Below are 144,179 nucleotides of genomic sequence, written 5' to 3'. Positions count from 1 at the left end.
CCATGATCAGTATGTCCCGAAGTGCCAATCATTTACCTTTACATTCAGTGATATGCCTAATGAAGTTCTTGAGTTCCTGAAAGCTAGGCCTGTTGTGTACATGGATAATGCAGATCATCAAGTCAAATTACTAACCTCTTTTCTTGAAGATTTCTATGGAGTTAGTATCAATTTCAAGGCCTTTGACCTGGGAAGTCTAGCTGTTGCTGCAGGATGCAGAATGGACAGCTTTGATATTTTCTCGCTGTCTGTAGTCTGCAATGGAAGTCCCTTTCCAGTTGGTATTGAATTCATGGATCAAAGATGGGCATGGGCTGGTTCTGAGCAACCTTTATTTATCTGGTATTACTTAGAAGCAAGGCTTAGAAGTATGGTTGAAATTTACCAGGTTCTGATGGGCACCCTGATTAGAAATCTCTTTCCTGATCCTGATTTGACTTTATACTCCTTGAGAATGACTCAGGATTCATTCAACTGTTGGTTCTCTTACTTTGTAGCTAAAGCTCTGATTAATACTTGCATTGATGACACTGATGCAATATGTAATGCTAAGACTAGAGCAGATTTGCTGAGATCAATCAAAGTTGGATTTAACCCTCTTCTTGAGAATCTAGCTGATTTGTATTCTAATATTCCTGTACCCCAATGTGGTGGTGAAAGATATCTGCATCATGCCAGACATGTATTTTTCAATCAGTTTGCTGTGTTAGAGAGAGTCCACCTGCCTGACTTTATGTGTGAACAGCCAACTCCAAGGCCAGACTTGCTAGCCAATAGATATGATCTGTTGTTCAAGAGGGAATATGTAATTGATGATTCTGGTGAGCCATGTCTACAGATTGATCTTCAGCCAAGCCCCCAGTTTTCCACTTCTGTTTATGAGTTCAGTGTGGATATTGCTTTGAAGAATGAGATTAAGTCTCCTAGACCTCAAAATGGTCGTGAAATCATTCCAGCATTGTGTGAATGGGGAAGACTTGATCCGGCTAATATCTACTCTCTTCTGTCTAAACTGTCTACTCTGGATACTAAGGAAGCTGGTGAATTTTGGGTTCAGCACATCAGAGCATATGATTACATGAGAGGCTGCCTACTCAGATTGAGAGAAAAGAAGACATGTGTTAGAATTTTGGATCTGGTCTTAACAAAGAGAGAAGATAATACCAGAGCACAGTTAAAGAGGATTGAGGATTCTGTATCTGGGATTCTTGAATGATAAGGTTTTTTATGAGTCTGAGGACAGAGTGGGTTTAGCCCAATCTGTGTATGAAGCTATGCCTGGTAAGAATACTGAGAGAAATAGGCAATGGGCATTGGAGAGAAAGGCTAGGATGAATACTTTTAAGAGGTATAATCCTGATGCTCTAAATAATAGAGAGTTCAGGAAAATGAAGCAGCTAAGAGTTTTGAGAGATGTGTCTGTTACTGTTGGGGAGAGACAGAAGGATAATGAGACAGAGCCTACACCTTCCAGTTCTACCTCTAGTAATAGAATTGTAAGAGACTATACTAGAGGTCTAAAGAGATTGCAGCACAATGATGCTAGACATGTGTTATCCCAGAGGAATCCTAATAAGTTCCCAAGGGATCTGAGAGATCAGCTGAATGGCAATGAGGAAGTTCTAAGAAGAAGATCTCACGAGAGTTCCTCCAGAAGACATTATTAAAGGTGGGTTGTATTTGTTTCTTTAACGCACACCTAATGAGAACTCCATTAGTTCTGGTTACATACCTTAATTCTATGTGTTTGTTGATCAGTTTATATTTTGAGGACTCCTTAAGTCCTGGTTTAATACCTCAAGGTGTTGAGATTCATGTTTCAATTTGAGTGATGTATGAAGTTTCTATCTTCTAATTGTTGCAGAAGCTGGTTTGAAGCTCTTCCCTTGGCGGGAATGTTGTAAAACTTATAATAATTTCGCTTCAAACTAAAGACAATATTTATTCTTAGAACAACGACGACATTTGAAGCGCAGTTTATTGGTGATGCCGCGTTCGTTGTTTTATTTTTGGAACAACGATGACATTTGAAGCGCAGTTTCTTGGATATGCCGCGTTTGTTGTTGTTTAAATATTTCATCATGCTATTCTGTGTCAGCAAACATATTCAGTTTAGCACGTTTTTTGGTTGTGAGAGGTTAATATAATTGTTTGTGTGATTTACGTTAATATTAATTTTAATGTATTTTAAATGGTTGTTATAATTTTACGAGAATATTTTATTTAATAAGTTTATCTTTTTTCAGAGATTTTCGTAGTAAAATTTAGAACAACCTTAGATTGTCAATATATCTGTGATAATGAGCATTCGTTTAGTGCCGGGAACATAGTTTTAATTGTTCAAGCTCAATAAATCAGTAAAAAACTAATCTATATGCGTATCTAAAGTATTACGTTAATAATGATAAAATGTTTCATTTTCTCTCTTAATCGGGTCAATCGTTAGGACCCCATAGAAGTCATTCTACAATGATTTACCACATATTTCACATGAATATGGTTTCTCACCAGTATGAGTTCTGATATGAGAATCTTTACTTTTGGCTGTGGTGAATGATTTACAACATATTTCACATGAATATGGTTTCTCTCCAATATGAGTTCTTACATGAGTTTTTTTATGATGAGGTAAAGAAAATGCTTTACCACATATTTCACAAGAATATGGTTTCTCACCAGTATGTGTTCTCATATGTCTTTCTTTGTGATCTGAACGACTAAATGATTTACCACATATTTCACATGAAAATAGTTTCTCACCCGTATGTGTTTTCCTATGTATGTCTTTACATTGAGCTGTGGTGAATGATTTACAACATATTTGACATGAAAACGGTTTTTCTCTAGCATGTAATCTAATATGTTTATTCTTATCACTAGATGTAGTAAATGTTATATTACATATTTCACATGTGTATGGTTTCTCTCCTGTATGTGTTTTCATATGGTAATCTTTACTTTGAGCAGTGGTGAATGATTTACAACATATTTCACATGAAAATGGTTTCTCTCCAATATGAGTTCTTACATGAGTTTTTTTATGATGTGGTAAAGAAAATGCTTTACCACATATTTCACAAGAATATGGTTTCTCACCAGTATGGGTTCTGATATGTCTTTCTTTGTGATCTGAACGACTAAATGATTTACCACATATTTCACATGAATATGGTTTCTCACCCGTATGTGTTCTCATATGCCTGTATCTATGACTAGCTGTTCTAAATGTTTCGCCACAAATCTGACAAGAGCTCTTCTCTTTTTCACCATCCATTATTCTATGCTGTTATATAATTATAGATAATTGATATTCCTACAGTGGCATCAGTCACAAACCTGAAATATCAATTTTAAAACAACATCATTCAAAAAAATTCATTAAGACTTCCGCTATATTTAGGAAACAATAATCAAGAAGATAGTAAGAATATTTTGAGAATAATAATTGTAATTTTTCATTTTTAGGTGAGCTAAGTGAACATAAATAGTCTAAATACAATAGTACTAAAAATACTAACCTATATATTACGATTTTTATCTGAATATCTTGAAGACCCAAGTTCTGATTGGTACAACAATATTTCCTCACCTGAAAAATTAAAGTAATATTGATTGACCCATAAAAATTGAGAAATTGAAGTATGAAGCCAAGTCGGTCTACTACTCTATGATTTTTGGTGCCAAAATAAAGAAAACTCAACAAATTCTTTTTTCTAAGTCTAATTTTGACTTTTGAAGGTTTTAAAAATTTAATTTTTGAGAAAAATGGACTTGAAAAACTTAAAAGGGGCATTTGCACACGACACAAGAGTTACAAAATTATAATTAATAAAAAACCTCTTTTTTTAGCTAATCCGTAGCCGAAGTTGTTATTCAACAAAAATAATGGCTTAGGCATAATATAGCGGCTCATCGGCTCCGGCTCTGCATCCCTGATTGTAGGGCTAGCAGAAATGTTCTTTGAGTTTTTACATCATCTAATGAAGCCTAATCAATGTACGTCAAGTATCTCATTGAAATAATAAAAACTCTAATTTAGTCTATAGTAAGTAGGGGTAAAAGCATGGTTCTCAAATTTTTTAATTAACTGTCGATTACCCAAAATTTAGCCAAAGTTCAGACTTTAAGACTTTTTTGCTAGCATAGTAAGACGGACAAATGGTCATAGGAAGGAAAGGATAGTAACATCCATAGTGTGACCTGACTATCCTAGATAGATTAGGCTCTGTAAGAACATTTTTAAACTCGCTATACTAGAGCCATAGTTAGAGTTAGTCTGCAAAAGTGTTCTTTAACATTTCACTAGGTGTTGCAGACAATGTAAAATATTTAATAGACCATAGTTTGGTGTTGCTTCATAAGTCCTACACTCATAAGTCCTACACTCATTAGTCCTACACTCATAAGTCCTACATTCATAAGTCCTACACTGACATTAGACCTACACTTATAAGACCTACACTGACATTTGACCTACACTCATAAGTCCTACACTGACATTAGACCTACACTGACATAAGACCTACACTCATAAGTCCTACACTCTTAACGTGAATGGAGGCCAAAATGTGTTTTAAAAAATTAACAAAAATAATGTGTAAATAAATTGACAAAAAAATCTTCCAATTGAATTGTAAAAAATCAACGATTATTTTTGTAAAAAATCAACGATTTTAATAACCCAATCATTCGATTCTTGTCCGTAAGCTTAAGCAGACCTGAGAATATTGTAGAATGGAAGCAGCTTTACTGCAAGCTGTTTTCATTAATTCAAACAGAGGAGGAGAGATACTGGTGGATAATCATCAGTACCATTACCTGAAGCAACGTGAGAGAGCAGAATTTACCTACTGGACCTGCAGGCTTAGGAAAAGTCATAAATGTCCTGCAAGTGCCGTGGTCTTTTCTAATGATGGTGTACAGTACATCAAAGCTATACATGTAAGTATTTTTTTTCTAATTTGCTTTTGTGACAAATATTGTAAAACCAGACATTTATCGCATCTGAGTTTATGCCAATTATTGAATGTCTTTATGTCTTTTGTATCAACACCAGAATACACACTTTAATCACTTAAAATAATTTAGGGAGAGCATGTACATTCATCTAATATTGTGAAATCCCTGGTGGCCCAAAAAGAAGTAGAGGCTGTGGCGAATGCGGCTCGCAACCCAAGCTGCTTTTTAAAGCTGCTTTTACAAACACCTTGCTTTCACATCAGATTAATAAAACGTGCTATTCTGAAACCATTTTTACTACATATCTTTACATATCTAAACATGCTTTACCTATAACATGTATAATAGTGTATCATGTAATATTATGTTGCAGGCTGTCCCGGCTCAATTTGCACAAATGTATGTAATACTTGGATCTGGTGGAAAAGCTATGGGTAAATTGTATCCAGCTGCCTTCATGTTCTTACCAAGCAAAACTGCTGCTGTCTACAAACATGCATTCCAAACAGTAATGCAAGCTGTTGGTACGTCACCTGTTTCTATAAGTATTGACTTTGAGCAGGCAGTAATAAAGTCAGCACGAGAGGTTTTCACAAACCTTAAAACTATAGTCGGCTGCCAATTTCACAGGAAGAAAAACCTCCATTTTCAGATGGGCCAGAAGGGCTGCCTACCCTTCTATCATGATAATGCAGCCTTCCAAGTAGGATTAGATTTAATTTATGCGATGGACAAACTGCATTAGTTTTAGATATCCCAAGGGACATACAAATGAAATGACGAGATAGCACTAAAAAAAGTTTTTGAATTGGTGGAAGAAGTGAAAACTATAATCCTTTTTTTCAAAAAGACGTAAAAAATTATTTTCATGTAACTATTTAAAACATCTTAGAAATAACGTCGATAGAAGGTCTTATTTTACATGAGCAACATTTGAATTTGTTGTCTGTCACATTTTACCTTTAGTTATTATATCTCTCCTATTATTAAATTAGAACATAAATCTTGATTCTCACACAGTCACCTTCTAAATTATAGAGATAATACCTTATATAGATATTTTTTGTATTAATCATAAAGTTTTTATTTGTATTGCTATTTGTTACTTACTAGAAAGTTTTTGAATTTGTGGAAGAAATGAAGTAAATTTAAATTCAAATGCATTTCAAGCAACTATCCCTTTCTTACAGATTTAAAATTAGATTTGTTCTTTTTTATAATTGTACAACCCTTGTATTAATGAACAAAACTTTTTCACCTAAAGTTTAAGTTTCCGACAGCTTTACAGTTTTTACATTCCTTAAAGCATTTCATCCTTTATTTCTGAAGAAATAAGATGGAAACATACAATAAAAAGATAATACATTTATGCATTATCCAACATTATAACATTATAAACAGTTTAGATTGAAAAATATCATTAATTGTACAGCATGAAAATAAGAATATAGAAAAATTGATTGATTTCTCATAGATTTACCTACATATGAAAAAAATTAGGTATTTAAAAGTATGAAATAAAAAAAATCTTAAACAAAAAAATAGAGAAAATTAATGCCATGAATATCTTTTAATGTTTTAACTAAAAAACATGATAACATATTTACAAAACATCTATTAATAGGTGGATAAAAAAATATAATATAATATATATTAATTGGTTGATAAAAAGATAAAATTAAACATCAGGTTCTTCAAGTTTAAATTCTTCAATATCAATTTTATCAATATTGTCATAAGAGTCTTTATCATAAATATTTTCATTATCAGATAGATAATCACCAGATGTTTCTTCTTTTATATAAATATCAACATCTTCCTCTTTAACAGAGATACAATTCTCTTTGTAAGTTTCTTCAATATTCTTACTCTTCTCTTTCACTAAAGGATGAACATATTTATGAATATTAAGAAGATCAATACTAGAAAATATTTTACTGCAAATAATACAGCTAAAAGATTTCAACGCAGTAGTTTCCTTGACAACATTTGTAGTTTTACCATCCTTATCTATTTGAACTGTAAGAGGATCTTTATTAAGAGTTTCTTCTTCACTAATAGAATCAAGACTGAGTTCATTATTTATTTTACACAATGATTTTATTTCTAAAGGTGAAAGTTTCCCTAGCTTGACACAAACAGGTTTCATAGTTGATAGTATACCATTGTAGTTATACTTATGTACAGTCTTATGTTTATTATCATCCATAAATGATATACTGCACTTGTCAGATGTAACTAGTTTCTTTCCGATGTGTTTCTTTTTATGATTGTCTCTACTTCCTTTCTGTGAGAATGATTTACCACATATGTCACAAGGAAAGGTTTTCTTACCTGTATGTGTTCTCATATGTATTTTTTTCCTCCTTGATTCTGAGAATGATTTACCACATATGTCACAAGGAAAGGGTTTTTTACCAGTATGTTTTCTCATATGTATTATTTTGCTTTTTGATTCTGAGAATGATTTACCACATACATCACATGAATATGGCTTCTCTCCAGTATGTATTCTCATATGTCTAATCTCATAATCTTTCCTTGTAAATGATTTACAACAAATTTTACAAGAATATGCTTTTTCTCCAGTATGAGTTTTCATATGTCTTTTTCTATCATTAGACTGTGAGAATGATTTACCACATATTACACAAGAATATGGTTTCTCTCCTGTATGTGTTCTCATATGTCCAGCTCTATTACCTGAACAAGAGAATGATGTACCACATATTTTACAAGAATATGGTTTTTCTCCAGTATGCGTTCTTATATGATTTTTTTTATGGTGAGGTAAAGAAAATGATTTACCACATATTTCACATGAATATTGTTTCTCACCAGTATGTATTATCACATGCCTGTCTCTACTTTTAGAAGAAGAAAATGTTTTGCCACAAATCTGACAAGAGTTCTTCTCTTTTTCCCTATCCATTATTCTAAGCCGTTATCAAATTATAGATATTTGATATTCCTACAGTGGCATCAGTCAAAAATCTGAAATATTGAAATCATACAGTAAGAACCACAAAAAAGTATTTTTTAGCGTCTGCAGCTCATATTTCTCAATGAATTATTAAAAGATGCATATATCCTTGTTCTCTATAGATTTCCAAATAATAAGATATAGAAATATTTGTTTATAGTTTATATGGCAAAAGCACCCTAACACAAAGAAATCCCATATAAAATAGTAGCAGATTAAAAGTATACAAGGTGTTTCAGAAAAAACTGTTTTTTCCAGATTTGGGAAACAACCATTAGGAGTACAAAAAAAATAATTATATGTCCATATTCTCTATAAAAATATGCATCGAATTTGTTACAGGCGTTTTTTAATATCTCTTAAAACAACAGCGCATTTTAGAGCCCAAAGAATTCGAAATGTGTGTGTGTTATTGTATTCTTAAAGAATTTTATGCTATAACATTGAATTAAAATCCTTTTTTTACTTGAAAACAACATTATAACATAAACTTCAAAATAATCTAATAATTACATTTAAAACTTAATTTAAAATGCCTTTTCAAAAAAAAAATCAATATTCTTTTTGCTTGGATTTTAATTCTTAGTATTAAAATTGTTCATATTTGTTCCTCGCCCCTCCCCCCTTAATCTCTTTTGATTGACAGATTATAAGAGATCATCTTATAAAACATGAGTAATTAATGAAAACGCACTTTTTACGGACAATTTCAAACCATGATAACTTGCTTATTTGTAAAGATATTGAAATGAAAAAAAAGTGACTTGTTTTATTTGTCAATGCACACAGTATTAATAGAGACTTTTTTCTAAAAATGACTTTGTCATAGAGAAATAGAAAAAACTAAATTCTGAAGAACCCAATATAATAATATATGTAAAAAAAACTGTCATATGGGGACATTGATTTAAGCTTTTACTACTTTGATATTGTACTTTTGAAACAATATGTTGCAAAATATACAAGTTATTTCAATCTAATTGATATCTCATATTCAACATCAAGCATTTTTCCCCTACATGTACCTATCAGTACAGCCGCATTTTTAGAGATATCAAAAAACACCTTAAGGAAATCCGATGTACATTTTTACATAGAATATGGACCTATCATCCTTTTTTTCATATTCCTTCTGGTTGTTTCTCAAAACCGGAAAACGCAGTTTTTTTTAAACACCGTGTATATGTTTTGTTCTGTAAATTAGGTTTATATTTGTGTTGCTATTTGTTACTTCATAGATTTCCTATATTTAAATTAACTAGCGACTATGCCCCTAGAGGCCTCAAGGACACGTAAAATCTTTCAATCTATTTTGAATTTAGCTATTTACCAAAAATATTTCTCGCCAATAGATGGTGTTAGTTATGTTCTTAGCTAATTGCAAAAATGTCCGCAGGGCGGCGTTTTTATTTTTTTTTATTTTTGTTGATTTCTCTATTCTGGGACCTATGAGAAGCTACCCTGTTAAGGAACCTGATTGGTTCAGCGGTTAGCAAGATCCTTCGGTACAGACAAACAGATTATCAGAAGATTGACTGTGAAATAGAAATATATCCAATTTTATTTTTTCTTAATTTTTTTTCATTAAAAACTTATATTTTTAAATTCAAATTTTTTTCAAAATAAGATTTATTATAATCGTGTTTTATAATTGAAAATCCCTGAACAAAACTTACTCACCTAAAGTTTTATTTTCCTCTAACAGCTACAGTACTTACTTTACTTATTTCATTTCATTCTTTATATCTAAAAATAAAAATAAACAGGTAGCATACAATGTAAAAAAAATGTTGATAATAATTACAATTCAATATATACATTTTGATTGCAAAATAACATTTCGAAATCAATGGTCAACATTGCACAGCATGAATATAGAAAAATTGATTTTATGTAGGTACTTATGAAAAAAATTAAATTCAACAAGAAAACTTTTTTTTTTAAATGAAAACTTTAAAAAGGAAGAGAATGGAATGCATTGTACATCTTTCAATTTTTTGAACTAAAATTCATGACAACATTTTTACAAGAACATTTAGTAGAATATTAATAGTTGGATAAAAATATAAAATTAAACATCAGGTTCTTCAAGTTTAAATTCTTCAATATCAATTTTATCAATATTGTCATAAGAGTCTTTATCATAAATATTTTCATTATCAGATAGATAATCACCAGATGTTTCTTCTTTTATATAAATATCAACTGTTAAGATAAATAATATGGTGATTATTTATAGGTTATGATAACAAGCCAGAGCTAACAAAACAGCATGTAGATAAGAGGACGGAGTGACCAAGAGGACTCTTCTCTACCAAGCCTAGTAGTTAATGATAACAAGCTAATTATGTTGTTTTGATTAACTGTATTATTATGTTTTGTTTATTGTAAATAAGAATTCTATTTGGTTATTAATGTGGCTTTTATTCATTGCAGATTACTGGGGTTTTAAATATTTATATGTGGGCACCAAATTAAGTTAATCCTGCTATGTATTTTAGACTAATGTGAACATGTCATTTTATGTGCTGGTGTTTAAGTGTCTCCATAGCTGCGCTACTACTTTAGGTAAATTTTAACAATGGTAGCATGAACTAAATGTAACGATCTACGGAGCACATAAAGACTATGACATAAAAATTACATAGCATAACAAAAAGTGATAAGCAAAAGTGTTTTTTTTTTTACTTTCAACGGGTTGAGGCTCACGAGTAAGATAACAAACATTGGTAAACATTTTAGACAACAAAGACACAAGCTGTGTCATAACTAAAAGATAACAAGGATTGAGGTCCAGTGTTGATTTTAGATAACAAGGATTGAGGTCCGGATTTTAGATAACAAGGATTGAGGTCCTGACTTTAGATAACAAGGATTGAGGTCCTGATTTTTTGGATAACAAGAATTGAGGTTCTGACTTTAGATAACAAGGATTGAGGTCCTGATTTTAGATAACAAGGATTGAGGTCCTGATAATTTTTTTTGATAACAAGAATTGAGGTTCTAACTCTAGATAACAAGGATTGAGGTCCGGATTTTAGATAACAAGGATTGAGGTCCTGACTTTAGATAACAAGGATTGAGGTCCTGATATTTTTTTTTTTCTGATAACAAGAATTGAGGTTCTGACTTTAGATAACAAGGATTGAGGTCCTGATTCTAGATAACAAGGATTGAGGTCCTGATTTTATATAACAAGGATTGAGGTCCTGATAATTTTCTTTGGATAACAAGGTTTGAGGTTCCGTGATTAAACACAGTTAACAAAAACCGAAACCGAGTCATAACTATATATAGATAACAAAAACATAACAAAAATTTTTTTTTGATAACAAGGGTCGAGGTTCCGTGATTAAATACAGTTAACAAAAACCGAAACCGAGTCATAACTATATATAGATAACAAAAAGATAACAAAGACCCCAGTAAATAAAAATGGCAGAGGGAGACAAAACAAATAATATAACAAAACCGAGAATTTCGGAACAAAAAGGGGAGAGATCAAAAAATGACTTTCCTGTGAGAAACAACATTCCAATCCCTTATATCGAAGATTTTAGCGACGTATCGATGTGGATAGAATGCATTCGTGCTTGGTCTGCCACAACAGATTTACCGCAAGAAAAACAAGGCTTTGCCCTAGCACAAGATATACCTAAAGAATCTTCGAGGTTCGGCGCGACGCTAAGGGAGGACCTATATAAAGAGGTCAAGCCAACCGAGCTTATTAACAATGCTGAAGGGGTGGAGTTAATTATCAAATTTATGGAAGAAAGATTCTGGAAAAATACGGACGAAGAAATATATACAACGTACGCAGAAATGAAGGTCATAGAACGCAAAAATGGCCAATCTATTCCAGAATATATTATCGAATATGACAAAATGCTACAAAAAGCGAAACAACTAAAACTTAATAACCCAAACGATAGAGCTTTAGCCATGGATCTCATGATTACAGCAAAATTGACGGAAACCGAACTTATGCTTATAAAAACCGTAGCCGACATACAAACCGAAGACAACAAACGATACCAAACCGTAAAGCAAAAAATGCGGGAGATTTTTGGAACAATAGATAACAAAAACAAAAATAATGAAGCTTTCCTTACTAACTCCGCTAACAAAGACGACATTTCAAATCACGACGAAATATACCTTTCAAAGGGATGGAAGCCGCCAAAGAAAGATAAGCGATACCAAAAATCAGAAAACCGATACCAAAAGCAAGATAACAACAAAAACAGCTCAACAAGGCAATCCCGATACGAAAATAAAACGTTTTTTCGTACTAAAAGGAGAAATCCACTAGGAAAAGATGGAAAACCACTACAATGCAACGCTTGCAAAGCTACTACACATATGGTGATAGATTGTCCTGATGCAATTCAAAATCCTGGAAATTACAAAAATTTCAAAACAGCATTTGTTGTCAATGAGGCAACAAAGGAGGAAGAGACAGTACTGATACCAATACTATCAGACAGTGAAAGCGCAGGAGAAAGCCAAGAGGAATGTAATCTTTGCTCAATATATTGCACAGATAATATTGATGATCTAAACGCATTTACTGCAGAAGCTTTAAACAAAGGAGCCTTGGATACCTGTTGTACTTCCAGTGTATGTGGAGAGAAATGGTTACGTATTTACCTACAAGCACTACCAAAAGAGATGAAAAACAAAGTTGAAGGACCATTAGCAAGCAACAAACAGTTCATTTTTGGAAACCAAGGTAAACTGAAAGCCACGGCGAAGTACAATATACCTGTGCGCATTGGCGGGGAAGATAATCAAATAAGGATAGATGTCATTAGTTCAGACATACCTTTACTACTATCAAAAAGTGACATGAAAAATCTAGGAATTGCTCTTGATATGAAGAATGACAAAGGTTACATCAATGGTAAACCTCTTATTCTAACAACAACCGCAGCAGGTCACTATACGGTTGACTTACTACATAACAAAGAAGAACTAGATCAAGTCAACATTGCGGAATTGGATGAAGATAACGAGAAAGTGCAAATGAAATCCCTGTTAAAAATCCACAAACAATTCGGCCATTGCAATAAAAAGCAGTTTGTAGCGATACTGAAAGATGCAGGGAAATGGCAGGAGAAATTCTCTGCTATGATAGACAAGATAATGGATGCTTGTGAAGGATGTGTGATGAGGATGAAAACACCTCCAAGACCTGCAGTAGCTCCACCAATGGCGAGTGACTTTGGAGAAGTACTCGGAATGGATCTCAAGGTATGGGATAAGAACAAGAACATATATATACTATACATGATTGACATTTACTCAAGATATCAAGTTGCCACAGTGATAAAAAGCAAGGAACCAGCAGAAATAGTGAAAGCATTTACACTCAAATGGTTGCCAATTTTTGGAAGGGTAAGTCGCATAATAACTGACAATGGTACGGAGTTTTGTAATGAGGACATGAGAGAGGTATGTAGTGCTCTGGATGTAATTCACATGACAACCGGTGCAAATGCTGGTTGGCAGAATGGAACAGTAGAGAAGGCACATTACTCAACAGATAGTGTGACACACGCAGTCAAGAGAGACTTTCCTAGCATGAGTTTAGAGGTTGCACTGGCTTGGGCAGTATCAGCAGTCAACTCTATGACAACAGTCAGAGGATTTTCCCCATATCAATTGGTTTTTGGAAGGCAGATTAAACTACCAAACATACTAGAGGACCCACCAGCAGCGTGGGAGGAACCTGAGAAGAGTAAGACACTTTTAGAAACGCTTGAAGCAATTCATGCTGCTAGAGTACAATACACGCAAAATGAAAGATGCGAAAGAATTAGGAGAGCTCTCAAAGCAAAGATAAGAGTAGCAGACACCATTTATGAGAAGGGCGACATTGTTTACTTTAAGAAAGAAGGAGAAGAGAAATGGAGAGGTCCGGCCAAAGTAGTTTTTCAGGATAGCAAAGTGATCTTCATAAGAATCGGATCCATATATTACAGAGTCAGTGCTAATAGGTTAGTGAAAGCAGGACAGCAGCTAGCAAAGGACATTATAAATAAAGAGAAAGCTGAGGAAAATGGAAAATCAGAAACTGCTAACAACGAAAGTACTGAAAGGACAAGTATTAAGACAAGAAGACAAGGAAGAGAACTGGAAGATTTTCCGGAACCTGACTGGACAAGTCTAAAGATAGATGATACCAATGAAACTGATACAGGAGAGGTCATAGAAGAAGATAATGAGAATATGATTCCAGGAGTAGATAATGAAGAAAATGTACAAAACTCTCTAACTCCTACAAATACAAGAGAAACACAAAATACAGGAACGAAAAGGAAAAAGAACCTGCAGAGACCAGAACCAGAATTCAAGGAGGATGGTACAATAGTAAACGCAGCAGCTGTACTGAAAAAGAATGATAGAATAGAGATTCTAGAGAATGGAAAGTGGGAAAAAGGAATCGTTCTTGGACATGGTGGTAAAGTAGGTGGTAAACATGCAGGATGGTATAATATTCAACTAGATAATGGACAAGTCTTTCATGATGAGATGTCTAGGAGAGAAGTGAGATATAACAAAAACGATGATGAGGATGAGGAAGTACACCTGATACTAAAACTTGACAATGGCAAGACCATAGGAGTAAAACAGAATAAAGATAACAAAATCAGAATGGAGAATGAAGAAGAAGTGTTTGCGTTAATAGTACATGAAGCAATATTAGCAGTAATGTTATCAAGAGAGCAGAGAAACTCTCCGGCAGCTTTGGCTGCAAAATTAGTTGAGCTGGATAAGTTAAAAGCATTTAACACATACGATGTAGTCAATGACGAGGGACAAGATAGGATAACAACAACCTGGGTACTGACGGAGAAAGGTGATGAAGTACGGGCAAGATTAACAGCTAGGGGTTTCCAAGAAGAAGGGGATTTTCCCACAGACAGCCCAACAGTTCAAAAACACTCTGTAAGACTTCTGTTGGCATTAGCAGTGAAGTATGACTGGGTGATTAGTACAACTGATATATCGTCAGCCTTTCTACAAGGAAATAAACTAGAACGAGATGTGTTCATAAAACCTCCAAAAGAGGCTAATCTACCAAATCAGCTGATGAAATTAAACACCTGCCTATACGGATTGAAAGATGCAAGTAGACAGTGGTATTTCAAAGTACACAAGAAGTTAATGGATTTAGGATTTCAAAAAGCTTTTTGTGACAAAGGAGTATTCTTCTTGATCAAAGATAACAAACTTATAGGCTTCATTGCACTACATGTTGATGATTTTCTACACGCTGGTGAACCGTTTTTTAACAAACACATTATGCCACAAGTGCTTGATATGCTCAAGGTAGGAAAATCTGAATCAAAAGATTTTCTTTACACAGGAATCAGAATACAACAAGGTGCTAACCATATCAAAGTGGACCAGGATAGGTATGTTAAGAATGTGAAGATTCCAAGTCTAGATGTAAAGGAGCTAAAGGATAAGAAGAGAGAGATGAATCAGGAAGAGCTGACACTGTTAAGACAGCTAACAGGAATTGTAAACTGGGCCCAAAGAAGCACAAGACCAGATCTAAGCTTCGAAACTATTGAATTATCCACAAAATTCAAAGGAGGAGTAGTGGAGGACCTGATTCAAGCAAAGAAGGTAGCTAACAAATTAAAGAAGTTTGAAGTAAGTGTGACGACATCAGACATTGGCAATTTTACTGATTGTCAAGTATGGATTTTTACCGATGCAGCTTTTAGAAACTTGAACAACAACACGGATAGCTGTGGAGGCTACTTTCTTCTTTTAGTAAACACGAAAACAGGAAATTGTGCTCCAATTGAGTGGAAGAGCGGAAAGATAAAGAGAAAAGTGAACAGTACTCTTGGAGCTGAAACACTGAGTCTCTACAATGGACTAGATGCGGCACTGGCTATTAAGGAGATGCTAAAGCAGATAACAAATGGGGAAGCTGATCTTACAATCAAGGCCATCACAGATAACAACTCTGCAAGAGTGGCAGTCTACTCTGAATCAGAGGTAACAGAAAGGATGTTAAGAGCTGACATAGCAATGATTAAAGAGATGGTAGAAGATGGAAGAGTCAGTGAAATCAAGTGGGTTGAAGGAAAGAACATGCTTGCTGACATACTCACAAAACGCAATGTCAACAAGATACCTATGCTTGAAGTACTTGAGAATGGCAAAATTCCAAGAGAATTACTTGGTAAAATTGTCAATTAAGATAACAAGAAAGATGTAAAACATCTAACAAAACCAAATTACTGTGAATGTATAGAAACAATAATGTACAAAGAAAATAAAGAAAAATCAAATGAAAAAAAAAAAAAAATCACAAAAAATTCCAAAAATAAAACAAAAACACACAAAAACAGACAAAAACAACAAAAATACAATGATAATATATATCCAGATTAAAAATAATAAACGAAACCATTCGTTCTAGATCCCGGCTGGGATAAGATGTTAAAAATGGTACTGTAAAAGAAACGAAGAGTTGGCAACTTGTTCAAACATCAAAAAATACAACGCGGCATTCAAAGCGCAGGGCTTTCCAATGTGCGGCGTAGTAATACAATTTTCAAAGGAGAACTTTTTCGCATTTTTTTACCAAATTTCATCAATTATTAATCATATTTATACAGAAATTTCAAGTAAAGTGAAATTAAACAATTTTTTTTTACATACTCTGTAGCAGATTTCGTGTTAGTCATTTTTATTCAGTGAATGATTACAAATATTAGGAAGATTTCATAATTTCCTATGCACACAACAAGTCATAAATGTAGATAACAAAAATTAAATATTTTTTTTTCTGCAGCTTTAAAAACAATCTTTCAACGGATGACGTCTATAACAATCAAGTTTTTAGATAACAAAAATATTTTTTTTCGTCTAGTTTTCTCTCTCAGAATTAACAAACGAACTTTTAATAAACGTCAAACAAGTGTAAACAGTTTTTAGATAACAAATGGTGAAAAATTAAAAATATTAACATATTTTTCAGAACAACATGTCCCCAATCCATTCAAAGTTCAACAGCAAAGTGGTGGATATCGTATTTGCGAGCTTTAAGCTTAAGGAAGAAATTCTAGACGAGGAGAGAGAGGGTATAAGTTGGATCAGCCTAGCCAACTACGACTTGAAGACAACAGTTGCTACAATCAAGGAGGCAGTAATTAACCAAAAAACGGCTAAGAATATCTTAGTCGCCGCCTTCCAAAAATTCTTAGGAAACACTGACGTCCAAGTCCTAATCAAATACCTACATGAGATATACGAGCTGGTTAAAGATCAAGACCAAAATCGCCTGGTTTTTGGTACTGCGTTATTTCTTCCAACACAGGAAGAGTATTGGAAGCTTGTGGCACTTTTCAACAAGGAGTGTCAAATTCTTAATGAGCGGCTTAACATGCCGAGGGTGAACCTTCATAGGAGTGTCATGAGACAAATGCAAGATGACACAATGGAGAAGAGTTTCAGCTTGGTGTTGCGACTGGGAGGACACTCAGCCACGAAGGAATGGAGCAGTTATTCAGGTACATTCGTAAGGCATTTGATACGGTGTTTTGCGACAACGCCCTTACCTTAAGGAGTAAACCACCTAAAGTGATCTGTCCACCATCACTAGCAACCATGCCGGAATATAAGAACAATACTTTTTTTCGGCAAGTATTGGAAGTAAAGGGTATACTTCCAAGGAGGACACAATCCACAGGCTATTCAAGGAGAGAAAGGTTGTCCTGTACAGACGACAGGCTGCCAGGATGGCGTCACTGGAGGATCTTCAAGGATCAAGGACCTTTGTGGACACTGAGTAGCAGGGAAGGTGCTCTAGAAGCTCACAACTTCATGCTCAACAGATCTGATGAAAAACCGGTGTGGGAGGAAGATATGGAAGAAGTGGTTGATAACAAAGAGCAGGATAGAGAAGTAGAGGTTATTGAAGAAGAGGAAGATTCGGTTTTTGAGGATGATGTAAGGCTAGAATCGAAAGAAATCTGTGAGAAGGTGGAGAAGGAAAAAGAAAAGAAGGACTTATATGAGAGCCATGATGATAGCAAGACGACAACCAAGCTGCTAAAGTTAGCCAGAGACAAGGTCAGAGAAAGCGAACACATGCTGACAATTGCTAATGAGAAGATCAAAGCTTACAAGAAAGAGTCTGCTACTAAAGAAGCGCAGATTGTCAAGGAAAAGGCAGCGGTTAAGCACTGGAGAAATATGGTCAATAACAAGCAGTCTGAGATAGATAAGTTGACAGCCGATCTGAAGAAACTCGAAGTCAGCTATGAGAGAGTTTTGGACAGATGTGAAGAAGTCACACAAGAGTACGAATATTTGTGTGAAGCCTATGGAAAGGAACTTGACAAGCCGAAGAAACCTAAAGTCACCAGGAGATATCCTAAGAAAGATGACTAGGTATGTTTTTTTGTAGATAACAAACGCTAGATAACAAATAATACGTGTTTACTGGGTAGTTAACAAAACTGATAGATAACAAGGCTAAAGTGCAATTAGATAACAAATATTGAGTAATAAGATAACAAAGAGAAAACACTAAAAAGAGAAGAGTTGTATATTAGTGTTAAGATAAATAATATGGTGATTATTTATAGGTTATGATAACAAGCCAGAGCTAACAAAACAGCATGTAGATAAGAGGACGGAGTGACCAAGAGGACTCTTCTCTACCAAGCCTAGTAGTTAATGATAACAAGCTAATTATGTTGTTTTGATTAACTGTATTATTATGTTTTGTTTATTGTAAATAAGAATTCTATTTGGTTATTAATGTGGCTTTTATTCATTGCAGATTACTGGGGTTTTAAATATTTATATGTGGGCACCAAATTAAGTTAATCCTGCTATGTATTTTAGACTAATGTGAACATGTCATTTTATGTGCTGGTGTTTAAGTGTCTCCATAGCTGCGCTACTACTTTAGGTAAATTTTAACATCAACATCTTCCTCTTTAACAGAGATACAATTCTCTTTGCAAGTTTCTTCAATATTCTTACTCTCCTCTTTCACTAAAGGATGAACATATTTATGAATATTTAGAAGATCAATACTAGAAAATATTTTGCTGCAAATATTACAGCTAACATAATTCATAATTGGAACAGCATCATGCTTTAGCTTGTTTGTTTCAGAAATGTAGCTCTCAGTTCTAAAATAATGTATATCAATTAATCTTGAATGAAAATGAAGGTTTTCAATAATTAGAGACTGTATGTCGCTTTTCCACTTTGAGACATTGTTGTAGAGATGATAAAATTTTTAAAAACAAAGCAAATCATGGTCGGTCCGTTTGTAGTCTGTTTGTTGTAGAGATGATAAAATTTTTAAAAGCAAAGCTTTTATATAATCATGGTTGGTCCGTTTGTAGTGTTTTTGTCTGTATGTCCAGTCCATACATCTTGAATTAAAAAAATACAAAAATGCTTAAAATAAAATATATTGATTTGTATTATGGACGTAGTACCTACAGACTTTAGACTAATTATAAAGTAGTATTGCAATCTTACTAATAACAAATTCACTTCATAAGTACTAGTACTTTATTTCACACTAGAGGCTACGCCCCTAGAGACATCTAGGGACACTCGAGGGTGGGGGAAGTTGTCATTTTTCCTAGGGGCGATTTCTCTCAGGAATATGCATATATCCTAATCAAAAATAGTTATAAACCTGCCCTGTACCTTCACTGTAAAGGAGAAGCATAACGGTTTAGCAGTTAGCGAGATCCTTTGCTACAGACAAAAAGCTTACTACTTTATATAATAGGATATAAAAGCATGCATGCAAATAACTATAAAAGATGATAAACTTTGTGCACTAAATATTATGGATAATATAATCACAGGGTCCACACCTAGGGACTAAAACATGTAGCTACAAGGTGAACTCAACAATGACAAGTTCTATATCCTACCAACTCCCAAATCCCATTATTTGCAGGGTGTTGTATTTGCAAACAGAAGCTTCTATTGGGTATTTCCTAGAGCTAGCCATACCCGCCATTGTTACATTGTTAGCTGTCTGTTTTGCTTATAGGAGTAAAGTCCCTCTTTAATCCCTGCTACAGATTACTTTTTGAATACAAATAAAAATGAAAGCCTATCTAAAAACAATTAAAGTACTTTACCATAAAAATTGGGGCTAATGAAAGAATTTTAAAAATTTACCTAAAATGTTTACAGCATACTTTTGAAAATTTCATAGGTGGGTGCCTAAACTTTAGGTGAGCTTTCCACTTTTGTAAACGGATTTCATCTGTGGGTAAGTTATGCAAGGTGGGCCCTGGATCTAGGCAGACAAGACATGTACTTGGCATTCTGAAATGTGGACTTTTGACAAATTTAAATATAGTGCATTTTCCCTTTATATTAATTGGGATAAAAATAAAACAATGATTACATTTGATTTTACTCTCTTGTATTTTTCTAAAATCTAAACTCTAATAAAATATATTTCCTTAGCAAGGTAGAAACAATTAAAATAATTTTAAGCAAGGTTTATAAAGATAAAGTATAAAAAGTAACCTTATAGGTACATATCTTTAATATAATTAATAGCTTCCTAACATGTATCTTTAAATAAATCAAGGTTAACAATATTTTTTTTTGAACTTTTGCGCCATTTAATTAATCTGTTTTAATAGTCATGTTATTGAGGACCATTCATGTTTAATTATGATTGGGTATATTTAAACTGGAAAAGACTTGGCAAGATTGTAAATAGTTAATAAGTCACCTGTATTCAGAAATAAACCTTGGTTACAGTTCTTACTCTTATAGCTCTTTATTTATTTTTCATCTATTGAAAAAAAAATACAGTGACATTTTAGAAATAGGGATATTTTTAAATTAAATTATTTACTTTACCAAATTATTTACACTAAGTACCTAATACTTTAGTACTGAGGTGAGTTTTGAAATAGTTTCTTTACGTCTATAAGAGAAGAAATGCCGAGACAATAAACAGTTTCACGGCATTTTCGCATTTGAATAGGCCAGGTTAGAATAAAAATAAATGCAAAGAAGTACATTTTTCTTTAAAATACATTTATTTTCATTCTAATTTGGCCACTTCAAATGCGAAATTGCCGTAAAAGAAAGAAATTGGCTGGTTATATCAGTCAGAAATGTGTAACATACAGATATAACACATGTGCTGCTATTAACATCATATATTTCTAGTTAGTAAAAGTATGGAGATAAATAAGATAATAACCTGATTTTCACCAGGTTTACGCAAATGTGTCAGAACTTCCCCCCCCCCCCTCCCCCCCCTAGTAAAATTATCAGCTGGAGAGAAATTATTAATAACCTGATTTTCACCAACAAATTCTTAGAATACAACTATGTTACAATCTTATAATTATCTTTTACAGTTCATTTTTTTATCTGAAAAAAAAATAATATACAGTAACATAGGATAAAACATAATTTAAAGTTTTCTAGTATGGCTTTAAAACCGATTAATATCCGCTAGATAAGATTAGATATGAACCGTTCCTAGCCATATTGAAAAATCATGTATAGCATCATATTTAAGACAATTTTCCGCTAATGATAAAATATAATTCATGAAATTAATACCAGTTTTGTGAACCCGGGCTCGGTTCCTCGGGGCTAATAAAACTAATTTTTAATCTTTTAATTTTTCAATTTAATATCCACGGAAAGCAGTCTATAATACGATGCAATAAATAACTACTATCATATTAATACAAAAGTTTTTTTTTACAGATACAAAGAAATTAAAGTAAAATAGTAAAACGTACAACGCCCCCCCCCCCCCCATTCCTAATCCCGAATGCCAATAAGTGAAATACAAGGATGACAACATTTATAACCAGTGAAGCACTAAATATCCAGGACAAACAAACAAAGTAAATCTCTAATCAGATATTCAGTGGTGGTCATAAATAAGAGGAAGAAAAGGAAAGTGAAAAAAGGAAATGAAATTAGAAGATAGAAGAATGATAGGAAGTTAAAAAAAATAAAAAAAATTATGAAGTATTTTGTTTTATAACAAAAAAGGCATAGAAATTTGTATAACTGACCAGTGGACCAGTGGAAAAGTGTAACTTAAAAATAAAAAAAAGTAACTTTCTTTCTAAAGTTGCATAAGACATACAGACAGACAGCTTTGCTGCAGTAACTCAAAATTATTAAGGGGGGGGGGGGGAATTCTGACACATTTGCGTAAACGGTGAGTATAGGCTTTATCTTTGGACTGAGAGGATAGGTTATTAGGGATAAAATCATTCTTATATGATGAATTTCCCCCAGATTTAAGATTTTTTGGATAGGCCTCCAGGTTCCTGAGCTCCAGGCCTCCAGGTGGTCTCTGTACAGGTAAAAATAAAAATAAAATTTTTTGAAAGTTAAAAATCAACTTATAAAACAAAATATGCATATTTTTTCTTCAAATATGTGAATAATATTAAAAAAGAGGCATATTTTGTTTTATAATTTGACCTGTAACTTAAAATTTTTTTTTTTCGTTTCATTTTTACCTGTACAGAGACCACCTGGAGGCCTGGAGCTCCGGAACCTGGAGACCTATCCAAAATCTTAAATCTGGGAGAAATTCATCATATAAGAATGTTTTTATCCCTAATAAACTATCCTCTCAGTCCAAAGATAAAGCATATACTCACCGTTTACGCAAATGTGTCAGAACTCCCCCCCCCCCCCTCCTTACTAATTAATAGAGGAATTGAGACTTTAAAAAGTTTTATAAATTAGAATTTGAAAACAGTTTTAATCATCTAGAAATAATCATTTATATACTCCGCCCATAATGTTTTAAAATCAAGTTTGGCCATCTCAAATATTTCACTTTGTATTTCCATATTATCTTTTACAAGTTCAGAATCACAAGTTTCACTTTCCTTACAAGTTTTATCTTCTATAATTTCTTTTTCAACATTGATAACATTATCATCACAACCTTCGGTAATATTCTCCGTGGAATAATCAAATACCTCCCTTATATTATCTGCTTTAATATTCACATTTTCAGTATTTAATAAATAATGAGGAAAAGCAATATCTTTAGTCTCCTCTTCAACATTTATAACCATACAATACTCATCTATCTGATCATTATTAGAAGTTTCTTCTTCACTAATAGAATAAAGACTTTGTTTCTTATTTTTTCCAATAATGATTTAACTTCTGTAGGAGGAAATTTCTTTAGCTTAACACAAACAGGTTTCATTGTTGATAGTAGACCATTGTAGTTATACTTATGTACAGTCTTATAATTATTAACATCTAGGAATGATTTACTGCACTTGTCAGATGTATCTAGTTTATTTCCAGTAGTATGTTTCCTTATATGAGTGTCTCTATATCCTTTCTCTGAGAATGATTTACCACATATTTCACATGAATATGGTTTCTCACCAGTATGAGTTCTCATATGTTTATTCTTATCACTAGATGAAGTAAAAGATTTCTCACATATTTCACATGAATATGGTTTTTCTCCAGTATGTAATTTCATATGTACAACTTTATGATGTGAACGACTAAACGCTTTACACCATATTTCACAAGAATATGGTCTCTCACCAGTGTGGGTTCTCATATGTCTTTCTTTGTTATCTGAACGACTAAATGCTTTACCACATATTTCACATGAATATGGTTTCTCTCGAGTATGAATTCTCATATGAATATTCTTTTTATCTGTTCGTGTGAATGATTTACCACATATTTGACATGAATATGGTTTCTCACCAGTATGGGTTCTTACATGAGATTTTTTATGATAAAATAAAGAAAATGATTTACCACATATATCACATGAGTATGGTTTCTCTAGAGTATGTGTTCTCATATGTCTATCTCTATTTTGAGCTGTGGTGAATGATTTCTCACATATTTGACATAAAAGTGGGTTTTCACCAATATGAGCTCTCATATGATAATCTTTATTGGAATATGAAGTGAATTTTTTGCCACAAACCTCACATGAATATGGTTTCATACCAGTATGAGTTCTAATATGTGCATCTTTACTTTGAGCTGTGGTGAATGATTTCTCACATATCTGACATGAATAAGGTTTCTCACCAGTATGTATTCTAGTGGCATCAGTTACAAACCTGAAATTTAAATAAGTAATCAGCTGAAGAATATATAAGTCAAGTAAAATATAGTAGAAAACCTAAAGGTAATTATTGGCAGTTGGGCAGGATTCCATCACAATGCGGGTTAGAGGTGCTTTTACTCAATATTAAAATCAAAAGCAATTTCCTTTCAGTCCTTAACTATTATAATATATACCTATTAATTTCAATGGTATTAAGATAGGACACCTGCCATACTTAATAGTAGGTTATATGATATTATAAGTGAGTCTGATGCTCGATATCAAATGTAAAAATAACAAATTTACATGATGGTTGTATCTAATTGCTATACATAAGAACACAATTATTTTTGATATAATTATCAAGTAGATACTCCTAATATTTTTAGAAAAAGAATTATAATATATGCTATTCAATGTTAGAGAAGCTATATTATTAAAGATCCTGCACTAATGAATTATAGATTTACAATTGTACTAATATACTTACCTATATAATATTTTCTGAAACTGTTTAGAAACTTTTTCGCTCTGACTGGAACAACAATTTTTCCTCAGCAGCCTGAAATAATTAATGTAATACATAAATATTTATAACATAAATTTTTTAAAATTTCTAGTACCAGATGCTGAACAGGCTAAAAACAAGCCTTATATGATATGATATGGGTTTAATGATTGCTGATCTTAAAATAGCGGGAAACATACTAAATAAAGATTGTTTGAACATTATTTGTCTAATTTAATGCATAGAGAAGAACAAGACACATTTATAAATTTTAAATCTTTTTATGTATAGTTGGTTGGGTCGATTTTGGAATTTTATATTACTACACATTGGCAAGGGTTACTGGGCCAATATAAAACCCTGTGAAACTTGAAAGGGGTGTTGTAATCTAATAACAACGGGCGCGCAGGGGGCATAAACTTATGCCCGCCCACATATAAAAACAAAAATTGTAATTCCTTCAAACACAGGCATGTTGAATATCAAAATTACCGTATTGAAATGCTGATTACGAATCCAAAAACTATGTTTATAAATATTGCTCCTAGTTCGAATAAGATCTTATTGAGTACCTAAAAAAGCTGATTTAGTCAATAGCAATTGAATTGGTTTTCTAACCCTTATAAAAGTGAGTGTGTTCTTCAAAAATGATCAAAATGTACTTATACAATAAACTCCTGAAATATAGAGAGACTATTATTGTATTTCAATAAAGTTTTTTTGTATTGAAAATTATTAATTTATATAAAAGATAGTCATAACCCCAGCCAACCAATATTGGAGGATAAAAATAATATCCACTATTCTGTAAAATTATTAACTACAATAAAAACATTTTACTCACCTCTAGTTATTATAATCTTCAGTTTTTATTTATTCTCCACATTGTATTTATCTGAAAAAAAATATTTCAACATATAAAGTATTCAACTATGCATTACTGTTAGTGTTAAAGCAAAACAAAGAAAAGGTATTTTTCATACCAACATAATATTAAAGTTAAACAAATTAAACATATTTTTGAAAGATCGAACTAAATGGTTAAATCAATGTTTAAAACGAAAAAAAGGTGCCTTAAAAAAAGGCTTGATAACAATAAATACATTATAATAATATAATACAGTTTATACCTTTTAAAGATAAACAAAATATATGAGATATGATATTGACCTAAATGGTTAATAGTTAATTAAATCATTCCCACAGAAAAATATTTTACATAATAGCACTATTGATGAACTTTATAAGCTGGATGCTCATATGGTTTAATGAAAACATCACAAAAAAGTCAAGCAGTCTATCTTTACTATTTTCTACAAACAGACGGGTTAATTTACAGAATGTTTCAATAATTGATAAAACATTTAACCAAAATTGAAGTATATAGGTATACGGGTAAGTTATATTAGGATAATAAAAAGAGATAGTTTTTCAATTACAAAAACAATATTATATACAATACCAGATTTATTATGTTTAAGGGGGGGGGGGTAATGCAACCATCTCGTAATCAATGCGGAATGGCACTTATCCAAATTTCGATATGAAACTTGGCATGAGTAATCCTTGGTAGGTCTATTTTCCCAAAATCGAACAGAATTTTTGTAAAAAAAAATCAAGTTGTCTATAAAAGGCCAATATGTTGAATAAAAGCCTAGATGTTCCAATTCCTCCAATTCCATTTACTATTTACAGAATAGAAGTATTTATAAATGGGTTAGCTTAAGAACTAAACATCACAAGTTTATCTTCTTTTACATTTACATCTGCATCAGCTTTGTCAATGAAAGCAGGCTCCTCTTTAATAGAGAGAGGATAAAGATCAAGAGCTTGACCTTCTTTTACATTACCATCTGCATCAGCTTTGTCAATGAAAGCAGGCTCCTCTTTAATAGAGAGAGAATCATTAGCAAGAGTGTCTCCTTCTTTTATATTAACATCTGCATCAGCTTTGTCAATGAAAGCAGGCTCCTCTTTAATAGAGAGAGGATCAGTAGCAAGAGTTTCACCTTCTTTTATATTAACATCTGCATCAGCTTTGTCAATGAAAGCAGGCTCCTCTTTAATAGAGAGAGGATCAGTAGCAAGAGTTTCACCTTCTTTTACATTAAAATCTGCATTAGCTTTGTCAATGCAAGCAGGCTCCTCTTTAATAGAGAGAGGATCAGCAGCAAGAGTTTCTTCTTCCTTAATTTCTTCTTTTACATTCATGATACTAACATCATCATTATGACCAGGTTCACATTTAATAGTAAGAGGATCACTAATCACATTTTCTATGAACACTTCATTATTTATTTCACATGTTGTATTTGAAGGATCAAGATATTTTAATTTAGTTTCCTCTACAAGAGTTGTAATAGTTCCATCTATCTGAATTGTGAGAGGAACTTTATTAAGAGTTTCACTAATAGAATCAAGACTTTGTTTATTATTTATTTTAGACATTGATTTTATTTCTAAAGATGAAAGTTTCCTTAGCTTAACACAAACAGGTTTCATTGTTGATAGTAGACCATATGGTTTCTCACCAGTATGTGTTTTCATATGTGAATCTTTATTACTTGATTGTGAGAATGTTTTTCCACATATTTCACATGCATATGGTTTCTCTTTGGTGTGTATTCTCATATGTCTTTCCTTGCTATTTACCTGGGAGAATGAATTACCACATATATGACATGAATATGGTTTATCTCCAGTATGTATTCTCATGTGTCTATCTTTACTATCTAATCGTGAGAATGATATACTACATATTTCACATGAATATGGTTTCTCTCCCGAATGTGTTCTCATATGTGTATCTCTATTATCTACTCGTGAGTATGCTTTTCTACAAATTTTACATGTGTATGGTTTCTCTCCTGTATGAGTTCTCATATGTCTATTCTTATCAGTCACGTCTGAGAATGATTTTCTACATATATGACATGAAAATGGTTTCTCACCAGTATGTGTCCTCATATGAATATCTCTATTACTTGCTGTACTAAATGATTTGCCACAAATCTGACAAGAGTTCTTCTCTTTTTCACTATCCATAATTCTGTGCTGTTATATAATTATAGATATTTGATACTCCTACAGTGGCATCAGTTACAAACCTAAAATTATAATAAGTAATCAATCTAGTAATCTGTCCGTTCGTATGTCCGTCAATTTTTCTGAGTAAGTTAATAAAAATTTAGACTATAGTAGAACAAGTAGCATAGTTGTTACATTGTTTAATTAACTGTCTATTTGAAGATTTAAAATCAAAAAGAACCATTCTTCTAGTCCTACTTAATCAAAAGTTAAGACTTTTGTTGCTAGCTTACTTAGAAAGACTAATGGAAAAATAATTAATTAAGGATTAACTCAGTTAAACGATTTTAAAACTGTAAATATACTACAACCATAGTTAGAGTTAGTCTGAAAAAGGTTATTTAACATTTAACTAGGTGTTGTAGACAGAGAATGAATGTTGTTACACACATACAAACAAACAAACAAACATTTATGAGACCATTATTACAAGCCTTTTTTTTCAAAAAGACAAAGACAAAAAATCATTTTTATGTATATTAAACATCTTTGAAAAAGCCTACAATACGAGGTCTTATTTTACATGAGCAACATATGAATTTGTTGTCTGGCAAATATTACCTTATTATTAGTGATTATAGCTCTTCTATTATTAGATTAGAACATAAATCTTGATTCTCACACAGTCAACTCCCAAATAATAGATATAATATGTGTACAAATGTTTTTTTTATTAATTTAATGTTCTTATTTGTATTGTTTTTGTTAATACAAAGATTTCCTTTATTGAAATGAATATCATAATTAATATAGTGTCCAGTCCTAGAAAAACTGTGTTAAAATTTTAGCCCCCAGACAAAATATGGTTGATTTAGGCAAAAAAATGACCCATGTAAAATATTTTTTCTATTATGCAAAAATTTCGATGGTACAAGCACTGCAAAGTTTTTAAAATCTGCGAAAAAACCTGCTTTTAAAGCTTTTGTACTATCTCTATTTTAAATATTTTTACAAAATTTCAATTCTAGTGTGTCATTATAAACCTGAAATTTACCAAAAAAATGGAAGCCGTCTCAATTATAACATATGAAGGTATAGAAAGTAATCTTCCAATAAAAATTCATATAATAGGGTTTGGCCAGCTTCTTTTTTTGACCGGATACCGGATATCCAGCCGAATAACCAGTTTTCTGGTAAATTATCGGATATCCGGCATTATAAATCAGCCAGATATGATATCTGTATCCGTCCAAAAAAGTATCCACCGAAACCCTAATATTTATGCATGCCATTTGACAATTTTGTCTTTGAAAGATTACTTGCTACACCTTTAATATGTTATAATTGAGACGGCCTCCATTTTTTGGTAAATTTCAGGTTTATATCGACACACTAAAATTAATTTTGTTAAAATCATTAAAATTGGGATGGTACAAAAGCTTGTCGCATCGCAATTTTTGATTAACAGAAAAAAATATGTGGCATGGGTCATTTTTTGCATAAATCAACCTTATTTTGGCTGGGGGGCCAACATTTTTACAAAACTTTTCCAGGACGGGACACTGTGATAATTGAATATCAGAAAAAGAAAAATATATCCAATTTTAGTTTTTCGTAATTTTTTTTGCATTGTAAACTTACTTATTTCACAGTTTTGCTTGATTTCATTTTCAATTCCAAATTAAATTTCAAATTTAAATTTCTTACATACCTATTCAAATTAAGTTCTGATTATAATTGGATTGATAAAACAAACTTACTCACCTAAAGTTTAATTTTCCGCCAGTTCTACAGTTTTTACTTTCCTTAAATCATTTCATTCTTCATATCTGAAAAAATAAGATAGTAATAAACAATGTCAAATAATATAGATAATATAATAATGCAATTTTTATTGATTTAAATAAACTAATTTTGAATTCAAGAGTAAACATGGAAAAAAAAATATATAGGTACCTATGTAAAAAATCTAAATTCATTTCAAATCATAAAAAATGTAAATTACTAGGTACATATTAATAACAGTTATTTTTTAAAAAGAAAAGAAGAAAGATATGTCATGAATTTCTTTCAATATTTTTGACTAAAATACATGACAACATTTTTACAAAATATTAATAGTTGGATAAAAAGACAAAATTAAACATCAGGTTCTTCAAGTTTAAATTCTTCAATATCAATTTTTTCAATATTGTCATAAGATTCTTTATCATAAACATTATCATTATCAGATAGATAATCACCAGATGTTTCTTCTTTTATATAAATATCAACATCTTCCTTTTTAACAGAGATACAATTCTCTTTGCAAGTTTCTTCAATATTCTTACTCTTCTCTTTCACTAAAGGATGAACATATTTATGAATATTTAGAAGATCAATACTAGAAAATATTTTACTGCAAATAATACAGGTAAAAGATTTCAATGCACTAGTTTCTTCTATAACATTTGTATTTTCACCAATAATGGTTTTGGATATATTAATTTTGTCATAATCCAAGGAAAAATCTGTCTTTTTAGTTTCTTCTACAATATTTGTAGTTGTACCATCCTTATCTATTTGAACTGTCAGAGGATCTTTATCAAGCGTTTCTTCTTCACTAATAGAATCAAGACTGTTTTCATTATTTTTTTCTGACAATGATTTTATTTCTAATGGAGAAAGTTTCTTTAGCTTCACACAAACAGGTTTCATAGTTGATTGTAAGTGATTTTTTTCATTGTGTCCTTTCATATGTTTATCTGTATAATTTGATGTTGTGAATGATTTACATGAATAGGGTTTCTCTCTGGTATGTGTTCTTACATGTCTATTTTTAGAACTAATATCTGAGAATGATTTACCAAATATTTCACATGAATATGGTTTCTCTCCAGTATGAGTTCTTATAGGTGTATCTTTATTTCCTTTCTCTGAGAATGAATTTATTTCACAAGAATATGGTTTATCTCCAATATGTGTTCTCATATGAGCTATACAAAATGATTTACCACCTATCCCACATAAATATGGTTTCTCCTCAGATTGCGTTCTCATATGTCCTTTTTTACTATCTACAGGTGTAAAAGTTTTAACACAAATATTACATAAATATGGCTTCTTTCTGGTATGTGTTCTCATATTTTTATCTCTACTTCCTTTTTTGAAAAAAGATTTACCACATACAAAGCATGAATATGGTTTCTCACCAGTATGTGTTCTTCTATGAGTGTCTTTATGACCTAATTGGGAGAATAATTTACCACATATATCACATGAATACGGTTTCACACCAGTATGAGTTCTCATATGTGCATCTTTACTTTGAGCTGTGGTGAATGATTTCTCACATATTTCACATGAATATGGTTTTTCACCAGTATGTGTTCTCATATGTGCATTTTTATTTTGAGCTGTGGTGAATGATTTCTCACATATATTACATGCATAAGGTTTCTCCCCTGTATGTGTTCTCATATGTATGTTTTTGTGATGATATAAAGAAAATGATTTCCCACATATTTCACAGGAATATGGTTTTTCACCAGTATGTGTTCTCATATGTCTATCTTTACTTTGAGATTGAGAAAATGATATCCCACATATTTCACATGAATATGGTTTCTCACCAGTATGTGTTCTCATATGAATGTCTCTACTACTAGCTGTAGTAAATGTTTTGCCACAAATCTGACAAGAGTTCTTCTCTTTTTCACTATTCATTATTCTGTGCTGTTATACAATTATATATATTTAATATTCCTGCAGTGGCACCAGTCTTAAATCTGAAATAGTAAACTTATATAATTTTGAATAAATTAAAATATTTACTTATTAATTCTTTCTATTCTTTACTATTATAATGTATATTGTTTTAAATTGTATTAAAATAGAACACCTGCCATACTTATTACTTAATAGTAGGTAATATACTGCATTATTATAAATAAGTCTTACATCCGATATAAAATTATTTAAACCAAATTAATTGTTATTATCCGATGGTTGTATTTCAAAGCTATACATAGTTAAATAGTTCAATATTGAATAAGATTATTTTTCAATAGATTTAACTAATAGCTAATTATATACTTTTAAATTTTAATAATCTAGATTTACAGTATATACAGTCATGATTGAAAAGAGAAATACTATCAAATTATAGAATCAGAAATTTATTATTAGAAATTCTACCGTTCACATATCATAATGTGAAAACAATGTTCAAATAGCCCATATTCCTGGAACAAAAACGCCGTCTGCAGATTATAATTCTCGTCATCCCTCCATTTGTAATGATGTGAAATGTCAAATATGCATTTTTGTTGGAAAAGAAGTTGACACCCATGACGTTTTTAAAATTACAGATATTCAAACCTCCCCGTAACATCAAAGAAACGCTTGGCTTAATCTACAAAAACAGGATCCAACTCATATTACTCTACATAAGTTAATAACATCTGGCCAGGCTCCTGAGAAGAAATCTAGAGATAAATCTGCTAAACTATTGCATAATCTCTATAAACGAGGGTTATTGTTCATTGCAAAGGATGGCCTCATTCAGGTAAAACATCCAGATTTAGTGCATGATATTAATTATAATGCTATATCCATCCCTGAAAAATATTGCTCATCATTGGTTCAATCTATACATTTAAAATTAAATCATCCCTCAGCATATCAGTTAAACAAAGTCATGGCTCGTCAATTTTATTGCCCAGGGATGCCAGCTATCATCAATGAAATTACTGCTAATTGTAATACTTGTGTTAGATTAAAAACATTAAAAACACTGAATGTTTTGGAAAACATTTTTCTGCAGATGTTTTAATTGAGAAAGGTCAAAAAATTCTCGTGTGTAGAGAAAAGCTTTCACAAATGACTCTAACCAAAATTATTTTAGATGAAACAGCTGAAACTATGGAGGCTGCTCTGGTGGCTCTGATTTCTGATTATGTTCCAGATACAGCTTGTACTGTCCAGGTAGATGCAGCTACAGGATTCCAAGCTCTGGCAGATGGCAAGTCAAAATATCTAGGTAAGATGAATATTTTGATAGATATTGGTAGAGTCAATAATAAAAACAAAAATCCTGTTGCTGAAAATGCCATTAAAGAGGTTAGAAAAGAATGGCTTCGTTTTAAACCTTCAGGGGACCTGTTAAATGCAACTGAACTGGCTATTATAACATCAACTATTAACTCAAGGGTTAGACAGAATGGGTTAGCACCAAAAGAAATGATGTTAAAAAGATCGTTGCATGACCATAAACCTATTACCATTGATGATTCAAATGAAAGCAGTATGCAGTATGATCGTCGAACTTTGGCTAATGAAAAAATTGCATTCAAAGACAAATTAACTTTAAATAAAAAAACACATGCTGTAAATGTTGGAGATTTGGTGTTTTTAAAAACAGATTTGTCGAAATCAAAAGCTAGAGATGAGTTTATAGTAATCAAGAAATTTTCCAAAAATAATGAGTTTTGGTTGCTCATCAGAAAATCGCAAAAACAGTTTAGAAATAAAGATTATTTGGTTAAAGAATCTGAAGTCATACTAGCACCAAATAATGTAATTGAAAAATCTAGTATTTTAGATAATGACGATTCTGAAGAATTCTGCGGTTTCCATGAAAATCTGTCGCTAGATAAAAGAAACAGATTGAAATCTGCCATTTCAGCCCTGGAACAATCTGTTGGCACTGTGAAAAATAAAGGTAGGCCTAAATCTTTATATCCAGATTATTTACAACCATTGGAAAATGACGTTCTTGTCTCTGAAAATGATGAAAGATTATGTGGATTTTCTGAAAATGAGCTAAATTTGTCTATAAAAAAAAGTCAAGATCTACAAAAAATTATTCAATCTTTGGAAGAAAATAATGACGAAATTTTGTTAGATTTAGATAGTGATAATGAAACCAATTCTTGTCACGATTTTGAGGATAGTGAAGTTGAAATTTTGTCAGAAAAATTAAAAAAAATGAAGGAGGTTAAAATTATGTCAGTAGATTCACAATTAAGTCAAAACAAACATGCGTGGATCCAACAAGAGTGGCAGGATATATTGGATTCTGATGATTTTGAAATGCCTGTTATAAAAAAAGAGCCTGAAAATTTAAGCATTCATTTACCAGATTTTGATGCTATGAACTTGTCTATTGATGTCTATCATGAAGAAAATAATGCTTCATTAACATTTGACGATTCGGAATTTTTATCATGTGCTGAAGAGGAGGACACACCTGTCCAAAAAAGGTCAAAATCTTATCCTTTTTTTATTGATTATATACCTGTCCTATCAAGTAGTGAGTCTGAGCCGGAACTAGAATGTACTAGAATTCTAAATACTTCATCACCAATAAATTGGAGCCCACAAAAAGTGAAGTGTGATAAAGTACAAAATTTAAATAGTGTGCTTGATGTAATACATGAAACTCACCAAGAACTTCATAAACCAGAGGAAGGGAAAGTTTATAACATGGATTCAATTTTAGAAGCTGTACATAATCCATGCCAAGCACATACTATGACCCGTAGGACAAAAAAGAAACATGACTATAAAAAAGCTAACTACAAAGGTTTTAGTGAAAAATAGGAGGAGAAGAGAAAGAGGAATCACGTTCACATATCATAATGTGTTTTATTCATTTTAGACTTTCAACGACGAGCTACTTCAAGCTGGAGAAGACAAGATATTTTATTCTCATTGTGATAATATAAATGCAGTTAGCTTCAATATTCCCTCTAGACATTCTATCAAGAGTCATGTTTCTTTCCAGACAAATAATGGTCCGGGTATAGTGCCTCTGGGGTATCTGTCAGATCTTAATCATCCTGAACTGGAGGCGGGCCTGGGCGCGCAGCTGCTACCTTGCCGCGCCCGCCCTCGACACTTGGAGGTTCATTCTGACCAACAGACACAACTAGACCTTGTCTAACTTTCGTACACTAATAACAATACTAACCAATAAAGGAGGCGAATAAGTTGAGACCTCAGTTCTGACTTGTACAACCAACAATATACCCTCAGCAGACTGAAACAATTAAATTAAAAATGTGATTGCTGCTGTTTCCGATTTTGTTTAAATATTTTCAAAATCATGGATGTACCACATAAATTAGGATTTAGCTGAAGAAGTGGAAAATATGTATTACCATGTAAGAAAAAAATCATTGCTAAATTTGTAGGAAGAAAAATCCATTTCAATTTTAAAATTCATAATTTTAAAAGGTAATCAGCTAAATACTATATTAATACATTCAAGTAGAATACAGCAGAAGATCTAAAGGAATAAGTGAGAGTTGGGCAGTGGTTCATCACAATGGGGGTTAGGGGTGCTTTTACTTTAAGATTTACCAACAATTTCATTTCAGTCGGTTCTCCCTTGGTTTTCAGTATAATTTAAAAATTCACATGTCAGCAAATATAGGCAGTGAAAGCCTAAATCTTGGTCCATATACATAAAATTTACATTTCAAGTAGTCATTCTATCAAAGGGTTAGTAGCTTTTACTATTATGGATCTAATAAAACTGAGAATACACAAAGAACATACATTACAAATACATAGGTATGTCTGGCCTGAAGTAAATATTATCAATGAATACGCAAAAATGCCCCAAGATGATGGGAATGTTGACAAGAAAATCAGAAGTCTAGCTTTATTAGCAGCTGAGTAAATTTTATTTCACCCATATACAAACTGACAAAGTAAATTATAGAGTAGCTTTGCTACAAAAAATTCATATTCCTTTTTTTTTTTTGTAAAATTACCTATGGAAAACAATAAAAAATATTCTGCTCACCTCTATATTCCAATTTTCATCTACAGTTCTTATTCATATTTCACATTTACTCCATTTCATTTTGTATTTATCTGAAAAAAAATATTTTTTAACATATAATGTATATTCTGTACATAAAAAACTACAAGGAAAGTTTACAATTAATATAGGTTTACGACAACAAAACAAAGGGGTAGTTCTACAAAATGAGTTTAAATTTCATCCCGCGAAAATTTCTGCATTTCATAAACAGTTTTAGTTTTCTTCTGTGTACCTAGTTTTTTTAAAAACAAAATTATTGATTATAAAGCATAAAAATTTCAAAATAATAAAATTTTTAAGATTCAAGCAGTCTATCTTTAATAAAAGCCAACATAACCTCATACCATTTACCATTTTTTTACAGAAAGACGGATTAATTTACAAAATTCATTAAATGATTGTTATGTACACTTTAACAAGAATTTAACATTTAAAATAAAATAGAAGTATTTATAGGTGGGTTGCATTAGATTAGGAACTAAACATCAGGTACTTCAAGTTTAAAGTCTTGTGTTAATAGTAGAAAAATGTTACGCATACCGTTATAACCGCAATGAACTATATTTTTTGGAAATATAAGAACGGTTCCTGTGCTACAAATAATCTAGGAGCTAGGTGGTAAAATGTCCCAAAGGGGTTAGTTACACATAATGCATTTGAACTTAATTAAGTGAACAGCATATTTTTCCTGGTTAATTGGTTAAACTACATTTATATGGCATATATTTAAAAGAATTTCAATTTTCTACCACGTAGTTTTTTGAAATATTAAGACTTTTTAAATTGCATATATCACAAAAAGACGATTTGCAAATCTTGATATTTTAAAAACTATGTGGTAGAAAATTTAAATATGCCATACAAATGTAGTTTAACCCATTAACTAGGATAAAATATGCGGTTCACTAAACTAAGTTCAAATACATTTTACGCAACTACCCCTTTTACTCGCAAGTCAAGTTTTAAGTCAGTTGGGACATTTTAACACGTAGCTCCCTAACTATATGCAGCAGAGGAATTGTTCTTATATTTCCAAAAAATAGACTTTATGGCGGTTCTAACGGTATGTGTAATACTTCTCTTCTATTAATACAAGCAGCGCAATTTTAATTTGAAAAATGTACGCATTTTTTTGCTCACCCTTTATTTTAGCATTTTCTGTTTTTACTTGAGAAATATGAATATAATTATCTCTTATATTCATAAAATTGTTATCATTTATAATGTTAGGATGATCCAATTTTTTACAATTTTTATTTCTAAATGTGAAAGTTTCTAAATCATCACAAAACATGTTTCATTCTATTTGTCATTGTGTGCTTCCTCATGTTTATCTCTATACTTTGATGTAGTGAAAGATTTACCACATACATCACATGAATATGGTTTCTCTCCGATGTGAGTTCTCAAGTGATTATCTTTATTTTGAGCTGTGGTGAATGATTTTTCACATATTTGGCAAGAATATGGTTTCTCTCCAGTATGAGTTTTCATATGTCTTTTTCTATCATTAGACTGGGAGAATGATTTGCCATATATTACACATGAATATGGTTTCTCTCCATTATGAGTCCTCATATGAGTTTTTTTACTTTGAGCTTGAGAAATGATTTATTACATATATCACATGAATATGGTTTCTCTCCAGTATGTGTTCTCATGTGTCTAACTTTATCACCAGACTGTGAAAATGTATTACCGCATATTTCACATGAATATTGTTTCTTCCCAGTGTGTATCCTCATATGAATTTCTGTATATTTAGAAGTAAAAAAATGTTTTTCCACAAATCTGACAAGAATTCTTCTCTTTAGTAGTCATCCTTCTGTTTTATTATTGTGAATATTTGGTATTTAAAATCAGTAACAAATCTGAAATATCAAAGGGGTAATGCATTTGAACTTAAAGGGGGGAGGGGGGAGGTAAATGCAACCATCTAGTAATCAATGAGTAAATGGCACTTAGAATTTGGAAAAGTAAAAGCTGGCGGCTCAGCCGTTTAGCTGTTTTTGCCTATTTTCAGGGCGGCAAATTCATCATTAATTACGTATGAATCAACTTTTTAAACATATTTAATTTGGTTTAATTAATGTTAAATGATAGCAATAACTATTTCTTAAATTTCTTGTGCCAGCTGCTAATTGGCTAGAAACGGCTGAAAACGGCTGGCGGCGGTCAAGAGTATTATGTGTAAACAGAGCTTGTGACGTGTCTTTGAGTAGGTCTTTAGGGGTACTGAGTTAAAAAATACCAACAAGAAATGTGACCACCATCCATATGGCAGCTGGGAAATGGAAAACTTATTTTCATGTTAAATATAAGGTAAACTTTATTTAAAACAAGAAAAAGTTTCTCCTAAATAATTTATATTGGTATAATTTAGCGAAACAGGCATAGAACAAAAACTAGGCAGTTGATATCAGTTATAGGCAGTAGCAGAGGTTCTTCACAGTAAAGCAAAAGACATGCCAATGTAAGCATTTTACTCCTGATTTAAAGTCTTAGAAACCATACCTTTGCGGCAAAAAAACATGAATGATTTCCCCTTTATTTAAAAAAAAGAGGGATGGGTGGGGTTCTATGCTTTCTTGGAACATTGAGGGACAGTACCAAAGTTTAAATAATGTCATAAAAGGCTGATTTGAGCATATGTGAAAAAATATATTTAAGATGTATTAAATGGGATTTATAAAAGTTGCATCTAAACTTTTATTTGTTTTGACTGTACTTAATAAGTCAAGAGTATATGATAGAAAGAAAAAAATTTGTCTTAAACTTTTGCAGTAGTAAGAGACTAGGTATGTAAGTATTAGCAACTGTGAAATAGTTGACATGAGTAAAAAGTAAGTAACCTGTATCTATATATGATGTGATGATTTGTAAATCATACTTATATTTTAGACTGTTCTGTGATGTGTTATAAAAGATCAAATACCCACCTACCTGATGGTGAAGGGATGCTCCTAGATGAAGAGGCCGACGATGTTGACCTACATGGAGGACTCTTCAATCTCATATAGTTGTTGATAATAAAAAGATCAAAATATATTTTTGTGTTTTATATCTTATTTTTATCTTGTCATAATTTATTTATGTTTTCCATATTTGGCACAATATTCTACCTCATTACAGATGAGTGTTTCTGGGGTTTAAATTATTATGATTACTGAACATCTGCTGTGTATTCCAGAGTGATTAAAATGACATTGGTTCTGTCTACCTGGATTGTTGATTGCACTGTTGTCTGGTGAGTTTTTAGCTATTTCATTGAATCTTTCAATGGTAGCAGAGGCAACAAAAAGATCTACGGCACAGTGTAATTAAAGATTCAGCTTAGATTAATCAATCACTCTAACACTTAAGGGTATTGACCAAGTCCAAAAGCAGAGGGGTATTGACCAAGACCAAAAGCAGAGGCGGAGCTGCTAAGATATGTTATAAAAACCCCAGAAACAAAAATGTCGAGTAAAGATAATGAAACGTCCGGTGCGTTTGGCGGGCAAAGCACAGGGGCGGGTGATGGCGAAAAACGTGCTGATAATGTTCTTGCGGGAGGATTACAGTCAAAAAGTAGCGAACAATCTAATAATGTTCCTGAGGGAAGATTACAGACAATAAGTAGCGATACAATGGATAAAGAACAAACTGACCGAACGGACGGCAGCTTGATAAATAACGGTGAAAACAATAATAACATTCAGAGTCGAGAGGGCGATTACTCCAGTGGGGGTACAAGGCCAAAAATCTATAATACAGCTCCTTTTGTGGATAATCCTATGCAAAAATCATTAGAATTTGATGAATTTCGTATGCAAAAATTTTTAGAATTTGAAAGATTTTGCAGACAAAGACCGAATGAGCAGGATTATTTTGACAGACAAAGACCAAACAATTACCATGACTTTAATGGACAAAGACCAAACAACTACCATGACTTTAATGGACAAAGACCAAATACTCTATATGAACCGATTGGACAAAGACCAAATAATTACCAAGACTTTCAAGGACAACAACAACATGTCCATGAAAACTATCCTAAACAAAGACAAGACATAAACAATGGAGGACAAAATTACAGACAGCCTCCAGATACAGACAATTACAGACAGAGACCATACGAATTTTATGACGTTCCCAGATACAGATATTATGACAGCTATGACAAGAAAGGTAGAAACACTGTCCCTGTACCACTCTTGCACAAATATAGTGATTTTAATACGTGGGTTACTTGCGTCAGAGCGTGGTCTAGTGCAACAGAACTTGCCAAAGATCAACAGGGATACCTTCTTGCGTCCGAACTGCCGAAAGAATCCGAAAAATATGGTAAAACTTTAAAAGACGATTTTTTTAAAAACTGTCCAGCAACGGATCTAATAAACAATGAAGCAGGTATCGAACGTGTGATAGATTTTCTAAAAACGCGTGTCTTTGTAGATGAAGAAAAAGAATTATTTGAAACAAAGCGGCAAATGACCAATATTAAGCGCCGTAAAAACCAAAATATTAATCAATTTCTCATCGACTTTGAGAATATTAACCAAAAGGCCAAACAGTTAGATATCAACATAAAGAATGATAAACTTTTAGCCCTAACATTATTCGAATGCGCAAATTTAGACAGCACAGAAGAAACTGTAATACGCGGCGTGTGCGATTTTACGGCAAAAGACGGCAAACGGTATGAAACCGTTAAACAAAAATTGCGTGAAGTATGCTCAAAATTAAACGAAAATAATGAAAGAAATAATGAGGAAGTAAATCTTACTCAAAATTCCAACGGAGAAGACGACATTTCGAACCGCATCGATGAAGTTTACATATCTAGAGGATGGAAGCCACCAACCCATTATCAACGATACCAAAACTCATCATATAAGAATCCACGAGACCAAAACAAGAAAACATGGAACAAAAACAGCGGGAATAACATAAAAACAGGCAATTTTTCACAATTGAGAACGAAAAAGAGAAATCCCTTGGGCCCAGATGGAAAACCAATGAGATGTAAACTCTGTGATGCAACCACACATTTTATGGCAGACTGTCCGGATGCTTTTGAGAACACAAAAAGGAATGAGAATAAAGGGAATAGGCATGGAAAATATGAAAAAGTTTATCTCACCAGAACGAATGAACAAGGCATAGAAGAGGAAAAAGAACTTCTCATAGAAAGATCAGATGGAGAAAGTGGCGAAGAGAGCGTACATTGCACAGTACTTTGTTCTGACAATAAAGAAGAATTGAACAATTTTACAGCTGAGGCCATAAACATGGCTGCTCTGGACACCTGTTGCACAGCAAGTGTGACAGGGGAAAAGTGGTTAAATGTTTATCTACAAACACTGCCAGAAGATCTGAAACAAAAAGTACAAGGACCCATCGAATCAAAAAGAACTTTTATCTTTGGCAACCAAGGAAGATTAAAATCAAAGGCCAAATACACAATCCCAGTAAAAATTGGAGGGGAGTACAACGAAATCAGTTTTGATGTCATTAGCTCTGATATTCCACTTCTTCTCTCCAAGGCTGAAATGAAAAGGCTGGGAATTACTCTTGACATGAAAAATGACAAGGGCTACATCAATGGAAAACCACTGGTGTTACACACAACATCAGCCGGTCATTACATAGTTGATCTCTTACAAGAAAATGAAGCCCTGGAGGAAGTCAATGTCACCGAATTAGAGACAAATGATGAAAAAGAACAAATCAAGAGGCTGGATAAGATCCATAAACAATTTGGGCATAGACCGAAGAAAGTACTTGTTTCAATTATCAAAGATGCAGGAAAATGGAATGAGAAGTTTGACAACATGATAGACAAAATCATGGAAAAGTGTGAGGGTTGTCTGCTACGCAAAAGAGTACCAGACAAGCCAGCTGTTGCAGCTCCACTGTCCAGTGATTTTGGGCAAGTGTTGACCATTGACTTGAAAGTATGGAACTTTCACAAAGGCATCTATATACTGTATATGATAGATCACTTCACAAGATTTCAGGTAGCAACAGTAGTCAGGAACAAGGAGCCAGAAACCATCATAAAAGCCATCACTACAAAATGGCTACCAATCTTCGGTAAAGTGGACAAGATATTAAGTGACAATGGAACAGAATTCTCAAATGAGAATATGCGTGAGGTGGCAAGTGCTCTAAACGTCCAACTTCTGACTACAGGGGCACACAGCCCCTGGCAGAACGGACTAAACGAGAGAAATCACCACATCACGGACAATATAGTAAGATCAAATTTAAGGGATTACCCTAACATGCCACTAGAAGTTGCGTTAGCATGGGCAATCACAGCCATAAACTCTCTGTCAAATGTAAGAGGATTCTCCCCTTACCAACTGGTGTTTGGGAGGCAAATCAAGCTTCCCAACATTCTGGATGATCCCCCACCAGCATGGGAAGAACCTGAAAAGAGCAAAACACTTCTGGAAACTCTTGAAGCCCTGCATGCTGCAAGGAAAAGCTTCATAGAATCCGAGAGAAGTGAAAGACTGAGAAAGGCTTTAAAGGCAAAGATAAGAATTGCCGATACAATCTATAAAAATGGAGACATTGTCTATTTTCACAAAGAAGGAGAGGACAAATGGAGGGGACCAGCGAAAGTGGTCTTCCAAGACAGCAAGGTCATTTTCATTAGATTGGGAGCCTCATACTACAGAGTCAGTGCCAATAGACTCCTAAAAGCAGGACCTGAGTTGGCCAAACAGATCAAAGCTAATGAGATCATTGAAACTAATAACCCAGAGAACGAGGGGAATGAATTGCCAAGTGTTGACAACAGAGCTACCTATCAAGAAGATAGCACTAACACGAAGAGCAGACAAGCACAGATTGATGATGTGCTGAATGAACATGAGCAATGGATACAGCAAAGAGTGAATCAGATAGATAACAACACTCTACATAACAGGAACAAAGAACAAACAGAAGACAGCACACAAGTTGAACAGCCAGAGGAAATACCAACTACTACAGCTGAACCAATTGTTGAAAAGCCAGATGAAACACCAGCTGCTACAACTGAATCAATTGATACACATGAAGATCACAATGCTGAAGCACAACAAAGAATGGATAGGGCAGGGCAAGGAAATGACAAGAAAGAAAGTGAGAACACCACAAATGCCAGAAAAGATAGCTTTGGCAAAGGCAAGAAGAGAAAGAAAGTCAATCAAAGACCAATACCAGCTTTCAATGAAGATGGCACAATTCAAAATGCAAGCCAGGTACTTAAAAGGAAAGATAGAATTGAGATTCTGGAAGACGGAAAGTGGGAAAAAGGATCTGTTCTTAGTCATGGCGGAAAAGTTGGAGGTAGAAATGCTGGATGGTTCAACATAGAACTAGACAACGGTCATGTGTTTCATGATGAAGTTTCCAATCGGCAGATAAGATATGAAGAAGAGGATGTACAAGAAGAAGATGAAGTTTTATTCATCATCAAGTTGGATTCAGGAAAGAAATTAGAGGTAGAGAAGATAAATGACAGGAAGATAAGACTTGAAGATGAAGAAGAAGCAGTCTTCATGACTCTACCAGAAGAAATCTTAGCAGTATTGATTCCCAAAGAACAAAGCAATACTCCAGAAGTAATGCAAGCTAAGTTTGACGAACTCAACAAACTGAAAGCTTTTGACACCTATGAAGAAGTAGAAGACGTTGGTCAAGAAAGAATAACCACAGTGTGGGTTCTGACTGAAAAAGGTGACCAAAAACGAGCGAGGTTAACAGCCAGAGGTTTTCAGGAGACTGGAGAATTTCCTACTGATGGTCCTACAGTGCAAAAAGGATCAGTCAGATTAATACTAGCTCTAGCAGCTACAAACAGCTGGACACTAAAGACCATTGATATCTCAAGCGCATTTCTCCAAGGAGATGAAATGGACAGGGATGTCTTTGTTAAACCCCCAAAAGAGGCTAATGCGTTGGACAAAATATGGAGGTTAAAAAGATGTCTGTATGGTCTAAAGGATGCCAGTCGTAAATGGTATTTCAAGGTATTAAACAAGCTCAAAGAGAAAGGATTCCAAAAGTCATGCATGGACAAAGGATTATTCTTTCTGATTAAGGATGGTGTGTTGATTGGAGTAGTAGGCATACACGTTGATGATTTCCTCCAAGCAGGCACGCCAGAATTTGAAAGAGTAATGGAGGAAGTAGTTGCATCATTCAAAGTTGGAAAGTTAGAGGCTGGTGAATTCATGTATACAGGTTATCACATGAAACAAGCTGCAGACGGCATAACATTTCACCAGAACAAGTATGTGAAAGATGCAAAAATTCCTCAGATAGATGTGAAGAGCCTGAAAGACAGGCAAAGAGACATGACACAAGATGAATTGACACAGTTACGACAGATAACAGGCATGATTAACTGGGCAGCAAGAGCTACCAGGCCTGACATTGCCTTTGATGCTCTTGAGTTATCCACCAAGTTCAAAGGTGGTAAAGTTGAGGATCTAATCAGAGCCCAAAGTGTAGCATCAAAGATGAAGAAGAATGAGGTCGCAGTTAAGATCTCAAACCTGCGTAACTGGGATGATTGCCAAATCTGGGTATATACTGATGCAGCATTCAGGAATCTTAACCAGAAAGTAGATAGCTGTGGTGGCTATGTGATTTTTCTTGTCAATATTCATACAGGCCACAGTGCAGTCATGGAATGGAGAACAAACAAGCTCAAAAGCAAGGTCCACAGCACACTTGGTGCAGAGACACAGATCTTATACAACGGTATAGATGCTGCTCTAGGCTACAAGACACAGATTAAAGAGATGACGAAAGGAGTCATTGATCTGAAAGTCAGAGCAATAACTGACAATATGTCAGCTAAAATGGCTGTCTACTCTGAATCTGATGTATCTGAGAGAATGCTCAGAGCTGATATTGCCATTATCAAGGATATGATTGATGACGGAAGAGTACTGGAAGTTTGCTGGGTAGCTGGAAAGGAAATGCTAGCAGATATCCTTACCAAAAGAGGCGTGATCAAAATCCCAATACTGGAAGCACTGGAGTCAGGGCAGTTGAGTAGCTCTACTCTAAAAGCAGTTTTGAATTAAATCCAAAACAACAGCCACCATGTATATATGTACAAAACTCATAGAAATAATTGAAAAATAAAAGGACAAAAACAAAACAAAAATTGCACTATCTACAATAGTTTTAAAAATTGCTTTATTTCATGCGCATTCACTTGAAGCTTTATAGTATCGCGTATGTTTACTGAAGAGTTGGCAGATTTGTTCATTCCAGAACATTTGATTAAATCATAATCAACAGCGGCATTCTGTGCGCACACAAGAGCGAGCCCGCGAGCCCTGAAAAATTCAATTACGTAGTAAACCGGCTTAAAAATTTAACGTAAACGAAGAAAAATTGCATCTTTTCATACAAGTTCAAGCTTTTTATTCAAACAAAAATTTTTTTTTGCAACAATAGTAAAGACCAAAGTTCTTTGTACACTCCAGACCTCCCTTTTTGAGCCCCTGGTGAACAAAAACAGTGAAAAATTTGTATTTCAAAGCCATGTTTCTGTTTTTTTTTTTTTTGTGAAAAATTGTCAAGCAAATATCTTCATGAAAAGTTTTTTTCAGATATCAACAAGGACACGAAATGGCAAAGCCACAGCCGCAGGACGTTGTGTTTGCCTGCCACGCAATGCCTGAGCGCATTTTCGACGAAGAAACGACGAGAATTAAATGGTTTTCGTTGTATAATTACGATTTAAAAACCACAACAGCTGTTTTAAAAGAGGCGCTTTTAGACGAAACCACGCCTAAAAATATAATCTGCGCAGCATACCAAAAGTATGCAGGTTTTGTTCCCAATGATGAGCTCTGTGAGCACTATGCGGAGCTTTTGGAGACCTTTAGATTGCAAAGCGCAAACAAGTTGATGTTCGCCTCATGTCTATTTTTACCCTGTATGTCAAGGGAATGGGATCAAGTGGCAAAATTGAACGACTCAATCAGGCTATACAACATCATTCTAAGAAGGACACCACTCAACTTGCATAAAATGGGTTTAACAACCATCTCAGAAAATGATTTCTCATTGAGGATTAAGGGAGGTTGTTTTGCGGATTACCAGCTTGGGCTGGGGGTAGGTAAGTACTACTCCCTGGAGCTCCTGGTTAGGATCAAACAGCACTTAATTAACGTGTTTGATCATGCTTTTTCTGACAGTGCACAACCACAACGAGATGCGATTCTAAAGACAGTGAGGGTTAAAACCCCTCCCCCACTAGCTGCAACCCCTGGTTACATGTCCAATGCCTTTTTCAAGCAGGAACTACAAGATCAAGGTCTGGTAAATAGATCTGAAGAGGAGGAAGGTGCAGAGAGGCTCACTTTCAGTGAATGGCGACCAACAGGATGGAGGCATTGGGATCTCTACAGGTATGAGAACCTGAACACCAAGGAGGACAGGGAGGAGGCTTTACAGCGACATTTGTCTGAAATCTTTCAATCCTCTCCAAGGCCAGTGTGGGGAAACACCAAAGATGATCTCATTGTCGAATTTGACAATGACCTGATGGAATCAACTGACCAAAGTTCCTCTGAGGATGACGTGGAGGATGGAAAGGAGGATACTGTCGTTGAAGTGAGAACCATATCCATGCAAGAAAGTGGAGATGAGGATGACAATAGCTCACCACAACACCTGGAACCGGAGAAAGTAAAAGTTCAAAAACAAAACTATAATGAGAATGAACAACTTTTGATGGATTACAAAAGATCAGCTGAAGTTAATGAGGAGCTTGTCAGCCAGTATAAGCAAGAGCTGAGCGTATGCAAAGTACAGGTTACTAAAGAGAAAGCTGCGGCTAAGGAATGGAGGAAGCAGGCAGAAGTAGCCTTGGCTGATAATAAGGATCTTTCTAAACTCGCTAAGGACCTAGACAAGAAGATCTCCGTTTTGGAGGAGCAGATCAACAGGATGAGGAAAGAGTATAAGTATCTGCGTACCTTGTACGAGGATGGTGCTAGGTACAGGGTGAGTGGCAGTCGCTTTGCTAGGTATGAAGATTTCTTGGAGGATGCTAAAGATGCTAAAGGTGCCAAGGATGCTAAAGGTGCTAATGATGCTAAGGATCAGGAATAAAAGCGCAGTCAAGTTTAGCGGTAATAAAAGACCAAAAAGTTGTTAATAAAAATCTGTTTTTAATCGGTGATAAAAAGTTCAAATACAAAATTAAAAATAGAAATTGTAATAAGTGTGATGATTTGTAAATCATACTTATATTTTAGACTGTTCTGTGATGTGTTATAAAAGATCAAATACCCACCTACCTGATGGTGAAGGGATGCTCCTAGATGAAGAGGCCGACGATGTTGACCTACATGGAGGACTCTTCAATCTCATATAGTTGTTGATAATAAAAAGATCAAAATATATTTTTGTGTTTTATATCTTATTTTTATCTTGTCATAATTTATTTATGTTTTCCATATTTGGCACAATATTCTACCTCATTACAGATGAGTGTTTCTGGGGTTTAAATTATTATGATTACTGAACATCTGCTGTGTATTCCAGAGTGATTAAAATGACATTGGTTCTGTCTACCTGGATTGTTGATTGCACTGTTGTCTGGTGAGTTTTTAGCTATTTCATTGAATCTTTCATATGAATCTTGGCTTCAGTTAATTATCTTCTAGCTCTTTATTTCTTTATCATCATTCTAATCTGAAAACATAAATTACAGTAAGATTTAAGAAAATACAGACATAATTAAAACTCACTTCATTAATCTACAAAATTATTTACACTAAGTAATATTTTATTCCAATAATAAGATGAAATATGGAATACTATTTACAAAATTTGAACAATATTTATTTCAGTTCCAAACAGGGGTGTTTACTCTGCAAAATTGACCCTGCTAAAGTGGGGGGGGGGGGGGTAAAAAATATGTGGTTGGGGGGGGGGGGGGGAAATGTAAAAATTAGGAGAACTGAAAACATTTTTTTCCCTTTTTCTCCCCTCCTTGGTGTAAAAAACTAAAAGAATCCCTTTGCAAGAGGGGGATAATATGAATAAAATTAAGAGTTCTGTAACTATTTTTCCATTTTTTCCCTTCCTTGCTGGAAAAAAACTGGAGGGTAAAAAAAAAAATTTGGAGCAGGGAAAAAAATGATTCTTTTGCAGAATATACACCCCTGGTTCAAAATAAAAACACTAATAAGCAAGCTGAAATATTTGCACAATTATCTACATTAAGTAAGTCATAATATGAGCAAATACTAAGAGGTTGAACAACAATAAAGTTTACAGTGCAAAACATTTCATTAATATCAATAGATTCTAGTATAAAAATATTAACTCTAATTGCCTCAAAATATTAAAAAATCTAGAAAATAAATTTTTTGAAAAAAGAATAAAAATATTAAGGATTTACAGATTTATCAATATTGTATCCTTCTTATACATTAATATTTTTAATTATCAGAGTGATAATAACCAGTTTCTTCTTCTTTAATATTAACAGCTTCATCAGCAAGCTCCTCTTTAATAGAGAGAGAATCATTATCAAGAGTTTCTTCTTCCTTATTTCCTACTTCTACATTTATAATATCAGAAGTTACATCAATACATACAGGTTCGATGGTAAAATGATCATAATCAAGAGTTTCTTCAATTTCTTCTTTAATATTTTCTCCACAATCAACGAAGACAGCATGTGGATCGCTATCAATTATTATATTTTTTTCCTTGTGTGTTTTCATATGTTTATTTCTATAACTTAAATCAGAGAATAATTTACCACATATTTCACATGAATAGGGTTTCTCTCCTGTATGTGTCCTCATATGTTTATTTTTAGCACCCGAGTGTGAGAATGATTTACCACAAATTTCACATGTATACGGTTTCTCACCAGTATGTATTCTCATGTGAGCAATCTTATTACTAGACACAGAAAATGACTTACCACAAACATCACACGAATATGGTTTCTCTCCATTATGTGTTGTCATATGAGTAGCTTTAGTGGCTAACTGTGAGAATGATTTATAACATATTTCACATGAATATGGTTTTTCTCTAGTGTGTACCCTCATATGTTTAACTTTATTACTTGAATCGGAGAATGATTTACTACATATATTACATGAAAAGAGTTTCTCACCAGTATGTGTTCTCATATGTTTATCTTTTTCACCAGACTGTGAAAATGATTTACCGCATTTTTCACATGAATATGGTTTTTCTCCTGTATGGGTTCTCATATGAATATTTTTACTACCTAGTTGACTAAATAATTTACCACATATTTCACATGAATATGGTTTCTCACCAGTATGTGTTCTCATATGAATATCTCTAGTGTGAGCTCTACTAAATGTTTTGTTACAAATCTGACAAGAGTTCTTCTTTTTTTCCCTATCCATTATTCTATGCTGTTATATAATTGTAGATATTTGATTTATCTACAATGGCATCAGTCTCAAATCTAAAAAAAAGTAACCTCATATAATTTGAAATAAAATAAAGTATTTACTTTTTAATTCTTTTTATTGTTTTCTAGTATAATTTATATTTATTTGAATGCTATCAAAATAAGATACAACCTGCCATACTTAATGGAAATTAATTTACTGCATTATAAGTGAGTCTTTTGCCCGATATCAAATAATTTAATAATAACCAATTAAGTGTTATCATCTGATGGTTGTATCTCAGTGCTATACATAAAAACACAATTTTTGTGATGAAATTATCAAGTAAATACTCCTAATATTTTGGAAATAAGATTATAATTTTCTATTGAATGTTAGAGAAGCTATATTAATATAGATCCTGCACAAATGAGTTATAGATTTACAGTGGTACTAAAAATACTTACCTATATATTATGACTTTTATCTGAAACTCTGTAGATACCCAAGTTCTGACTGGTAAAACAATATTTCCTCAGCAGCCTGAAATAATTAAAACATATTGAAAAATATTTAATAATGAGTAGTTCACTCGAAGTGACAGAAACAGAAAAAAATCCAGATATAAGACCAACTGTATCTATTACAGGGGCGTCCAAGCTTTTTTTTTTTTTGGGGGGGGGGGGTAAAAATCTTTTAAGGGGGGGGGGGGTAATTCGTTTTTTAGGGGGGGGGTAAAATGGTATTTTAAATTTTATTAAATATATATTAAGGGTAGGGGTAAATTTTAAATGGGGGGGTAATCGGCCCATAACCCCCCCCCCCTTGACGTCTATGATCTATTAAATGTCTCTATGAACAATTAAAGTTTGTGGAAAAACAACAATCTTAAAATGAGCCCTTTTTAGAAAAAGGCAAAAACCATATACTTGTGATTTGTGTAATGAATCATTCCCTACAAAAGTATATTATTTTAATGTAATCTTGTTTTGGGGTCATTTCTTATGGTTAATTGTATGTAGATTATGATATTAATCTTATGATGATATTTACAATACATATATGAATAAATAATTTTTAACTATATAATCCACAATTACTTAGAGGTTTACGATGGCACGAAGTAGAGACTGTATGTAAAGTTATTTATTAATGTAAGATAACAAAAACCAATTGATTATCATTATTGAGTTTAAACAACCCTCAATGCAAGTAATAATAAATAAAGAACCTGTAACAGTTGCATGAAACTACGAATAAAGCCACTATCACTTTTTAATGAATGCTAAAATACATCATTAATACCATTACAAATCATGTATACCAATAAGATTTTTAGTATTAAATGATGTCCTCATGTAACATATTAGCTACAAAACAAGGATGACAACATACATAAAAGCGAAGCTCTGAAATGGTATGACAGACCCGACGAACATTAACTCTTGTAGAGTGCCAGAACTGTATATACAAAATATGAATATATAAGTTTTGTCAAAATTATACATAAATTTGTTGCAAAACTTCTTAAATACAGAATTCTGTTTAAGGACACACTGACACTTTTAGGACTTGATTGTAGAGATACTTCGCTTAAAATATTGTACCTTTTTGTAATAGGAATCAGTATTTCAAATATCAGATCGGATAATTTTATCACATAAAATTTTTTTTGTTAAAAAGTAAAAAAATCAACATGTTTAAAATGAACGTACGGACATTCTGGTAACGATTATAAGGTTGCTACGATTTCTAAAGGTACCTAACTACTACAGGAATCAAAGTTTGAAATCGATAGGATAATTCTAAAATGCCTAAATTGACGAAAAAAGCTATCCGTTACGAACAGACTGACTGACGGACGGACGGACGGACTGACCGACCCTAATTGTAGAAAAGCTTCGCTTTTAATAAGAATAAGCTAAAACAACTTTAATGCCTTTAGTGTGAACTAAAGCAACTATACTGTTTCAGTGTAGGCTAATTTACTTCTATTATCATGATTGCATACTCTAACCTGCAATGATTTTAGTGTAAACCAAAGCTAACAAAAGTTATGTATTGAGATTTCCCAACAGGCTGCCAAAGTGCCTGATAATGTATAAATATTGCAATTTATTGGCACTAACTTTTCATATAAAGTAAATGTGGTCACTACTTCTTATCACCATAATCGTGTAATTAACATATTGAATACACAGGTATAAAAATTGCTCATGGATATTTTTATCATGAATATTTTCAAAAAATAATACATAAATACTTATCATTATTAGAAGAAAATGCAATCAAAACCAAGAATACATTAGTTCTTTACTCTTAGAGTGAATGATTTATCACACAAATCACAAGAATATGTTTTTAAACATTTCTCAAAAAGGGCTTATTTAAACATTTACGTTTTTCCACTAAATTTATATGTTCATAGAGCCATTTTAGAAACAGTTGACCTTATGTCTGGGATTTTTTTTCTATTTCTGTTGCTTCAAGTGAGCTGTGTGCAAGAAGTGCATTTAAGGAGTTGAGATACTTGGAGTAGTGAACACTAAAATATTCATGTGTAATATTATCATTAATGGTAAGCAATGAACATATTCAATAGAAAAATTAACTTTAACAGTTTATGAGATAATTTGTAATTGTTAAGGTTACCACTTCAGAAAATGTTTGCAAGCATAAGTGATAATAATACTATTTAAGTAAATATTTCATAGGAAAGTAATGAACACTTAAAGATTTCCAGTGCATGTTTTAATGAAAATTTTACATCTTTTAAAGATGCATACACCACAAAAGTATATTTTCAAGCTTTATTATTTACATTTATAAATATCTAGAATTGAGTATATTTGAATGCAAAAAATATTTGCAACATAGTAAATATGTACTATTTTTTCTCTTTAATTTGCAGAATAGTTGAAATGTAATATCAATATAATCTCTCTGTTTACTTACCCTAATTTCTATAACTTTAAAGTCTAGGCTACAGTTTGATTAATCTCTCTCCCCATATTTAATTCTCTGTGTCTGAAAACAATAACATAATATCACAAGATAAAATTAAAATAACATGCAACGCAATAACATATATTTCAATGTATTATATTTGATTTTGTTTTATATTTTACAAAAAAAATTTAATATTTAATACCACAATATAAGATTGTAACATTGAAAGCTTTTATTGAAATAAAAATGGTGTCAAATAAATTTTAATTAGTCTAGTCGGCAGAAATGATCCGTCGCCGTTTTTTAATATGAATGTTAGGGCTAGTTTGGGTAATAACTCATCCATATAAAAAGGTTTCATTACATTTACCCAAAAACTTAAGGAGAAGCACACACAAAAAAATTGCTAGTACTACACTCTGCTAATTTATGTATTTACATAACCCCAGTTTATATTTTTACTTGAAAAGCAAACATTTTTTTAAAGTGGTGACATGTTTCCAATAATAAGAACACAAGATACTTCATATAGCAACTGTCATGCCTAATCTTAGGGTTCTAATCTTGTTTATGTATTTATTCTTAACATTTTCCCAGAAGAGGGTTAAGTTGGATTTGAAGAAAGGGGGGAGGCGGATGTGCCACTTTTTGAAACCAAAAGTAAAACGTGCATGATCCCAGCCCATAAAGGAGTTAGAGCTCTAAAATTTGGCACAGCAGTTGCTTTAGTGGAGAACAATATGGAACTGTAAAGAAACGGCGGCGGAACCGCCGTTTCCCGCCGAATTTTGTTTTTGCCTTTTCTCGCCATAACAGACAATTTTCAATCATCTGAGATAAACTTTTTTTTCATAAAAATTTCGCTTATATTTTCACTTGACACTTGTAAGATTTTACGCTTGCAATTTATTTTCAATATTGACATGTTTGAAATATTACAAGTGTCACGTGAAAATATAAGGGGAAATTTTTTTTGAGAAAAAAAAGTTTATCTCAGATGAGAAATGTCTAATTCGGCGGGAGCGGCGGGTCCGCCGCCGTTTCTTCACTGTTCCATGTTGTTGTCCACAAAAGACACTGCTGTGGCGAATTTTAGAGTTGTAACTCTTTTATGGGCTGAGATCATGCACGTTTTACTTTTGGTTTTAAAAAGTGGCACATTCGCCTCCCCCCTTTAAAATTATATTATCTTAAGATTTCAAATAATGTTCTGAATGCCTACGGGAATAAAAGGCAATACAAACAAAAATAAATTTGCATTTTATAAGAGGAAAGTTTTTTTTTTTGTGAGTACTATTTCTAATCACTTTTATTTAAGAGTTAAAATACAGATATATTATTATATTGGTAAGTAAAAAATAAATAAGAGCTAAAGTTTGCTAAACACCAGGTTGTTCAAATTTAAATTCTTTAAAACTATCAACATTCTCACTATATAATAGAAAATCGCCACTTTCTTCTTTTTTTATATTGACAGTGTCGTAAGCATTTTCATTCTGAGTAGGCTCTTCTTTAATAGAAAGAGGTTCATTATCAGAATTGTCTTCTTCCTTGATTTCTTCTTTTACATTTATGAAATCAGGAGCTTCATAATTATTAGTAAGTTTTTCATTAGGAGTGAGGGGATCATTATCCTGAGTTTCTTCTTCTTTGATTTCTTCTTTTATATCTTCACCACAATCAGCAAAGTCATCAATATTTCTACTGTCTTTTGTTGCAATTTTGTGTGTTTTCATATGCCTGTTCTTACCACTTGGTTGTGAGAATGATTTTCCGCATATATCACATGTAAATGGCTTCTCTCCAGTATGTGATCTCATATGAGAATTTTTATGACCTGAGCGTGAAAATGTTTTTCCACAAATATCACATGAATATGGTTTCTCTCCCGTATGTGTTCTCATATGTATTAATTTATCACTAGACTTTGAAAATGAAGTATTACATATTTCACAAGAATATGGCTTCTCACCAGTATGTGTTCTCATATGAACATCTTTATAATCTAATCGGGAAAATGATTTACTACATATTTCACATGAATAAGGTTTAACTCCAGTATGTGCTTTCATATGCATATCTTTATTGCCTAACTGTGCGAATGTTTTACCACATATTTCACATGAATATGGCTTCTCGCCAGTATGTGTTCTCATATGTGTATTTAAATCACTTGGCTTAGAGAATGATTTATCACAGAGTGTACATGAATATGGTTTCTTATGTGTTTTCATGTGTCTGTTACAGATTTCAGAAGTACTGAATAATTTGCCACAAGTGTGACAAGGATTCTTCTTCTCATCAGTATCCATTATTCTTTGCTGTTCTGGAGTTGCAAATATTTGATAATGATACACTGTTCTTTTGTCACAAATCTAAAAAAAATATAATGCTTATCATATCATGCATTTGTACTTTTTTGACTAAGAATAGACATGTTTCCTTTGTCCTAATGATATAAGTTAACAGTAATTAGATAGAAAATTTGTACTTTTAACTAGATACCTAGAAAATTGGAAAATGTACAACTGTGTAGAGGCAAAGGTTTGAAAAGTACGATATTACCTCTGCAGACTGAAATTATTTACAATGAAGACTCGCATGAAATGTTTATTAGGTACCCAGATAAATCTATATTTTTAAAGGTAGGAAGGATGAGACACTTGTTTTAATCAAACCAAAAGCTCCGAGGATATCAATCAAAAAAGGTGTTACATCACTGAAATTTGGAATATCAATTGCTTAAATAAAATACAATTTGTAAAGAAACAGTAGCTGAACAGCCACTGCCACCAAAAACCACCGTATTCTTATTTGCTTTCTTTTTGGCAAATTGGACGGCTTTGAACCATATAAAACAAACTTTTTGTTATATTTTAACTTGACACTTTAAAAAAAATTATCAATTGATTCAAATCATCTAATTTTTTCATTAATCTAGAAATTTGTTTAAAATTAAAAGAGGCACCATGCCAAATTGGAAATATTTGTAAAAAATTTTAGTTTGTGTTTTTAAAAGATAAATTTATTTTAAAAATATTTTTTTATCGCATTGTTTTACAAGACTTTTAAAATCACTGATACATTTTTGGCACAACTCAAAAATCGCCTCATAATAGTTAATTATCATTCAACTATTTTCATTGTTAACCCTGGTTTTTTTTGTATTCTACAATATGTTCAAAGAAAAATAGGGAAATATGTACGTGGGGAAATAAATATATCAATTAACTAAGATTTACCTTATTAACTGAATTTTAAAATTTTATTTGATAGGTATCAATCCTCAGTCCTCTAATTCTTTATTTCATTTTAATTTATACATCTGAAAAAAATAAACTTAGATTTTAAAAAGTACTTATGATCAAGATCATTGATATAATTTTAACATAAGGGGATTTTTAAATACATAAACATGTTTTATACTTTTAACATTTTGAGTGTTTGTTTCACAAGCAGAATTTTATGATTTGACCTGACAAATTTTACAAATTAGGTTAGGTCTGTCCAATTGCAAAGATTCGAACTGTTTGCACCATTATGACACTATAAACATACCTGTTCTATAAGGTTATTTTGACAATTGTAACTTTAATGGCAAGTGTATCTTTAATGATAAGTATTTTAGTGACTGATATAGCTTTATGACAAGTGCATTTTTGTGACAAGTATACTGTGATGACAAATATATCTTTAACACAAATATGTTTTATGACAAGTATACATTTTATGACAAATATGCCTTTTGGACAAGTGTACTGAATGACAAGTGCACCTATTAGGAAAATATTTAGTATGACAAGAGTACTTTTATGACAAATATACCATTAAGAGAAATGTTTTAATAACAATCGAGTTTTATTAGGACATAAATTACTGTGCTGCATTATCAGCGAGGGTTGTAAATTCACTATTAAGAGATATAAGTTTTCCGGAATTGTAATGTAGGGAGTAGATTTGAAATCTGCATCAAATTTTAAGGATTTTAGCGGAAATACGAATTAAGTTAATTAATTTTGGCATCTGTGATTGGTGGATTTAAAAAATCTGCGCTCTGATTGGATGTCGTACATCATTCAACCAATTAGAGCGCAGGTAGTTTAAAATCCACCTATCCTATTGGTCAAAATTATTTAACTTAAAATGTATTTTCGCTTTTAGATAAAGAATTTTACAAAAAAACGAATTTTATAAAAAATCCTTAAAATTTGATGCAGATTTCAAATCTACTCCCTACATTAAAATTCCGGAAAACTTATATCTCTTATTCACTATATCAAAGTTATAAAATATTACATTTATCCAATAGTTTTTAAATACTGATATTTTGTCTACAAATTTCACATTCAAAGTTGAAAAGTTCCAATAATTATTTTTAGTAGGTAATTTTCTTACATCTGCATTTATCTAATTTAAAAAAAAAATGTAAATTAGATCTAAAAAATATCATCCTGTTTTGCTATTAGACAAGTTTTTAATATGCAAATATACATTACATAAATAATAATCCATAACAAAATATTATTATTTGGCTTCCGAATGAGCAAATGCCACTATATTTATTAAATTTTAAATGTCGTCGTTTTATGATAAAAAAATTGGACTTTTTCTTTGTGGATAATTCTCCCCGTAAAATATATATAAAATAAACAATATATAATATTTATTATTTATAATTAGATAATAAAATATTTGTTTTAAAAAATTACCAAAGAGTTAAAAATTGTTTATTTTTAGAGTTTTATGGTTAATTTAGCAAAAAAACGCGTATTAAATAAGGTAGGGAATTATACATGAAATATTTGTGTAACGACGGCGACATTTTATTGAAATATTTCCGTGCGGCATCTGTACTTTGTTTGTAAACATCTTAAATTATAAATTATCTTTAATTCTAACCATTTTCTACTTATATTCTAACAGATTTTATATATTTCTAAATTTACTATCTAAGTACTGTCGAAATTATTTACATCTTTTTTTTCTAAGACTAAAAACTGCCGTGCCAATGAAATATTTGTATTTAAAGCTACAAATTTATATTTTAGCCGGTGAAACATTCTTTAATATTATTTGTGTTACTTATTATAATATGTGTGTAATGAAACTCACATTTGTGGCATTAAATTTAATTCCTTATTAATTTACAGGTTTATACATTTAACTTACATTTAGAACACATTATGTTCAAAAATCTGTGTCAAAATCATATAATGATTTGAGAAATTTTTAAGCTTAGCTAGATAACAAAATATTGTATATACTCTATAAGGTTTTATATATAACATTCCATAATTATTCCCCACCTATCCCCCAATCCCTTACGGGAGGGGAATTAAATTTGAGGTGGGAAATAATATTTATTAGGGCCTTGTAAGGAAAATAGAAAAGGCGCAGCTATTAAACTTCGGCATGAATCTATTAAGAATAGATAACAGTCATCAGTAAATCTTATTATCTTCAATTTACGCAATGCTAAAGCGATGTTCCTTATCTGTTGGAATCTTCTTTTGATTGTAACTTCCTAAAAATTAAATCTGTACTTTTCTTATTAAAATTATGCTGAATGATACTTGGTAAGAAAAAAGGAAACAAAGAAACTTGAAATTGGAAACATTTATGGAAATCAAAGAAATTATACCTGTTGATAATCAACATCTATGTATGTGATTATATAAATAACATTTATATAAAACTTGAAGGAACTGTAATACAAGGTATAAATTTATTTTAATCTATCAATTTCATTTCCCGTTTTAAGAACTAATTATATAAATCAAAATGTAATATATAGGTTTTATTGGTATAAAAATAATAATAGATGATCATGAAACGTAAAGACACAGTTTGAAATTTTAAAACCATCTCTGACATATAATAAATTTAATTTTAGATAAATGAAAATAGATAATGGATGAGGGTTGTAATTGTAGCTGATAATTGCCTATCAAATTGAAAATAAGGTAGGTAAGTAATGTCAGATATTTCCATCAGAGAATTTTTATAGAAAAAAGGTACATTGTTGTGCTTTAGATCGCATATTCATGACTCTAATAAAATAAAGTTATAATAAGTTTAGTTTATACATAAATTTACCTGGCCCTAATATAGAACAATTTCCCTTCCCCACCATTGATGTTTTTTTTTCCTCCCAAAAAATACTAAGCATGGTCGTCTTTAGTAGGTACCTACTTAATATTCCATTATATAATGTAATATACCAAAGACACCTTTATATTTGTATAACATAAAAATATTTATCATGAGCTTGTATTAAATATTAATATATAGGTACCTACCAACGATGTCTAAGAAATAGAAAAAGAGGTGAATTCCCTACCAAAAGTTTTTTAAAAATACATTAGATTTAAAATACTCCATAAAAATTTCCATCCCTATAAATTATTTGAGGTCTTGATTACACAGTTTTTTCATGTTATTTTCATACAAGATTAAGAAGCATATAAATAAACACTTTCTCATTATTAAAACATTACACATTGAATCCAAATTTATAATAGTTTTATTTTAGATTTTTCTTACTGTTATCTACTCGTGAGAAACAACCAACAAAATGCATGGAACTTACTAAGAATGGAAAGTGAAGGAAAACAACATTCTTGTGAAATATGTGGGAAGTCATTTTCGCGGCCTAATCATCTATATACACATAAGAGAACGCATACCGGTGAGAAGCCATATTCATGTGAGGTGTGTAGTAAATCCTTTACCACTTCAAGTCAGAAAATTAGACATTTGAGGACACATACTGGAGAAAAACCATATTCTTGTGAAACTTGTGGTAAATCATTTTCTGAGAAAGGAAAAAGAGATGGACATATGAGGATACATAATGGAGACAAACCATTTTCATGTGAAATATGCGGTGAGACATTCATGCAGTTTAGTAAAAAAGAAAAACATACTAAAATCCATACTAGGAAAACCAATATTAATAAAAGTGATAGAAATAATAAGGCCACAACTAATATTTCTCAAGTAATGATAGGAAATGATGAATTCGACCTTAGTTGTGTTAAAGTAGAAATCAAAGAGGAAGAATATGATATTGATTCTGTCTCAGATGTAGATGATTCTGCTCAGGAAATGAATATGAATATTTCAATAGGTATAAAAGAAGGAACTAGCAGAAACAATAAATTGTGAAGTTTATACATTGTTTCAATAAAAATCATTCTGATTTATGTATTTCTATGCAACTGAATCTTTTATTATAATTATTTTTTACTCACATTAATTGTAAATCAAATTAAAAGTTTTTTTTTAAAGTAAAGGAATTATTTCTTTAAAACTTTCGAAGCAAAGGGGGGGGGGAAAATGTGGTGACTCGTCACACGACATACCAGCAATTTTATTTTGGATGCTACTCCCTTAGTTTTAGAGATAATTGGATGAAATCTTTTGGGCTGGGTCACTAATTACCCCAACTAGTGGTATCTTTAAAAAAAAACGGCGGCGGGACCGCCGCTCCCGCCGTCCGCCGCCATTTTCCGCCGCCACCAAAAAAAAATTTTTCATTGCATTTCTCGCCGAATTAGGCAATTTGGAATCATTTGAGACCATGTTATTTTTTTCAAAAATTTTTCCCCTTACAAGCAACCCTGCGGGGGGACTTAGTCATTTTTTTCAAATTCTCGTTTATGAAGGTATATCTTATATACAGTATGCTACTCCCTTAGTTTTAGAGATAATTGGATGAAATCTTTTGGGCTGGGTCACTAATTACCCCAACTATTGGTATCTTTTAAAAAAAACGGCGGCGGGACCGCCGCTCCCGCCGGCCGCCGCCGTTTTCCGCCGCAACCATAAAAAAATTTTTATTGCATTTCTCGCCGAATTAGGCAATTTGGAATCATTTGAGACCATGTTATTTTTTTCAAAAAATTTTTCCCTTACAAGCACCCCTGCGGGGGGACTTTTTTTCAAATTCTCGTTTATCAAGGTATATCTTAAATTCAGTGCTACTCCTGTGCTTTTAAAGATATTGAAACAAAATCTTTTTAGGTAGGTCAGTAAAAATTTTTTTGAAAATATTTAAATAAAAAATGGCGGAGGGACCGCCGCTCCCGCCGTCCGCCGCCGTTTTCCGCCGCCACCAAAAAAAAATTTTATTGCATTTCTCGCCGAATTAGGCAATTTGGAATTATATGAGACCAAGTTATTTTTTTCAAAAATTTCCCCTTACAAGCAACCTTGCTCCCGCCATCCGCCGCCGCCGTTTTCCGCCACCGCCCCCAAAAAATTTGAAAAAATAACATGGTCTCATATGATTCAAAATTGCCTAATTCAGCGAGAAATGCAATAAAAAAAAAATTTCGTGGCGGCGGAAAACGACGGCGGGAGCGGCGGTGCTGCTGCCGTTTTTTTTTAAAGATACCAAAACTTGGGGTAATTAGTGACACAATCAAAAAGATTTCATCCAATTATCTCTAAAACTAAAAATTTTTTATGGTGGCGGCGGAAAACGGCGGCGGCCGGCGGGAACCTTTTTAAAGATACCAATAGTTGGGGTAATTAGTGACCCAGCCCAAAAGATTTCATCCAATTATCTCTAAAACTAAGGGAGTAGCATACTGTATATAAGATATACCTTCATAAACGAGAATTTGAAAAAAATGACTAAGTCCCCCCGCAGGGTTGCTTGTAAGGGGAAAAATTTTTGAAAAAAATAACATGGTCTCAAATGATTCCAAATTGCCTAATTCGGCGAGAAATGCAATAAAATTTTTTTTATGGTGGCGGCGGAAAACGGCGGCGGCCGGCGGGAGCGGCGGTCCCGCCGCTGTTTTTTTTTAAAGATACCAAAACTTGGGGTAATTAGTGACACAATCAAAAAGATTTCATCCAATTATCTCTAAAACTAAAGGAATAGCATACTGTATTTAAGATATACCTTCATAAACGAGAATTTGAAAAAAATGACTAAGTCCCCCCGCAGGGTTGCTTGTAAGGGGAAAATTTTTGAAAAAAATAACATGGTCTCAAATGATTCCAAATTGCCTAATTCGGCGAGAAATGCAATAAAAAAAAATTTTTTGGTGGCGGCGGAAAACGGCGGCGGACGGCGGGAGCGGCGGTCCCGCCGCCGTTTTTTTTTAAAGATACCACTAGTTGGGGTAATTAGTGACCCAGCCCAAAAGATTTCATCCAATTATCTCTAAAACTAAGGGAGTAGCATCCAAAATAAAATTGCTGGTATGTCGTGTGACGAGTCACCACATTTTCCCCCCCCCCTTTTCAACTTTGTACTTATAGATTGTTTTATATTTTGTTATCATGATTGTTCTAACATTACCTAGTTTAGATATTTATTTACTGATGTTCATGATTTATATGATTGATTAACTGTATTTTTTAAAAAATCATAATTTTAGATCTCGTACCCGATATTGCCTAACCTATCCTGGTCTAAAGTATCAATAAACAAAAAAAAACTATGGACCCCTCTTAAATTTATTTATTTCGAAATAAGGATGATTTTCTTGGGAGGACTAGGCACTTGAAGGAAAACCGCCAATAAACATAAATATTACTTTAATTAAACATAGATTCTAAATGTCATTTGAACCTACATTTAATCTTTAATACTTTGTTCTGATATCAAAGATGTAGATTCAAAATTATTGTTTTATTATACTATTAAATAATCTACATATTTCTCATGTTGCATTATTTTTTTCAGAAAATCCAAACAAAATGCAATGATAGAAATGAAAAAAAAGAATTGATTGTAGCCTGAAATTAAAATAATTAACAAATTACCTACCTAATCAAGATAATTGAGGTGAGTTGTAGTTTTTTTTTTCGTTTCATTTTATAGACAGTTTTCCACGGATGGTAAAATTAAAATTAATTTGTCTCTGGTTTGTTAATTGTTTGCCCTGTTTAGCTGAAGGCCGCAGTTAATTAACCAGGGATGATTAATTCTTTAATTTTAATCTATTTCTTTATGGGAAAATTGTCTATAATACATTACAATAAATGATGTGGCTCAGAACCCGATTTAACCAGCGTAAATTTATCGGATTCGAAGCAACTTTTAACTCTCGTAAGTTGCATCCCTTTCCGGACTTTAATCGGTTGGGGGGGGGGGGGGGGGGGGGGGTAAAAAGGGTTACTGATTTCCATGACATTGTCTTGTGTAATAAGCATAAATTCCGTAAGGTTGTATTAGTTATTTCTTATAGAATACATAGGTACCTACTAAATTATTTGTCCTAAATATGTTTTGTTTTTGGCCTGTTAAATGAAACCCATAAAAAAATGTTATAATAATAACTTCTCAATCATAATCTTTATTGAATATTTGTGTGTGTAATTAAACTCACATCTGAGTCATTAAGCATAAATTTAATGATGATGATAGGTTAAACATTTCTTCAGTTGAATACTATTTAAATCTTTGCAAAAATCAATTTTGGAGATATTACGATGGATAAAACGCTAAGCTTTGATAGAAACATGTTGAATGCGCATTATAAATAAATAATAAAGAAAATATTTCCGTCTTCTTTAATTTTTTTTTGTAAATATTTATATTATTTTCAGATTTGGGACTGACGCCGTTGCAGGAATATCTAATATATTTCAAAAACAAAACTTTAACGCATCCTAATGGATACTAAAATAAAGAAACATTCTTGTCAGATTTGTGGAAAATCTTTTGCCACTTGTCAAAATAAAGAAAGTCATATGAGAACCCATACCGGGGAAAAACCATATTCATGTGAAATTTGTGAAAAGGCATTTTCACAATATAGTAGTCTTAATGCTCATATGAAAATACATAAAGGTGAAAAACAATTTTCATGCGATGTTTGTGGTAAACAATTCACTTTAGCTGGTAATAAAGATATTCATATGAGAATACATACCGCAGAAAAACCTTATTCTTGTAATGTATGTAGTAAATCATTTACTACATCTCAAAGTAGAGACATTCACTTAAGAACACATACAGGAGAGAAACCATATTCATGTGACGAATGCGGTAAATCGTTCTCACGATCAGAAGATAAAGTGATACACATGAGAACACATACTGGAGAAAAACCATATTCATGTGAAATATGCAGTAAATCATTTTCTTCATCAAAACAGAAGAAAATTCATACAAGAACACACACAGGAGAGAAGCCTTATTCTTGCGATGTATGTGGTAAATCATTCGCAGTGAAAGGTAATAGAGATACTCATATGGAAATACATACTGTAGAGAAACCGTATTCATGTGAATTATGTGATCAGACATTTTTTAATGAAGGCAGTAAAGAAAAACATATGAAAGCACATAATAGAGAAAAATCATTCACATGTGACATCTGTGGTAGATTGTTTGCACAGAAAGTTGACAGGGAATATCATATGAGAACACACACAGGTGAAAAACCTTATTCATGTAACTTGTGTGAAAAATCTTTTTCAAAGTCTAGCAATCTCACTAGACATATGAGAACACATACGGGAGAGAAACCATATTCATGTGATCAATGTGGTAAGTCATTCTCTGAATCAAGAAATAGGGACCGACATTTGAAAACACACCAACCTAAAGATTCTTCTCGGATTACTGTTTATGTAGAAGATATAAAAGAAGAAATTACAGATGAAGAAACTGTGGATAATGATCTTCTTGCTATTAAAGATGAACCTGTTTACAATGATGAAGCTGCTGATATTATGAATATGAAAGTAAAAACAATAAAAGAGGAAGACACTAATGGCAATGATCTTCTCTCTATAAAAGAAGAGTCTGCTCAGAATGATAACATATTTGAGACAATCAATATTAAAGAAGAAGAAACTCGTGACAATCTCATTAATAATGAAATTATAAGAGATGACAATTAGAGTGAATAAACAGTAAAGAAGGAAAAAATGATTAAAAAATTTTTACAACCAAACGATTGTTCTCTAAGAGTTGTGATTAACTTATCAATATATTTTAAAGAACCTTAAACTTAATATTCTTGTGGACCTTGTGTGGGACTTTGATTTCTTTCTATTTGGACCTAAGAAGTCATGGAGTAGGACAAGAAACTTTTCTATAGCTACTAGGGCCAGCTCAAGCTTCACAATTAATTACATTTTGACTTGACACGCTGTCTCATTGGAGCTACTCATTATCACCTCACCCTCGCCGAGTATGGCAGGTGTCCCGAATTAAGTCACCCTAATGAATGAATAAGAATTTTTGTAACATTAATTTAACCATTAAGTTTAAGTTTGTCAGGTTAAGTTGGTATTTTAAAAGGAGGGAGAGGGGGTGGGGGTGCCGAATGACAAACAGTCTACTTATTGTACTAGAATTTGGTAATTAAGCCTAATCCAAAAGAAATTACATCTAAATTCGATAAAGAAAATTAATAAACTTACTTTGCTTAAAGTTAAGTGCGTGAAAAAATATATTTTTAGGATTATATTTGCCTATAATCATGTAGAAAAAGATTTTGTATGTTCAACATTTCCGTTTATTTCTTTAATCATTGTCCAATTGTTTGAATTTTTTTTTATTAATGTCCATTGCATTTATGTCCATACTTCATCCTACATTTTCAGATACACAAAATGGAATTGAATATTATCAGAGTTAAACAATAAATGTTTGTAGCTGAGGCCGATCAAGAAGATTCCAGGTTATTGTTTTAGTTAAATAGTTTATAGCTTTCAAATAATTCATCAAAAAATGTAATACTTTCTCGACATATAATATTTATGCGAAATGACAGATATCATGCCAAGGGCTTAATGACCGCTAAGACAATGGTTAGATAAAAAAATTTAGTTTTTAAAAAGGGAGGGCCTGGGGGGGGGGGAATGTGGTGACTCGTGCCACGACATGCCAGCAATTTTATTTTGGGTGCTTAGTTTTAGAAATAATTGGGTAAAATCTTTTTGGTTGAGTCACTTATTACCAAATATTATTATTATTATAAGTTTTGATATCTTTTAAAAAAAAACAGCGGCGGGACCGCCGTTTCCGCCGCCGCCCAAAATTCTTTTTTTTTTGCATTTCTCGCCGAATCAGGCAATTTGGAATCATTTGAGACCATGTTATATTTTTTCAAAAATTTTTTCCCTTACAAGCAAATTCTCGTTTATCAAGGTATATCTTAAATTCTATGCTTTTCCTGTATTTTTGAAGATATTGAAACAAAATCTTTATAGGTTGGTCAGTAAAAAATATTTTGATAAAAAACGGCGTTAGTATCGCCGCTCCCGCTGTCCACTGCCGTTTTCCGCCGCCGACAAAATTTCTCGCCGAATTAGCCAATTTGGAATCCTTTAAGACCATGTTATTTTTTTCGGCGGAGGAAAATTGCGGATGACGGTGGGAGCGGCGGTACTGCCGCCGTTTTTTTTAAAGATACCAAAACTTGGGGTAATTAGTGACACAACCAAAAAGATTTTACCCAATTATCTCTAAAACTAAGGGAGTAGCACCCAAAATAAAATTGTTGGTATGTCATGGCACGAGTCATCACATTCCCTCCGCCCCCCCCCCATCTTTTATCGATAAATGCAACATATTTTTTCATGATATTTTCTTTTATCATTAATAAGCATTAGTTCTAGGTATATCTGACATAGTTTTAATTTTAGATTCTTTGTTATTTTCTGCTGAAGAGAAACCAACAATTAACACAATAAGTGAAAACTACTGATAATGGATAGCAAAGGAAAAAATCATTCTTGCGAGATATGTGGAAAGTCATTTTCACGGCCTAATCATCTTCATACACATATGAGAACGCATACTGGTGAGAAGCCATATTCATGTGAAATGTGTAGTAAAAGTTTCACACAGTCTAGTGACAGAGATAGACACTTCAGAACACACACTGGTGAAAAACCATTTTCATGCGAAATATGTGGTAAATCATTTTCGCTTTCTCATCACAAAGATAGACACATGAGAACACATGCTGGAGATAATCCATATTCATGTGAAGTATGTGGCAAGTTATTTACTACATCTAGAATTAGAGATAAACATTTGATAACGCATCAACCTGAAGATGAAGAAGATTTTACAGAAGAAGAAACTCTAGTTAATGACCTCCTTATTATTAAAGAAGAACCTTTTTATAATGATGAAGGGGAGACTTCCCAGAATGACAACGCTTATGAGACTACTTAAAAATTTAATATGTTATATGACCATTAGGAATGAAATTTTTTAGTTTAATTTTGTATTTTGTAAATGACTTTTTATTCCGTGTCTAAATTTATGAGTTCAAAGATTAAAATTATACTAAGTAGTTAAAACGTTTTCAAACTTAATAGATAAAATAAACAGTAATATATATTTTTCTTATGTTTTCATCTTAAAACTAAGCTTTATTAGGTAACTTTTATTGGAAAAAAAATATTAGGTATTTTGTGGGATTAGATATTTTTTTGCAAGATTTTTTTCTTTTTTTTTTAACTAGAATTAATAATTGAGAGGTGGGTGTAGACTCCCCTCATATGAAGTTTCTCTAAAGGGCCTCTAGGGGCAAAGTTGCTTTTATATACCTAATAAAGCAGCTCATTTAAATATAGAAATTTTAAAAGTACATATTTATTTTATTTTTTATTGAAATTTACCTATACAGTTTTATTTTATATGTATACCCTTCTTTATATTATCATTTTTCAATCTATTTTCAGAAAGAGTAAAGCAAAAATGGAGAGAGGGGGTGGAGGATTGTTCATGAAGCTAGCACCAGAACTACTACTGGTGTTCCTAAACTATTTGTACGTCCATGATATTGCAAAACTTCGCTGTGTCTCCAAATGGTTAGTCATTTATAATGTCATCTTTATTTATGTAGGCATTTGATTTATTTTTTCTGAAATCTCTTCAACATATTATTTAAGTACCTAACTAAAATCTAAATATGTTAATATAAAATTCTACAAAATCTTGGTATAACTTACAATTAAGATTATTTATTATTAAAATTCAAGTCTTAATTCATTGTTCCAATTTCATTTTTTTCCTTTTAGCACATTAATTCAATCTTTTAAATAGGTTTGATGAAAGAATCTGTTCCGTAATGCCATCAAAGTTCAGAAGGTTTAAAATAAAATATTATATAACAAATATGAAGTAAGTATACCTAGTACGTTGAAACTATTCAATTAAAAAAAAATAACGATAAAATATTAACAAAAATACCCATAAAGTTTAGTCTTTTAGTTATTTTATCCACATTACCCCGTCCCGGATTTGAAAAATTTTGTTAAAATTTTTGCCCCCAGCCAAAATATGGTTGATTTATGCATAAAAATGACCCATGCAAAATAATTTTTCTGTAATGCAAAAATTGCGACGGTACAAGCACTGCAAAGTTTTTGAAATCTGCAAAAAACCCTGTTTTTATGGCTTTTTTGGGGCTTTTGTACCAACCCAATTTTAAAGATTTTTACAAAATTTCAATTCAAGTGTGTTGATATATACCTGAAATTAATCAAAAAAAATGGGGGCAGTCTCAATTATAACATATTAAGGTGTAGCAAGTAATCTTCCAAATACAAAATTGTCAAATTGCATACATATATAATAGGGTTGGGCCGGATACTTTTTTGGAGGGATATTGGATATCTGGCTGATTTATAATGCCGGATATTCGACATCTGGCCAGATATCTAGCAAATATCTGGTAATTTGGCCGGATATCAGGTTATTCGACCGGATATCCGGTAATTTACCGTATACCATATATGTTGCATTATAAATCATATGGATATCCGGTATCTGGCCAAAAAAGTATCCGCCCTACCTCTATTATATAAGTATGAAATTTGTTTGATACACAAAACTATCCCTTCTGTAGATTAAACTTATCAGTTGAAACGTTTATACACTTAACTTAATAAACCAACCAATCAAAATTCAATAAAATTCTCAATAGTTGTTAACCTAATGAATTAGAAAAACAATTATAAAACTTTGGGTACAAGTGAAATAAACAGTCCAATTTCCCCCCCCCCCCCTCTCTGAATTATACCAGAGTGTACCAAAAGTCTAATAATAACTAGGGAGGCAGAGCACAATGGGCTGTTAATTACACTAGTCCCCGAAGTTTTAAAAACTTTTTCATTTGTTTGCTCAACAACTTTTTAGATTGTTTGAAATTTTAATTGGTTTAATAAGACGTTCCAACCACCTATTGTAATCAACAGAAAGGGTAAGTTTGTGTATAATCATGGGGTATACACGTCCATTTATCAGCCATTGTCTTCTCTATCTAGATCCCTGTACACAAAGTCTGATAATAACTTGAACACTTTTACTTTTATTACATAACAAGAAATAACATGTTATTCAAGAATCTAAAGGGATAAGACAATGTCTAATAAATTGATGTACATCCCCAATAATGATACAAAAAATTATTCCTTCTGTAGATTAAGACTAGAAGTTGAAACTTTTAAACACTCAACTTAATAAATCAAACAAATAAAATCTACTGAATTTCCCCAATATTTTAACCCAAATATAAGAAAACACCGTTATAACACTTTGGGGACTAATTTAATAAACAGCTCAATGTCCCCTCCCTCCCTGAACTATACAAGAGTGTATCACAAGTCTAATAATAACTAGGGAGGGAGGGGACATTGGGCTGTTTAATACACTAGTCCCGGAAGGTTTATAATAACATTTTTTTATTTCTTGGCTCAACAACTTTGGAGACTTTTATTGAATTTTTATTGATTGGTTCATTAGGTTTAGTGATCAAACGTTTCAACCACTATGTAATCAACAAAAAAGGGTCAGTTTGTGTATCATCATGGGATATACAAATAAATTTATCAGCCATTAACCCTTCTGTAGATTAAAATTAGTGGTAGAAACGATTGAACACTCAAATTAAAAAACCAATCCATCAAAATTTATTGAAAGTCCCCAAAGTCATTAAGTCAACGAATAAGAAAAGGTTATTTTCAAACTTTTGGGACTAGTGTATTAAACATTTTGTCCAATCTATTTCTGATACTTATTAAATGCAAATCTTTTCTATAATATGAGTCTGAACGAACTCTGTAAAGGTTAGCTCTTTTATTGAATCTAAGCAAGTTGAAATTTTGGTTGATGATTCCTGTAACAATAAGGGTTTAGAAAGTGTAGCAACTCTGCAATCGGTACTTCTGCTTTATAGATTTAGTTTTTGATATATTGAAGACGTAAGTTTAATGCAAATTATTGCCAGTTTCCCAAGTGCCAAGTCGAGCACATACCCCCCCCCCCCCCCCATTTCCCGACCTTGAAAAAAGAAAGCTTTCTAGTTTGTTTCTTAATTATATAAGGTCAGGTTAGGATAGTTTATATTGGGTACCAGGGACCCTTGCAAGTTAATATAAGGAGGGAGGGGTTGTCAGTGATCAAAAGACACTTTGAGGGAAAGCACCAAACATCTTTTATAAGCTAAGACATCTTTTTCCATTAAGTCAATACAAAATTAACGAAGATAAACAATGAATAATGACACATAAAAAGATAATGTTAAAAATTATCTAATTTTCACAAGAAGAGCTTCTCCATAGTAATTTCTAGCGGTAACGCTCCTAAAGGACTCTTGGGCACCTGAGAGAAGGGTCGATCCTCTAATTTTATTTAAGTGGTAATAACTGAAACATTCCCTGGATCTATCAGAAACTTTACTGTAAAGAAGAAACAATTTCATACATATATATAATAGGGTTGGGCCGATACTTTTTTGGCTGGATACCGGATATCCGGTTGATTTCTTATGACAGATAATTGTTATATGGCAAATTAGCGGATATCTGGCCAAATAAAAGAACATCGGCCGAATAACCGGATATCTGGCCGAATAACCGGATATCTGGCCGAAAACCGGATATCTGGCCGAATAACCGGATATCCGGCCAAATAACATGTATTTGCCGGATATTTGGTATTATAAATCAGCCAGATATCCAGTATCCGTCCAAAAAAGTATCCGGCCCAACCCTATTATATATGCATGCAATTTGACAATTTTGTATTTGGAAGATTACTTGCTTCACCTTAATATGTTATAATTGAGACTGCCCCCATTTTTTTTGGTAAATTTCAGGTATATATCAACACACTTGAATTGAAATTTTGTAAAAATCTTTAAAATTGGGATGGTACAAAAGCCCCAAAAAAGCCATAAAAACAGGGTTTTTTGCAGATTTTAAAAACTTTGCAGTGCTTGTACCGTCGCAATTTTTGCATTACAGAAAAAATATTTTGCATGGGTCATTTTTATGCATAAATCAACCATATTTTGGCTGGGGGCAAAAATTTTAACAAAATTTTTCAAATCCGGGACGGGGTAATCCACATGTAAGCCACTTGGTTTTGTTGGTAATCTTATCCATTTATAAAAGTAGCGCAATATTTGTCTATTGATTGATTAATTAGCAATAATTTCCTAGGGTTTGGACTTAAATATCATTGAAAAGTTTTAAATCATTTTAATTTTTCAGGACAGACTATGAATCTATTTTGAGAGCCATGAAGAAACTTAATGGACATCTCAACATGTTGGATTTAACTTTTTATTTTCATTATGATGTCATGAAGAATATACTTGATAACTTCAAGAACAACATCAATGCATTAGATTTGCATTGTGACGATTTGAATTCAGAAGATGAATCATTTTTGCTCCATAAGAATACAAGATTTAAATTTCTGGAGAAATTAACAGTTTCGGCTGAAAACAAGATTGTTGTGAACCTACTGAAAAAACATGCAGAACAATTAACTTTTCTTAATTTGGATTGTATTGATTTTGAACTTTACCTTCAAAATTTTCCCAAATTTGACAGATTGGAGACACTAGTTGTAAATAAAATTAGTTATAATACTTTGGTTTCCCTGCTTTCTTCATGTTCTGAATCCCTGTCTAAACTAAAGATAAAGGATATGTATGAGGAAGAACACCTGGAAGCTCCTCAAGTACCAAAGCTAAAACTACAATCATTAGCTCTTTGTGAGGGTGCAGTGGGAGAAACTGAAAAATCTCTATTTTCAAATAGTAGGCAAACTTTGACTGGAATAAGCTTTGACAATTATCAATTTGACATGTTGAACACATACTTTACTAAAGTCAAGTATCTTAAATTTAAACATGATATATGGTGTAAATATGAAATTGAGGATTTGATTTCTACCCTAGCCTTTCAATTGGAAACTCTGATTTTAGTAGATGTTGCAGATTTGAGTCTTCCAAATCAACTTCCAATGATAAAAAATGCATGGATTAAGAATTGTGATACTGTGCCAAATCTCTTGAAAAGAACTCCATCCCTGCAGTGCCTAGTGCTAGAGGATTATTCTGGCTCTCATTTGAAGGGCATAGCAAAAATGCCCAAATTAACAGATCTCTACCTGTTAACATTTGATTATCATGGAAACTCATTTGTTGAGAATTCCATATCAGAGTTATTTGTCAGCAATGCGGATACCTTGGAATTTTTGGTTATAGTTCATCCTTTTAGCGATATTAAATGCAAGAGTATGGATAGAATATCAGTAGAGCTGAAGAAAGTTCACACCCTCATTGTTTTACACGAAAATCCATTGGCTAGTGACACAGAGATTTTCAAATCATTATGCCCTAATGCTCACATTATGACAACAGAAAGTGGCAAAGAATATGTAATTGAGGCTCTAAAATCAAGATTGAAATATCTCAAAGCTGACACCATCTTTTCTGATCATTTATATGATCTTTCATATTTATTTAGATGTTTTAGCTAGAAGATTAGATCCATGGCTAACTTTTATAATTTTTATACATTTCAGATTATAACAATGAAATAAAGTGTAAGTTCAGAAGAGTTCAAATTTTCAAACAGCTGATTTTGTAGGTAGGAAATTTACTTGTATTGGCAGTAATATTCGCGGCTAGATTAAAAACAAATAAATACCACTGTCACCCAAAGTTTTAATTGATTACCTAGGTAATTGGATTCATTTAAGTTGTGTGTTTGGAACTCTATACTATTAACTCTATTGCTGCGTTTAGTGGTCAAATTGTACTATCAATACATAAACACATCCTATTGGTTCAGTTTTTGTACAGCAATGAATTTATAGATTAAACAGCCTAAGTTCTTGTTTTATATACAAATTTACACCAGAAATAGAAAAAAAACTGACTTTTAAGTATGTATCCATGGAGATTTTAAATCTTAAGTTTCTTAAAATCTCTTGAGAAAAAGATTATTTTTTGTTTTTCATAATTTTTTTATTAATAAGTAAGTTTTTCAAAATATCATCAACCTGATTCATGTTATTGATTTATTTTTAGGTTTGTAACTGAATTATTAAATATATTTCAATAACACAACATAAGAAATATTTAATAATGGATACTGAAGAGAAAAAGTATTCTTGTCAAATTTGTGACAAATCATTCGCTAATTCTCAAAATAGGAACATTCACATGAGAATACATACGGGAGAGAAACCATATTCATGTGATATATGTGATAAATCATTCACAACTTCTCAAAATAAAAACGTTCATATGAGAAAACATACTGGAGATAAGCCATACTCATGTGATGAATGTGGTCAATCATTCACAGAAAAAGGAAGCAAAAATAAACATATGAAATTACATACTGGCGAGAAACCCCACTCATGTGACCAATGTGGTAAATTGTTCTTACGGTTAGGTGATAGAGATAATCACATGAGAACACATACAGGAGAGAAACCATATTCATGTGAAATATGTGGTAAATCATTCGCTAATCCCAGCTACAGAAATATACATATAAAAGGACATACTGGAGAGAAACCATATTCATGTGTAGTTTGTGGAAATTGTTTTTCAGGGTCAAGTAATCTCACTAGACATATGAGAACACATACAGGAGAGAATCCTTATTCATGTGAAGTATGTGGTAAGTCATTCACTACATCCAGTAATAGAAATAGACACTTAATAACACATCAACCTCAAGACTCTTCTCATTATACTAAAAATGAAGAAGAAGAAACTGTAGATAATGACCTCCTTACTATTAAAGAAGAACCTATTTATAAAGAAGAAACTTCCAAAGCTGCTAATATCATGGAAATGAAAGTAGAAATTATAAAAGAAGAAGAGACACTTATTGATGATCCTCTCTCTATTAAAGAGGAGCCTGCTCAGAATGACAACACACATGAGACTAACAATATAAAAGAAGAAGAATTTCATGACCATCTTGATAATGAAATTAACAATGATTATAATCAATTGTAAATTAATCACAATATTTGTAATTATTGATAAAATATTGAGTGGCATATGAATTTCATTTAAAATTAAGTTTTTAAAAGCAAAGCTTTTCTTTGGTTAGGGAAAGTCCGTCCGTCCATTGTAACGGTTAGCACTTATTGTTCTTGTTACATTAAACATTCTTGGGATTATAAAAAGTAAGAAGATTTTGCAAAGTGCATAATTATGTGTCACAAAAAATGGTAAAAAGTGTTTTTTCATTCTTGTTTGTAATCAAAAAAATATTCATAGATAAAATGCTTCAATTTTGTTTAACATAGATGTCTTTTTCTTTTTAATAGCAAACCAATATTTTTTATTTAAACAATCTGCATTTTAAAACAAAACATATTTTCTAAAATATTGTGTTCATTATTAATTTTTCAGATAAATAAAATGAAATGAAATATTATCTGAGTGAAATAATATCTGTAGCTGAGGCTGATTAAAAAAGATTTCAGGTAACTATCTTAATCAACACGTAGCCCATCCATTCGTCATCTGGGGGGTGATAGGTTCGAATCTCAGCTTTACACTGCGTCATGAATAATGACGTTAAAAATGGTTCCAACTGCTGCTTTGTCAGGTGCACGTTAATAGTTAGAGTAGGGTAAACTCCTTGTCCCAAAATAGGCGCAACTCATTACTATGTACAGTTAAGACTTCCAGACAAAGGTCGTGCAAACAAAGTCTTGGTTGCCTGATGGGTGTTGCTTAACATAAAAAACCCGGTGTTTGCACAGAAAAGGAAAGATTTGGCTCCCCTTAATTATCCTGGGTAGTTAGGCCTGACGTTAGAGTGTCATGTGGTAATAGATGAGTCACATATATGGGGGGGGGGGGGGGGGAGGTGGGGGCGCGTAATGACATCTGATCTTAAACAGTGAGCAAAATGGTCTAATATTGAGCAATAGATATATTATATGTAGATTAAGCTTCTGACCTGATTTTCGTAAAATCTTAAAAGACACATTTTTAGCAGACGATAGTATTGTTTACTTTCGACTCAAGCTGAGGTGATTTCTTTTTAAAAAATAGACTTGTGACTCGATAGTGAGGCAAAATTATTTTTGTGAAAAATCATCCAAAAGCTTATTACAATTCTACAAAAAAAATGATATGTCAATAACCACTTTATGGTTTTATTTAATTTTTTATGCGATTTTTGAGGATTTTTCACAAAAATAATTTTGCCTCACCAGTGAGTGGCGTTGCTACAAAAGACCAACTCTACAAAAGACCAACGCCTACAAAAGACCAACTAGTCGGTTCTACAAAAGACCAACGCCTACAAAAGACCAACCCTACAAAAGACTAACGCCTACAAAAGACCAACGACTACAAAAAATCGTAGAGCTGGAAGGTCTAAAGCTGCAACTGGAGTAGCATCATATTTGTATTTATCAAATTAATAAATATAATGAATATAATGTATGCTTTAGATAGATTTTAATCGACACAATTACAAGAAAAAAATTGTAATTATTTTTTTGTATCAATGTAATCAAATAATGGCTTGAAAATCTTCTAAATTTTAAAGAAAAAATCTTCCAATTTTAATGATATCCAATATGGCGATTAAAAAACAAGGACAAAATTCAAAACCGAAATTTCTTTCTTGAATAACTTTGTCCACAGGCTGAATTTTAAAATTCCGTCCGACAGTTTGTCCAAAGTCTGTGTTTGCTACGTAACGGAATAGTTTCGAACCCGATACAACCTTGCTTTTAAAAAATTGACCCTTTTGTAGTTATTGGTCTTATGTAGGTGTTGGTCTTTTGTAGGCGTTGGTCTTTTGTAGAGTTGGTCTTTTTTAGGCGTTGGTCTTTTGTAGAGTTGGTCTTTTGTAGGCGTTGGTCTTTTGTAGAGTTGGTCTTTTGTAGCAACGCCCAGTGAGTAGCGAGCCTAATTTTTTTTTTTAAGAATCCACCTCTGTTTGAAGCTTTCTCATTTATGACGAAATTGAGCAAGTAAGTTTGATTCAGTAAAGCGTTGTACTAAGAAATGATATTGTTTACAGCTGACTTTTATCTATGTATGAAATGAAAAAAAACATGTGTACACAATTTCATCCAATGAGATTTAATGTAGGTTTAAAATTGGTACATAAGCCTAGTTCTATAGGTACATCTTCTAAATGAAAAAAATATGTAAATTTGGGAGTTTTTTGGTCTATTTTGATGTAGAAACTAACCTTTAATTTTTTTTTCTTGAATAGGCTGTGTCTATTCACATAGTGGTTAAGTGCATTTTTTTCATATTTTGTGTTGTCATAAAAAAAATTATAGGTTTCTTGAGTTAAACCCCCAACTTGCTAAATCACCTTAAATAGTGTCCTTATTAATAGATATAGTGTACTCAAGGGAAAACTTAAGAAAAAACAATAAAAGTATGTTTCTACATCAAAATAGTAGTACCTATAGGACTAGGCTTATGTGCCAATTTTCAAGAATCTAGCTCAATATTTAGACCATTTTGCTCACTGTTCAGATGTCATTTTGCACCACCCCCCCCCCCCCTTTTATAATTAGAATCTATACCTACCTACAAGATATGATGAAAAAAATACTTTTATGTGTTTTTCAGATTGATGACTGACGCCAGTGTAGGAATATCAAATATTTACAATTATAAACCATCTAAGAATAATGAATACTGAAGAGATGAAGAATTTTTGTCAGATTTGTGGAAAATCATTTTCTACTTCTCAATATAGAGACATTCATATGAGAATACACACTGGGGAGAAACCATATTCATGTGATTTATGTGGAAAGTCATTCTTATATTCTGGTGATAAAAAACGACACATGAGAATACACACGGGAGAAAAAACATATTCATGTGAAATATGTGGTAAATCATTTTCACAGTCTGGTAATAAAGTTTCTCATATGAGAACTCATACTGGTGAGAAGCCCTATTCATGCACTCTATGTGAGAAAACATTCTCTGATCCCAGCAGTAGAAATAGGCACATTAGAACCCATACTGGTGACAAACCATATTCATGTCAAATATGTGGTAAATCTTTCTCAGATTTGGGTAACAAAAATAGACACATAAGGAGAACACACAAGGTAGAAATTGAAACAAAGGACAGTGAACATATTGCTGCCTTTATTGATTGTGGAGAAGATAAAAAAGAAGTAATTAATGAAGAGGAAACACATGAAGATGTTAATGATTATGAATCTCCTAATATCATGAATGTGAAAGTAGAAATTATAGAGGAAGAAGACACTCTTGATAATGATTCTCTGTCTATTAAAGAGGAGCCTGCTCAGAATGATTTTGATTATGATACTGTCACTGTAAAATTAGAAGAAACTGGTGATTATCTCTCTGATAATTAGAATTGATAATTCTTAATTATTTTACTTTAAAGAATGTTTTAGTTTATACTTTTCTACTTAAATAATTCTTGAACTAAAATTGGTATATTTTTAAACTAAGTGCATAATAATAATCCATTTTTTCATATAAATCAGGATCTTAGTATTGTACCACATTAGGACATTATGTAGATACTTGTGTTAATACTTCAACTTAAAGATATTATAATGAAATATTTTCAACTTTGTAAATAGTATTCAATATTTTATTATTATACCAAATTATTAACTAGTTGAAATACTTTTGTACAGTGAAGAAGTGAATTTTTGATAATATCTATATTTTTCTAAAATGCCACTGTATTTATTTTTTTCAGATTAAAAGATGGAGAATGAATAAAGAGCTAGAAGTGTTATAAGAACTGCTACCCTTGTTCATTTCTTAATACAGGTTACATATTAACTACGTACCTACTATTTTACTAATACCTTATTTGTTAAAATATACCAAATCATAACTAAAAATCATTTATTTCCAAGAATAAGAACAACAAAAACGTATTTTTAAAAGCGAAGCTTTTCTATAATTAGGGTGTGATGTTTTAATCTTGTAGAATTGTGTGCTTTAAGGTTGAATTAAAATCTTTTTTTTTACTTGATAACAACAGTTTCACACGAACAATGAAATGTGACGAATTAAAGTTTTCTAAAAATATATTTATGTGGAGCAGTTCATCTTTAAATTGCATTAAAGTATTTTTCTTAGATTTTTTCTAAATCAATATTAAAAATTTGAGAATTTTTTTAAAAAATGAAAGGAGTATCTTAATTTTTCTAGCACTACTTCTTTCACATAGTGCATGCTTTGATGCACTGCGGCCACAATTTTAGAGATATAATGATATATCCTTTATAATTTTTTTACCGAGAACAAGGACATATAATTTTTTTCTGTATTCATTTTTGTTTTGTCAGAAAACCAGAAAACACAGTTTTATTTGAATCATTCTGTATATTGGCTAATATATAAGCTTTTACTGCCAATAATTACATTTAATTGAATTTTCAAATTATCCTATAATACATGGGATAAACAACTGTAATGAAATTGCTGATACTTCTTATTATTAATCAAGAACCCATGCACAATTCAAGCTTATTTTTTCTATTTGATTGTACTAATGTAATCTTTAATTCATTACATATTTCAGTTTTGTGACTGATGTCACTGTAGGAATACTAAACATCTATAATTATTCAACAGTAAAGAATAATGGATAGTGAAAAAAAGAAGAACTCTTGTCAGATTTGTGGTAAAACTTTTAGAAGAGCTTACTGTAGAGATATTCATATGAGAACACACACTGGTGAGAAACCATACTCATGTGATATATGTGGAAAATCATTCTCGCGCAGAGATCAAAAAGTTATTCTTATGAGAATACATACGGGAGAGAGGCCATATTCATGTGAAATTTGTGGCAAATCATTCGCTCAGGCTGGAGATAAACAAGCACACTTGAGAATACATTCTGGTGAGAAGCCATATTCATGTGAAATATGCGGTAAATCTTTCTCACATGTTGGCAACAAAAATGTACATAAAAGAACGTTGCACACTGAAGAAAAATCTTTATCAGGTAATAAAAATAAGGATATTCTCATGAATACACACAAAAATAAAACAATGAGCAGTGAACAAAATAGTTATTTTGTTGATTGTGGAAAGGATATAAAAGAAGAAATTAAAGAAGACGATAATGACCTTTTTACCATTAAAGAAGAGCCTGTTTATTATGATGAATATCCTAATGTCATGAATGTAGTTGTAGAAATGAAAGAAGAAGACCCTGAGAAGCCACATTCATGTGATGTTTGTGGTAGAGCATTCGCTCGGGTTGGAGATAAAAATAAACATATGAAAATACACACAGGAGAAAAACCATATGCATGTGATTTATGCGGAAGAGCATTTACACGATCAAGTCATAAAATTAGGCACATGGAAACACACAAGGACAAAAATGAAACAATGAATAGTGAACAAACAGAGAAATCATATTCATGTGATATTTGTGGAAAATCATTTACACGATCAGGTCATAAAAGTAGACACATGAAAACACACGAGGACAAAAATGAAACAATGGATAGTGAACAAAATGTGGATTGTGGAGGAAACATAGTCGAAGAACCTTTATATATGGATGTAACTCCTGATATTATGAATGTGATAGTAGAAATTAAGGAAGGAGAAGAAAGAACTCTTGATAATGATTCTCTGTCTATGAAAGAGGAGCCTGCTCAGAATGATTTTGATTATGACACTGTCAATGTAAAATTAGAAGAAACTGGTGATTTTCTCTCTGATAATTAAAATTGATAATTGTTAATTATTTAACTTTAAAGAATGTTTTAGTTTATACTTTTCTACTTAAATAATTCTTGTACTAAAATTGGTATATTTTTAAATTTATTGGTATAATAATAATCCATTTTTTCATGTAGATCATCCTCTTAGTATTGTACCAAATTATAACATCAAGTAGATATTTCTGTTAATGCTTCAACTTAAAAATTAGTGTTTTAGTTTCTATCTTTGAACTGAAATGACTAGGTATATTTTCAACTTTGTAATTAGTATTTCATATTTCATTATTATACAAAATTATTGAAATACTTTTGTACAGTAAAGAAGTGAATTTTATTAATATCAATACTTTTTCTAAAATGTCATTGTATTTATTTTTTTTTCAGATTAAAAGATGAAGAATGAATAAAGAGCTAGAAGAGTTATAAGAACTGTTACTCTTGTACATTTCTAAATACAGGTGACTTATTAACTATTTACTAACACTTTATCTGTTAAGATATACCCAATTATAATGAAAAATCTCAAAGAATTAGACCAATGAAAACATTTTTTTATTGATAAAATACTGTTTACTTTAACTTATCTTATTGTAAAATACAAAATTTGTAAGGAAGCTATTAAAAAATTATATAAAGTAACTTTGTATATGTCATATGAGCCTTTTTAAGTATTAATTTAATTATTTCAGACTGCTGAGGAAATATTTGTTGCACCAGTCAGAACTTGGGTCTCTAAAAATTATAATATATAGGTAAGTAGTTTTACTACCATTGTATTTCTATAATTTATTTGTGCAGAATCTATATTAGTATCTATCACATTGAACAGAAAATTATAAATCTTATTCTCAAAACTTTAGGAGTCTCTCAGTGATATTTGTATCAATAAAGGGGGGGGGGGGGGTTAATGCAACCATCTCGTAATAAATTTCAGATCAAAATTTGAAATTTAAGTGCCATTTATACATTGATTACGAGATGGTTGCATTAACCCCCCTCCCCTTTTGTTCTTATGTATAGCATTGAGATACAACCATTAGATAATAAAAATTATTTTGTTATTTTTAACTTATTTAATATTGGGCATAAGACTCACTAATGCAGTATATTACTTACCACTAAGTATAACAGGTGTCCTATTTTAATACCATTGAAATAAATACACATTATGATATTAGATATTAGTAAGAATTATTGAGTAAATACTTTAGTTTATTCGAAATTATATATGTTTACTATTTCAGATTTGTTACTGATGCCACAGTAGAAATATCAAATATCTATAATTATATAAAAGCATAAAATAATGGATAGTGAAAAAGAGAAGAATTCTTGTCAGATTTGTGGAAAAACATTTAGAACAGCTAGTAAAAGAGACATTCATATAAGAACACATACTGGTGAGAAACCATATTCATGTGAAATATGTGGTAAATCATTCTCCAGAGCAGATAGTAAACACAAACATATGAGAACTCATACTGGAGTAAAACCTTATTCATGTGAAATATGTGGTCAATCATTTAATCAATCTCATAGTAGAGATAGACATTTCAGGATTCACACTGGAGAGAAACCATATTCATGTGATATTTGTTTTAAATCATTCTCACAGTTAGGTAATAAAGAAATACATATGACAATACATACAGCTGAGAAACCACATTCATGTGAGATATGTGGTAAGTCATTCTCCGATAAACGAAATAGAAATATACATATGAGAATCCATACTGGGGAGAAACCATTTTCATGTGAAATTTGTGCAAAATTATTCTCACAGTTAGGTCATAAAGATAGGCATATGAAAACACATACTGGTTATAAACCATATTCATGTGAAGTATGTGGTAAAGTATTCTCTCAATTAAGTAATAAAAATAAACATATAAAAGTACACAAGGATAAAAATGAAACATTCGACAGTGATCAAACTGCTGTCTTTGTTGATTGTGGAGGAAGAGAAACTCTTGATGATGATCATTTTGCAATTCAAGAAGAACCTGTATGTATTGATGTAACTCCTGATATTATAAATGCAGAAGAAGGAAATAAGGATGATAAAACTCTTGATGATGAATCTCCCTCTATTAAAGAGGAGCCTGCTTATGACACTGTCAATATAAAAGAAGAAGAAACTGGTGATTATCTCTCTGATAATTAAAAGAATTAATATGTAAGAATACAATATTGATAACTAAGTAAATCTTAATCTTTTTCTTTTCTTTTTAAAGAATTTCATTTTTTAGATAAACATAATGAAAAAACTAGGTATTTTTTTATCATTTTGAGGCAAATAAAGGAATTTTATTCATCCTAGAATTAACTGTAATATAATCTTAGTTATTGTTAATTGTTCACTTAATAGAAAGTTTTAGTTTATATTTTGAAAATTAGAACTTCCTGAACTAAAAGTTGTAAATTTTATTTCCAAACTTTGTTTACAATAAAAATTCATTTTTCAAGTAAATCAACCTCTTAGTATTGTCCTAAATTATGACTTAATGTAGATATTTGTGCAAATGCTTAACTTTTTATCTTTAAACTGAAAGAACTATATTTTATCTTATTACTGTACTAAAGTATTAGGTACTTAGTGTAAATAATTTTGTAAAGTAAATACGTTAATTTAATAATATCCCTATTTCTAAAATGTCACTGTATTTTTTTTCAGACGAAATAGATGAAAAAAAAATAAACTAAGGTTCATTTCTAAATACAGGTGACTTTTTAACTATTAAACTTTCCCAGTTTTAATATACCAAATCATTTTTTAAAATGAATGGTCTCCAATAAAATGACTATTAAAACAATTTAATTTAATGGCGCAAAAGTTCGGAACAAAATAAAGTTAACCTTGATTTATTTCAAGATACATGTAAGGAAGCTATTAATCATGTTAAAAATATGTACCTATAAACCTTGCTTAAAATTATTTTAATTGTTTCTACCTTGCTAAGGAAACATATTTTATTAGAGTTTAGATTTTAGAAAAATACAAGAGAGTAAAATCAAATGTAATCATTGTTTTATTTTTATCCCAATTAATATAAAGGGAAAATGCAATATATTTAAATTTGTCAAAAGTCCACATTTCAGAATGCCAAGTACATGTCTTGTCTGCCTAGATCCAGGGCCCACCTTGCATAACTTACCCACAGATGAAATCCGTTTACAAAAGTGGAAAGCTCACCTAAAGTTTAGGCACCCACCTATGAAATTTTCAAAAGTATGCTGTAAACATTTTAGGTAAATTTTTAAAATTCTTTCATTAGCCCCAATTTTTATGGTAAAGTACTTTAATTGTTTTTAGATAGGCTTTCATTTTTATTTGTATTCAAAAAGTAATCTGTAGCATGGATTAAAGAGGGACTTTACTCCTATAAGCAAAACAGACAGCTAACAATGTAACAATGGCGGGTATGGCTAGCTCTAGGAAATACCCAATAGAAGCTTCTGTTTGCAAATACAACACCCTGCAAATAATGGGATTTGGGAGTTGGTAGGATATAGTACTTGGCATTGTTGAGTTCACCTTGCAGCTACATGTTTTAGTCCCTAGGTGTGGACCCTGTGATTATATTATCCATAATATTTAGTGCACAAAGTTTATCATCTTTTATAGTTATTTGCATGCATGCTTTTATATGTGAAATAAACTACTAGTACTTATGAAGTGAATTTGTTATTAGTAAGATTGCAATACTACTTTATAATTAGTCTAAAGTCTGTACTACGTCCATAATACAAATCAATATATTTTATTTTAAGCAGTTTTGTATTTTTTTAATTCAAGTAATAGATGTATGTATATGTCGATTGTACAATTCTAACATGCCTAAATAAACAAACAAAAAAAATATCTTTCAAGATGTATGGACTGGACATAAAAATTTTACCATCTCTACAACAAACAGACTACAAACGGACCGACCATGATTTGCTTTGTTTTTAAAAATTTTATCATCTCTACAACAATGTCTCAAAGTGGAAAATCGACATACAGTCTCTAATTATTGAAAACCTTCATTTTCATTCAAGATTAATTGATATACATTATTTTAGAACTGAGAGCTACATTTCTGAAACAAACAAGCTAAAGCATGATGCTGTTCCAATTATGAATTATGTTAGCTGTAATATTTGCAGCAAAATATTTTCTAGTATTGATCTTCTAAATATTCATAAATATGTTCATCCTTTAGTGAAAGAGGAGAGTAAGAATATTGAAGAAACTTGCAAAGAGAATTGTATCTCTGTTAAAGAGGAAGATGTTGATATTTATATAAAAGAAGAAACATCTGGTGATTATCTATCTGATAATGAAAATATTTATGATACAGACTCTTATGACAATATTGATAAAATTGATATTGAAGAATTTAAACTTGAAGAACCTGATGTTTAATTTTATTAACCTTGTAATATTCTTCTATATATTCTTGTAAAAATGTTATCTTGTAAAAATTAAAATCTAGGTACTAATTTAATCATCATTTTTTTTTTAAATGGTCTTTTTGTTGTATGATTTAGAATGAATTTAATTTCTTGATACACAAGTATTATTAAGAACCTATATAAAATATCAATTTAATTTTTTCTATTTTCTTTATTTTCAAGCCATACAATTTGAATTCAAAATTAGGTATTTTAAAATCAATAATAATCTATTTTGCAAACAAAATACATGTATACATTGGATTGCATAATTATATTATCTGTATTGTTTGAATTTGTATGCAACAATCTTAATTTTTCAGATACAAAGAATGAAATGAATTTTAAAAAGTAAGAACTGTAGAACTGGCGGAAAATAAAACTTTGGATGAGTAAGTTTTTTTCATTAATACTGGGGATATACAAGACAATCATAATCAGAACATTATTATCAGTACAAATCTTATTTTGGAAGAAAGGGATAGTTGCACGAAGTGCATTTAAAGAGTTAAGGTACTTAGAGTAGTGAACTTGTATATGTCTTAGTAGAATATATTAGGCGTTAGATAGATATAACTATGTGTAAAGTAATTTGCCACATAGATTACATGATAATGGTCAATTTTTTACTAATATGTATACCTAAAACACCATTATTATAGAATAATTTGCCACAAAATTCGCAAAAGTTATATGAAAATTGAACAAGGGTTTTCTATGGTTATTTTAAAAACATATTTATATAGTAAATTTATGTAGTAACAAATAGCAATACAAATAAAAATACAAAAATATCTTTATTATCTGTAGAAGGTGACTGTGTGAGTATCAAGATCCACTTAAGAATATCAGAGATACTACTATAAAGGTAATATAAGGTTGTGTCTGATAACAAAGGAACTACCGCCGTTTCCCGCCGAATTGTTTTTAGCAGTTTCTAGGCAAAAAATAAGGCTGATAATGCAGAGCTGGATCTTTAAAAGCGTAGCTGTGGCTGTAGTCGTGGTCAGAGTTACAGCCACCAACCTAATAGCGATCTTTAAATCATATTAACCACGCGTAATCGTGGCCTAAAAAAAAAATGCGATCTTTAAATCATATTGACAACGCGTAGTTGTAATCGGAGCGTGGTTAACCACGCTAAAAGTGACCACAGTCTGTTGGTGTGGCTAAAGCGTTGCTAAAGCCACGAAGACAGCTGCTTTTGATAATTTTAACGTAAAACTATTGAAAACGTAAATTATAATTGTTAAATGAATGTATGAATAATTGTACGGGCATGGAATATTTTATTTAAAAACTATCATAAAAATATTTTAATTGTGGTTTTTATAAATAATAAAATAAAAGTAAATTATAAAAGTTAGGATGTAGTTTATTTATATGATGTATAAAATAACGTACGGGCATGGAATGATTTGTTAATATTGAACCGTCACGTATGGGTATTGGGTAATACTAATAAAGTATGTTGCCTGTGTTACATAAAGAGACAGTATTTAGGAAATTAATATGATAAAACTATAAATATACTTAAATTAAATTAAATTCTTTTGGGGATTTATTACTGCAATATTATTGATAAGGTTGGAATATGATTACATTTTTTAAATTTTAGTAATTGAATGTATTTTTTTATTTTTATTGAATTTATTGGACTCTCCCTTTGTCTTGTGTGTAGTGGCTGTCTGTCCAGCCGTGCTGGGCAATTGGCCGGGCGTGCAATGTCGTGCTGTGCCGTGCCCCAGCACGATATAGGCCATGCCAGCCGTAGTACCAACTACATTGGCTCAAAACCCTTAATAATATGTAAATATTACAAACATTTAAAATGTGTTATTAAAATAGTAATTTTGTATAAAATATAATTTCATTTCTCTGATGAAAATAATTTATTTTTAGGTGGGCCATAAAAGATTTTAGATATCCATAATTCTAGGATAGCCGGCATTGCACTTCTGTAAAATCATTTAAAAATCCATGTTTTATTAGCAGCACTGTGGCGACGACTACGGCTACAGCTACAACCACAGCTACGCCTACGACAACGACTACAACTACAACTACAGCCATGACTACGGCCACGGCTACAGCCACGCCAACGGCTACACATTTAAAGATCCAGCTCAGGAGAAGATAGGTGTAGTTTTACAAGAAGTATGATGCCATTCAATATATTTGCACTTGATACTTTTTTAAATATTGACATATTTGAAATATTACAAGTGTCAAGTGAAAAAATGAGGAAAATTTTTATGAAAAAATAATTCATCTCAATTGTTCAAGTTGGCGAGAAAAGGCAAAAAAAAAACTCGGCGGGAAACGGCTGTTTTCGGCGGGAGCTGCGGTTCCACCGCTGTTTCTTAACAGTTCCATATTGTACCTCTTTAAAGCAAATGCCATGCCAAATATAAAAGCTGTAACTCTTTATTTAGTTGTGTTCCTTTGACTTTTAGTTTAAAAAGTGTCACTTCTGCCCCCTCCCTTGGCTTTAAATGTCTCTTATGTAAAATAAGACCTTGGATTGGTTTTTTTAAAGATGTTTTAAAATACATGAAAATGATTTTTTATGTCTTTTACAGCTAAAGTTAGAGTTTTTTGCTCTGAATGGATTCTCTTCAGTAAACAACTTCCCTGGTTGTTTTATTATTCTTTAAACTTTTACTTTGGAATTTTTCTGAAACCTAAAGACACCATAACTACCTGCATGGTGAACCCCTGCTAAACTTATTACTTTTGGGGTTTCTAATGTATTAATATAATCTTCAACTGATTACTTATTTAAATTTCAGATTTGTGACTGATGCCACTGTAGGAATATCAAATATTATCTATAATTATATAACAGCATAGAATAATGGAAAGTGAAAAAGAGAAGAACTCTTGTCAGATTTGTTATGAAACATTTAGTACAGCTAGTAATAGAGACAGGCATATGAGAACACATTCTGGTGAGAAACCATATTCATGTGAAGTATGTGGTAAATCTTTCTCAGAAGTGGGCACTAAAAATAGACACATGAGAACACATACAGGAGAGAAACCATATTCATGTGATGTTTGTGGTAATTCATTCTCGGATAAAGGCAATAGAGATAAGCATATGAGAATTCATACTGGGGAAAAACCATTTTCATGTGAAATATGTAGTAAATCATTTAGTTGTTTTTCCCATAAAGTTTCACATATGAAAACACATACGGGAGAGAAACCTTATTCATGTGAAATTTGTGGTAAAACATTTTCTTTAGCTGGTAATAGAGACATTCACATGAAAACACATACTGGTGAGAGACCCTTTTCATGTGATATATGTCGTCAATCATTCTCGAGTAAATACAAAAAAGATAGACATATTAGAACTCATACCGGAGAGAGACCTTTTTCATGTCATATATGTGATAAATCATTTTCGGATAAAGGCAATAGAGATAAACATATGAGAATTCATACCGGAGAGAAACCTTATTCATGTGAAATTTGTGGTAAAACATTTTCTTTAGCTGGTAATAGAGACATTCACATGAAAACACATATTGGAGAAAATAAGGATAGGCATGTGAGAACATACTCATGTGAAATATGTGGTAAATCATTTTCACATTCAAGTAAGAAAGGTAGACATATGAGAACACATACTTGTGAGAAACCATATTCTTGTGAAATTTGTGGTAAATCATTCTCATACTCTAGTGCTAAAAATTCACATATACGAACACATACTGGTGAGAAACCATATTCTTGTAAAATATGTGGTAATTCATTCTCACACTCTAGTGCTAAAAATAAACATATGAGAACTCATACTGGTGAGAAGCCTTATTCATGTGATATTTGTGGTAAATTATTTACTCAATCTCAGCATAAAGTTACTCACATGAGAATACATACTGGTGAGAAACCTTTTGCTTGTGGTGTATGTAATAAATACTTCAGTACATCAAGTGAGAAAGTTAGACACATGAGAACACACACTGGTGAGAAACCATATGCATGTGATATATGCAATAAATCATTCTCTAGAATAGAGCATAAAAATAGTCATATGAGAACACATACGAGAGAGAAACCAAAAAAGTGCAGTAAATCATTCCTGGATGTTAATAAACATAAGACTGTACATAAGTACAACTACAATGGTCTACTATCAACAATGAAACCTGTTTGTGTCAAGCTAAGGAAACTTTCACCTTTAGAAATAAAATCTTTTTCTGAAATAAATAATGAACACTGTCTTGATTCTATTAGTGTAGAAGATTCTCTCACAATTCAAGATGGAACAATTACAACTGTTGTAGAGGAAACTAAAGAGAAAGATCCTGATCCTATAAATGCAAAATGTGAAATTATAAATGAAGAATTTTTGTTTATAAATCCTCTTACTACTAAAGATGAACCTGTTGAAAATGATAAAGCTCCTAATATCATGTATGTAAAAGAAGTAACCAAGGAAGAAGAAAGTTTTGATTATAATCCTCTCTTTATTAAAGAGGAGTCCGCTTTAATTGACAAAGCTGGTTCAAAGTCAAAGGAAGTTGACGCAAAACTAGAAAATGGTAAAATGGAAGTTGAAGAAGAAAATTGGTGAAAAAATATTGGAAAGATTTTACCTCAGATTTACCTCGAATTGAGGAAGAAAAAACTCTTGATAATCGTCCTCTCTGCATTAAAGAGGAGCCTGCTTTCACTGGCAAAGCTGATGCAGATGTAAATTTAAAAGAAGAAACTGGTGATTATCTCTATGATAGTGACAATATTGATCATTCAGAGCTTTATGAAAATATGAATTCAATTAAAATTGAAGACTTTAAACTTGAAGAACCTGATGTTTAGTTCCTAATCTAATCCATTTATAAATACTTCTATTTTGTTTATATAATATTAAACCCTATAATATCTACCTATTCTTGTCAATTCTTGTTATAATGTAGTATATATTTGTCAATCATTGAAACGGTTTGCAAATCAGTCCATCTATAAATGGTAAATTGTATTAGAACATCTTGGCTTTTATAGAACATCTTTGCTTTTTATAGACAACTTTATTTTTTATGAAGATTCTGTTCGATTTTTGGAAAATAGACCTACCAAGGATTACTCATGCCAAGTTTAATATCGAAATTTGGATAAGTGCCATTTGCGCATTGATTATGAGATGGTTGCATTACCCCCCCCCCCCCCCCCCTTAAAACATAATTAATCTTATCTGGTATTGTATATATAAATATATTGTAATAGTTGATAATTTTACATGTAAGTTATCTAATTCACTTTAATTTACTTTTTTATAATTTTTCTTCCTTGTAATTGAAAAACTATCTCTTTTTTTATTATCCTAATATAACCTACCTGTATATATACTTCTATTTTAGTTCAATGTTATGAGCTGTAATATTTATTCTGTAAATTAACCCGTCTGTCTGTAGAAAATATTAAAGATAGACTGCTTGACTCCTTCTACCCTAAGAGCATCCAGCATATTAAGTTCATCAATAGTGGTATTATGTAGATTATTTTTCTGTGGGAATGATTTAATTAACCATTTAGGTCAATATCATATCTCATATAATTTGTTTAACTTTAAAAGGTATAAACTGTATTATTATTATTATAATGTATTTATTGTTATCAAACATTTTTTTAAGCCACCTTTTTTTCGTTTTAAACATTGATTTAACCATTTAGTTCAATCTTTCATAAATATGTCTAATTTGTTTAACTTTAATGTTATGTTGGTATGAAAAATACCCTTTCTTTGTTTTACTTCAACACTAACAGTAAGGCATAGTAGATGTACAGAACAAACTTCATATGTTAAATATTGTTTTTTCAGATAAATACAATATAATGAAATAAATGTGGAGAATAAATAAGAACTTAAGATAATAATAAATACTAGAAGTGAGTAAGATATGTTTGTTGTTGTTTCGGTACAACGGCATTTGGCTGGCCGTTTACCAGATCTTTACGTACAAACGTACGAAACCTGCTACTTCCCACAAGAATCAAAACCAGCATAGTTACTAATACAATTTATTGTATGAAAACGGTCATGCTGAAATAGATAATAACAAAATTAATAATCAAATATTAAAATGTTAAATACATTATAAAATAAATCTTGTAAAAGAAAATAAATCTTTTTCTTATTTGGAACAATCGTCTATTCCTTATAAAAGGTTGCGTGACTTCGAAATTATATTTCAAAATGTATAAAGAAGGCTAGGGTTATTTTTTGCTTAAAATTAATCAAAATTGAATGCGAGTTTGAAATTCATAAATAAAATCATCATAGACTACTATTAAAATATTCTGGTACAAAAATAAATTAATTACTTGGTCTAATTTTAGTGAAAATGAAAAGATTAATTTGCCGTCTTAAAAAAATCACTCCACTCTATTATAAATGCTTAAAGAAAGAATTCTTACCGAGGTCATTGATCTTGTCAAGCCGGGAAGCACTCAAAGGTATTTTTCAGTACGGATAACACCACAATTTTGACTATACATGGTTTTTTATCACACAGATATTCCGCACATCTTGAAAGAAAGATTAAAGATGGCCACGCTAGCTTTGTTTTGGTTTAAGCGCAAGCGTTGTTTTGATTGCCGCGTTCAATTATGAACTTTATTTAAACTTGGGCGCTTTCTAAACTGCCATTAATGATAAGGAAAACAAAAGGGATAAAGGTTCGAGTTCACAAACGCATCACACTATTATACTTCCAATACACACCCGCCTGAAAGTGGGGAATCGAACATTACACCACTCAAATTTTCAACTTTGTGTGCAGACAGTGTCCACAAAAGTCACAAATCAAAACCACATAAATTACAAGAGTTTTAAATTTTGGCCCTCTGGCCTCAAATTTGCTAGTAATGATATTCACGAATACTCGTACTAACACAAAATGACACAATTCCACAAAAATGTAGGAATAAAGGAATAGGATATAAAACATTCTTCATTGAAAGCTTACACATTCACTACTCACTCATAACACTTATTCTCATGGCCTCACAATTTTTCGAAATAAACAAATAGTTATTTGAATTTGTTAGACCATGTAATGCAATACATAATAATAACTTAAAATAAGTACCCAAACTTTAATTAGGTACCTAACCATTAATAACGATAATAATAATGTTCTAATGTTAGAATAACCTTAATGCTAAACATAATCTGCATTAATCATCAAATAATTCATTCAAATCTTTTTAATAAAAGAAGAATAATTACTAAAACAATTCTTTTCAAACAAATCTTTTTTGCTAAAGAAAAGTGAAAATGCATGCGTAAATCTTTCTTCGATCAAATCTTTATGTAAAAGATAGACAAGAAAATAATCCTTAAATCTAGATAAGCAGAATAATCAAATAAAGTAAAATTATCCTTAATCTAATCATATCATCAAAATAAAATATCCTTAAATCTAAGAACATATAAAAGGACTGTATTAATTCATCAATAAAACATCAAAATGAAATTAAAATTGCATTTTTTGCATATGCGAATCTTAAATTAAGCTCAAAGTAAAAGAAAAGTCTCAAAAAGTGTTTATTTGGCAATTTCTCTTTGGCTGAATAGATAATAAGCTTTTCCGTGTACTTATTTATACAGTCTTTAAAATTAAGAGCAATTGGGGCCTCAGTTCAACCTGAACCTCGAAAGATTGCAGATCAAACCGACGCACTACAATTATATTAATGCCACGTGCTACGAGTCCTGTTTATGGTTATGTTTTGTTTCTTTTTGTGTAACCGTGAACAGGATTCCTGGCGCGAGGCTCAATTCACGAACATTTCTGAAAAAAATAGAATGAAAAGTGTTCTCAAGTTAAAATCATCAATAAAATCAAAGAAACTACAAAGAATCTTTCAATATCAAACATCATTTAAGCTTTAGTTTTCATGCTATCTAGGTTGTTCGGCCGAGGAAACAGAGCTGGAACACCCTGGATAGCATGGCTATTGGGCTTTATTCTTCGAAGTAAATCAAACAAATCAAAGTGCATTTGCTATGTTCATAAAATTACTGTTTTTTTGTTATTAGGTAATCTTCAGAACGAAATAAATATAATAATCTTAATATATAGTTAATATTGAATTATTTTGTAATGCATGTAATAAAAAAAGAAATTTTTTTAAAATGATCAAATGTGTTTCATTTCTTATTCTTATCTATATATATATCATATTTCATGTTTATTAAACAAGGAACGACAATAATGCTTCGCATCCAAAATTTTAAAAAAATATGTACCTAAGATTTTTTACGCGAAAAAATCCCAGGTCCCGATCAAATAAATCCATGAAGAAAACTTGTGTATTCGAATAGAAAACTTTAGTTTTATGCGTTGGAAATAAAAAATTGAGCTCATTTATAAATTTAAACGAAATTGTAAAGAAATTTGCATCAAATTATAAATTTAAAAAAATACGCAATTGTTGAAAGTCGAAAAAATACGCGAAAAGAACGATACTAATAAAAATACTTAATCGTCTTGGGATTCATCTTGGGGTAGGTTTACTTTCAACAATCGTCTTGCAGAAATCTCGTTATCCGTGGCTTCAACATCATCGGACAATTTGAAACGGGCAACAACTGTACGGCCACCGCCACGTACATCTTGAACTCTACCGAGGCGATACTTCTTAACCAAGTTGGTGCACCCATCAACAAGAACGACATCTCCAACGCTCAGCGGAACTTGATTGCGTCTCCACTTTACCGTGCGCAATAGCTCAGGCAGCAGCTGCTGCTTGTAGACTTCATGGAACTGTCTAGTCAGCTCCTCCAGATGGCTCAAACGACGTGTAATTCTATCTCTGGAACCGGTTTCGAACGAGCAAATTCCGTCGTTAGCTCTACCACCCAACAAATCAGCAGGAGATATGATTCTCCATGTGTTAACATCATTCCCTTGTGTAGCATAACTCAAGGGTTTAGAGTTTAAAACTCTAGCAGTCTCAGCCGTCAGCAGCAACAACTCATTGTGATTAACAACAGCTCCACACAACTTCTTATTGAGGACACGCTTGACCATGGCGACCTGGCGCTCAACACTTCCAACATACGAATGAGCGCCAGTCGGTACAAGGTGCCACTCAAAACTCACATCAGACTTCTTCATAACTTCATCAAGTATTCTCTTCGTGCCAAGGAAGTTCGTGCCGCGATCTGTAGTTACAACTCTGGGCATATTGTAGAATGCTTGAAGTTTTCTGAGGCCAATAATGACAGCCTCAGTACTGTAATCCAGCAGAACATCAATAAACACTGCTTGTGTAAAACAACAACAAGCGATTAACAACCATACCTTGTACTTGGCTGGATTCTTCCTGGTGCGGACTCCAGGCCTTGTAACTTCCATCGGACCTGCAAGGTCAAGATGAACATGGAAGAATGGAACCGAAGATTCTAACCTGTCAGCAGGACGTCTGCCATAGTTGGGGCTGAACGACGTGCATACTCTAGACAACAACTGGAACATGATTTAACAACCTTCATAGCTTCTTGGCGGCCACGTTATATCCAAGCATACCTGCGACTTTGTACCAAAGTTTTTCTATGACCGGCATGGCCAAGTTCATCGTGGGCTTGCTGCAGGAACAGTCTGGCCAGGTTATTGTGACGATCAATCAAAATAAGGCCAGGGGAATCCTTGAACAGCTTCTTCTTTCCCTCAGCTGCTGCCTCCAAGGCCTCGTCACCACGGGACTTCATCTTGAGGACTCGGAACTTACAAACAGGATAATAGCCATTATTACCAACGATAGGCCAATACACCTCTGTCTCGTGATAATAAGGTTGAAGACTATCAAATTTACCTTCAGCCTCCATAATCATCTCTTTCTCCTGGTTGTATGATGCCAGGAATAAATCACACACAATATCTAGGTAGGTAATTGAAAAAGTGTGGCTGTCATAAAACTTGGAATCAACTATCGGCTCTTGTCCGGCCGGAACTGAAACTCCCGTCGGCTCTTGTCCGGCCGGAACCGAATCTCTTAACGGCTCTTGTCCAGCTGGAACGGAAACTCCCGTTGGCTCTTGTCCAGCTGGAACCGCAACTCTGATCGGCTCTTGTCCAGCCGGAACCGAAACTCCCGTGGGCTCTTGTCCGGCTGGAACCGAATCATTCATCGGCTCTTGCCTGGCCGGAACTTGTTTCTTAACAAGCAACAATTTAAAACAGTTGGCAGCTCTGAGCACTGCCTGCATGGTTTTACGTGCCTGCCTGTAGGTACGTCGTGCTAAAGTTCTCCAGAAATCAGTATCCACTACCTGGACGGCCATACACTTCAATCTGACCATGCGCTGATTCATTTCAGCCTCCGGGATGGGGTGATTTACTTCACCTGCCGTCTTTACAGGCCACTGGTCCTGCCCCAAGCGTAGCCATTCAGGTCCATCCTGGTACCTGGATCCTGGTGAAACATCTTGAATGGTACAAGCACCTCTGGTGGCAAGATCTGCCACGTTCTGATCAGTAGGAAGCCAGCGCCAATTCTCTGGGCTGGTCAGCTGCTGGATCTCACTCACACGATGACTGTTAAATATGTTTAACATCACAGATTCACTCACAATTTGCGATATGGTGCAGGTGCTGTCACTAAAAAACATCTTGCCTGCTATGGCAAACGGCAGGGCTCGGACAATTGCGTCCGCCAATCTTGCCATTAATAAGCATGACAACAACTCTAGTCTTGGGATAGACTCAATTTTAACAGGAGCCACTCGACTCTTGCCACTGCATAAAATCACTTCGTAGCCTCTGGCCATTGGCCAACGTAGGTAGATGATGGCTGCGTAGGCTGAACTTGAAGCATCAGAAAAACCAATGATGGTTGGGAGCCCCAATGGCTCATCAGGAACTAAAGAACGTTGAAATGGCACTTCTCCAAGCTTAGCCCCGTCGGCCAAACTGTCAACAAAGTCATCTCTCAGCTTGGCAGGAACATGCTCATCCCATGACACGCCACTTATGCAAACCTCCCGAAGAATAAGCTTGGACTTCAGGAGTAGTGGGCACATGAGGCCAAGGGGATCGTACAATTGTTGTACGACCCGCCAAATCTCTCTCTTCGTTACACATTCTGGCATGGCTCTCCATAAATCTAACAGATCAAGGTCCTCCAGCAATTTTCGGCCCTTTATCTTGGCGCCATGATTCATCCGAGCAGGTAAAGTAAGAACATCTTCTCTGGGGGCCCATTGAATGCCCAGTACCTTAACAGGATCAATATTATCTCCAGAATAAATAACTGATTTAAAGCTAAAGTTGCCAGGTTCAATCATTTCCTTCAACTCTTCAATCATTTTGACGGCTTCTGGCTTGCTATTGTGGCCGCCAGTATGGTCATCAATGTAGGTACACTGCTCCAGCTTGATAGCTGGAGCATCCTGATGTAGCACAAACTTGGAACCGGTAGGTTGTTGCTCACTTCTCCACAGGTCCTGCTTTGCAACTACCTCTGCTCCCTTCACGTATTCAGATCCATAAACATCATGAACATCTTGGCGGCTGCGCCCTCCAAAAAATCTGTGCTGTAAGTCTTAGGGCTGTGACTGCGAAATCGCCTGCCAATTTCTCCCCGAAGTTAATTTTTTTGGTCAAATAAACTTCGGGGTTAACATGTTCATCCTCTGCAAACCACACTCTCTTCAGCTGCGAATCTTCATATGTGGCCGCCAAAGAATTGTAAAATTTACAGACATCACAAACACAGGCACACTTGTAACTTCTGAACCGAATAAGATTGTGAAACAATGTGTAGGTAGGTTGTGGGCCGTCCATCATAATGTGATTTAAACTTGTCCCATTGCAGGTCAAGCTAGAATTTGCGCAGATTCTCAACGGGGTAGAAATGCTGTCCTTGAAGGCCGTCACTAATGAATTAAAATAAACTGGACCTTCATATGCTAAGTCTTGTGGCGTGGCTTTGACGTATACACCACGGGACACCGCCTCCTTGAACACCTTACAGAATACGTCATATTTGCCGTTTTTTATCATGCGCCGGCGATCACATAGCGCAATATTATACGCCTGCTGCGAATTGTTCGGCAGCGTATGTGTTGGCAGCCGGTATGGGTAAGCTGCCGTCCACTCCTTCTTCACAAGATCCAATGTTAAACCTTCTTTTATCAGATCCTGTTTTCGCTGATCAACGGCTGACTTGCCTGACGCAAGTGCCAGGCAGTGCCTGCAGCCCGTGCAACCATTGCACAACCGCGGCGGCTGCACGCCTAACGCCTCTGACGATAGGAAGTCCATAGCTGCAACTTCCAACTTAGTAACTTTACAAACAACTGGCTTACTGACAGGCTTTCCATCGGCAGAAACAACAAGGAAACCTGTGCCAAAAATGCTGCGGTATAATCTTGACTCGCCAATGAGTTTATCCGCCGCTGGAAACGTCGTGGGCGTAACATGCCCCAGGAGAATATCAAGTGGACCATTCACCAATGAAAAGTCCTGTGGCTTCATATCAAACAGAGCAGCTGCGGCGGCTGGGTCCATGCTGCGCAGCCCGTCTGTGTGTCCAATTGTGTGAACAACAGCTGCCTCCATAACATGCTTGTTCTTGTTACGGTCAACCAGGCAGAGCTTAACTGTTGGGCATGACTGAACTTTGCCATCAGCCATTGAAATAGTAGCTACACGTCCAGTAGAGGGCAACTGCAACTTCTTGGCAATAGACTGTGTAACCATTATGAGGTTGGCACCTGTATCCCACATCCCGGACACAGGCACCTTCCTCTTGTAGACATCCAGGGCGTCCAGCTTCTGAAGCATCAACATATAATTATTCTCACCCAAAAATGGCGCTTCATAAACAGCTGAAACCTGGGCGACGGACTCATGAAGCAACGAGTTATGTTTCTGTCCACAATTGTTGATCCTGCAGCCTCCAAGCTTCTCAGCACGCGGACACTCTGAGGCGCGGTGCCCCTTGTTAAGACACAAGAGGCACCCGCCGATTTTCATCACAAACTCTTTCCGTTCTGGAACAGACATGGTTGTAAACTTTGAACATTTAAACAAAAAATGTTCACCACTGCAGCCATCTGAAGGACAGGACTGCTTCTTCTTGAACTTGCTAGGTGTACCGGGTTTACCTACGGCGGCCGCAGCTGCGGCAGGATTACCTTTCTTCTTGGACGGCGTGTCCAAGCCGTGGCTGCTGCGCATCAATAATGCGCCACGTTGTTGCTCTAGTATATCCAGCAACTTAGGCACGTCGGGAACGTCCATGCTCCCGAGTGCAAGGTCGAGTTTATCCTGAAACTCTTTCGGCAGTTTCTTAGATAACATCTCCAACAATAAAACTGTGAGCCATTGGCTTGTAGAAACTGCGTCCTTACCATCAGCCTTGGTTATCTGCTCGAGCTGGTTGATGGCACCTGAGAACTCGGCTAGAGCGCTGACAATCTGGCCGCTCTCGGACAATTTACCTTTCTTGTCCCAGTTGTTGTAAATACACAACATCTGTCTGGTTCTAGATTTGAACAGCTGGTCCAAATACGTCCATTGCGCTGCATGCGTGGCAATCTGTTGCAATTGCAGCCTCAACGGTTTATCCTTCATTACTCGTTCACAACTTAACACCATCTGAAGGTAGCTGGGCTCATATCCAGTAGTAAGCTTCTGGAAATTCTCCTTAAATTGCGCATAAGAAGATTCTTGCCCGTCGAAGCTGGGAAGGAGTTTCTCGTCTAGGCGTGGCATGTACCCATGAGGCGAGAACATCAGACTGGCAGCAAATGATTGAGCGCCAAATGACGGCAGCATAGGATCTGCCGAGGCACCCGAGACTGGCGTAACAGGCTCTTGCTTAGCCTTTGCCAGTGTCTCCATCAGTTTAGTCATATTACTGATAATTTTAGTTGGTAGAGGTATGTAATCACCTTTAATAACTTTCACTATCTGCATACAACGTTGTTGTAAACTGTTTTTGTGAGCTGCGAGATCATCACCAAGAACTAAGACCTCATTGCTTATCGCTCTTAGCTCATCTATGGCATTTAATGTAAGCTTTAATTCGCTATAGTTCTTTCGTGCCATGATAACGTCACTATAAAAATCCTTTAGGTTATTATCATCTTGGATTAACACATCCAGCTGTTGAAAACCGCTCATGGTACGTTCAAGATTTAAGTTCGCATCATGAACAAGGATGCATTCCTTGCCGAGATTAACATTGATGTCTGCGGTATCTGAAACTACCTGCATCACTCTGTCTAACTCTTCGGTTATCACTTCAACTGCCCTAGGCAATCTGTCCGACAATAATTCATACCTAGTCTTTTTAGGTGCCATTTTCACTTTTGTTAACACTGATTACAACTATAGTCACGTGTAGAATTTTATTCACATTCAACACATGCAGTAACTGTCACTGGCTTTGTCTGGCTGACTGGACTTCATACCGTTTTCATTGTTTTGGTACAACGGCATTTGGCTGGCCGTTTACCAGATCTTTACGTACAAACGTACGAAACCTGCTACTTCCCACAAGAATCAAAACCAGCATAGTTACTAATACAATTTATTGTATGAAAACGGTCATGCTGAAATAGAAAATAACAAAATTAACAATCAAATATTAAAATGTTAAATACATTATAAAATAAATCTTGTAAAAGAAAACAAATCTTTTTCTTATTTGGAACAATCGTCTATTCCTTATAAAAGGTTGCGTGACTTCGAAATTATATTTCAAAATGTATAAAGAAGGCTAGGGTTATTTTTTGCTTAAAATTAATCAAAATTGAATGCGAGTTTGAAATTCATAAATAAAATCATCATAGACTACTATTAAAATATTCTGGTACAAAAATAAATTAATTACTTGGTCTAATTTTAGTGAAAATGAAAAGATTAATTTGCCGTCTTAAAAAAATCACTCCACTCTATTATAAATGCTTAAAGAAAGAATTCTTACCGAGGTCATTGATCTTGTCAAGCCGGGAAGCACTCAAAGGTATTTTTCAGTACAGATAACACCACAATTTTGACTATACATGGTTTTTTATCACACAGATATTCCGCACATCTTGAAAGAAAGATTAAAGATGGCCACGCTAGCTTTGTTTTGGTTTAAGCGCAAGCGTTGTTTTGATTGCCGCGTTCAATTATGAACTTTATTTAAACTTGGGCGCTTTCTAAACTGCCATTAATGATAAGGAAAACAAAAGGGATAAAGGTTCGAGTTCACAAACGCATCACACTATTATACTTCCAATACAGTTGTAGTTAATAAATTTACAGATTAGTGAATGTTATTTTTATTCTGCAATTTCAATGCAATCATTAAAATTAAATACAATTATCTCTATATTTTGTAAGATTATTGTATGAGTATATATATGAGTATGAGTTAATTTGTGGAGAACACAATCACTTTTATTAAGGATAGAAAATATAGTTATACCTCAACAAAAGCATTTTACTATTATGATTTTGTTTTTCTAATTTCCAGGAACAAGGATGACTTTTTTATATTATAATTTAATGCTTATGCCGTACAATTGCAAACAAACAGACCAAATTAAAATAAAAAAAAAACAACAATATTTTGTCTTCATTAAAATTTTTTCTTAAACCCTAGCCTTTTCATAAATTTTCAAAATTGAAAAAACAATTTCTAAGAGGAAAATACCTAATTATTTATCGCATTGTATTAAACTCATGAAGCTTTCAGCAGATATCAAAATAAAAAAATTAAGATTTAAAAAAAGTTTTGTTTGCCCTGAGGGGATGAATGTCTGGGCTACCAAAAATAGTTTATTTTATTATAATTTTCGTGGAAAACTGTCTGTAATACGATGCAATACATGATTTTTCAGTACCAGCGGAGCCACACTGGAAAACCCTACAAATGTCTTTTTATATCCAAAATTTCCTTGCTTGTTATTGCTCAGCTTGTATTTTAAAATTTGTATTCAATAATTTATGTTATTTTAAAGATAATAATGAACAAGACAAGAAACCAGTGGGCAAAACAAGGGCTTGGCCTTTGTCCTAGTGAATCTTTGCCAAAAAACCAATTACCCCTTGTAAAGGATGTTTTGAATAGATATTTCTTTATAATTGAAAGAAAAAAAAATAGGACAAAATGTAAAAGAAATTTAAAACCAGCTGATCTAGTTGGTTGTACTCAAAAAACTAAATCAAGTTTGCTGTCATGTGGATCAGGTGACGGTTGTCACAAAAGTGAAATGTGTTTGGTGGCAGAAATTCTAACAATTTGGAAAATAGCTGGGCTCCCACATATGACACCTCAGACAATAAAAAAAAAGATTTTAAAAGTTATAAGTGACTATATTTTGTATGATAAAAGGACACGATCATTAAGTGTAGGTGATGTCAAACTGGAACTCAAAAAAGAAAAGTATTTTAAAAATATAAATGGACTGTTTGAAATTGGAAGCCTAAACCTAGAACAACTAATTTGTTGTGAAAGCAGGTAAATATTGTGCCAAAATATTTCAGGTGTAAGGGGGGGGGGGGATTTCTTATTTTCTTTATTACCAAGGACAAGTATTCTGATAAACATAAAATTAAAAGTTTTTAATTTCTAACATTAATTTTAAACAATAACTTGTTCTATTAACACATCTTTCACGTCTATCAAGGAGTTACCTATACCATTTTTACTATTTTAGGAGTATAAAGGAAATACAGCTCGACTTAGATTTTTTGAAAGATCAAAGAGGCGAAAGAAAAATGATTTTAAAAGGGAATAAAAAAACTTTTATTGACGAAGAAAAAGGAATTAAAGAACTGAGTGAAATAAAAGTTGAAGAAGATGATTTGTTCAAAAAATATTGGGAAGACAAAACTCTTGATAATGATACTCTCTCTATTAAAGAGGAGCCTGCTTTCATTGACAAAGCTGATGCAGATATTAATGTAAAAGAAGAAGAAACTGTTGATTATGTCAATGATAGTGACAATATTGATCATTCATTCCCTTATGAAAATATTAATGAAGAAGAAACTCTTAATAAAGATCCTCTCTTAGTTGAGATAGATAAGGATGTTGTAGAGGAAACTAAAAAGACAGATTATTTCATGAAAAATGAAAGAAATTATGATGCCAAAACTATGATTTGTCAAAATACAAATGTTGTAGAAGAAACTACCGCGTTGAAATCTTTTAGCTGTTTTATTTGCAGTAAAATATTTTCTAGTATTGATCTTCTTAATATTCATAAATATGTTCATCCTTTAGTGAAAGAGAAGAGTAAGAATATTGAAGAAACTTGCAAAGAGAAGTGTATCTCTGTTAAAGAGGAAGATGTTGATATTTATATAAAAGAAGAAACATCTGGTCATTATCTATTATCTGATAATGAAAATATTTATGATAAAGACTCATATGACAATATTGATAAAATTGATATTGAAGAATTTAAACTTGAAGAACCTTATGTTTAATTTTATCTTTTTATTAACCTATTTATAGATATTTTGTAAAAATGTTATCATGTATTTTATTTAAAAACATTGAAAGATATCCATGGCATACCTTATTTCTTTTCTCTTTTTTAAATAACTTTTTTTCAAATGTACTAATTTACATTTTAAAGAAAAAGTTTTGAAGTTTTTACTTAAGTACTAATAAAACAATAATTAAATTAATTTTCTCTATTCTTTTTTTTAAAAAGATTTTTTTTTGTTTCATGATTTGAAATAATTTTTTTCATAGGTAGGTACCTAAGAGAAATCAATAATTTTTTTATATTCTTATTTTCATGCTGTACAATTAATGATATTTTTCAATCAAAACTGAATATAATATTATGATGTTGGATAATGCATTTCATAAATGTGTTATCTTTTTATTGTATGCTTCCATCTTATTTTTTCAGAAATAAAGGATGAAATGCTTTAAGGAATGTAAAAACTGTAAAGCTGTCGGAAACTTAAACTTTAGGTGATTAAGTTTTGTTCATTAATACAAGGGTTGTACAATTATACAAGGAACAAATCTAATTTTAAATCTGTAAGAATGGGATAGTTGCTTGAAATGCATTTGAATTTGAATTTACTTCATTTCTTCCACCAATTCAAAAACTTTTGTTAATGCTTTCTAGTAAGTAACAAATAGCAATACAAATAAAAACTTTATGATTAATACAAAAAATATCTATATTATTATCTCTATAATTTAGGAGGTGACTGAATCAAGTGAGTGAATCAAGATTTATGTTCTAATCTAATAATTGGAGAGATGTAATCACTAAAGGTAAAATGTGACAGACAACAACTTCAAATCTTGCTCATGTAAAATTTAGAGCTTGTTTTGTCGGTTTTTTTTCGAAGATTTTTCAAATAAGTACATGAAAAAAAATTTTTACGTCTTTTTGAAAAAATGCTTATAGTTTTCACTTCTTCCACCAATTCAAAAACTTCTTTTAGTGCTATCTCGTCATGATTTGTATGCCCCTTGGGATATTTAAAACTATGGTCTATTAAATATTTTACATTGTCTGCAACACCTAGTGAAATGTTAAATTACACTTTTTCAGACTAACTCTAACTATGGCTATAGTATAGAGAGTTTAAAAATGTTCTTACAGAGCCTAATCTATCTAGGATAGTCAGGTCACACTATGGATGTTACTATCCTGCCCTTCCTATGACCATTTGTCCGTCTTATTATGCTAGCAAAAAAGTTTAAAAGTCTTAACTTTGGCTAAATTTTGGGTAATCGACAGTCAATTAAAAAATTTGAGAACCATGCTTTTAGCCCTAGTTACTATAGACTAAATTAGAGTTTTTATTGTCTCAATGAGATACTTGACGTACATTGATTAGGCTTCATTAGATGATGTAAAAACTCAAAGAACAATTCTGCTAGCCTAACAATCAGGGATGCGGAGCCGGAGCCGAGAAGCCGCCATATTATGCCTAAGCCATTATTTTTGTTGAATAACAACTTCGGCTACGGATTAGCTAAAAAAAGAGGTTTTTTATTAATTATAATTTGGTAACTCTTTTGTGTCGTGTGCAAATGCCCCTTTTAAGTTTTTCAAGTCCATTTTTCTCAAAAATTGAATTTTTAAAACCTTAAAAAGTCAAAATTAGACTTAGAATAAAGAATTTGTTGAGTTTTTCTTTATTTTGGCACCAAAAATCATAGAGTAGTAGACCGACTTGGCTTCATACTTCAATTTCTCAATTATTTTTGGGTCAAGCAATATTACTTTAATTTTTCAGGTGAGGAAATATTGTTGTACCAGTCAGAACTTGGGTCTTCCAAGATATTTAGATAAAAATCGTAATATATAGGTTAGTATTTTTAGTACTATTGTATTTAGACTATTTATGTTATTATAGCGCTCCTAAAAATGAAAAATTACAATTATTATTCTCAAAATATTCTTACTATCTTCTTGTTGTTTTAAACTTGATATTTCAGGTTTGTGACTGATGTCACTGTAGGAATATCAAATATCTATAATTATATAACAGCATAGAATAATGGATAGTGAAAAAGAGAAGAGCTCTTGTCAGATTTGTAGCGAAACATTTAGAACAGCTAGTCATAGATACAGGCACATGAGAACACATACGGGTGAGAAACCATATTCATGTGAAATATGTGGTAAATCATTTAGTCGTTCAGATCACAAAGAAAGACATATCAGAACCCATACTGGTGAGAAGCCATATTCTTGTGAAATATGTGGTAAAGCATTTTCTTTACCACATCATAAAAAAACTCATGTAAGAACTCATATTGGAGAGAAACCATTTTCATGTGAAATATGTTGTAAATCATTCACCACTGCTCAAAGTAAAGATTACCATATGAAAACACATACAGGAGAGAAACCATATACATGTGAAATATGTAATATAACATTTACTACATCTAGTGATAAGAATAAACATATTAGATTACATGCTAGAGAAAAACCGTATTCATGTGAAATATGTTGTAAATCATTCACCACAGCTCAATGTAAAGACATACATATGAGAACACATACTGGTGAGAAACTATATTCATGTAAAATATGTGGTAAATCATTTAATCGTTCAGATCACAAAGAAAGACATATGAGAACACATACTGGTGAGAAACCATATTCTTGTGAAATATGTGGTAAAGCATTTTCTTTACCTCATCATAAAAAAACTCATGTAAGAACTCATATTGGAGAGAAACCATATTCATGTGAAATATGTAGTAAATTATTCACCACAGCCAAAAGTAAAGATTCTCATATGAGAACTCATACTGGTGAGAAACCATATTCATGTGATATATGTGGTAAATCATTTACTTATTCAAGCAGCAGAAACAAACATGCTAAGACTCATGAAGTACATATAAGTGACAACAATATTGATATTAGTGACAACAATATTGATATTAGGGACAACAATATTGATAATAGTGACAACAATATTGATATTAGTGACAACAATATTGATAATAGTGACAACAATATTGATATTAGTGACAACAATATTGATAATAGTGACAACAATTTTGATAATCCTGAATTTAAACAAGTATTTATAAAGGAAGAGGACAAAACTAATATTTTTCAAGTAAAAACAGAAATTTCTGAAATAGAAGTTAAAGATGAAAATTTGGTGTGAAAATATTAGGATGAATTTACTTCAGATTTGCCCAAGTATCCAGCTAGTATAGACATAATCATGTTTGTAGTAAGACCCACGAAAAAGTATCTTTTAGGGTATACAGCTCTTATTTCTTAATGTATCATCAAAAATAGCATATATCTTGTTCTGTATACATTTTCACACAAGCATATACAAAAAAAATTATTTTTCCTCCAGTAACACCGGCGATTTTTTAGAGCTAAAGTGTTGAAAAAGTGATAAGCAAAAATTAACTTTTAACATGCAACAACTTTTTTAGCAAGATTAAGGTAGAAATCCTTATACTTTTGTTACTAGCAGAAACTTTATACAAAAATTAAATAAAAAATTTAGGTTTCGAGTTAAAAGCATTTTTTTACACATTTTAAGAAATCTTTATAGTTTAATTATATTTTGGAAAACTTACTTATTAGGCAATATTGTTTTAGATTAAAAAACCAAATAAATCTTTATGAATACAGCAGGAAAATTATTTTGTTTCATAATCCTAACTTTAAAAACAAAAAAGTTATAAAGAAAATAAAATTACAACATAATGATTTTTTTTATTATAAAAAGCTTAATTAACCCCCTATTAAATGATTGAGATGTCAGAAAAGGGGGCGGAGCAACTTATATCATTATTCAGTTACCAGAAAAACATAATATAACCATCCAAAAATTATGAGAAACAAAAAAAATCTTTTTCTCTGTCACTTTTTCAAAACTTTAGCTCTAAAAATCTCCATTGTTAATGGAGGTAAAATACAAATGATTGTGTACACAGAACACGGGTATATACTACTTTTGATGATACATTAAGAAATAAGGGCAGTAAACCCTAAAAGATACTTTTTTGTGGGTCTTACTGTAGCTTTAGGTATCCTAGCTATAGATTCCTAATAATTGAGAAGAATAAACTTAAACAAATATGTAAATACATTTTTATCTTTTAAACATATTACATTTTATTTCATATATCTTACAAAATCAGAATAGCAAAGGTTCATATATATTTTGTTTCAAATGTAGAAAAAAAATTAAATTTTAACTACATAATAAAAAGCCCTGAGATTTTATCTAAGGATTCCTAGAAACATGGATAAGAATTAGAATCAATTGAAAAACTTATCAAAGACATAAAACAAAAACAATATTTATCCATCAGTGAGTATTTTATTAGATAAATAAAAAAATTAACAATAAATTTTGATGCTTATCTTAATTAGACATTGTGATAAATGTTTCTAGGAAGCTTCTTTATTTATATTTTTAGCTTTAGATTATGTTTCTTATTCTATATTCTATTTAACTATTTTAATCATGATATATTTATAACAAACAATTCTAAATTTATTTGATGCTAGAAAATCTTTGAGAAAGAACTAAAAAGCAAAGAAAGCAATATTGTTGTATTTAAGAACATAGTATAGAGTCGGTTATATTAAGATTTTTTTAGAAAAACTTTAAATAAGGTTGTATTTTGTAAATTGTCATATTTTTGATTCTGAATATTTAGTTTCATATTACCATATTGAATAATTTCTCACATTTTACTGAATAATATTTTTTTTTCAGATTCAATTCAGAAAGGATGAAACATAAGAATAAGAACTGTAAACCAGGTTTATTACTAAATACAGGTGATTACTATGTTGTCAATACTTTCACTGTTTAAATATACCTAATTATAGTAAGAATAATTAATTACCCACAATAACATGAAAATAAGAACATATTTTTATGGGGTAAATTTTGGAAGAAAGTATTTATTATAAGAAAAATATACTTTTATGTTATTAATATTTTTTTTTATGTTAATTTAATTATTTTAGACTGGTGAGGATATATTGTTGGTTATAAAAATCAGAACTTTATATTTTTAAAGGTAAGTGTCTTTATTAGAAGAGTATTTTTAATTTGTACAATAAAAATAAATGGCTTTGAACAAAGACAATCATCGGCAAAAATTATTAATTGAAATTCGTACCTTTGGGATAATAACCAACCAATACTTTTATTTTTGTAATTGCTCATTAAAAGTGTAGTTTCTCTACGATATAGGTAAGGATGGCAGTTTAGGGTATGTTAGAACGGTCCTATTCATTAGGAACTTTACATATTGTCCATAAAACTGTAAACTTAAGGACATGTTCTTGTTATACTACTGTTTTGTTAATGTTTTTTGTCTGTCTGATTTGTAGAGCGTTGATTTGTCCTCCATGTTTTTTATGAAGTTAGTTTCATGATTATTAAATAATTGTTTAAGTCTTGAACTTGAATCTTTTAACTAAAATTAGAATTTATAATTAATTGGAATTTAATATTTAGGGTTGATATTTAAACTACTGAAGGAATAATAACAGCGGATAATTATGGAAACTAAAGTGAAGAAGAAGCATAAGTGTCAGATATGTAGTAAAGCATTTAGTAAAGCTAGTAAAAGAGACATTCATATGAGAATACATACTGGTGAGAAACCATATTCATGTGAAATATGTCCGAAATCTTTCTCAGAGAAAAAAAACTAAAGATTCTCATATGAGAACACATTCTGGTGAGAAACCATATATATGTGAGATTTGTGGTAAAACATTTAGTTGTTCTGAATATATAAATAAACATGTGAGAATACATACTGGAGTGAAACCATACTCTTGTGAAATATGTGGTAAATCCTTTACACAATTTCATAGTAAAGATACTCATATGAGAACTTAGTGACAACAATATTGATATTAGGGACAACAATATTGATATTAGTGACAACAATATTGATATTAGTGACAATAATATTGATAATACTGATCTAAAGGAAGGTGACACAACTAATAGTTCTCAAGCAAAAACTAAAAATGCTAAGATAGAAGTTAATGAAGAAGATTTGGTGAAAATATATTTGGAAGAATTTAGATCAGATTTACCTGAAATTAAGGAAGAAGAAAGTCTAAATAAAGATCCTCTCACAGTTGAGATAGATAAGGATGGTAAAGCTACAAATCTTGTAGAAGAAACTAATGCATTGAAATCTTTTGCCTGTGTTATTTGCAGTAAAATATTTTCAAGTCATGATCTTCTAAATATCCATAACTATGTCTTTTATCCGATAATGAAAATATTTATGATAAAGACTCTTATGAAAATATTGATATCGAAGAATTTAAACTTGAAGAACCTGTTGTTTAATTTTACCTTTTTATCGACCTATTAATATGAATATATATTTTGTAAAAACGTTATCATGTATTTTAGTCAAAAATATTTAATTAAAGATATTCATGTCACTCCTTAATTTATTCTTTTTTAAACTTAACTTTTATTGATATGTACAAGTTTTCATTTTTATAAAAATTTCTTGTTTCATGATATGAAATTAATTTAAATTTTTCATAAGTACTTACATAAAATTAATTTTTCTATATTCTTTATTTCATTGCTGTGTAATGACAACTCTTGAATTCGAAATTAGGTTATTTTAATATCAATATTAATCTATTTTGCAATCCAAATTTATATATGTATTACATATATATTGGATTGCATAATTATATTATCTATATTGTTTAAATTTGTATGCTACTATCTTATTTTTTCAGATTTGAAAACTGAAATGAATTAAGGAAAGAACTGTAGTAAGAACTGTAGCTGTTGGACAGAAATAAAAGGTGAGTAAGTTTTGTTTATCATTACAAGGGATATACAAATCTTATTTTGGAAGAAATTAAAATTAAAGAATATATAATATATATTTAAAAAGCAAAAAGATTTCAAGCAAAACTAAAATTGGATAAATATATATTTTACAGCAATTCTTTGAAATCTATGTAGAAACAAATAGCAGTACAAATAAAAACTTTATGAGCAGTACACAAATATCTATATTATCATCTCTAATATTTAGAAGGTGACTGTGTGATTATCAAGATCCATGTTTTAATCTAATAATAGGAGAGTTACAATAACTAATAAGAAGGTAATATTTATTAGTGCTGGAAGAATGGTTATTTCAGTTTTTAAATCGTCTAACCGACAGATAATTAAAAATATAAGAACCATGCCATAGCCCCACTGATGATTCAAAACTTATTCTGCTAGCCCTACTATAGCTTAAGTTAGGGTTTCTTTGCTAACTTACTTAGACGGACATACGAATGACAGGATGTTGACGTCCTTAGCAGGGAGTAAGGGAGGGGACAATGGGCAATTAATTCAATTTAAGAGTTATCAAAGAAAGGCCATGAAATCCAGATTAATCCAATAAATTATGAGGAAATTTTAAAGGGTTATTAATTAAATAATAGATTTCCATAGCGTCATGTAAAGTGATATCACAACTTGTTTTTGATGAAATATACTGAGGTTTTATGGTGTGATTTTTGTATTACAAGATTATTGGACCCGGCCAGCTGCTAGCTGGTTGGGCCAAGGACAAAGGAAGGTCCGTCTGGTCAACAATTCTAGGAAAATCACGAAACCTACACTGGCAACCTTCTAGGGTAAAGAGCAAAAAAGAAGGTGCAACATACTTGTATTTTGTAGTATTGTTCAATTCAGAAAGTATAAATCATAAGCTATCACCAAACCTCATTAACTGTCTGTTTATAGAATCAAAACAAAGGCTTCTTACTAAACAATTTAGAATTAGGGAGATTTAAAAAATATTTTATAATACTTCCTGAAATTAAAATCTTTACATTTTTTTCTTATTCATGATATTTGTAACTGTTTACAAACAAAAACAAAATATTTCAACAAATTTTTAATCAAAAGCACTTTGATTAACACCTTGATTAACCCCTCGAAGCAGGTTAAAGCAAAAGTTTCAAAATGATTCAATAACTAAAAAATATCTCACTATATGAATCTATAAAAAATGAAATTGGACAAATTCAACCCTAACGAATTGGATCTTTCATCTGATAATGAAAATATTTATGATAAAGACTCCTATGACAATATTGATAAAATTGATATTGAAGAATTTAAACTTGAAGAACCTGATGTTTAATTTTATTAACCTTGTAATATATTCTTCTATATATTCTTGTAAAAATGTTATCTTGTGAAAATTAAAATCTAGGTAAGTTAATTTAATTATCATTTTCTTAAAAAGTGGTCTTTTTGTTGTATGATTTTGAATGAATTTAATTTTTTGATACATAAGTATTATTAAGAACCTATATAAAATATAAATTAAACTTTTTCTATTTTCTTTATTTTCAAGCCATACAATTTAAATTTAAAATTAGGTATTTTAAAATCAATAATAATCTATTTTGCAAACAAAATACATATATACATTGGATTGCATAATTATATTATCTGTATTGTTTGAATTTGTGTGCAACAATCTTAATTTTTCAGATACAAAGAATGAAATGAATTTTAAAAAGTAAGAACTGTAGAACTGGCGGAAAATTAAACTTTGGGTGAGTAAGTTTTTTTCATTAATACAAGGGATATACAAGAAAATCATAATCAGAATATTATTATCAGTACAAATCTTATTTTGGAAGAAAGGAATAGTTGCACGAAGTGCATTTAAAGAGTTAAGGTACTTAGAGTAGTGAACTTGTATATGTCATAGTAGAATATATTAGGCATTGGATAGATATTACTATGTGCAAAAGAATTTTTAACATTGACCTGACCAAACTTTTTTTATTTGACTAAGTCTAAAAAAGTTAAAGTAATTTGCCACAAAAATTACATGAGAATGGTCTATTTTTTCCTAATATGTATACCCAAAACACCATTATTATAGAATGATTTGCCACATAATTCACAAGAGTTATATAAAAATTGAACAAGGGTTTTCTATTGTTACTTTAAAAACAGGTTTTCTATTGTTACTTTAAAAACAGGTTTTCTATATACTTTTTTAAAAATATAAAAACCCCGTCCGTTACCATATAGAACAACAACACAATAACATAACAATACAAATGAATTCTCTTCAGTAAATAACTTCCCTTACTCCTTAATGGTTTTTTACTATTCTTTAAACTTTTACTTTGGAATCTTTCTGAAACCTAAAGACACCACAACTACTTTATGGTGAACCCCTGCCAAATTTATTACTTTTGGGGTTTCTAATGTATTGATATAATCTTCAGCTGATTACTTATTTAAATTTCAGATTTGTAACTGATGCCACTGTAGGAATATTAAATATCTATAATTATAAAACAGCATAGAATAATGGAAAGTGAAAAAGAGAATAACTCTTGTCAGATTTGTGGCGAAACATTTAGTCCAGCTGGTAATCGAGACAGGCATGAGAATACATACTGGTGAGAAACCATATTCATGTGATATATGTGGAAAGTCATTTTCACAAGCAGATAGTAGAGATAGACATATGTGGACACACACGGGTGAGAAACCATATTCTTGCCAAATATGTTATAAATCATTCACCACAGCTCAAGGTAAAGATTACCATTTAAGAACACACAATGGAAAGAAACCATATTCATGTAAAATTTGTGGTAAATCATTTACTTCATCACAGTATAGAGATAATCATAAGAAAGTACATATTGGTGAGAAACCATATTCATGTGGTAAATCATTTACTCAATCAAGCAGCAGAAATATGGATAGTGAGAAAGAGAAAAACTCTTGTCAGATTTGTGGCAAAACATTTAGTAGAGCAAGTAATAGAGACACTCATATGAGAACACATACTGGTGAGAAACCATTTTCATGTAATTTATGTGCTAAATCTTTCTCAAGATTAGATCTTAAAAATATTCATATGAGAACCCACACTGATGAGAATCCATATTCATGTGAAATATGTGGTAAATCATTCTCAATTAAAGGCAATAAAGATATTCATATGAGAACACACACTGGAGAGAAACCATATTCATGTGATTTATGTGAGAAATCATTTACTACATCTAGTGATAAGAATAATCATATGAGAACTCATACTGGTGAGAAACCATATTCATGTAGTGTTTGTGGAAAATCATTTACTCAATCAAGCCACAGAAATAAACATGCTAAGACTCATGAAGAACATACTAGTACGAATAATATAGCTGTTACTGACAACAATATTGATATTAGTGATAACAATATGGATAATTCTGAATTTGAACAAGTATTTATAATGGAGGAGGACAAAACTAATATTTCTCAAGTAAAAACAGAAATTGATAAAATGCAAGTTGAAGAAGAAGATTTGGTGAAAAAATATTGGGAAGAATTTACCTCAGATTTGACCTAGCACCTGGCTAGTATTGTAATAAATTATATTGTAATTGATAATGTATATACTGTAAATTTTAGTGAGTTATAAATAATCATTATTCTACTTTTGTCAAATTTTAATTTTACTAGATTTGATGCTTAAAAACGTAACAATCTACTATATTATAATATTTTTTTGCATTGCTTGCAAATTATTTCATGTACACTGTACAGATATGTAAAATTCTCAAATGCGTATAATAAACTCTATGATCTAATACAATTCTAGCATGATTTTCTACGGTGTTTTAAAATTATTACTTTTTATTGAGTCAATCTAAGCATAAGCTTGTGGAAGGAGCAACACTCTTTTATACAGAAATTGGAAAATTCTGTTATTTATCACCCAAATCATGCTTTAATCTCCCTGGCAAAACTCTGTGGATGCCACTAAATCTGAGATTTAAACAGTGTATATTTTGCACAAGATTTATTTAGTTGTTCCCCCGGCTGCAAAACATTTTTGACCTATATAACAAACAACCTATGTGATCCTGATAAGTTTGTTTGTTTGTGTAAGAAAGAAATTAGATTTTAAGATGAGCATACACAGTTTTAAAGATTTTAAAATTGTATTTTATTATTAATAGTTTAAAGAATTTATCTATTAACAAATTCTAAATGTAAAGGCATGAAGTTAAAACAAATATTTGCCAATATGTATTAGATTTTCTAGTTTTATCCAAATGGTCACCATGTTTTTTACTAACATAAACAATGCTAAGAACCCTCAGACATTAAAAAAATTGTATCTTGAAAATTATATATATTTCACAGAAAAGAATCAATATTAATCAAAGTTATAAAAAATTACATTCAAACATACATTCATACTTAAGGTAAAAGATCCCATGTATCCAAAAGAAACATAAGTTAAACAAACAAAATTTCTTGAAAACTTTGGTACTAGGCTCCTATGAAGCATTAATTGAACAAACGAACAAGCCAGCTTTAATGATTGTTTGTTTTGTAAGCTTCATAGGTCCCTTTTTGGAGCACTGATTTCATGGTGGATTTTGTTTAACCTATGCTTTCTTTTAGTAGGGGTTGTAAAGGCTTATCATTAATTCATTATCAGTAGTAAAAAAGTCATATTTCATATATAGAAGCAAAAGTAAACATTAATCCTAGAGTTTTTATTGGATTAAAAGTATCGCTAAATTTAGCACACTTACCCCTAACAGAACTTAACAAATTTTTTTTTTCATTGATTTATTGATATTTTTACCTGGTTTTCAAATAATCATTCTATGAAAACTTTTATTCAAAGTTGGTGATAATTGAAATATTAATGGATTAAGACCAAATCAAAAGTTCATTATTTTGACAAAAACCGCTTTCAGCATGTTAATAGAACTACAATTAAAAAGTCTATAAAAACAAGAAAAGGGTAATTACTTAAAACTAAAATCGCGCGATTTTTTCAATTTTGTGGGTGCCTTTTAATTTAAGTTCTATTTTCGTGCGGACATGGGCTGTGCGGTCAGCCATGGGGGTGCTTGCTGCATAAAAATTTATTTCTTCGAAACTATGGATCTAAATTTGTTGTGATCCATAGATAAAGCTTTGGAAAAAGGGTTTTATGGCAAAACTTGTGTAAACCTTTTAATATTTTTTTTCTTTCTGATATAACACTCTGATTGATTTCTGTTAAGGGTAGTTGGATTAAATTAAGCAATATTTTTAGTTTAATAAAAAAACACACCATATAAAATATTTACAGAGGGGTCAAAAATAGGATTTCAGGAACAGGAGCATAGCATCTCTATAGTTTAGGGTACCAAATGCTATGTAGTTCAGTCAAAATATTGTAGATGGAGATTGTCCAGGATAATGATCTTCTCTTTTCATATTTAGCTGCAAATGACTCCAGCACCTTGAAAAAATAGAGAACTATAAATAAACAAGGATGACAACATCCATAAGTAGCAAAGTACAGAAAGCATGGATAGATATTTGGGTACATGGATTTTGAAGTGCAGATGTTCAGTGAGGAGGAAAAAGGAAAAAAAAGATATTATAAATATTAGAAAATTATGAAGAAAAAAAAACATAAATGTCTTTTGTAGCATGACTGAGACTCATAGACCTACAGATTAGTAAGTTGTATACTGAATCCCCTTTGGAAAGAAAATCGGCAGTCTATCTTAAATATTAGTAGAGAAAATCACATTATCTTCATATTCTTTACTGCTTTACCTTACCAGAAATACTTCTAACTACCATTTTTATCATTTTACTATGGAACTAGGTAGTATATCTAAAGAAAGTGTCATTTAAGTCCATATTTACTAATTCAATATCTTATAGTTATAGTTATAATTATAATTATGATTCTACCTTCATAAGAACCACAATCATTTTCTCTATGATGATAACAGTCATACAAACTTTTTTCAGTGCCTGAAAAGTATAATGCGAGTATAAAAGTATTAAAGCTTTCTATAATTGCTTGATAATGTAAATGATTATGTAATATGTAACTGTTATAATTTGACTGTAAAAAGACCATCTTTATATAAAAATAACAGAATATTATGTGTTTTTATGTCAATAATGTAATGGGGAAATGGGCACCACCACCTTCCTAAGATAAACCGTCCCTAGAAAAATGACACCAAAAAAGATTTTCTTTCCAAATCCAAAAAATGTGACTTCTATAAATTGCATACCTTTACAATAAAATTCATCATAAGAAATAAATCTTGCAGGACCATACTTGCTGTACTTTGTAGCAGTTCCTAGAAAATCATAATCCAAATTTATGATTAATTATAAATAATTAGAATACACAATAATTTAGATGTAAAAGGTTTTAATTTTATATAATGAATATTGCTCTATATCTTTACCTGATGAATATCCAAGCATTCTGCAGGCAACAGTTGCATCATTACTAAAAATTAAATACATGAAATTAACAATAGATGATTCAATTTTATTTTGGATTTTGCCAGACATTTTTCAGTATGGCTTTGAAACCAAATAAAATCTGGTGGATTATAACCAGTTCTCAGCCATGCTGAAAATCATGTATAGCATCTAAGTAAAGAATTGGTTTGAAAATTAATAATAATTACTTGTCCCAACTATCATCACAAACATGTCTGTACTCTGCCATTGCTTCATTCCAAAGCAGAACATGTCCCTGGTTTGGTGTACTTCCACCTTCTAGTTTTATCATCAATTCTAAAGTAAACTCAATTGTACAATATAGTTACAAATATGAAGATGAATATAAAACATTTATAATTTAATCTAGTTAATTATAAGGGGGGGGGGGGGCACAGTGGGATTTTTGGTCATTTTTTAAATTTCCTTAATTTTGAGTTAAATGTCCCAGGGGCTAGTATTACCATTCAAAAGTTGCCATGCAACAGATTTTTTTATATACTACAAAATTAGGCAAAATACAGCCGTTTTGCTGAACGTGGTCAAAGAAATATTTTTAAAAAGTTAATTTTTTCATTAAAATCATCATACATTGCTTTTCCTACTTTTTCCTAGAATAAATTGGTGTAAAAATCTGATTAAATGATATGTAACAATATTTCATTGATATATACAGATGTTTCTACTTTAAAATGCAAAGAAAAATAAGAAAAGTTGTCATAAATCTGTAATTTAAAATCCAAGAACACCTAATATTGCATCTTAAAATAACATGTATTTTTTACGTTTAAAGGTTTTTCTCACTTGGGGCTACGAGGTGCCAAAAGTTATTTAGGCCCTGATTAAATTCAAGTATTCATAATTCAAGATTAGTTCATAACTCTTGGCACCTCGTAGCCCCAAATGAGAAATCCAGCTTAGAAAATAGATACTGTGAAGTTGTATTAATATAAATTAAATACCATTATGAAGTCAAACTACTTAAAATTGATATAATTTAATAAGACACATATTTAATCTTTAAAGGTTACCTTTCCGTTTTTAATAGCAAAGCTTTTCTGTAAATGATACGTCCGTCTGTCGGTACATCTGTCCGTTAGAAACATTATTAAGGAAAACGTGAATTTCTCGGCTGCTATTTAAAAGACTTTATTACCATACTAAGAAGCATCCAGATTATAATTTACTAATTCCTTAGTCTATCGGTAATGGTCTGACAACCAGTTGATTTATATTTGAACAAGGATGACAAAATTCATAAAAGCAAAGCTCTGAAACGGGGTGACAGACAAACAGCGTGAATATGTAAAATATATATAAAGAAGTCTTGTCAAAATTTTGCCTAAATTTGTTGCAAAAGTTCTTAAATATAAAATACTGTTTAAGGGTAAACGGACATTGTTAGGAATTGATTATAGAGATGCTTCGCTTATAATATTGTACTTATAATATAAGTTAAAAATCAACATAAACGTATTGACATTCTGGTAATGATTATAGGGTTGATACGCTTTCCAAATCGTACAGAACTAATACAGGAATCAATAGAACAATTCTAACATGCCTAAGTTAACGAAAAAGCTAACGTTACGGACGCACGGACGCAGGGACGTACGGACTGACCCTAATTATAGAAATCCTAGACAGCTTTTTTTTGGGTGGGGGGGGGGGGAAAGATTTACCTCATTGATGGTAATGCGCCCCTAGCATCTAGGGTATTCGAAGGGATATAGAAGGGCAGAAAAATAGCTTAAAACAATACCCAGGCTTATTTATAAAAATGAAATAGCCTAAAACCATCCTATAAGAAGCTTCCCTCTAAAGAACCATATCGGTTCAGTGGTGAGTGAGATTCTTCGCTACACACAAAAAAAGCTTAGTACTTTATATTATGGGATATACTGAAAACATATATACAATGATTATTATGAAATAGTTTTATTAACAAAGCTGCTCAATTTTTATAAATGTGCGTATGTCTTCCTTTCTGTATTTCTGAAACATTTAAATTAAATTTGATTTCTAAGCCACTATTTTTTCTGTCTGTCCTTTAACTTTGTTTGAAATACTTAATTTATATTGTTCTTTCCTTTCAATGGCCTTAATTTCTAAATTTATAGTAGTCCCTAAATCCACTTTCATTTACTGTATTACTAAAATATTCCATCCAACTATTAAAATTTGAAAATAATAAGGATGACAACATCCATTAAAGCGAAGCTCTGAGACGGTGGGAAAAACGAACATTACCACTTATAGATTGTCATAAATAATCAGAGCATAAATGTATAAAAGTTGAACAGAAATGTAAGTAAATTTGTTGAAAAACTTAATAATTACAGGATAAATTGCCATGTTAAAAGTGGACATTCTGGCTATGATTATAGAGTTGCTACACATTCTAAATCGTACGTAACTACTACAGGAATCACCATGCAAAGTATGATAAGTAAAGTTTGATAAGACAATTCTAACATGCCTATATTAACGAAAAAAAGTTATCCGTTCCAAACAGATTGACAGACGTACGGACGGACACTAATTATAGAAAAGCTTCACTTTAAAAAAAGATTTTACAATATAATAAGGATGACAACATCCATAAGTAATAAAGCACCAAAAAACTTGACATAAACAAAAAAGGCAAATTGAGTTATAGAGCAGTTGTTTAACATAAAAAGAGAGAGATAATAAGCAAAAACTCTTTTGAAGCATGACAGATAAACGGACAAGATAATGTATAGATTAGATGCACATATATTTTAGCTGTGAAAATTACATTTCCCCCATAGCGTTACGGACTGATATCATATGTTATATTTTTTTTAATGTTTAAAAAGTCATATTTGATAAGTAATAGCAGATAGTTAAAAGAAAACGATCAACAAGGAAGTTAAAAAAAAAATTTTGTATAAGCAATACCACGATACATTAAAAAAACTCTTAGATATCCTATAATATAAAGTAGTAAGATTTTTTTTGTCCAAAGATTAAGATCTCAGTGAATACTGAACCGATTGGTTTCTCTAAATTAACCCTGTGTTGGTTTTATGCTAATTTATTCTCAAATTTAAGACTTGGGATGGGTTTAGGCTATTTTTCTAGCGCTTCGCTGTCCCTTTAAATAAAAAGCCCCTGGAATCCAGAAGAATAGAAGAATATTTTTACTTAAAATCAGTATTGAAATGAGAATGCATATAAAATCTTGAAGAACATCACATTTTTATCCTATTTTGTATGGTGTATGTTTGCAGGGCTCGGCAGCCTGTATACCTCAGGAAAACCATTTACAATTTTAAATATCAACTGAAAGTTTGAACCTGACCCAAGTATAACAATCCATCTTATCAAAAATCTTTTAAAGCATCAAAATGGGTTTAAATTTACGGCTTAGTCACAGCTGATGCGCAGCTGCCGAGCCCTGTATACTATTTATTGATAACTTAGAATAATATATTATGTATATTAATCATATACACCTTAAAAACTCTCCAAAAGTTTTAATTGAGGTCTCAGTCGATGTTAAAATAATTTTTTTTAATATGAATAATATCAGAAATTTCGAACTTTTAACCATATGAGTAGAGTAGTTCTAGGGACATTTTTCTTATATAAAATCACAATAATATGTATATAATATGTTATATTACATAAGCTATAACCTGTATATGAAAGAATTTAACTTTATTTTTAGATAAAATAAGCTTTTGTTGGTATTTGTGACTCATAAAGTTAAAAAATCCCCAAAACAGCCAAAAAACCCACTGTGGGGGGGGGGGGGTTAATGCAACCATCTCGTAATCAATGTATAAATGGCACTTATAATTCGAATTTTAATTCGATCTGAAATTTTGCATGAGTGATCCTTGGCAGGTCTATTTTCCCTAAATCGAACAAAAAGTTTGAAAAGTAACGGCTAACAGCTCAGCCGTTTAGCCGTTTTTTTGTGGCTATTTTTAGGGCAAATCTGTCATAAATTACGTAGAAATCAACTTTTTAAAATTTCTAGTACCAGCAACTACCGGCTGGAAACGTTTGAAAACGTTTTGGAGCAGCAAAGAGTATTATGTGGAGATAGGTTTCGTGATGGATTTGCATTGAGAATACCAAAACATGGCTAAACGGCTGAGCCGTCAGCCATTAGCCATTACTTTTCCAACTTTTTGTTCGATTTAGGGAAAATAGACCTACCAAGGATTACTCATGCAAAATTTCAGATCGAAATTCGAATTCTAAGTGCCATTTATGCATTGATTACGAGATGGTTGCATTAACCCCCCCCCCCCCTTATGACAAATTTTTCCTTAATTTTTTATAAAGTGCCTCATTAAATCGATAAGCAATTAATTGCTCTCTGAGGTAGAAAAAAGCTAGTTTTAATGTTTCCATATCATCATTATAATGTAGAATTATGAGGCCAAAAAGCTAGATTTAATGTTTCACATCAAAAAATAGTATTTTAGAAACTAGAATGGACCCTTCATACCTCTTCTGAATGCTAAAAAAAGGCTTAACATAGTTTAAAGCCAGAAAAAAGTCAAGTAAATCTCCAAGCCATCAATTGCTTAGTAAAGCTAAAATGCCTACTTGATTGTTTCCATTTAATCACCATTAGGACATATCTGTTCATTAAGCATCAGAGTATAAAATTGGGTCAGGGTGAATGAAATAGTTTAGCTGAAAATGCTAGTTTAGAAGTTTTAAGTTCAAATCAATAAACTGCAGCTTATAAAAATACCTGGCATCTTACACACAGCATGCATTAAGGATACTAGAGCGGTCAGTACATACACAAACTAATTATATAATAGCTTCGCTACGACTTAAAAGAAGTTTCTATATAGTTGATAAGTCAGACGGACATACAGACATAGGCTAGTTATAGAATAGCTTTGCTTCTACTAAAAGGAAGTTTCCAAACACAAAAATAGATAATATGTTGGCCAACTTTAAATTGATAGATCAAACGGACGCACAGACATAATCTAATAATAGAACAGCTTTGCTTCTACTGAAAGGACGATTCTAAATAATTGTTAAATCAGACTGACATACATAGTAGGTCAGACGGACGTACATACACAAACTAATTATATAATAGCTTAGCTATGACTTAAATGAAGTTTCTACATAGTCAGACGGACATATAGACATAGGCAAGTTATAGTATAGCCTTGCTTCTACTAAAAGGAAGTTGCCAAACAAAAATAATATGTTGGCCAACTTTAAATTGATAGATCAGACATAAGCTAATAATAGAACAGCTTCGCTTCTACTGAAAGGACGATTCTAAATAATTGTTAAAAGTAAGTTTCTAATTAATTGATAGATCAGACGGACGCACAGACACAAACTAATAATAGAATAGTTTCCCTACTAATAGAAATAAGTTCCTAAATAATTAATATGTTAAATCTTTTTATTTGTTATATTGCTGTATTAACGGCAAAAGAATCAATGATTAAATGGCACTTAGAATTCGAAATTCGATCTGAAATTTTGCATGAATAATCCTTGGTAGGTCTATTTTCCCTCAATTGAACAAAAAGTTGGAAAAGTAATGGCTAACGGCCGGCAGTTTTGTCATTTCTAAGCTATCTTAAGGGCAAATTAGTCACGAAACCTAACTTCACATAATACTTTTTGTCGCTCAAAAACCTTATCAAACGGTTCTAGCCGGTAACTGTTGGTACTAGAAATTTAAAAAATAGTTATTCAAAATAAAAAATAATTCTGTTATTTTGCCATTTTTCGACCCAAAATAAATAATTTTATAAAAATTGTAATAACTAGAAAATCTAAGAAATATGTTGATTTCTAAACCAAGAGATACATTAATATTCTTTCCAACTTTTATAGCTTATTAACTATACCTGTTGCAACAAGACATTTTGAAATTGATGCAGCTGAAACAAAGAAAATTAAAACAAAGAAAATAGTGGATATAAAGTTGAATTTGATATATCAATTCTCTATAGAATATTATTTTAAAATTAATGATGTTTTTGTCAATATAAAAAGTCCCATCATTTGTCAATGTTCGCTGTCCTTTTCTTTTGTTGAACTTTGTTGTAGGTCTTTTTGAAACTATTTTTAAAACTATATATCAGCTTTATATTAAAAAATGAAAATATTCTTGTCTTACTTAGAACAGACAGAAAGACAGGCAGCCAGACAAACAGATGGAAAGACAATAAAACATACATACAGATGTACAGGAAAGACAGAAACTGTAAAATCACCTAAAAAAATCCGCCATATATCTCAAATAGTATCAAAGAAAATCATATTTCAGTCTTACAACAGACAAGCAGACATTTTTACAGAAATCGATAGACTGAAAAACACCAAGAGTGTTCTGGCTAAAATCTCCCCCCCCCCCTCCTCCCAACTCTTATAGGGATAAGTATTAAATTATGTATTTACATATCCTATTATATAAATTAGTAAGAGTTTTTTTGTCTGAAGCTTTTTGTCAATAATGACCTATTTGGTTTCTATTTTAACAAAACTTTATATAGATTCTGTGATAGTTTTAGACTAATATTTTTTTAGAATTGAATAGTGGGATGGTTTTTAGCTAGTTTTCTAGCATATCTTTCCTTTAAATACAAAATTCCCAGATACTAAGGTCATAGCTGCTTTTGCTACACAAGAAAAGTCTCAGAAAACTGGTGTAAAACCAAAATATAAGGTTTGTATAATAGTGTTCCTTCCCCAGCCATAACTTCATTTTTCAATTTAGGAGAAAAATATGATTTGTTAATTTTAAGTAGCAATTAAAATAAACAATTTGTTCTACCTTTTGTTGGCTTTTTACAAACAGATGCAAATTTATATTTAGTACAACTTGCATCATTCCATGTTATATCACGCCATAACTAAAACAAATTCAAAGATAAGCTGCAAATAGTGTAATTTTTAATAAAGAAAATGTGTAAGTATAGATCTATATTCAGAACAACTACCTTACCCAAATTGCAGAGACCCTATTGCTAGCAAACAAAACATAATTTTGTCAAACTTTGCTTTCTAAAATAAGTTGTTGGAAGCTTACAGATACTTTTAAAATAAGAGGGTTAATGTTTTGAAAAATAATCACTGCTGTTCAAACTTATGTAAATTATTTGAAACTATCATCATCAATGTTTTAAAACACTGCTGCTTACTATAATATTATATTTTGAATAATAGATATTAAGTTTTTAGTGCCATCTAGGGATAAATATAAAACTGAAATATTGCAGTAGTAATTTCATTTATGTTAATACTTACAGCTACACAATCTTCACCATCATCATTGGATGGGTTGGACCAACCAGCATATTCAACTGAAATGTGTAATAACGGTTATATAAGAATATAAATTCATAATATTAGATTTAAGAGAATCTTACTATATTAAAAAAATATTTAAAATCTTTACATGGAGTTCCGTCCACCCATTCAAAATGTTTGTTCTCCTTTCTGTCATTAAGTCCAATCCAGATTCCCTCATTCCCTCCAATAAGTCCTAAAAATGAAGAAAAAATAAATTAAGCTTTACTTTTTGTAGTTTATATGAGGTAAAAACTGACCTCTAATATGTTTATTTTCTTGTGCAGTAGTTACTGATGCAAGATTTGACCCAAAGGCTAATGATTCACATCTTGTTTTAGCATCAACCCATTCAAGCTTGTCTTTTATTGTTTTGAAACAAGAATCTGAATGTCATAAAATATGTTCCTGAATTAAACTGTTTTTTTACCTATTTTTAAAAGGTATGTCAAAAATATACTATGACACCAGTAAAATCATATTACAAAGCTAAAAATACGAATAGGCCCCCAAATAATATTTTTGATATACCTTTAAAAATAGGTTAAAAACAGTTGAAACTACATTTTCTAATTTCTAATTTAGTTATTTAGTCAGTTATTTATAATTATGACAAAAATTTTGCTTAATTTCTTAAAAAAGTACTATTAAACTTCGAATTTTAAAGTTGCTACAGTACTCAAAAAATTCTTTTAGAAAATTATGTATTAAACAAACTTTTAAATATGTTGGCATTAATCAGATTAAAATTCATAATCCAAAATAAAGTTAAGTTGCGGAAAGTATGCATAAATAATTCATTAATAATTATGGAACCAAACTTGTAGTGTGAGAATGCCAAATTAATTGAAATTACCTAAAAAAAACTTGATAAATGCATTTTTTTATATCTAATTGTAAAGTTTAGAATTCCAAACATTCAGGGAGTAAGGGAGGGGACAATGGGGAATTAATTTAATTTAAGAGTTTTCAAAGAAAGGCTATGAAATCCAGATTAATCCAGAAAATTCAGAAGAAATTGTTAAGGGATTGTTAGATGAATTTAATAAACTATAAACTAAGAAAAAAAGTTTCAAGAAAAAAAGCAATCATTTCAAAATTGGATTATCAGTATTTCAGACTGATGTAACTATTCTGTAATTAATTACTAGAAAAATCTCCCTTGAACTCTCCAGATGACAGGGAAAGGGAAAAGAGAGGTGGCGGCAAGGGTCAAGTTATATGAACAGGGAAAAAAGGGGACAGGCAGGCGAAATCACAACTTGTTTTTGATGAAATATAATGAGGTTTAATGGTGTGATTTTTGTATTACAAGATTATTGGACCCGGACTACAGCTAGCTGGCTGGGCAAGAATATCCTGTCTATTACCCTTGCCCCCACCATCTTCTCCTTTTCCCTATCGTCTGCATTAATAAAGGGAGGTGGGGGAATGGGGAGTAAAATAGATTATGGGAGAGTGGCCATGTATTCTTACCTTTTATATTTAAACTACTCTCTGTCTGCTTTATTCAAAATGAGTAGTGGCATTACATGCGCTAGTACCCAAACTCAGTCAGAAAGTACTAAATTCTTATACATTCCCTTTAAGCCAGTACCCAAAGTCTTAGACTCCTAAAAATTGAATATTCGATCCATTGTCCCCTCCCTTACTCCCTGCAGACATTCCTTTGCCTCCATTGCACAGGGTGTTTATACATTTGCGCGAAATTTCACTTTTGCATTAAAAATACTTGTCAATTCAATTTTAATACAGCTAAGATAATTAAAACATTTTTTATGCATATATAATTAAATTGTGTAATTTCCATATTTAAACTTTGTGTATAAATTTTTTTAAATGTTTTGTAAGAAAACTTATTTTTTAAATTTCTCATGGAAATTTGATAAAATTGCATTACCCCCCCACATTGCCCCCACCATTAATGTCAAATTTTAACACTAAATAAAGCTCTCATACTGGAAGTAAATGTAGTTCGAAATATGACTTCATGTTTTTAAGAGTTTTTCAATTTTTCAAAACTAAGCTTTAGAATTATTAATTCATACTTTCCGCAAGTCTGGACTCACTTCAGCTTTTTATACTGCTTTTCTTAAAAGAAAAGTTGCAAGAATGGTTTAAAAAAATGGCACCAAATGACTAAAACGATTTTTTAAAGCTTATTTTAGTGCAATTAAGACAATAGGAAATCAGAACAAGTGTAGTATAATATCTTATGGCAAAACAGCTCAATGGATTTTAGAAAGATGTAGTATTAGTAAAATATAAGTAATATATGTGTATATCCAATTTAAAGTGTTCACGAAGCTGGAAAAAAGCTGATATATGTCACTTATTAATGTTTTTTAAGAGTACTATTTTAAGAATTAAGTCTTAAATACTTCCCATTTAAAAATAAATCAAACTTTAAAAAAACGAATTTATTCCCTTGAAAACATCGTTGTAGTTTGTGTTTAATTATACATATCTAAAAACCTATCAAAATCGACAAATAACAATCTTTTAGTTGAAGTTTACTTGCAAATTTATAGTAAAATAAAAGCTTTTGTTACGTACCCTATTAAACTAACTAAAAAATGTTGAAATTGCTATCTACGGATAGATTAAAAATTTTCTTCCGATGGTCACAGAAATAAAGCCATATAAGGTAAAGAATATTACTGATAATGGTACCTGGATATTCATTTTTTCCTTTATTTAAAAATTTATATAAATATCTACATATCTACATGGCTTTAGATATGTGACGTTAAAAATCATTTGAAATCATTTAATTGCTTTGTATATGTATGATAAAATGTAATATAACCATTGAACAGGATACATACAGGCAATTGATAATATTATAATTGAAACTATAAAATTAAGCTATTCTCGGGACCATCACACTATGTTCCACGAGTGACAAAAAATCGTTTTTTACATTTTGGAAAATACACTTTTAAACAATTGTTTAGTAATATACACAAGTTTTGGGAAATAAAGCCGAAAGAATTAGCTCTTTACTATGAAAAATAAGAATTTTACGTGTAATTATACTAGAGGTATGGAATTAAGTTCCTTTTCATCATTGTAAACAACTATTTTTAAGGTTAACTAAACTACATTTCAAATCAATGTGGACCCCTTAATTTTAAAGCTATTTTTAAGTATTATATATTTTTGGAATCAGTATGTAATAATTTATACGTTTAGCCTTTAAAAGAAGTCAAATCTCCATTTTTTGTTGTAATTGTAGATGGTTTTCTTAGAATACTCGATTTCTGTAAAATAGACAATTTTCTTCTAATGAAAATTTTACGTTTGGTTCCAGATCTTTTAAGACCAAAAGAGTCCAAGCAAATCCTCTTACATGGTGATATTAGATGTATGTACAATATCAGAGAACTTTACCCTGTGTATGCGAAGGTATGCGAAGTTTGTTTTTTTAAGCCCTAAAGATACTGGGTCTATACAAAAATAACAATTTTTTAAGATATAAAAGTGATTTATTTTTTACTCATTTCCAACACATAATCAATTAAACTAAAAGTAAAGAAAAGTTTTAAATAAAGATTATCCCTAAATGTCTAGGCTCTTATTTGAACTATTTTACCTTTTTATTGAAGGGGGGGGGGGGGGGTAATGCCCAACTTATATCCACATCTAAACCCATTAAAGCTAGAAGTTTAAAAAAATCTATGTGGTTTCCTAGTTCAAATATATATTCTTATTTAATTAGCATTATTTACTCCCTTCACACCTATATTAAGCAACCTTTTTCCAAAGGTGCTTTCAAAAAGACAAGTAGAATTTGTATTGTTTAAGATAGAAAATGCTTCCTTTCAAGTAAATTGAAAATAAAATGAAAGTCTTATATCAGAGATTTATAGGGATTATACAATGGCCGAGAAATTAATGTACATTTCCAATGCTAATACACAAAATTGGCCCTTCTTTAAATTACAATTAGTGATTGAAACGTTTGGACACTCAACTAATAAACCAACCAATCAAAATTCAATAAAAGTCACACAAATTGTTATGCCTACAAATAAGAAAACGCTATTTTGTGAATTTGGGGACTATTATAATAAACAGCCCATTGTCCCCTCCCTCCGTACATTTACACACAGAAAATAAATAAGAAATAGGCTCATCTGTATGTAAACTTGAGATTGGAAATCTCAAAAAATAAATTTCGGCGGCGGCGATCGGCGGTAAAACGGCGGCAGATTTTCATATAGTTTCAGTAGGTCATACATACTTGTTAGAAAAGCTTATGTTTAAAATTTGAAGTCTATAGGTAAAAAATTGCGGTCTCAAGAGCTGTTTTAAGATTTCTGAGGGATCACGACCTGCAGGATCATGCCTGGACCCTGAAATTGACTTAAACACTTAAATTTCATATTGGTATGTACTAGTATAGGATATTTTAGTATTTGGTAACTTAAAATGCTTAGTTTAAGGCAAACAAAATATGTTTGCTCTTTACCTGTATGACCCGGCCAGGTCTGCTGGCATCCTGTGCCAACCAGGATGGAGATATTAAAAATTTCGTCATTACATTGAAAGATATATGGATACTTATTGCTACTTAAATAAAATTTCGTCAAAATTTTAAAATATACACTCGCTATGATTTTTTGTCATTTTTTGGCTTTTCTGGAACACAGTGCATCAATAATGTATCATCTTATTTAACGCCTATCTCAAAAAATGCTTATCTCAGAAAATGCTTTTTTAAAATACATTTTAAAAAGCAAAGCATTGTTTTATATCTAGCAATCAATATATTAATAAGAATATATTTTGATATCATTAATATGACTTAATTATATTCATTTTGTATAAACACACATTCATGTATTGAAAATTGTTAAGATAAAGTCCAAGCTTTTTATCTTTAACTAGTGGCTATGCCCCTAGAGGCCTCTAGTGGCACTTTAAATGTTTTTTTTATATTTGAAATATGTTTATGTTGCATTTGATATTTATGTTTCATTGAATGCTCTTTGTTAAATCAAGAACCATAATTTTTTTTTGATTTCTTGTGATTTCTCTTAGAAAGGTGGTGGTACCCTCCCCCAAAATAGTTATAAATCTTCCCAGGACCTATGAGAATCTACCATGTTAAGGAGAACCTTAGCAGTTAGCGAGATCCTTTGGTACAAATATACAGACACACAAACACAAAAACACACAGACAAACATCCTGTTAGCTGAGAAAACAGGTTGGAGCATTTTTTGAGTACCTTCAGGTTGAATTAAACACACACACACATACACACAACATACAGAGTACGGACCCCACAGAACTTGACTGTATTAAAGTTTATTCTTCAAAACATGGAATAGGATAAAGAGCACACAAATTCTATTCTTTTATAATAGATTTATATAAAAATCTGTTATTTATGGATGTACAATCAGAAGAGATATTGAATCAAGCCAGTCAGTAATTAATATATACAAAAATGGGAATAAAATAACATGTTTTTTCAGTTATGGGAATACAATTATTTACTTATTATAGTTATTGAAATTGTCCTATATTGGTCCAAACTTACAACTTAAAATACACTGAAGGGACTGCAACTTTTACAATATTCAAAAATGTTTGGTTTCTATATTTCAACTTGACAAAATCCGTTGGTACCATTTGTACAATGACAGGTAAGAGAGGGGACGAAGAAAGAAAGAGGGAAACACAAACGGCTAATATAAGTTGGGTTTATAAACAAAATCTGTATGATTATAAATCTATAAATTAATAAACTTGTTTAACCAATTTGTCGAGATTTTACATAATATCACCAGGGACGTCCTAGGGGGTGGAGGATAAAGCGGTAGGCATCCCCAAAATTTTTAATTTTTAACCCCCTTAAAATAAAAAAGCTTAGACGTCACTAACTATATGATATAAAGATTTCTTCCTCCAAAATGAACTTGGTGGTGCTGTAGGCATCCCAGAAATTGTAATTTTCAATTCTCCCCCCCCCCCCCAATAAAAATTCTTGGACGTCCTTGAAAAGCATGTTCTATGTTATTAAGATTTTCAATGATTAACAACCTTTTTGTTTTAAAGACCCAACTCTGTGTGAATGAAACAGTCATATTACTGGATAAAAATTAATTAAAATCAACTTATATATTATCCAGATTTTATTTTATTGATGACCTTTTCATTTCAAATCCCCAACTCGGTTTTTGAAAACAGACATATTTCCTTACAATAATGGGCCCTGATAGTTTATTTTATATAAATTTTTCATTTAAAATGAATGTTTAGTCAAAAAATATGTATGATGATTATAGGAATACGAATTTAAGGCTTTTAAAAAATTTAAATAAAAAACTAAATTTGGATATCTAGGGTTTAAAAATAGGCAGGTATTTATTGAAATATGGCTCTTTTGCGATCATTTAGAGAAAAACAAAAATGCCTATGTTTATGGAAATACTTTAGCAAGACTGCTTAATTTTTTGCTGGATATATATAGCAAATACTATCTATTTACTCTTTTTGCCCAATTTTATTCTTAAATGATGTAATTTCTGAAGATTTCAACAATTTTTCATATGTAAGTGTACCTGCATAGATATATCAATATTTGGTAACTAATTTTACGAAATTAACACAGGTTTTATATTTTATTGTAAATCAAGTTTGAAAATTTATTTCAAAAGAAATGTAGTACAACAAAATTTTTGTAGTATAAATTTCATTTTTTTTATGTGTAAGCAAAGAAAAGGGTGATTTTTCCTTAGTCTTATAAGTGCACAGATTGTTGTGTTATTTTTGTGAGAAATGGATCTCGGCATCCTTAATTAATCTATTTCTAACTTAGTGGAATTTTTAAGGCATTATACTATGAAAATTACTTAAAAAATAAGAAAAAGGAAATAAAAATGCAATTTGAAAAAATTGCTTCGCGATCACTTTAAATCATATGTACTTTAACAACTTTAAAAATTAGTAATGGAAGGTATAAATATACCTGTTTCAGAATAATAAGACCATCCTCTAGGACAGTTTGCTGCAACAAATAAAATTGACTTTAGTAAAAACTAAAACCTACTACCATCTCAACTAATTCATAGGTACACAGTAGCACTCAGGGACGTGCAAGGGGGGGGGGGTAAAGAGATGATTAATTTGGGGGTGCCATAGGAACCAAATTTTTTTTTAATCTTAACCCTCCCTCTCTCAAATAAAAAAAGCTTGGACATCTTGCCTCCATGATATAAAAATTATCCCCCTCTCCAAAATTTTAATTTAAATTTTTTTACCCCTCTCCAAATCAAAAAGCTTGGACGCCCTTTGTAGCACTACAGAAATAGATTCAAGGCTCTGTCTAAGTAGGCTTTTTTATTCTATATTAGTTATCTTAAACCTATAACACAGGCATTTCTTTAAATCCTTATATAGCCACTATACTCGTGTTGCACCTTGTGGTGCTACACAATAAAAGTCTCAGAAAACTGGTGTAAAACCAAAATATAAGGTTTGTATAATAGTGTTCCTTCCCCAGCCATAACTTCATTTTTCAATTTAGGAGAAAAATATAATTTGTTGATTTTAAGTGGCAATTAAAATAAACAATTTGTTCTACCTGGCTTTTTACAAACAGATGCAAATTTAAATAGATTACAACTTGCATCATTCCATGTTATATCACGCCATAACTAAAACAAATTCAAAGATAAGCTGCAAATAGTGTAATTTTTAATAAAGAAAATATATGTGTAAGTATAGATCTATATTCAGAACAACTACCTTACCCAAATTGCAGAGACCCTATTGCTAGCAAACAAAACATAATTTTGTCAAACTTTGCTTTCTAAAATAAGTTGTTGGAAGCTTACAGATACTTTTAAAATAAGAGGGTTAATGTTTTGAAAAATAATCACTGCTGTTCAAACTTATGTAAATTATTTGAAACTATCATCATCAATGTTTTAAAACACTGCTGCTTACTATAATATTATATTTTGAATAATAGATATTAAGTTTTTAGTGCCATCTAGGGATAAATATAAAACTAAATTATTGCAGTAGTAATTTCATTTATGTTAATACTTACAGCTACACAATCTTCATGTTCATCATAGGGACTTGGATTGGACCAGCCAGCAAATACATTTGGTGTAACTGAAATGTGGAATAAAGGTTATATAAGAATATAAATTCATAATATTAGATTTAAGAGAATCTTACTATATAAAAAAATATTTAAAATCTTTACATGGAGTTCCGTCCACCCATTCAAAATGGTTTTCTCTCTTTCTGTCATTAAGTCCAATCCAGATTCCCTCATTCCCTCCAAAAAGTCCTAAAAATGAAGAAAAAATAAATTAAGCTTTACTTTTTGTAGTTTATATGAGGTAAAAACTGACCTCTAATATATTTATTTTCTTGTGCAGTAGTTACTGATGCAAGATTTGACCCAAATGATTCACATCTTGTTTTAGCATCAACCCATCCCAGCTTGTCTGTTATTGTTTTGAAACAAGAATCTGAAAGTCATAAAATATCTTCCTGAATTAAACTGTTTTTTACCGTTTTTTAAAAGGTATGTCAAAAATATACTATGACACCAGTAGAATCATACTACAAGGCTAAAAATACAAATAGGCCCCGAAATAATATTTTTGATATACCTTTAAAAATAGGTTAAAAACAGTTTCAACTACATTTTCCAATTTCTAATTTAGTTAGTTATTTATAGTTATGACAAAAATTTTGCTTAATTTCATAAAAAAAGAACTATTAAACTTCGAATTTAAAAGTTGCTACAGTACTCAAAAAATTCTTTTAGAAAATTATGTATTAAACAAACTTTTAAATATGTTGGCATTAATCAGATTAAAATTCATAATCCAAAATAAAGTTAAGTTGCGGAAAGTATGCATAAATAATTCATTAATAATTATGGAACCAAACTTGTAGTGTGAGAATGCCAAATTAATTGAAATTCCCTAAAAAAAATAATAAATGCAATTTTTTATATCTAATTGTAAATATTAGAATTCCAAACTTTCCTTTGCCTCCATTGCACAGGGTGTTTATACATTTGCGCAAAATTTCACCTTTGCATTAAAAATACTTGTCAATTCGATTTTAATAGGGCTAAGATAATAAAAACATTTTTTTATGTATATATAATTAAATTGTATAATTTCCATATTCAAACATTGTGTATAAATTATTTGAAGTGTTTTGTAAGAAAACTTATTTTTTAAAATTTTTCATGGAAATAAAAAAAAATTGCATTGCCCCCACTGCACCATGAATGTCAAATTTTAACACTAAATAAAGCTCTCATACTGGAAGTAAATGTAGTTCGAAATATGACTTCATGTTTTTAAGAGTTTTTCAATTTTTCAAAACTAAGCTTTAGAATTATTAATTCATACTTTCCGCAAGTCTGGACTCACTTCAGCTTTTATACTGCTTTTCTTAAAAGAAAAGTTGCAAGAATGGTTTAAAAATATTGCACCAAATGACTAAAACGATTTTTTTAAGCTTATTTTAGTGCAATTAAGAAAATAGGAAATCAGAACAAGTGTAGTATAATTTCTTATGGCAAAACAGCTCAATGGGTTTTAGAAAGATGTAGTATTAGTAAAATATAAGTAATATAAGTGTATATCCAATTGAAATCATGTGTACTTTAACAACTTTAAAAATTAGTAATGGAAGGTATAAATATACCTGTTTCAGAATAATAAGTCCATCCTCCAGGACAGTTGTTTGCTGCAACAAATAAAATTGACTTTAGTAAAAACTAAAACCTACTACCATCTCAACTAATTTTTACCCCCCTCCAAATCAAAAAGCTTGAACGCCCTAGGTAGCACTACGGAAATAGATTCAAGGCTCTGTCTAAGTAGGCTTTTTTATTCTACATTAGTTATCTTAAACCTATTACGCAGGCATTTCTTTAAATCCTTATATTTAGGGAAAGGGGGGGGGGCCTACTTGACCCCCTTGCAATTTTGAAAACCATAATTGATATTGTCACTTAAAAAAAGAGTCAAAAAGGGGTTTACATGACCCCCCATTCTCCCAGAATAGGGTTAAAATGTTGAATTGGGTAATGATATCAACATTGAATTCTGTAGGTTAGGTGTTGACATTTTTCCAATGGAACCTACTTTACATTTAAAATCAGGTTAAGTATTAAAACTAAATGCTCCAGCTTAGAAAGAAAAATTAGATTTCAATTTATAACTAGGGAATTTCTAACTTCATTTCACTTTTTAATAAAATCTAAAATGCAGCTGTTTTTGAGAAAATTAGATTTGAAAATTTCAAGTTCTATTTTCACCCACTAGGAGTTATCACATAACCATGACAAGAAAAGCAAAGATTATTTATTTAACATTTTGAACAAGTTTGCTTTTATAAAGTTCTTCATAAAACTACTCCTGAAGTGAGTTGATTCATGGCCATTTTTATCAGTTGCTTTGCTAAGGTCACGGAAATTCAGCCTGAAATAAATCATATCTGGAGAGGTTTTATGACAGACTTTATTAAAGCAAAGTTGTTCAAAACTTTAAATAAATAATCTTTGCTTTTCTTGTCATGATTATGCGGTAACTCCTAGTAGATGAAAATTTAACTTGAAATTTTCAAATCTAATTTTCTCAAAAACGGCTGCATTTTAGATTTTATTGAAAAGTGAAATAAAGTTACATAACCTAGGGTAATGAAATGCACTAATCCCAATTTAGGTTCTGACACTAAAAGTCAAAGCACCTTCATTCGCACTGTGGTAGTGCTTTGCTATAAATAATCAAGGATGAAAAAAACTATCAAAGTAAAATACAGAAAAAAATGAACAGAGAACATTGACATATGACAGAATTTTCAATACTCACTAAAACATAATCGGTTTTTAAATACTAATCTATAGAAAATTTGAAAATCAAGTGAGAAATTCCATAGTTATAAATTGAAATCTAATTTTTCTTTCTAAACTGGAGCATTTATTTTTAATACTTAACCTGATTTTAAATGTATAGTAGGTTCCATTGGAATAAAGTCAACACCTAACCTACAGAATTCAATGTTGATATCATTATCCAATTCAACATTTTAAACCTATTCTTGAGATATTCTTATCTTTTACTTCTAAAATGGAAGCGAATTGAAGAGATTCTCAAGTTTTAACTCTTACTAGGCTATGATCCTTTCCATGCTATACTGAAGTTGATTAAGTTTGGTATACTGGTGTCTATAGTTTAGAGTTTGTAATTATTTAAAATAAAATATTTTAAAAAACGGAAAAAAAACAACTAAATGGGAAACCAAGTTAAATAAGATTTACTAATTTCATTTTTAAACAACCATACATATATTGGAAACCCCAAAAAAATAAAGTTTTTCTAAAAAGTGAGAGACACCTAGCAGCAAAAATTTGAACTATATCAGGTAGAATTTTTTTGTATTATAAAAATTATACAAAAGTACTGTTGTATTATTTTTTTTGTAATTTGTACAGTCCATTTTTTTTTGGCTACATCCCTAATTTTTTTCTTGTACATGTTGTATCAATTTTGTCTACAATAGTAGTTTTTCTTTATTAAGTAACATATTTAATTTTTGTATATGTTGTACACTCTTTTCAATTATCAGTCCCAAAATTTTTTACTTAAAAAAAATTTGTACTTATAAATAAAATTAAAATTGTAAAATAAGACAATTTCTTTTATATTCAAAAATGTTTTAAAATTATTTCCTAAGTCCTCAGTTTTGGAACTTATCAAAATTTATGTTATTGTATATTTTTTGTTGTTCAATTGTATACATTCCTAAGATTTTGTTAGAGTATACAAAATTGGATCTTTAAAAACATTTTTGAAATTATACAAACAATTATACAATAAATACTATGTTCAGTTTTAGGCCTAAAATTTGAACTTAACCTAATTTCCAAAACTTTGTACTATTGTTTAAAAAAAGAAATACAATAAGCATGAAACAAAAATCTCTATTAAATCCACAAATTATAACCTAATGTTAGGAATTTTTAAAATTAATACTATTATACAAAATATGAATACAAGATATACAATCAGCAGATCTATTGCAGTTCACGGTAAAATATTGCCGGTAACGAATATTTCCAAAAATCTATGAATTTTATAGGCTGCTAGCTGCCAAACGGCTGAATGTACAGATCATGCCCTCACACTGTTTTAAGTGGCATAAGAAAGAAGGCCTACAGATAATCTGGAATAGCCATAAACAAATAATGCATAATTATCTCGCAGTGCAAAGAAATGTGCTAACAGACCTATTTTACACGTTTTTTCTTCAGTGAAGCTTTCCTTGTCCATCATTGGATCTTGGCTAATCTAGGTTATTTGTAGGCCTTTTTATGCCGCTTAAAATAGTGTGCGGGTATGATCTGAACATTCAGCCGTTTGGCAGCTAGCAGCCTTTAAAATTCATAGATTTTTGGAAATATTTGTTACCAGCAATATTTTAACATGAACTGCAGTAGATCCTTGTATATCTTGTTTTCATATTTTGTATAATAGTATTAATTTTAAAAATTTGGCAGAGTCCTAACATTTTTTATTTTAATGAATATTTCAATATGTGTACTAAAGTATATGAAATACTCGTTACCAGCAATATTTTACCATGAATCTGTCCATTCAGCCGTTTGGCAGCTAGCAGCCTTTTAAATTCATAGATTTTTAAACCTCAGTTTAATCAAAACTTTCAACATAAATATATCCTAAAATAGGCATAAAAAATATTGGTTTATATATACTTTTAGAATCAGAAAAATATTACGAATCTGTTGTAAGCAAAATTGAAAAAAGTAAAAAAAATATAAAAAAATTGCCTAACATATTATTTTGTACAGGCAACAATTATTTTACCCCCTTCCCATTTTTACTCTCAATAATTTTACTCTTAAAGATTTAAGATGATTGCTTGTATAATATAATATAATATTTTCATATAATTTCTTTTATCGTAGTTTATTTACTATTTTGTAAACTTTTTATTTCAATTTTGCTTAGAATGGATTTGTAATATTTTCCTCATTCTAAAAGTATATATAACGCCTATTTCTTATGCCTCTGTAATGATATATTTAAGTTGAAAGTTTTTATTCTCGTGGGTTCAAAAAAATAGAATTCTTCAATAATTACTCAACAGAATTAGAAAAGTAAAGTGTCAAATTAAAGATCTTACTAATTTTGTTCATAATGGCAATTTTCTTCTTTTATTTTTAATTTTATAACCTACTTAATTTTTTACAAAAAAAACTTAAATTACTTGAAAAATAAGAGGTCTACAAAAAAAAACGATTGCATATCTGAATTCTATGGAAAATTTTACATCTACTACTTACTAAAAACACCGACTGGCTATAAAAATAAAAGTTAAGACGCCTTCTTTGGCAGAGTCCTAACATTTTTTATTTTAATGAATATTTCAATATGTGTACTAAAGTATATAAAATACTCATTACCAGCAATATTTTACCATAAACTGCAGTAGATCCCAATCAGCAAAATGGTATTAGTACAAAATATTAAAGTGTACAACATATACAAAAAATAAATATGGTACTTAATAAAAAAAACATAAAAGTACTATTGTATACAAAATTGATACAACATTTACAAGAAAAAATAAAGGACTTAGACAAAAAAAAGACAGTACAAAATTACAAAAAAATTATACAATAGTACTTTTGTATGTTTTGTATAATTTTTATGATACAAAAAATTCTACCTATACTAAGAACAACCTGGGAATAACTGAAAAAATTTTGAAAATCAGACCATAAACACCAAAGATATGAAGAATAATGTGAAAAATATAGAAATAGCCTAAAACCTGATAAATAGCGGTCCGACCGCCTTTGTTGTTTTTTAGGTATTTGTGCTCCTTAATGATGGGAATGTTGTCAAAAAGTATCAGCATTCTATCTTTTATAGGAGCTGAGTAAATCCCATTTCCCCATAGCGTTACAGACAGATGGACGGAATTATAGAGTAGCTTCGCTACTAAAAATGAATATATATGGTCTTATTTTTAGTAGCGAAGCTACTCTATAATTCACTTTGTCTGTCCGTGAGTCCGTCAGTCCGTAACGCTATGGGGGAAATGGGATTTACTCAGTTCCTATAAAAGATAGAATGCTGAAAATTTTTGACAACATTCCCATCATTAAGGAGCACAATTAATCTTAAAACATCAATGGCGGTCGAACGGCTTTTTACCAGGTTTTAGGCTATTTTTTTATTTTCCACATTTTTCCCTATATCTTTGGTGTTTATGGTAGGATTTTCAAAATTTTTTCAGTTAAAGATATTATAATTAAATTTCCAGTCGTTTGAAGAAACAGCAATGACGGTCAGACTGCCTTTGGCAGGTTTTTGGCTATTTTTTATATTTTTTACATTTTCCTCCATATCTTTGGTGTTAATGGTCCGATTTTCAAAATTTTTTCAGTTAGAGATATTAAAATTAAATTTCCCGTCGTTTGAAGAAAGCAGCAATGACGGTCAGTCCCATCCACGAATTTTGTGCTTCGCTACTTATGGATGTTGCCATATTTGTTAAAGATTAATGGGCCTTGACCAATTTAAAAGGTGTGAGAAAAATGCATATGTTTTTAAGATTAAAACTGCGCGGCTTGTGTTAATAGTAGAAAAATGTTATGTACACTGTGAAAATCGTTATAAATTTGTGGAACTATTCCTGTGTTACATATTGTATAGGAGCTACATGGTAAAATGTCCCAACTTACTTAAAACTTAACATTTTTCTCACATTCTTCAACGTAGTTCTTAAACTACAAGTAGCACAAGGCCAGAATTGTGTAATTGTGATGATTTACTTACCCTGTTGTGTCGTGTCTACATTCACAAGACACATCAATAATAACAGCAACATTTTCTTTTTCGTCTTCTTTCTAGCTTTTTGATGTCACTGAAATGAATTTAACCTATTAGTAAAGGGCTCGGAGTTTCAACATGTGTTAAAGTAATAATTTGCTAGAAGAGCAATTTTTATTTAAATAAGTTAAAAAGTTAAATATTAATTTATAAGTCTAAACAATTTATATAAATTTGTTCGCAAAATTGATTAAATACAGGATTTGTTGAAGGACATTACATAATTAGGACTTGTTGCATGATAAAGATAATTCACTTATAATATTATACCTTGTTGTCCTATAAATCATTATTCCAAAAATCAGATGAATTGAATAAAATTGTTACAAATAAAACTGTCTAAAAGTGAAAAATAATCTTGTTTTAAATGAAAGAACGGACATTCTGGCAAAGATTAGAGAGTTACTACTGTTTCTTAATTGTACCCGATTGTTACAGGAATCTAAGGTACCTAAAGGCCTCTAGGGACAATTTTTATTAGGAAGGGTGGGGGGTAGGCGAAGTTAACCTCCTTCCTATATTAAATTTTAGCTTTAAAAAAGCAGAAAAAATTCTTTTAGGGTAGTCATTTTTTCTAGGTGCGATTTCTCACAGGAGGGTGGTGGTTCATTTCCTAAAATAGCTATAAACTTTCCCTGAACCTATGAGAACCTAATTTGTAAAGGAGAACCTTATTGGGTTAGCAAGTACTAGCTTCAAACAGAGACAGAAAAACAGACAGACATCCTGTTTCTTTTATATTTTGAATCAATTTGATTTCTCGAACAAACATATGTACGTGTACTATCATCAAACTACTTTGCATTACAGTTTAGGGGTATAGTCCTTTCCATGACATCGCTCCATATGGAGCGATGATTTTAATTGATCGCCTCTTATGACAAGGGGCGATGTATTGGCTCCTTGAAAGGAGCGATTTAATAGCCCCATATAACAAGAGGCGATGTTATGACTCCTTGAAAGGAGCGATTTAATAGCCCCTTGCCCTAAGAGGCGATTAAATGATCCTTTATCGCTCCTTTATCGCCCCTTCTAAAGAGGAGATTATATGTCCTCTTATCCCAAGGGGCTATTTAATTAAATATCGCCTCTTCATGGCCCCTTCACTATTATATATATCTTAGTCCCTTGATGGCCCCTACATCGCTCCTACATCGCTCCTCCATCGCTCCTTCTCCAAATTTATATTAGATTGTACTTTGATGGCCCCTACATTGCCCCTCCATCGCTTCTACATCGCCCCTTCATCGCTCCTTCTTCAAATTTATATTACATTGTACTTTGATGGCCCCTACATCGCCCCTCCATCGCTCCTACATCGCCCCTCCATCGCTCCTACATCGCCCCTTCATCGCTCCTTCTTCAAATTTATATTACATTGTACTGTGATGGCCCCTACATCGCTCCTACATCGCTCCTTCATCGCTCCTACATCGCCCCTTCATCGCTCCTTCTCGAAATTTATATTACATTGCAACTTGATGGCCCCTACATCGCTGCTACATCGCTCCTACATCGCCCCTCCATCGCTCCTTCATCGCTCCTTCATCGCTCCTTCATCGCTCCTTCTCCAAATTTATATTAAATTGTACTGTGATGGCCCCTACATCGCTCCTACATCGCTCCTTCATCGCTCCTACATCGCCCCTTCATCGCTCCTTCTCCAAATTTATATTACATTGCAACTTGATGGCCCCTACATCGCTCCTCCATCGCTCCTTCATCGCTCCTACATCGCCCCTTCATCGCTACTTCTCCAAATTTATATTACATTGCAACTTGATGGCCCCTACATCGCTCCTCCATCGCCCCTTAATAGCCCCTTACCTTAATTTATATAACAAAGCTCCTATATGGCCTCTCTATCGCCCCTTAATAGCCACTTACCTTAATTTATATAACATAGCCCCTACATAGCCTCTCAATCGCCCCTTAATAGCCCCTTACCTTAATTTATATAACATAGCCCTACATAGCCTCTCCATCGCCCCTTAATAGCCCCTTACCTTAATTTATATAGCATAGCCCCTACATAGCCTCTCCATCGCCCCTTAATAGCCCCTTACCCTAATCTATATAACATAGCCCCTACATAGCCCCTTCATCGCTCCTTCTCCAAATTTATATTACATTGTACTTTGATGGCCCCTACATCGCCCCTACATCGCTCCTCCATCGCTCCTTCATCGCTCCTACATCGCCCCTTAATAGCCCCTTACCTAAATTTATATAACAAAGCTCCTATATAGCCTCTCCATCGCCCCTTAATAGCCCCTTACCTTAATTTATATAACATAGCCCCTACATAGCCTCTCAATCGCCCCTTAATAGCCCCTTACCTTAATTTATATAACATAGCCCTACATAGCCTCTCCATCGCCCCTTAATAGCCCCTTACCTTAATTTATATAGCATAGCCCCTACATAGCCTCTCCATCGCCCCTTAATAGCCCCTTACCCTAATCTATATAACATAGCCCCTACATAGCCTCTCCATCGCCCCTTAATAGCCCCTTACCTAAATTTATATAACAAAGCTCCTATATAGCCTCTCCATCGCCCCTTAATAGCCCCTTACCTTAATTTATATAACATAGCCCCTACATAGCCTCTCAATCGCCCCTTAATAGCCCCTTACCTTAATTTATATAACATAGCCCTACATAGCCTCTCCATCGCCCCTTAATAGCCCCTTACCTTAATTTATATAGCATAGCCCCTACATAGCCTCTCCATCGCCCCTTAATAGCCCCTTACCCTAATCTATATAACATAGCCCCTACATAGCCCCTTCATCGCTCCTTCTCCAAATTTATATTACATTGTACTTTGATGGCCCCTACATCGCCCCTACATCGCTCCTCCATCGCTCCTTCATCGCTCCTACATCGCCCCTTAATAGCCCCTTACCTAAATTTATATAACAAAGCTCCTATATAGCCTCTCCATCGCCCCTTAATAGCCCCTTACCTTAATTTATATAACATAGCCCCTACATAGCCTCTCAATCGCCCCTTAATAGCCCCTTACCTTAATTTATATAACATAGCCCTACATAGCCTCTCCATCGCCCCTTAATAGCCCCTTACCTTAATTTATATAGCATAGCCCCTACATAGCCTCTCCATCGCCCCTTAATAGCCCCTTACCCTAATCTATATAACATAGCCCCTACATAGCCTCTCCATCGCCCCTTAATAGCCCCTTACCTAAATTTATATAACAAAGCTCCTATATAGCCTCTCCATCGCCCCTTAATAGCCCCTTACCTTAATTTATATAACATAGCCCCTACATAGCCTCTCAATCGCCCCTTAATAGCCCCTTACCTTAATTTATATAACATAGCCCTACATAGCCTCTCCATCGCCCCTTAATAGCCCCTTACCTTAATTTATATAGCATAGCCCCTACATAGCCTCTCCATCGCCCCTTAATAGCCCCTTACCCTAATCTATATAACATAGCCCCTACAAAGCCTCTCCATCGCCCCTTAATAGCCCCTTACCTTAATCTATATAACAAAGCTCCTACATAGCCTCTCCATCGCCCCATAATAGCCTCTTACCTTAATTATGTAACATAGCCCCTACATAGCCTCTCCATCGCCCCTTAATATCCCCTTACCTTAATTATATAACATAGCTCCTACATAGCCTCCCCATCGCCCCTTAATAGCCCCTTACCCGAATTTATATAACATAGCCCCTTAATAGCCCCTTACCTTAATTTATATAGCATAGCCCCTATATAGCCTCTCCATCGCCCCTTAATAGTCCTTTACCTTAATTTATATAAAATAGCCCCTATATAGCCTCTCCATCGCCCCTTAATAGCCAATTTATATAACATAGCCGCTACATAGCCTCTCCATCGCCCCTTAATAGCTCCTTACCTTAATTTATATAACATAGCCTCTCCATCGCCCCTTAATAGCCCTCCATCGCCACTTAAAAGCCCCTTACCTTAATTTATATAACATAGCCTCTATATAGCCTCTCCATCGCCCCTTAATAGCCCCTTATATCCTCCTTCAAAACAGTTATACACCTTCCCAGGATCTATTGGAAGCTACCCTATAAAGGAGAACCATATCGGTTCTGCAGTTAGCGATCTTCTTTGATACATACAGACAATGATCCTGTTACTTTTTATAAGGATTAAAAATAAAATGGCCTAAAGCCATCTCATTACCCATAGGAAGCTTCACTGTAAAGGAGAACCATGTCGGTTTAGTGGTTAGCAAGGTACAGACAGACATACATACAGACAAAGATCCTGTTACTTTATTATAAGGATTAAAATAAAATAGTTATTAACCTCCCCAGGACCTATGAGAAGCTACCCTATTAAGGAGAACGATCTCAGGACCTATAGGAATCTTCACTGTAAAGGAGAACCATATTGGTTCAGCGGTTAGCAAGATCCTTCGGTACAGACAGACATTCATACATACAGACAAAGATTCTGTTAATTTATTTTAAGAAATACAGATAAAATTGTTATAAACCTTTCCAGGCCTAAAACCATCTCAGGACCTAATTTCTCGACAACTCGAGTTAAGTTACTATATTATTTTTACAATGTTTAACTTATCTGTTATTATTGGCTGACGAAAAGTTTGGGCAAAAAAAAAGATTTATTCTTCAATGAAATATCTCTCCAGTATAATTTTGGCAAGTGCTAATTTATTAAGAATAAAGTTTGCCACAAATTTACCAAAAAATCTCATTGTCATTTCGCCAGGGAGGATTGGGATAGTTCCCAAAGTGTTATAAGTTGGCTTATCCAAGAGTGCTGTCTAGTCTCCAAAGTTTTATAATACCGTTTTCTTATTCGTTAGATTAACAACCTTGGGGACTTTTTATTGTTTTGTGATTGTTTAGTTCATTAAGTTGAGTGTCTAAATGTTTCAACCACTAATTCTAAACTAAAGAAGGGGTAATTTTGTGAATCATCAATGGGAATAATTAATATATAAACATACATATATATACAGTGTTTTTTTTATGAGAACATTTTTGAAAGCAATTTTACCCTACTTATAGTTATCAGAATTTAATGATTAATGGCTTATTGTCTTCGTTTTTTATGACCATTAACAGAAAAGCAAAAAAATATTTCAGTTTTTATTTAAAAAGTTCAGTAAATTCAAAATTTCAAAACATGGGTGTCAACATCTAAAATAGTTATTTCTCGCATCGTATTATAAACGGCTTTCCGCGGATATAGAAAGTACAATTATGAGATTAAAACTAGTTTTTTTAGCCCCGAGGTGCCGAAGGCACCGGCTAAAAAAAACTGGGTTTAATCTTATGATTGTACATATCTATATTCGTAGAAAGCTGGATATAATACGATGCTAGACATAGTTTTTTCGTATGGATGAGAACCGGTTCCTATCCACCGGATTCAAATGAATACGCGAAATGGTTTTAGCGCATTTTTCTTATGCTCAAATCTTCTACCCTTTCCAAGAATGGAGGGAGTACATTGGGGGGCCAGTATTCCCTCCCTGGTTGAGATATGGCCTTCAAATTTCAAAATGTTCTAGTACATGTCACAAATAGTATCTATATAAATTTTTAGCTCTATATCTCAACTTTGAAGCGTTTTGCAGCCATTCTTGCAAAGGTAGATTATAAGAAAAATGCACTAAAACCATTTTTAGATGTTGACACCTAAGATTTAAATTTTTTAATTTACTGTACTTTTTGAATAAAAACTGAAATATTTTTTGCTTTTCTATTAAAGGTTATAAAAAAAGAAGAGAATAAGCCATTAATCATTAAATTCTGATAACTATAAGTAAGGTAAAATTGCTTTCAAAAAAGTTCTCATAAAAAAACACACTGTATATATGTATATATATCATTTTATCGACACTCGTCTTATCCCTGTAGATCTCTGATTATCAGAGCATTTTTGAAATATTTGCTGCTTATTTTTTGGCTGCCTTTGGCAAAATAATTTTTTTTCATAAAAAATGTATACAAAATTATCGTATTAATTTGGTAAATATATCATTGCACTTGAATTATTTTTAAGTCACTAACGGCTAATCCCATAGATGACCCTAGGAGTACTTTAATGAATAGATGTGGTGGAGAGGGGGGGGGAGGGGGAAGGTTAAGAATTTAAGGGAAGTGATACCTTCCGGGGGCTGAAAGTGTTGGTCCCCTCCCCAAAATGAAAACTTTTCTTAGGACAACAAGGTTTAGTATTATAATCAAATACTAAAAATAAAATTATGCCCTTTTACTATATTCTATACTAGCAGATTCGCCCCTAGCCTCTAGGGGCTTTACCCCAAGAGGTGATAAAAAATTTTTTTGGCGAAATTCGTAATAGGACCAAGAAAATCTTCAGCAAAAAAAAAAATGGGGGGGGATTTTTTTGTTTTTGGGGGGGTTGGGGGTATCCCACCCCCCAAGAAAATAGCCTAAAACCACCACAGGACCAGTAGGTATAATCCCTGAATAGTAGAATATAATCGGTTCAGTGGTTACCGAGATCTTAAGGGACTGACAGACAGACGGACAAACAGACAGACAGACGGATGGACAGACATCATTCTACTTTGTATTATAGATTTACGCTAATTTTAACAAAATTTATGTTTGACCTCCTGATTTTAGAGCTTTGCTTTTGTGAATGTTGTTATCCTTGTTATCTTGCTTTTTTTTCCTTTTTCATAACCTATTATATAAAGTAGTAATCTTTTTTTGTCTGTAGAAAAGCTAACCGCTGAACCTATATGGTTCTCCTTTACAGTGAAGCTTCTTTTAAGTTCATAGAGGGTTTATAATTATTTCGAGGGAGGGTATCTCCACCCTCCCAGAAAATTCACCCCAAGAAAAATATTACCCCATCCCCTCAAAAAATCTTTTTAACTTTTTAAAAGCAAAGCTTTTCTATATTAAGGATCAGTCCGTACGTCCGTAACGGTTAGCTATTTTCGTTAATTTAGGCATGTGATTCCTGTAGTAGAAAGGTACGATTTAGAAAGTCTATAATCATTATCAGAATATCCGTACGTCCATTTTAAGCATACTAATTATTAACTTACAACAAATTTTTATGTATCAAAATTATCCGATTAATCTGATTTCTGGGATACTGATTCCTAGGACAACAAAATAGAATGTTATAAGCGAATCATATCTATAAACAAGTCCAAAAAATGTGAGTACGTCCTTAAGCATTTTCCTGCATGTAAGCAATTTCTCAATAAATTTACTTACAATTTTGTTTCGAATTTTAAATTTATGTTCTGACTATTCAGTTCTGACATTCTACATTATTAATGTTCATTAAACTTTTTTCTACCGTTTCAGAGCTTTGCTTTTATAAATGTTGTCATCCTTGTCATCCTTTTAAAACTTAAATTTAAAACTGTAGAGGGTCACATTCCTTCCTTACCTTAATGCCCTACCTTCTATAATGAAGGGGCAATACAATTACAGAGGCTGTACAGGAGCCATAAAGGGCCTATGTTATATAAATTAAGGTAAGGGGCGATGAAGGGGCTATGAAGGGGCTATGTTATATAAATTAAGGTAAGAGGCTATTAAGGGGCGATGGAGAGGCTATGTAGGGGCTATGTTATATAATTAAGGTAAGGGGCGATGGAGATGCTTTGTAGGGCCTATGTTATATAAATTAAGGTAAGAGGCTATTAAGGGGCGATGGAGAGGCTATGTAGGGGCTATGTTATATAAATTAGGGTAAGGGGCTATTTAGGGACGATGGAGAGGCTATGTAGGGGCTATGTTATATATATTAAGGTAAGGATTATATAAATTAAGGTAAGAGGCTATTAAGGGGCGATGGAGAGGCTATGTAGGGGCTATGCTATATAAATTAAGGTAAGGGGCTATTAAGGGGCGATGGAGAGGCTATGTAGGGCTATGTTATATAAATTAAGGTAAGGGGCTATTAAGGGGCGATGGAGAGGCTATGTAGGGCTATGT

At 31.9% G+C, this 144,179-nt stretch overlaps 13 protein-coding genes and 8 long non-coding RNA genes across 31 annotated transcripts in view; 12 read left to right on the top strand and 9 right to left on the bottom strand.

The window, feature by feature from the left end:
* Positions 1-3,269: 3,269 nt before the first annotated feature.
* Positions 3,270-6,284, bottom strand: LOC145333616 (uncharacterized). Its single transcript, XR_013884555.1, has 3 exons — positions 6,218-6,284; positions 3,519-3,589; positions 3,270-3,336 (listed from the first exon to the last, which is right to left on the bottom strand). It is a non-coding gene; the product is annotated as an uncharacterized LOC145333616 (long non-coding RNA).
* Positions 6,285-7,500: 1,216 nt separating this feature from the next.
* LOC145333615 (uncharacterized) lies at positions 7,501-9,690 on the bottom strand. Its single transcript, XR_013884554.1, has 2 exons — positions 9,623-9,690; positions 7,501-7,953 (listed from the first exon to the last, which is right to left on the bottom strand). It is a non-coding gene; the product is annotated as an uncharacterized LOC145333615 (long non-coding RNA).
* Positions 9,691-17,430: 7,740 nt separating this feature from the next.
* On the top strand, positions 17,431-18,733 carry LOC145333613 (uncharacterized). The gene is made up of 2 exons (XM_080178779.1): positions 17,431-18,364; positions 18,562-18,733. Exon 1 carries the CDS (start codon positions 17,465-17,467, stop codon positions 18,362-18,364), a length of 900 nt encoding a protein of 299 aa, XP_080034905.1. The 5' UTR covers positions 17,431-17,464; the 3' UTR covers positions 18,562-18,733.
* Positions 18,734-18,881: 148 nt separating this feature from the next.
* Positions 18,882-21,357, bottom strand: LOC145333614 (uncharacterized). 2 transcript variants are annotated; one of them, XM_080178780.1, is made up of 4 exons: positions 21,279-21,357; positions 20,703-20,765; positions 20,135-20,284; positions 18,882-19,116 (listed from the first exon to the last, which is right to left on the bottom strand). In XM_080178780.1, exons 3-4 carry the CDS (start codon positions 20,281-20,283, stop codon positions 18,882-18,884), a joined length of 384 nt encoding a protein of 127 aa, XP_080034906.1. In that variant the 5' UTR covers position 20,284; positions 20,703-20,765; positions 21,279-21,357. The 2 variants fall into 2 exon arrangements, with proteins under 2 accessions (XP_080034906.1, XP_080034907.1); XM_080178781.1 differs by lacking the exon at positions 21,279-21,357 and adding an exon at positions 21,183-21,222.
* Positions 21,358-23,960: 2,603 nt separating this feature from the next.
* On the bottom strand, positions 23,961-25,464 carry LOC145333611 (uncharacterized). The gene is made up of 3 exons (XR_013884552.1): positions 25,412-25,464; positions 24,550-24,621; positions 23,961-24,072 (listed from the first exon to the last, which is right to left on the bottom strand). It is a non-coding gene; the product is annotated as an uncharacterized LOC145333611 (long non-coding RNA).
* LOC145333609 (uncharacterized) lies at positions 25,464-29,425 on the bottom strand. Of its 3 annotated transcripts, XM_080178776.1 has the most exons (3): positions 29,359-29,425; positions 28,216-28,284; positions 25,464-27,674 (listed from the first exon to the last, which is right to left on the bottom strand). In XM_080178776.1, the coding sequence occupies exon 3, from the start codon at positions 27,610-27,612 to the stop codon at positions 26,290-26,292; it is 1,323 nt and encodes a 440-aa protein (XP_080034902.1). In that variant the 5' UTR covers positions 27,613-27,674; positions 28,216-28,284; positions 29,359-29,425; the 3' UTR covers positions 25,464-26,289. The 3 variants fall into 3 exon arrangements, with proteins under 3 accessions (XP_080034902.1, XP_080034904.1, XP_080034901.1); XM_080178778.1 differs by lacking the exon at positions 28,216-28,284 and having other exon boundaries at positions 29,306-29,425; XM_080178775.1 differs by lacking the exon at positions 28,216-28,284.
* A 116-nt stretch (positions 29,426-29,541) lies between these two features.
* On the bottom strand, positions 29,542-35,459 carry LOC145333612 (uncharacterized). The gene is made up of 3 exons (XR_013884553.1): positions 35,387-35,459; positions 34,547-34,615; positions 29,542-31,361 (listed from the first exon to the last, which is right to left on the bottom strand). It is a non-coding gene; the product is annotated as an uncharacterized LOC145333612 (long non-coding RNA).
* On the top strand, positions 31,707-34,511 carry OS9 (Olfactory-specific 9). 5 transcript variants are annotated; one of them, XM_080178773.1, is made up of 3 exons: positions 31,707-32,140; positions 32,480-32,614; positions 33,176-34,511. In XM_080178773.1, exons 2-3 carry the CDS (start codon positions 32,497-32,499, stop codon positions 34,174-34,176), a joined length of 1,119 nt encoding a protein of 372 aa, XP_080034899.1. In that variant the 5' UTR covers positions 31,707-32,140; positions 32,480-32,496; the 3' UTR covers positions 34,177-34,511. The 5 variants fall into 5 exon arrangements, with proteins under 5 accessions (XP_080034899.1, XP_080034900.1, XP_080034898.1 ...); XM_080178774.1 differs by having other exon boundaries at positions 31,707-32,614; positions 33,176-33,295; positions 33,479-34,511; XM_080178772.1 differs by having other exon boundaries at positions 31,708-32,614.
* Positions 35,460-47,112: 11,653 nt separating the features above from the next.
* On the bottom strand, positions 47,113-55,102 carry LOC145333610 (uncharacterized). 2 transcript variants are annotated; one of them, XR_013884551.1, is made up of 5 exons: positions 54,999-55,102; positions 53,064-54,131; positions 51,763-52,133; positions 49,275-49,350; positions 47,113-48,881 (listed from the first exon to the last, which is right to left on the bottom strand). It is a non-coding gene; the product is annotated as an uncharacterized LOC145333610 (long non-coding RNA). The 2 variants fall into 2 exon arrangements; XR_013884550.1 differs by having other exon boundaries at positions 51,763-54,131.
* Positions 55,103-56,722: 1,620 nt separating this feature from the next.
* On the top strand, positions 56,723-58,346 carry LOC145333607 (uncharacterized). Its single transcript, XR_013884549.1, has 3 exons — positions 56,723-57,473; positions 57,650-57,719; positions 58,289-58,346. It is a non-coding gene; the product is annotated as an uncharacterized LOC145333607 (long non-coding RNA).
* Positions 58,347-61,017: 2,671 nt separating this feature from the next.
* LOC145333604 (uncharacterized) lies at positions 61,018-64,336 on the top strand. Of its 2 annotated transcripts, XM_080178765.1 has the most exons (3): positions 61,018-61,561; positions 62,326-62,956; positions 62,993-64,336. In XM_080178765.1, the coding sequence occupies exons 2-3, from the start codon at positions 62,392-62,394 to the stop codon at positions 63,625-63,627; spliced, it is 1,200 nt and encodes a 399-aa protein (XP_080034891.1). In that variant the 5' UTR covers positions 61,018-61,561; positions 62,326-62,391; the 3' UTR covers positions 63,628-64,336. The 2 variants fall into 2 exon arrangements, with proteins under 2 accessions (XP_080034891.1, XP_080034890.1); XM_080178764.1 differs by having other exon boundaries at positions 62,326-64,336.
* Positions 64,337-66,237: 1,901 nt separating this feature from the next.
* Positions 66,238-71,570, top strand: LOC145333603 (uncharacterized). 2 transcript variants are annotated; one of them, XM_080178763.1, is made up of 3 exons: positions 66,238-66,558; positions 66,794-66,838; positions 70,246-71,570. In XM_080178763.1, the coding sequence occupies exons 1-3, from the start codon at positions 66,386-66,388 to the stop codon at positions 71,522-71,524; spliced, it is 1,497 nt and encodes a 498-aa protein (XP_080034889.1). In that variant the 5' UTR covers positions 66,238-66,385; the 3' UTR covers positions 71,525-71,570. The 2 variants fall into 2 exon arrangements, with proteins under 2 accessions (XP_080034889.1, XP_080034888.1); XM_080178762.1 differs by having other exon boundaries at positions 66,794-66,871.
* A 1,852-nt stretch (positions 71,571-73,422) lies between these two features.
* LOC145333606 (uncharacterized) lies at positions 73,423-76,745 on the top strand. Its single transcript, XM_080178769.1, has 2 exons — positions 73,423-73,498; positions 75,624-76,745. Exon 2 carries the CDS (start codon positions 75,686-75,688, stop codon positions 76,391-76,393), a length of 708 nt encoding a protein of 235 aa, XP_080034895.1. The 5' UTR covers positions 73,423-73,498; positions 75,624-75,685; the 3' UTR covers positions 76,394-76,745.
* A 2-nt stretch (positions 76,746-76,747) lies between these two features.
* Positions 76,748-78,950, top strand: LOC145333605 (uncharacterized). Its single transcript, XM_080178766.1, has 2 exons — positions 76,748-76,823; positions 77,584-78,950. The coding sequence occupies exon 2, from the start codon at positions 77,646-77,648 to the stop codon at positions 78,747-78,749; it is 1,104 nt and encodes a 367-aa protein (XP_080034892.1). The 5' UTR covers positions 76,748-76,823; positions 77,584-77,645; the 3' UTR covers positions 78,750-78,950.
* A 177-nt stretch (positions 78,951-79,127) lies between these two features.
* On the top strand, positions 79,128-83,313 carry LOC145333602 (uncharacterized). Its single transcript, XM_080178761.1, has 5 exons — positions 79,128-79,203; positions 79,435-79,497; positions 79,990-81,467; positions 81,845-81,994; positions 82,811-83,313. Exons 4-5 carry the CDS (start codon positions 81,846-81,848, stop codon positions 83,151-83,153), a joined length of 492 nt encoding a protein of 163 aa, XP_080034887.1. The 5' UTR covers positions 79,128-79,203; positions 79,435-79,497; positions 79,990-81,467; position 81,845; the 3' UTR covers positions 83,154-83,313.
* A 673-nt stretch (positions 83,314-83,986) lies between these two features.
* LOC145333601 (uncharacterized) lies at positions 83,987-88,932 on the top strand. The gene is made up of 2 exons (XM_080178760.1): positions 83,987-84,050; positions 85,975-88,932. Exon 2 carries the CDS (start codon positions 86,040-86,042, stop codon positions 87,768-87,770), a length of 1,731 nt encoding a protein of 576 aa, XP_080034886.1. The 5' UTR covers positions 83,987-84,050; positions 85,975-86,039; the 3' UTR covers positions 87,771-88,932.
* A 2,748-nt stretch (positions 88,933-91,680) lies between these two features.
* On the bottom strand, positions 91,681-97,512 carry LOC145334409 (uncharacterized). Its single transcript, XM_080179862.1, has 4 exons — positions 94,825-97,512; positions 93,419-94,670; positions 92,731-93,082; positions 91,681-92,659 (listed from the first exon to the last, which is right to left on the bottom strand). The coding sequence occupies exons 1-4, from the start codon at positions 97,510-97,512 to the stop codon at positions 91,681-91,683; spliced, it is 5,271 nt and encodes a 1,756-aa protein (XP_080035988.1).
* A 1,307-nt stretch (positions 97,513-98,819) lies between these two features.
* Positions 98,820-100,709, top strand: LOC145333600 (uncharacterized). Its single transcript, XM_080178758.1, has 2 exons — positions 98,820-99,661; positions 99,861-100,709. The coding sequence occupies exons 1-2, from the start codon at positions 99,168-99,170 to the stop codon at positions 100,633-100,635; spliced, it is 1,269 nt and encodes a 422-aa protein (XP_080034884.1). The 5' UTR covers positions 98,820-99,167; the 3' UTR covers positions 100,636-100,709.
* Positions 100,710-101,067: 358 nt separating this feature from the next.
* On the top strand, positions 101,068-104,130 carry LOC145333599 (uncharacterized). The gene is made up of 4 exons (XR_013884548.1): positions 101,068-101,134; positions 101,373-101,446; positions 102,421-102,492; positions 102,623-104,130. It is a non-coding gene; the product is annotated as an uncharacterized LOC145333599 (long non-coding RNA).
* A 1,039-nt stretch (positions 104,131-105,169) lies between these two features.
* LOC145333598 (uncharacterized) lies at positions 105,170-107,016 on the top strand. Its single transcript, XR_013884547.1, has 3 exons — positions 105,170-105,461; positions 105,654-105,706; positions 106,150-107,016. It is a non-coding gene; the product is annotated as an uncharacterized LOC145333598 (long non-coding RNA).
* A 4,816-nt stretch (positions 107,017-111,832) lies between these two features.
* The window catches only part of LOC145333164 (C-type mannose receptor 2-like), a 36,112-nt gene continuing 3,765 nt past the window's right edge, over positions 111,833-144,179 (bottom strand). The window contains exons 2-18 of the mRNA XM_080178315.1: positions 136,153-136,240; positions 130,988-131,029; positions 129,670-129,789; positions 129,519-129,605; positions 129,357-129,424; positions 128,886-128,958; positions 128,271-128,309; positions 121,551-121,676; positions 121,400-121,486; positions 121,249-121,304; positions 120,776-120,854; positions 119,847-119,879; positions 114,162-114,270; positions 113,934-113,977; positions 113,754-113,822; positions 113,422-113,484; positions 111,833-112,957 (exon numbers count right to left, since the gene is read on the bottom strand). Coding sequence (XP_080034441.1) covers positions 112,935-112,957; positions 113,422-113,484; positions 113,754-113,822; positions 113,934-113,977; positions 114,162-114,270; positions 119,847-119,879; positions 120,776-120,854; positions 121,249-121,304; positions 121,400-121,486; positions 121,551-121,676; positions 128,271-128,309; positions 128,886-128,958; positions 129,357-129,424; positions 129,519-129,605; positions 129,670-129,789; positions 130,988-131,029; positions 136,153-136,204 — 1,170 coding nt within the window. The 5' untranslated portion in view covers positions 136,205-136,240 and the 3' untranslated portion in view covers positions 111,833-112,934. The remainder of the gene's footprint in view (positions 112,958-113,421; positions 113,485-113,753; positions 113,823-113,933; positions 113,978-114,161; positions 114,271-119,846; positions 119,880-120,775; positions 120,855-121,248; positions 121,305-121,399; positions 121,487-121,550; positions 121,677-128,270; positions 128,310-128,885; positions 128,959-129,356; positions 129,425-129,518; positions 129,606-129,669; positions 129,790-130,987; positions 131,030-136,152; positions 136,241-144,179) is intronic.

This window comes from Acartia tonsa, chromosome 12 (genome assembly GCF_053477335.1).
Source record: "Acartia tonsa isolate MP-2025a chromosome 12, ASM5347733v1, whole genome shotgun sequence".
Lineage (NCBI taxonomy): Eukaryota > Metazoa > Arthropoda > Copepoda > Calanoida > Acartiidae > Acartia > Acartia tonsa.
Note: the sequence above shows the minus strand (reverse complement) of the source record. Positions and strands in the feature narration are given on the sequence as shown.

Coding starts and splice junctions, on each gene's coding strand:
- LOC145333605 (XM_080178766.1), top strand. CDS start 77,646: ATGGATAGTGAAAAAAAGAAGAACTCTTGTCAGATTTGTGGTAAAACT.
- LOC145333609 (XM_080178778.1), bottom strand. CDS start 27,612: ATGGATAGTGAAAAAGAGAAGAACTCTTGTCAGATTTGTGGCAAATCA.
- LOC145333601 (XM_080178760.1), top strand. CDS start 86,040: ATGGAAAGTGAAAAAGAGAAGAACTCTTGTCAGATTTGTTATGAAACA.
- LOC145333606 (XM_080178769.1), top strand. CDS start 75,686: ATGAATACTGAAGAGATGAAGAATTTTTGTCAGATTTGTGGAAAATCA.
- LOC145333600 (XM_080178758.1), top strand. CDS start 99,168: ATGAACAAGACAAGAAACCAGTGGGCAAAACAAGGGCTTGGCCTTTGT. Junction 99,662..99,860: donor CTAATTTGTTGTGAAAGCAG/GTAAATATTGTG, acceptor TTACTATTTTAG/GAGTATAAAGGAAATACAGC.
- LOC145333604 (XM_080178764.1), top strand. CDS start 62,392: ATGGATACTAAAATAAAGAAACATTCTTGTCAGATTTGTGGAAAATCT.
- LOC145333603 (XM_080178762.1), top strand. CDS start 66,386: ATGTATACCCTTCTTTATATTATCATTTTTCAATCTATTTTCAGAAAG. Junction 66,559..66,793: donor CTTCGCTGTGTCTCCAAATG/GTTAGTCATTTA, acceptor TCTTTTAAATAG/GTTTGATGAAAGAATCTGTT. Junction 66,872..70,245: donor TATTATATAACAAATATGAA/GTAAGTATACCT, acceptor TTAATTTTTCAG/GACAGACTATGAATCTATTT.
- LOC145333614 (XM_080178780.1), bottom strand. CDS start 20,283: ATGCCAAGTACATGTCTTGTCTGCCTAGATCCAGGGCCCACCTTGCAT. Junction 19,117..20,134: donor GTATGCTGTAAACATTTTAG/GTAAATTTTTAA, acceptor ACATTATTTTAG/AACTGAGAGCTACATTTCTG.
- OS9 (XM_080178770.1), top strand. CDS start 32,497: ATGGAGGCTGCTCTGGTGGCTCTGATTTCTGATTATGTTCCAGATACA.
- LOC145333613 (XM_080178779.1), top strand. CDS start 17,465: ATGGAGCAGTTATTCAGGTACATTCGTAAGGCATTTGATACGGTGTTT.
- LOC145333602 (XM_080178761.1), top strand. CDS start 81,846: ATGCCAAGTACATGTCTTGTCTGCCTAGATCCAGGGCCCACCTTGCAT. Junction 81,995..82,810: donor GTATGCTGTAAACATTTTAG/GTAAATTTTTAA, acceptor ACATTATTTTAG/AACTGAGAGCTACATTTCTG.
- LOC145334409 (XM_080179862.1), bottom strand. CDS start 97,512: ATGGCACCTAAAAAGACTAGGTATGAATTATTGTCGGACAGATTGCCT. Junction 93,083..93,418: donor ACGTACCTACAGGCAGGCAC/GTAAAACCATGC, acceptor TTACCTACCTAG/ATATTGTGTGTGATTTATTC. Junction 92,660..92,730: donor ACTTTGGTACAAAGTCGCAG/GTATGCTTGGAT, acceptor GTTGTTGTCTAG/AGTATGCACGTCGTTCAGCC.